The 123,023-nt window shown below is 39.0% G+C and overlaps 2 protein-coding genes and 1 long non-coding RNA gene across 7 annotated transcripts; 2 read left to right on the plus strand and 1 right to left on the minus strand.

The window, feature by feature from the left end:
* Positions 1–5,456: 5,456 nt before the first annotated feature.
* On the minus strand, positions 5,457–24,776 carry LOC114140891 (uncharacterized). Its single transcript, XR_003594718.1, has 3 exons — positions 24,762–24,776; positions 11,699–11,705; positions 5,457–5,577 (listed from the first exon to the last, which is right to left on the minus strand). It is a non-coding gene; the product is annotated as an uncharacterized LOC114140891 (long non-coding RNA).
* Positions 9,416–32,187, plus strand: gtf3c3 (general transcription factor IIIC, polypeptide 3). 2 transcript variants are annotated; one of them, XM_028011184.1, is made up of 19 exons: positions 9,416–9,670; positions 10,123–10,189; positions 11,331–11,632; positions 11,724–11,847; positions 11,923–12,114; positions 13,905–14,070; positions 14,143–14,290; positions 14,367–14,511; positions 17,788–17,888; positions 17,972–18,143; positions 21,278–21,480; positions 23,768–23,869; positions 26,690–26,822; positions 26,941–27,166; positions 27,247–27,301; positions 27,390–27,525; positions 29,736–29,860; positions 29,958–30,110; positions 30,639–32,187. In XM_028011184.1, the coding sequence occupies exons 1-19, from the start codon at positions 9,578–9,580 to the stop codon at positions 30,759–30,761; spliced, it is 2,766 nt and encodes a 921-aa protein (XP_027866985.1). In that variant the 5' UTR covers positions 9,416–9,577; the 3' UTR covers positions 30,762–32,187. The 2 variants fall into 2 exon arrangements, with proteins under 2 accessions (XP_027866985.1, XP_027866986.1); XM_028011185.1 differs by lacking the exons at positions 17,788–17,888; positions 17,972–18,143.
* A 2,245-nt stretch (positions 32,188–34,432) lies between these two features.
* hecw2b (HECT, C2 and WW domain containing E3 ubiquitin protein ligase 2b) lies at positions 34,433–104,725 on the plus strand. Of its 4 annotated transcripts, none has more exons than XM_028010384.1 (30): positions 34,433–35,005; positions 40,836–41,885; positions 51,353–51,460; positions 52,934–53,028; positions 54,118–54,193; positions 56,657–56,826; positions 57,001–57,143; positions 58,671–58,771; positions 58,920–59,752; positions 61,410–61,551; positions 65,173–65,274; positions 66,154–66,304; positions 66,605–66,708; positions 69,042–69,166; positions 70,524–70,709; positions 70,801–70,950; positions 71,735–71,837; positions 73,831–73,927; positions 74,695–74,778; positions 84,803–84,912; positions 84,992–85,112; positions 85,209–85,322; positions 85,401–85,553; positions 88,138–88,236; positions 88,394–88,523; positions 91,836–91,982; positions 92,081–92,195; positions 93,804–93,889; positions 96,419–96,531; positions 102,824–104,725. In XM_028010384.1, the coding sequence occupies exons 2-30, from the start codon at positions 41,480–41,482 to the stop codon at positions 102,933–102,935; spliced, it is 4,476 nt and encodes a 1,491-aa protein (XP_027866185.1). In that variant the 5' UTR covers positions 34,433–35,005; positions 40,836–41,479; the 3' UTR covers positions 102,936–104,725. The 4 variants fall into 4 exon arrangements, with proteins under 4 accessions (XP_027866185.1, XP_027866186.1, XP_027866187.1 ...); XM_028010385.1 differs by having other exon boundaries at positions 96,429–96,531; XM_028010386.1 differs by lacking the exon at positions 65,173–65,274.
* The last annotated feature ends 18,298 nt before the right edge of the window (positions 104,726–123,023 follow it).

The following is a 123,023-nucleotide window of genomic DNA, read 5'->3' on the forward strand; positions in this document are numbered from 1 at the left end:
TTGCTGAAGCAGTGTTGGAGCGTTGTGCCATCTGACTGTGCCTATAAAATGCATTCATTCCTTTGATGCTCTTCATTCCCTTTACAAATCCGTCCTGGTCAACAAAATTCAGCTAATTTGACAATTTTTTTTTTTTTTTTTACTAAGAAATATTTTAATCAATGTCAAAATGACATGTAACATAAAATAAGTGATTGCACAAGTATCCAGCCCTTCAAGTCTGTATTTAGATGCACTTTTAGCTACAATCACAGCATGTAGTTATTCAGAATGAATATGTCTCAGTCACATATGGAGACTGCAATGTAATCCCATTCTGCTGAAGTCCTGCTAAAAGTTTTCTATGGATTGAGGGCTTTGACAAACCCTTACCCTAACCCAGTGCTTCTCAATTCCAGTCCTTAGGCCCCCCTGCTCTGCATGTTTTAGATGTGCCTCTATTCCAGAGCAGCTGATTCAAATGATTGCATGACCATCAAGTGCTGCAGAAACCTGTTGATCACCCATAGATTCAATCCAGGTGTGTAGCAGAAGGGAAACACCTAAAACATGCAGGGCAGGGGGGCCTGAGGACCGGAACTGAGAAACGCTGCCCTAACCCCAGAACATCTTTGTTTCGACAAAACTGTTTCAATTGCTATGTAGTTTCACCTGGGTTATTGTCTTGCTGGAAAATAAGAGCTGTACTTGGCTCTATTTTTTCTCCATGTAAATTTTTTTTTGGTCATTTTGTAGAACTCAGACTATATAGCGGTACTCAGGAAATCTCTACTCTACACGCTGAAGTATGTTTGAAACAGATTGGCTTTAATGTTAGGCTAGTTAGCCCACAGAGGAAAAAAAAGGCGAGTGCATTTACCTTGTGAAGAAACACTCACAAAGTGAACCATAAAACAAGTAAAAAACTTAGCCATCAGGCTAATTGCTGTTAGCAAATCAAGCTTAAATGAATTCACTCAGAACATTTATGTGCTTTTAATGTTTGCGGTGATTGTGACACTAAGCTGCAGATGAACAGTTTGTTTCTCGTCACCGAAGCCATATTGAATTTTTCCGTAAGTAGGAAAGAAATAAAAATACATCGTAATTTGGACTTTTTCAGTTATTATCGCGGGATAATAATTCATCTGACAGTTTTGATTGTGTCTCTGTTGTGTTCGTAGTCTGAATGGTTTAAAGGGCCGTTTTCATGTTCAGTTCCATCTCAACCTTAACAGACAAAAACATGCAGTGAATAAATCGACTTTCAATCAGTTTTTTGCACCAAAGGCTTAATAATAATAATAATAATAATAATAATAATAATAATAAACATGCTTTATTATTATAAAACACGACAAACCAATGGGAATCTCATCTGTCCGTGTATCAATCAACTCCAAACCATTTCTTTGTTGCGTCACAGTTATCGATTTATTTCATTTTGATCATCATACTCCAAACTTTGCAAGGACTGACCACCCTGCTCACCGCTTCCTCATACACACAAAGCCAGCAGGCCAGTGACCTTCCCATTCATACTTGGTGACATCATGCTCACATCGACACGCCCACCACCTAGGTGTCAAAGTCGCTGCTCCTGTCATATCAATAATTACTTATTTCATTCATATGGCTCTTACAGAGCCTCAGTGAAAACGTGTTTATTATTATTAACTCTGCTGCAAAAAACTGATTGAAAGTCGATTTATTTACTGCATGTTTATGTCTGTTAAGGTTGAGATGGAACTGAACATGAAAACGGCCCTTTAAACCATTCAGACTACGTACACAACAGAGATACAATCAAAACTGTCAGATGACTTAATAACTCAGAAATAGTCCAAATTAGGATGTATTTTTATTTCTTTCCTACTTATGGAAAGTTTCTGTTTATATCATAGGTTTGAGGTGCCTTTCTATCTGTCATGAAGTGCGGTGGTGAAAGCGGTGAGGGAAACGCAGCAGACCCAGATGAGATGAATGATGCAAGTTTAATTATAAAAATAGCCTTAAACAAGTCCAAAAGTCCACAAAACCTGGCAGCACAGTTGAGCGGAAGGCTAGGGCTCAGCACTGGTAGCAACAGGCTACACGCATGGACAAGAACGCATTGACAAGGACCCAACAACACACAGAGACATAGGTGAGACTAAATACGCAGGAGGTAATTAGGGAACAAGAAACAACTGGGAGTAATCAAGGGGAAGACAGGACAACACAGAGAAACAGGAAACTCAAAATAAACACACAGAAAAACACGGAACATGACACTATCCTAAAGAAAAAGATATAAAACTTCAGATATTTCACAAAGAGATATTAACATTCATGGAAAAACCTGATGATAACCTCATATTAAAGCAGAAAGTACGGCGGCCACCGTAAGAAAGGCTTACAGTATTCAATTATGCCGCATGAGCTGATCAGTACAGTACTGCGAGGGAACGTAAAAGAACATTTCTTTCCCCATGTACCACAGAGGGCTCCGTAAAAATCGCCTCTGTGGGAGTTAAATCAACACTGGGCTTTTTGCTGTGCACAGTGTTTGGTTGGGCTTCCTGCATTTGGGGACAAATCAGGCCAAGTGGACTTTTGTCAGGGTTTTCTTTTATTTTTTTTATGGACTTTTCAAGTGAGATAGACTCTCATTGTTTAGGGTACTGCTGTGATGTCATGAGCACAAAGATCATGACATCAAACATGACATAGTGATGTCATTGTGAGAGGCTTTGACTCTGTCAAAGTCCCAGTCACAGTTATTGTGTTCCAAGAGGTCCAAGGTAAGGTTACTTTCTGTGAGTAGGAGACGTAAAGCGATTGCTATCCAAAAACAAGAAGAAAATGAAACGTTCATCACAAGATTCGCGGACCATAATTAACTAACAATGATCCCCGGTCCCATAAGAAAGTCCTGAAAAATGATTGTGGAAGAGCTAGAGAGACAACACAGCCATCCATACTGGAAGAGATCAAGCGAACAGAAAGTTCTGTGTCCAGGGAGAGAATTCAAAGTATTGAGAAAGATTTACAGACACAGCTGGAGAATGTATGTAAGCAGAAGAAGGAAATTAAACAGCTAGAGGTTAAACATTTTAAACTTTCTAACAAACATAAAGGGATTTTGACTAAACTTCAGGAAAGTGCAACTAGAATTCAGGAACTCGAAGGTCAGGTAAAATACACGGAACGTTGTCTTGCAGAGAAGACATATTCTCTCATGGCTGAACCCGGACGGAAGCGCGACCTGGCTGACACAGTGGCAACACTGAAGGTGTACAAAGAACGAGCGCTGGACGCAGAAAAACAGGTGAAGGAGCTTACGGATGATAACCAAAGAGTGAAAATACAACTAGACATGACTCACCTGAAAGCAACCACATTTAGAAACGAATCAGAGGCCCTTAAAGTCGAGCTTAAAAAGCAGTTAGATCTTCTGAGAACGAGATTGAACACGATTGGCAATCTTAAGATCGGATTGGATGCAAAGCAAAAGGCAATCGATGCTCTAAAAGAAGAGATTCAGAAACAACGCAAAGTTGCCCAAGAGATAGAACTTGAGGCCAAAAAAAATCGACAGAATGAAGAAACATCACTGAAGCGGGTAAAGCACATGGATGAAGAAAATTTGAGCTTAAGAAAAGAAGTCAGGTCACTACACAAGTCTTTGTATGATTTTGAGATGAAGTTGTCAAAACAAGATTTGCAATACCAAATCCTCCAGGGGAAATTTGAAAATGCACACACAGAAAGAGCAATGCTGCAGAAAAAACCCCAAAAACTGGACATTTCTACAGCAAGTCTTGAGAAAGAGGTTGTTGAAACCCAGACACTCCTGGAAAAGTCCCAGCAAGAGAATCAGTTTCTTAAGACTCAAGTGGAGCAGATGAAGATAAGGATGGCTGAAACGATTCAGATCGCCAAGGAAAGTAAGATAAAATTTGAAAAAGACCTCCAGGGTACACAGGATGATTTTACAAAACTGAAGATGCAGAGAGAAGACACTCTGACAAAAAACAGAAGAGCCACAGAAGCACTTTACTGTAATGAGAGAAAAATTGGAATACAGGCTGATATAATTCGCGAACAGGAATGTAAGATTATAGAACTAACTAAGGACGTTCTGCGACACCATGAGAATGCTCAGAAATTTAAAATGGTTAGAGAAACTTATTCTAAGGTGCAAAGATTAGGGCTAGATGAAGAGAGAGGAGATATTATACTTCTCCCAGACACCGACAGGAAAACGAAAAAACTCAAAATGTATCGCATTGAGAACCGCAGATTGTCCAAAAAAACTGGAAGAGAAAGAGACAGAAATTAAGGATTTCAAGCTTGAGGAGCAGAAGCTGCAGCATATGGTGAAGAATCTCAAGTCTAAGTTAGACTGTCTGCCAGAAGATGCATTGCATGAAGTGCATGTGAGTCAGACCAAATTTAGAGCTCTCAGAAGACAGATAAAAGCCCAAGAATCAGAGATAAGTGCATATGTAGCAAGAATAAAACTCCAAGATGCCACCAATGAAGAGTTGAAAAATAAGCTTAAAGACATCTCATTTTCAAAGAAAAACAGACTTCCACCCATTCAGTCAAAAAATATCAAACTGAAATCTGAGGACTCAGACCCAAAGTCTATGAAGAAACCCCGAAACATTGTTTATCTAGTTCCAAATGAAGTTCCAAATGAACTTCAAATCAGTTCATTTGGAAGGGCAAAAATGTAAAAGGTTGTTTATGCTTGACTGCCTCTGGGCTATCACAATGACGTCATTGCCCACGTCATTGTCTCACGTGGGCAATGACAGCGAGACCTGGAGGGGTGTGGTTGGGAGGAACGGTCCCCCCGATCTGAACTCGAGCGGTGTTCTGTTGCTGGACTTCCGTACTCGTCACGGATTGTCCATAACGAACACCATGTTCAGGCATAAGGGTGTCCATATGTGCACTTGGCACCAGGACACCCTAGGCCGCAGTTCGATGATAGACTTTGTCGTCGTTTCATCGGATCTGCGGCCGCATGTCTTGGACACTCGGGTGAAGAGATGTGCGGAGCTGTCCACTGACCACTACCTGGTGGTGAGTTGGCTCCGGTGGAAGGGGAGGATGCCGGTCAGACCTGGCAGGCCCAAACGTGTGTTGTGAGGGTCTGCTGGGAACGTCTGGGGGAATCCCCTGTGAGGGGGGGATGTGAGCTTTAACTCCCATCTCCGGCAGAACTTCGAACACGTCCCGGGGGAGGTGGGGGACATCGAGTCTGAGTGGACCGTGTTCTGTGCCTCCATTGCCGAGGCGGCCTATCGGAGCTGTGGCCGTAAGGTTGTCGGTGCCTGTAGCGGTGGCAACCCTCCACCAGCGGTGTCCACCAATGGAAACCAATGGGTTTCCATTGGTAGACACCTTTGGTGAGGGATGCTGTCAGGCTGAAGAAGGAGTCCTATTGGGCCTTTTTGGCCTGTGGGACTCCGGAAGCAGCTGAGGCAAAAATTGGGGCGTGGGAGGAGTTTAGAGAGGCCATGGAGAAAGACTTCCGTACGGCTTCGAGGCGATTCTGGTCCACCATCCGGCGTCTCAGAAGGGGGAAGCAGTACAGGACCAACACTGTTGGATGATGTGCTGCTGACCTCGACTCGGGACGTTGTGAGCCGGTGGGCAGAATACTTCGAAGACCTCCTCAATCCCACCAACATGTCTTCCATTAAGGAAGCTGAGCCTGGGGACTCTGGGTTGGGCTCTCCAATCTCTAGGGACGAAGTCGCTGAGGTGGTTAAAAAGCTCCTCAGTGGCATGGCCCTGGGGGTGGATGAGATCCGCCCAGAGTTCCTTAAGGTTCTGGATGTTGTAGGGTTGTGTTGGCTGACGCGACTCTGCAATATCACATGGACATCGGCGGCAATTCCTTTGGATTGGCAGATTGGGGTGGTGGTCCCCCTGTTCAAAAAGGGGGACAAGAGGGTGTGCTCCAATTATGGGGGGGTCATGGTCTTGAGCCGGAAAAATGTAGAGTGCCTTCTCCAGGTCGGGGGGATTGTCCTGCCCCAAGTGGAGGAGTTCACTTGGGGCTGTTAACTCCGGGATCTTGTTCACGAATGAGGGAAGAAGGGAACAGGAGATCGACAGGCGGATCGGTGCGGCATCTGCTGTGAGGTGGGCGCTGTACCGGTCCGTCGTGGTGAAGAGAGAACTGAGCCAAAAAGCAAAGCTCTCAATTTACCCGTCCATCTACGTTCCTACCCTCATCTATGGTCATGAGCGAAAGAACGAGATTGTGGATACAAGTGGCCGAAATGGGTTTTCTCCTTAGGGTGTCTGGGCTCTCCCTTAGAGATAGGGTGAGAAGCTCAGTCATCTGGGAGGGACTCAGAGTAGAGCCGCTGCTCCTTCACGTCGAGAGGAGCCAGTTGAGGTGGCTTGGGCATCTGGTCAGGACGCCTCCCTGGTGAGGTGTTCCGGGCACGTCCCACCGGGAGGAGGGCCCGGGGAAGACCCAGGACATGCTGGAAGGACTATGTTTCTCGGCTGGCCTGGGAACGCCTTGGGATTCCCCCTGAGGAGCTGGAAGAAGTGGCTGGAGAGAGGGAAGTCTGGGATAAGCAGAAGAAAATGGATGGATGGATGCCTCTGATTGGTTGTTTCTAGATAGCACTGGGAGAAGGCAGAGGAAATAAATTTTTCACATATTATCCCTCATGCCATAATTTCACAACATAATGATAGTTTCAACAAATATGTAAACAAAATGCCAAGCTAAAACTGTGTGGACTGGCTGCAGACCAGAAAGGAGGCTGTTTTTTATAATCATTTTATTAAGAATGTTTGAATTTCTGTCAGTAGTAAAAATATTGATAATTGTAAAGAGAGCAAAGACACAGAGAAATCCTAGATCCCATGGAATGATGCTAACTAGCTTGTAAATGAACACAGTGCTGCTCACCTTTTTTTTAACTGGGACAGGGGTCAAAGGTTATGTTGGGATTGGAGCTGCTACTGACTGACTCACCTGTTGTTAATGTGGTAAAAGGTACTGGGACAAGTTAAATATGTGAATATCTTGGAATTTCTTTTCCTTCGTTCATTAAATGCTAGTGAAATGGAGGCAAACAATAGTCTGTAGCTAAGCTAACTATGCTAAATGGTTGATAGTCTCACAGAGTCTACCCACCACTCTTGGAAAAAAACTGTGCTACAAATTGACTCTCATGTCTTTTTCTCTCTCTTTTTGTTGAAAACCTGACTTTATTATTTTTCCAGGCAGCATAGTAACTGCCACAGTCGTTCTGGGGCCTCATGCATGTGCGGTGCCATATTTTACGCACAAGTCGGCATGTATAAAAATGAATTGTTATTCATTCATTGTTATTTAGACCAAGAAGCATCAAACCAAACAACATAACATGCAGACAAAATAAAGAAAATAAAAATAAATGGATGTGAAAACTGAATGTTGGTGGTGCTTTCACACTCGTGGTAGCATGAGACGGACTCCACAACCCACACAAGTGGCTCAGGTAGTGCAGCTCATCCAGGATGGCACATCAATGCGAGCTGTGGCAAGAAGGTTTGCTGTGTCTGTCAGCGTAGTGTCCAGAGGCTGGAGGCGCTACCAGGAGACAGGCCAGTACACCAGGAGACGTGGAGGAGGCCGTAGGAGGGCAACAACCCAGCAGCAGGACCGCTACCTCCGCCTTTGTGCAAGAAGGAACAGGAGGAGCACTGCCAGAGCCCTGCAAAATGACCTCCAGCAGGCCACAAATGTGCATGTGTCTGCACAAACGGTTAGAAACCGACTCCATGAGGATGGTATGAGGGCCCGACGTCCACAGATGGGGGTTGTGCTCACAGCCCAACACCGTGCAGGACGCTTGGCATTTGCCAGAGAACACCAGGATTGGCAAATTCGCCACTGGCGCCTTGTGCTCTTCACAGATGAAAGCAGGTTCACACTGAGCACATGTGACAGACGTGACAGAGTCTGGAGACGCCGTGGAGAGCGGTCTGCTGCCTGCAACATCCTTCAGCATGACCGGTTTGGCAGTGGGTCAGTAATGGTGTGGGGTGGCATTTCTTTGGAGGGCCACACAGCCCTCCATGTGCTCACCAGAGGCCTGACTGCCTGACTGCCATTAGGTACCGAGATGAGATCCTCAGACCCCTTGTGAGACCATATGCTGGTGCGGTTGGCCCTGGGTTCCTCCTAATGCAGGACAATGCTAGACCTCATGTGGCTGGAGTGTGTCAGCAGTTCCTGCAAGATGAAGGCATTGAAGCTATGGACTGGCCAGCCCGTTCCCCAGACCTGAATCCGATTAAGCACATCTGGGACATCATGTCTCGCCCCATCCACCAATCCATGCACCACAGACTGTCCAGGAGTTGGCGGATGCTTTAGTCCAGGTCTGGGAGGAGATCCCTCAGGAGACCATCCGCCACCTCATCAGGAGCATGCCCAGGCGTTGTAGGGAGGTCATACAGGCACGTGGAGGCCACACACAATACGGAGCCTCATTTTGACTTGTTTTAAGGACATTACATTAAAGTTGGATCAGCGTGTAGTGTTATTTCACTTTAATTTTGTGTGTGGCTCCAAATCCAGGCCTCCATTGGTTAATAAATTTGATTTCCATTGATGATTTTTGTGTGATTTTGTTGTCAGCACATTCAACTTTGTACAGAACAAAGTATTCAATGAGAATATTTCTTTCATTCAGATCTAGGATGTGTTATTTGAGTGTTCCCTTTATTTTTTGAGCAGTGTATATTGGATATCAGTTACTCAATATTTAGGATAAAAATTATGGTTCTCATGTTAAACTATTTTGGATCCCTGCCCACATTGGTGTAGTAAGAAATTAGTTGGCTGATAGTTTTGCTAAGAGTGCTGCAAAAAAGAATATTGTTGATTTAAATGTTAAAATAAGTAAAAATGAGGTAAAGAATATTATTAAAATGTATATCAAGAAGAAATGGCAAAACCAGTGGGATAGAGGATTCAATGCTAGGTTTTATTGTAGTATTCAAAAAGAAGTTGGGGAATTAAGGAAATGTAATAGAATTAAAAAGAAGATGTTATATCTAGAATAAGCTTTGGAAATACAGGATTAAATAGTACTCTTAAAATAATTAATAAGCATAGTACAGGTTGTTGTAACTATTGTGGAAAATTAGAAACAGTCCAACATATTTTTTTTTTAGAATGTAATAAATATGTTCAGGAAAGACAGGTGTTACTTAGAGATTTAAGTAGGAATAAAAATAAATTAGATATTAGGGAATTGTTTCAGAGATCATCTGGGGATGTAGTTTTTAGCAGTATTTTTTGTTTTCTAAGAAGAACTGGCATTATGGGGTGATTATAATAGGTAAACGACCCATACTCCAATCTGGAAGGTGGCGGTAATGCACTTATAAGTTGTTTGCCAACCGCCATAAAAATAAAAAGAAGAAGAAGAACTTCCTGGTAAAACATGTCTATAGCCTCTGTGGTCCGCCATAACAGAAAAGAAGAAGAACAATGCCTGTAGCCTCTGTTCTACTCTATAGAGCTTCAGTCCAATACGAATGCAGGTGATCTGATAAAGCTCATCTTAGAGCCCGAGCGGATATGTCAGGGTTCAGCGCAGAACTAATCGACTATCTGGAAGGTAGAATAACCTTCGAAGAGTTTGACAGACGGAGAGACGAACGGAAAGCGGAGGTACACCTCATACAGCGCCAGTTTTAGATGCAAATGAACATCAAAAAGAAAAAGCATTTATTTTGGTCACTTACATTTATCACATAAAATAAATCTATTTCAACCGTTGGTCATTTTAATGCTTACTTTTGATAAAAAGTCAGAAAATTAGAATATTCTAAAGACCAATAAAACACCCGAATAAGGTAGATGGTTGCTGACTTAACAGCTGTCCAACATGGTTCAGTGCTTTGTCCAAGCATATCAATGGAAAGTTAAGTGGAAGAAGGATGTGTGGTCTAATAAAGTGCATTTGCTACCTACACCAGCAGTTTTGAGAGGCTTGTGTCACAAACTCCATTTAAGAGGTTGAACATGTCTTCCATGTCTCTGTTTGACTGCCCCTATCGCTGTGGCTCAGTCATCCCTGTCTTGGATCTCCCTCTAATCATGCTTTTCCCATTTTCCACCAGGACTCAGAGGAATTTACAGAAGATGAAAACAAACCTTCCACCTCGGCACAAACAAAAGCTACTATTGGTAAGATGGCTATCCTGATCACAACCATTACCTAAAACCAAACGTTCCCTCAGCTGCTCCAAATCCTGGTTTATTCCTGTTCAGTTTTTGCATTTTTACACATCAGAGAGAATGTCTTCCTGAACTTTGTTGCTTTGACTACAAATCATAGGGGAAAAGAAAGCACAACCTTGTGGAGTTCTGAAGTTTTATGTAGCTGACTTAATAGGATTATTCAATTATTTGCCTCTAATATTAAGAGAAAAAAGACTATGGCCAGGCTAATTAAACCCCCAAATTTTGTGTCTTAAATTGGAATTTCAAGGAAAATGAATCAAAAAAGGGTTTTGTAGAAATTTGTGGGCATAATTAAAGGTAAAACCATTCCTTCAGTACCTGGTCTGGGCTGCTTTTGCATGAATTACTGCATCAATGCAGGGAGGCATGGAGGCGATCAACTTGTGGTTCAGGAAGCGACCATCTGCATTGTTGGGTCAGGTGTCTCATTTTCATTTTGACAATATTCCATAGATTCTGCTTTGCTTCACTCTGAAGTGTGTAGTTATTCCAGTTGCATGTGAATGTTTTACAACCACTCTTTTTCCTTCCACTCAATTTTCTATGAACATAATTGCATTAGTATACTGCATACATCCAGCTTTTTTAGTGGCTTACCTTCCTTGTGGAGGGTGTGGGTTTCTCTGCTGGACAACTAAAAAGTCAAAAGTCTTTAGATGATGTAGGTCATAACATTTTGGATGCTTTTTCTTTAAAAGACTTTGTAACCCACTCTGTATGTCATAAAGCTATACAGTAAATATTACTTATTGAAATTAATTCCTGGACTAAAGGAATGAAACAAAATCCACAAATGGAGTCATCTTACTTAAAAAGGCTCATGAACGTTGAAGCCGTTAGCAGTTTTTTTTTTTCATTTTAAGTGACAATGAAAAAACAAAAACACATTAGGTTTTTTGTTTTTCACTTATTACATCAAAATGAAAACTTGGATAACAAACCGGTCCATGCGTTCCTTTGGTTTAATAAACAAAAAATAAAGTCTGTTTTTTGTGTTTTCATTTTTTGTTTCAAACCAAAAACAACTGAACTGCCTAAATGTACACCGACCTAAACATCCAGAGATTTTCCTCTTTCCGTTTAGAGGATGGAGTCAGCCCAGGAGTACAGCAAGCCTTTGCTTCCATTCTGGGGGAAACGGCAGCAGTGGCATCTTCAGAAGAGGAGGACAGCTTGAGCTATGTTGATGACAAAGATGATAGGGATTTCAATGTGGAGGAAGAAGAGGAGGCGAAGGGAGTGACCAAAGAGAGGAAGAGGAGGCTGAGGCAAGGAGGCAAAAGAGGCCTGAAGAGCAAGTTAGAGGAGGAGGAGGAGGACATGACGGTGGGAGACGTGTTCAAGCTGGAGATGGAGCTGAACCGAGAAAACAGAAGGTTGATGAAGGTAAGACGGCGAACAAAGATCACCTTGCCTCCTTTTTTACTTACTGAAAGTAAGTAAATGTCTTACTTGTTTACTCACTATGTCTCTACAGGGGCGTCGTCATGGCAGCAAACTGCCTCAGGCTCTCAGGGGGCTGATGGGAGAGGCCAACATCCGTTACGCTCGTGGGGAGAAAGAGGATGCCATCTTGATGTGCATGGAGATCATAAGACAATGTCAGCAGCTGTTCATTTAACTCCCTTCATACAAGTAGATGATCTGACTCCTCACATGTGTCATGTGTCCTTTAGCTCCTCTGGCCTATGAGCCATTCTCCACTCTGGCCATGATATATGAGGACAATGGAGATGTGGACAAAGCGCTGCAGTTTGGGCTCATCGCTGCCCACCTCAACCCTTCAGACTGTGAGGAGTGGATCCGACTGGCCGACATGTCTCTTGAGCAGGACAACGTCCGACAGGCCATCATCTGCTACACCAAAGGTGAGCTATCTCCGTCACTTCCTGTCCCTCACCTTTACCACTGTCTGATTTTCTCTTACATTTGATGTTCCATTTAGTTTTTTTCCACTTTTTTCTAAACGTTCCTCTTTTGTACAAAAAAGAGGAAGATCTGGTGCAGTTTCTGTGATAGTTGTAGTAGTTAGTAGTTTTGAATTGAGATTACACTACATATTTACACCAGCCATTTTTCTTCCTGTCTGACATAAAATCAGTATTAACTTTTCTCGTTTTAGGTTGGTAATTACTTTCATTGGCTAGACTAAAATTCTTAATGTGTGTAATGGATGAGGACTGCCTGACTTGGGTCAAATAGTAAAGTATGTAAGTAAATGTTTATTTATAAATCGCTTTTCACAGACATGAAATCACAAAGCACTGTACTCTAAAAATCAACGTTAAATTACACAAAGAATAAAACAAGCATAAGAAGTACAATAAAACTGACAGAGAAGTCTTTTTCATGTGTAATTGGGTCAGGTTATCTCACAGACATATTTTCAGCTCTGCCCACTTATTTTCAACACAATCTGTTTTATGAAGTGCACCAGTTCCTCCTGCACCACAACACCCCCACAACATGATAATGCCACCTCTGTACTTCACAGTTAGGATGATGTTGTCAGGCTTCCAAGAGTCCCTCTTTTTTCTATAAGTGATCATTATAGTCAAACACATGGATTTTAGTTTCATCAGACCACAGGATGTGCCTGAAGTCTGACAAGGAAGTGGTGTGTTTGGACATATACTTGTGGATGTGTGTAATTACCTCAGATTTCTATGAAACTTGCTGCACGAATAGACAGAAATTGGTGGGAGGTCTTTGTTTTGATGCATTTATAGAACCTCACTGTAAAACAACATTTTACAAGGTAGTTTTGAACTAATTTGTAGTGAAAATATCTTAGTACACTTGACTAAACTAACTTGTACTTCAGCAATAAATCAGAGCTTGCTTTAAGTCAATAATTTCCTCAATGGGCAGTATTATACACTGCTCAAAAAATAAAGGGAACACTCAAATAACACATCCTAGATCTGAATGAAAGAAATATTCTCATTGAATACTTTGTTCTGTACAAAGTTCCATTTGCACAACAGCAGGTGAACTTGATTGTCAATCAGTGTTGCTTCCTAAGTGGACAGTTTGATTTCACAGAAGTTTGATTTACTTGGAGTTATATTGTGTTGTTTAAGTGTTCCCTTTATTTTTTTGAGCAGTATACATTTTCCAGGCACGTAGTACCATTTTCTAGCACAATCAAGTAATTTTGTAACATTCACTTGTTATAAAAATGCTGGTTATATCAAATATGAGCTAAAAGAAAGTTCACATTGTAGTTTAAAACCTTGAAATTACTCTCTGTCTATTTAAAAACTCCTTGTCTTTCTGAAACTCCACCTTCAGGTAGTCATCACAACATTGCGCCTCTATTAACCCTTTAGAAGTCTACCCAAGCACTTAAAACAAGTATGTACTGTATATCTTAACTGAAAAGTTACTTATCAGTTAGTTTTGCCTTATCTCAAGAGTACTAAGATATTTGCATAAAAACTAGACTAAAACTACTTAGTAATATTTTGTGTTTTTGCAGTGCTGCTGATCACTTATCAGAGGTAAGTAGGCCAATTCTAATTGGTGACATAAATAATGTCTAAACATCAGTGAGTCTGTCTGAAGCCTAATCACATTCTGGTCTAAGCCGTGCTACGTAGGAGACAGGCAATGTGTTTAAAGTCATAGTGACGTCCGATTGGCTTCTTTCCTGCAGCGATCAAGTATGATCCCACCAATGTCCGCTACCTGTGGGAACGCTCCAGCCTCCAGATGCGCTTGGGGGAGCACAAGCAGTGCATGGACGGCTACCGCAAGATCCTGTCTCTGCTGCCTCAGGAGGATGGGGAGCACTTCATGCAGTTGTCCAAAGACATGGCTAAGTAATGGAGTTTTTGGACTGAATACACATTCATCCAATCAGATAGGCAGTATTTCATCTGTTTGTGTTGCAGGAATTACTATGAGAGCAATGACCTGCCCTCAGCACTGAGTGTGATAGAGGAAGGTCTGGCCCGACACCCTGGCTTGGTCAGCGATGACTTCCTCAACATGGCAGCTGAGCTCTACATTTGCAACCGCCAGTACAAGAAGACCCTGCAGGTTTAGATATATGTCTATGCAACAGAGTATCAGAGTAAAGTATGTTCTATCTCTAAGGTGTGCGTATCTGCTCTAGGTTCTGGTCAAATTTGCAGACATTGTGTTGATTCGAGCAGAGTCCCTATCAGAAAGCTCAGCTCTGTCTTTGAAGGACATGGGGACAGAGGAGCAGCAGAAGGAAGGGGAAAAGGGCACAAAGTCAAACACTGTAGAGGACAACGGTGAGTTCATTACCCAACCTCTTTGTTTGTGTACAGTCAGTATGCATCTTTGTGGAAACAAAAATCTCATTGGCTCCTGCTTGGAAGTCGTCTTACAGATTTTTGCTGTTAATTAAGGCTTTTTAATTAACAACAAAATGAAGAAACCAAAATTAAGAAACTTTGCTCCCGCAGCTTTATAATTCTGCAATGTCCAAAGACAAAAACTTAGACAATATTTTCATTGGTGTTCTAATAGATTTTGTACATATTAGGGGTGAAACAAGTAATCAGATAAATCATGATGAAATGATTATTGAAATAATCTAATTTACTAATCAACTAATTGTTAACTGGAGTATACAGACTCTAAAAAAGAGTCTGTATTTAGACTCTTTTTTTAGTCTAAAAAAAGAGTCTAAATAGACTTTTCTCGGCAGACTCTTTATATATATATGTATGTATGTATGTACGTACGTATGTGTGTGTGTATAAGTATATATATATACAGTATATATATGTATATATATATATATATACACATACACCAAAGACCTGGATGATGGCCCAAAAAAGGTTGACGAACATTGATCTAAGTAATCAGCACAACCTTCCAGCCCGGCAACCACTTGGTTCATCAACCGCTGAAAAGTGGCAGGTGCATTCCTAAGATCAAAACTCATTACAGTATAAGAGTATAATCAGGATGGTGTGATAAAGGAAGACACCTCTTGGGCTCTAGCAGACAAAGGTACTTGATAGTAACCTTTGAGCAAATTGAATTTACTCGCATACTTAGCCGTTCCAACATGATCAACACAGTCTTCCATCCGAGGAAGTGGATAGGAGTCAGGTTTTGTAATGCTGTTTAGTTTCCTGTAATCAGTACAGAATCTATAAATAACATCAGGTTTTTTAACCAACAAACATGGTGAGACCCAATTGGAACAAGATGGTTCAGCCTGGCTGTTCTCCAGCAAATACTGAACTTTTGACTTTTGAACTTTTTTGGAGTCATGATAGAAATGCTGACAGATGGGCTGTGCAATTTTCACATCAATGTCATGCTCATTTAAGTAAGTACGTTTTGATATCAGTGAACAACGCACGAAATCCAAAATGGACTGCTTCAGCTGCTCACTTCTTTCTGCAGACAAATGGGCTCAATAGTAGTCACAAGTTGGATAACATCTCAGAGTTCTTAAGTCTTGGCTGGAGTCTGCACATGCTCATCTAATCTTGCTGTGCAGCTCAAGTCCACTTTTTCTGAAGAGGCAGCTGCCTTCATGTGTTTTTCTTCCACAGTTCGACTGAAATAGGGCTTCAGTAAGTTACAATGGCAAAGCTGAGTTGGTTGTTTAGGGTCTGGGGAAAAAAATTGTAATCTTGTGCTGACACCTGTTTCAACAGAATATGGACCATAAAACTTTGCCTGAATATACAACCTTGAATAAGAAGTAAGGCAAGCATATTATCTTGAAACACTCCTGAGTGAAACACTCTACTTTCAGACTTCTGGTAAAACCATTGTTTCATTTTTCTTTGAGCCTTTTTAAGATTCTCAGAAGCTAGTTTACCAGCCAGGAAAACTCTGTGATGAAAACCGTTAATATAGTCAAACAAGTTTGATGGGGGATCAGAACTCTCCAAATTAGTTTTTAGAACAGCAAGAGGACCACACACTAGTGTCGCAGTATGCTCACAACAATGCCTTCAGGGTTTGGTGAAAACTCACCAGGGCCCCCTGGGTTTGAGATGACAAGCACTGCTTTGTCGATGGACTACACCAAGTTGTTTCAAAATCTCAGTAAACATGCGTGAAGTGAAATTGATCAAATTGAAGTGCCTATCTGAAGTGACTTTGGAATCCCAAACACTGAAATGAAATTAGACAAAGCTTTGACCACCGACTTTGTTGTAAGTTTTGATTAGGTTTTCCAGTTAAGTGTGACAGGTTTTCACAAAATAAGCAAAACATTTGTTCAGACGCGGCCAATAAAAATGATGTAAAAATCTATTATAAGTTTAATTGCCCGGACAATACTCTATGAGCAGTTTTTAAGTCACGGTTTCTGGACTTAACTGGAACTACAACTTGGTAAACTGGACCAACAACATCCCCATCACTATAAGACAACCTTTTACGTACCAATAGGTTGTCTTGCAGAAAATACCCACATGAGACTTTTGTATCCTGTTCAGCAGTACTTGATCAAACAGAGCAGCTAAGTTTGTGTTTTCCTGCTAGACAGAAATCATCTCACTGAGTGATAAAGGAACAGGAAGAGTTGGCAGACAGGCAGTCTTCTTAAGAATAGTACCAGGTTTACCAGACTCAACCTCCTTATCAACCAAAGAGCGGGTAATGGCATGAGTTACTGCACAAGATGAAAATGCTTTAGTAAAGTCTCGAGCACACACGTCTGAGAAACTGTTGGACACAACAACTCATCGTCCAACTTTGAGGCAGTAGTTAAAGAATCTGAACCAAGGGAAGTTGCATCTGTCCCATCAACATCTGAAAGAGAAACAATAAAGACATCCAATTTTAAAAGTTTGTCCTTAAAGAAGCTCATTAGCTGTGGTAACTTTAGTCCTTTTGCAGCTTCAAAATCAATTTTGAAGTGTTCTGCTACTTGACAAATCAGCTCCTTTTTTAAGCTTTTCCAGCAGTTCTAAAGTTGGGAAAGCCAAAAGAGTCCACAGTATCCATTTTCAAAAACAAACAAACAAAAAAAAAAGAACAAACCAACTTCCAGTACAAACTGGTCAGAAAATACCAATTTTTTTAACCAACAACAATAAGGAAGTACATGACTGGTACAAACAAACGGCAAATCTCCATTTTCCAACAGCGAACTGTCTAAAGAATCCTGCAAGAAGATAGGGCAGAGACCTACTTCAGCCGTAACTAAATATATGTATGTAAATTAGCTATTTTTATCATACTTAATGGAGTAGGTTGATGTAAATCAACATGCTGGTGATACCCCCTATACTACTTAAGGTAACCTTAGCATTTAGACTAATGCATACTGAATGCATTTAGTCCTCGTTAAGCAGCGCAGCAATGATTCGGATCAGATCAGAATGCTGGGTTCCAACCCACGTGCATACTTTGGCATGCCCCTTTTAAATTTTTTCAGAAACTTTCAACTTTTTTCTCCCCTTTCCTATGTTCGCTATCCGCTACTTTAGCTATGAAACGAAATGAAAGAAAAATAAATCTTTCACAGGTAAGAGGATTGGTAACCAGTATAAGTAGTATTTGTAATTATGTGTCTGATGTTCCTGCAGATGAAATTCTGGATGTTCAGGTTCCGGACAGTGTCCCAGTTGATCTCAGGGCCAAGCTCATTGTCTGCCTCATACAGCTAAATGTTTTCACACCGTCTGAGGTAAAGACAAGTCATCACTTTGTACCAGTCCACAGCTTAGAAACCATAAGCCCAACTTTAGTACAGGTTGGTTGTTTCTGCAGGGCTTAGTGTCGACTTTGATGGAGCAGAGTCCGGAGGAGATTGGGGACCTGTACCTGGACGTGGCTGAAGCTTACTTGGAGCAGGGACGCTACACGTCTGCTCTGCCTTTACTATCGGCCCTCGTCATCTCTGAGAAGTACGACCTAGCTGTGGTCTGGCTGCGGCACGCAGGTGGGAGCTGAGTCACTGACAGACATCTCAAAATGTCCTTCTGACATAGACATGGGGTATAGATTTTTTTTATAATCCAGATCAGTATAGGTGAGGGCCAAGGTAATAAGAGTATGGTAAAAAAAATTGTTGTAGATCTCTTTCCTGTTTCGGTGTCTAAATGTTCTGTTTCTCTCTTTTTTTTAATAGGCCAGTCACAATAACAAATTTTGCTGGACGATAAATTGTCCCACAAGTTATTGCAATAAACGATCATATTGTTATTTTAAGACTCTTTTCGAATAATATGAGAGCAATGACAGCAACGCAAGTACAGCCTGTTGAAGACCAATACATTTTCTAACAAGTATTTTCACATCTGAACTGGAAAACATTTTGAATGCCTGAAAAAAATCAACTAAATACCCAAGACAACGAATTAAATGAAAGCTTTTTTCATCCAGCCTTTGGTAGAAAGAGCTATACAAGAAAAACAATCATCCAAATTGTCCATTTCCTCTTAATATTAGTCAATATCAAGTCATTATTAATAACATAATCACTTCCTTCTTATAAATAAATGGAATTAACATAAATATGCATGTACATGATTCACTTAACTGGTTATCTTAACCCAATACAATGACAATAATTCAAATAGAGTACTCCTTATTTTCAGTAATATAGAACTAAATGTTAAATATTTCACCATCGGAGAATGGCGAAATATTCTCCAATGGTGAATATCGGAAATATTATTCCGAGATAATATCGGAAATCATCAAACATTTTTTGATTATTTCATCAAATAATGTTGAACAAATTAACTAAATAGTCATGAACAAAAATATAGCATCAGCCTTAATATACCATGCTAATGTTAGCATTAGCATTCTCCAAACAATGAGACAAACACTGACCAGTTAACTTCTTCCAATTTTTAAGCCTAAGAAAACCCATTCTTTTGAAGATTTGAGGCATCTACGAACTGCAAGGTGCATCATTAGGCACATAATAATCACAAATGGAAAGCAAATGATTTAAAGCTCACCTGCAGCACCCAACCCTAAACTTCCTTGTCCACCATATGTTCTCGGAGAAAAAAAAACAATTGGCCCCACCCTACTTTTAAAAACCCAAATTCCACAAAATCTTGCAGGTTTTCATACTTAGTCCTAGAATAGTGGGCAGGATTAAAAGCTGCAAAGGGAGACTTAACCTCAATTATTAAAAATATCTGGGTTTCCCCCAAACAACCTTACTTTCTTCCTTCCTTCTTTATGTCATTCCTTCTTTTCATTTTTCCTGCTTTTTATTTTTGTCTCCTTTCTTCTGTCCCCACATCCTGCCTCCAAGCTTTCATTGTTATTTTCCTTCTTTCAAGTCCAAAAAAGTCTGAAATTTTTATATAAAATTAGTTGGAAGCCTGTTTTTTATGTACTGTATTTGTTCAGTGTTTTCTTTGCAGGAGGAGGACATTTGCAGCATTTCTACTGACCGTACAATTGTGCAATTTGACATTGCACTAGGGGTTGAACCAATTAGTCGACTAGTCGACTAGTCGACTCTAGGACGTCTCGCGAGTTTTTACATTTCATGTCGACTAGTCGCAGTCATGTGATTGCCGGTGGTGACAGCCTGTGCTGATCTGACAGCACAGTATACGTCACAAGACACAAGAAAAATAAGTTAATACATTAGTTTAAATGATATGTAGATGGATGCATATTTGTGGGTTTACAGTGTTTTTAAAAGGAGATGGAGTTGCAGCTGCAGTCCACTACAAAACACGAGCCGTCTAAAACTCGCCCCCTTCCCGCTAAGGACGTCACTTAGCCGGCTCGCGAGTGTCTTTGTCAGGACGATCTAACTAATACATAATGATGTTATGTTGCTGATTAAATAAAGATCTGTGGTAATGACAGCTGCTGATTAAATAAAAGCCTGTAGTTGGTAATGACAGTGTATACTTGTCTGACATATATATAGCCGTGAGTTTGTGCTAAGAATGACACTTCGTGCTTATTAGTGTCATCAGATCAGCTGTCAGAAGTGTATGACACTCTGACAGCTGATCTGACAGAACACTGGCTACAAAATGGCGTCTTCAAAACAGATCGAGGACAAGCCCGCATCTTGTCAAACAGGTAGAAATTCATCAACAGTGTGGAAATATTTCACTAAAGATGACTCTTCTGGTTTAACTACCGTAACATGCAAAATCTGCAAAGCTGTGCTGAAGTACAACAAAAGTACGACCGCGATGCACAGTCATTTGAAAAGGCATCCGCTAATGCTAGCTCCTGAACAGTCAGCTCGATCCAGTCAGTTGTCAGTAACTTCATTCATGAAACGCCCAGCTGTGACAGGACACCAGCGGCAGCAAATCACAAATTTGCGTCTTGCGTTGCTATGACGTCACAACGACTAGTCAACTCGACATCGACTCGACTTTTATCATGTTGACGTTGACTGGAAAATATCTTAAATCGTTCAATCTGCTGAGTCAGCAGAGCTTCCTGCCGCGCATCGGGCGGAGGAGAAGCAGGTGGTTTCGTTGAATTCAGCTGTAACCAAACGGGATCCGTTCATAACAAGTTTGGCTTGTGATGTTCCAAAAGCACCATGTAGTCAGTGTGATAGTTTGACTCCTATAGTAACTATCCAGAGATCATCAGCATCAGCCGGTGTTTAGAAAAAAAAAGTCAGACCCGACTTTGTGCAACAAACTTTTCCCCGCTGCTCACGAAGAATCTCCATAATAGACTTCGTAAAAGCAGGAGAAGGGGAGTGTGAGTGTGTGTGTGTGTGTGGAGGGGGGGTCAATATTTGCCGTGAAAATAGCTAATAAAGCCTCCAAGTAGTTGTGAAGGGTTTTTGCGCTTACGTCACTATGACGTCACCGCGACTAGTCGACATCGACTCAACTATTATCATGATGTAGTCGACCTTAAAAAATATGTAGTCGTTCAACCCCTACATTGCACTAAAAAAACAAATCACATCTTATTCATGTGTGATTTTATTTGCTTTTCTTACTTACAAAATTGTGTTTTTGTTTTCTGATATTGCCGGAATATTGATCATTTTGAGCTCATTTGTAATGGAAACGCAGCTCGTCTATTTTCAATTGATGTCCCCTGCTTGTGTCACAGAGTGTCTTAAGGCTCTGGGCCACATGAAGGAGGCAGCAGAGAGCTACACCAAGGTGGTGGAGATGGCCCCGCTGCACCTGGAGGCCCGGCTGTCTCTCGCCACGGTGCAGCAGCAGCTGGGGCGGATGGACTGTGCTCTGAAAGCATTGGAGTCCATGTACGATAGTGACACGCTGGCCCAGGATTCGTCCGCTGCACAGAAGGTCAGCCTGTGTTCTTTGGATGTCTTTTTTATGTCTGCTGAATTAGGGATGTTTTTGTTGGGGGACAATCTAAGACAGTCTTTTTCAAACTGTGGTCCCCGGACCACTGGTGCTCCCGGATGCCCCCTAGTGGTCTGCAACATACTGCATGTAAAGATCTGTTTATTTGCCGTGACGTGAACTCAAAGTGCAAAGCATAAAGTTAGCTTACCAAAGGATTTTGATTAAACATAGCAATGACTAATAACTGGCTTAGAACCAGATTACTCAAAAGAAAAACTGAAGATACCTGTGGAAAGAAAACAACACCAGGACTACTTATGTGATCAGAGGAAGCTAAGTCATACATGCTGAGAGGATTGATTCATTCATGTCATTCTTGAGTGATTTGTTTTTTTTGAATGGCTCGATGCTGTGAACGGTAGGACTCCAGAATCAGTTAGTGAGAACTGTTCTTTGTTTTTTATAACTTTGCTTGCTTATAATGTTGTGCTCGCACATCAACAGCTGTTGTTGTTTTTATTTAATTAAAAATGATTAAATTAACTTAATTAAATGCAATGGTGCGGAAGAGGATTTTTGTTTTTGGCAAAGCAACTCAATTCTATATTCCTTTTATTGTGCTTCTAAATTACATATAGCCCTAAAAATGTTAATGCACACAACGTGTGGTAATAAAGAGCAACTTCTTTATTAATTTCTATATATTTGACGTCATTGGGGAGATTAAAATCCACACTTACAGATTCTGTAAATAACTAAAAATGCCCCGAGTAGACTTGTTCATGATTTTGTTGTGGCCTGTTATATTTACCAAAGAAAACAAGTGCGTCAAAAGGTTAATATTTTTCATTTCATGTTTTATACATTAAGATGTTGTTATTGTGGGGCTTTTTCAAGTTAGGGGGTCTGTGAGTGTTTGTTTGTTAAAAGGGTTAATGGTTCTTAGCCTGAAAAAGTTTGAGAAACACTGATCTAAGGCATCCCATTTGCAGCCCTCAAAGTTTTCTTTTCCCAGCTAGGGGTTGAAGGTTGATGCATTAAAAAAATTTTACAGTGAAATTTTCACTTTCAAAAGAGATACAGACAATACAAAGTCTAAAACTGGAAGGTACAACTTAAAGCATTGATTACTTAGTCAACCATGTTTTTCTGCTTTTAATCCAATTCAGAGTGAAGAGGACCACAAATATCTAGTGACTTTTACTCATTGCAGACTTTGGTAGTAATAACCATGACTAAATAAAACAGAAATTGTTATCCTGTCCTCGTTTTTGAAAATTGTTGTGCGGCACCATCTTTCGCTTCAATACAACACCCAAGTTTGTTTACCAGTTGTGGGACCAGACCAAAACACCTCCCAGTCATTACCTTGAGAAATAATTAGATTTGGTTAAGTGTGAAATAGACTTTAATGCCAAAAATTATCAAACGTTACAAATCACACAAATGGAACAGTCCAGGATGGAGGAGCTGTTGACATTCACAGCCAAGCACTGGGATCCACTCACCACACCTTAATAGTGACACCAAGTAAATCAAAGATTGTGGCGCGAGGTCTGCTTTCATCCTCTCCTCATTCCACAGCCTCCCTAAGGGGTTTGACCTGCTTTAATTAGGCATGCAGCAGTGTACATGTGAGCAGATAAGAGAAAGAGGAAGGACACAGAATCATATATCCATAACAAATTGAACAGAAAATTTCCAGATGAAGACAATAGAAACAATTGAGTTTTGAAACGTGGTTTTTAGGGGGCTTTTTTATTTGATTTCCTTTTAAACAAGGAAAACCAACAGATGTTAGGTTTTAGATCTGAAATGATATACAGCTCAATTTTTCTACAGAAATCACTTTATTATAAGTGGGGTTTTTTATTGAGGTAAAATAAATTAAATAAAAAATAATTTTATTTGGTGGCTCTCTATTGCCTTCAACTTAATAGTTTTGGCCCACATTGCAAAATGTTTTGCGATAGGAATGATGACTAAACACAAAATTGAGGCTGCAAACTGTAAGGTAAGGTAGGGCTATTTTATTTTTATAGTACATTATCAGCAACAAGGCAATTCAAAGTGCTTTACATGAATTAAAAGGAAATACAAACAAAATAACAAACCAAAGGAAAGAGCAAAAGAAGAAAAAGAATCTAATAATTTTGATCCAAAGTATATAAACTAGATACTGTAAATCAGCTCAGGTATTTTTATTTTTTTATTTCCTGTAAAGATCTAGAAATGGAAAATATTTAATTGCCATCCAAGCTAATTGTGTGTGTTGTAATTGTAGGAATTGAAGCTGCTGCTGCATCGCTCCACACTGCTAAAGACGCAGGGTAAAATGGAGGACTATCTGGATGCTATGATCACCATGATCTCCATGCTTCTCAAGGTAACTCTTGTCTAAGCCTGTCGCAATAAGTAAATCTATTAATCGCATGATAAATTAGAAGGAGCTTGATAATTTCCATTCTGATCATATTTTTTGAAGGGCACTTTTGTTTACAGAGATATCACCTATTTTATTGATTGTTTCAGTTATGTGTGGTGCAGAGGTTGCGCTAGACTTTTTTGTTCATCAGTTTAACTGATAGGCTGAAACATACAGCGCCTTGCGAAAGTATTCAGCCTCCTTGAACTTTTCAATCTTTTGCTGCTTTTCAGGCTTCAAACATAAAGATCTAAAATGTTATTATTTTGTGAAAAATCAACAACAAGTGGGACACAATTCTGAGGTAGAACAAAATGTATTGGATATTTTTAACTTTTTTAACAATTAAAAAAATGCAAAGTGGGGCGTGCAATATCATTTGGCCCCCTTGCGTTAATATTTTGTAGCCCACCTTTTGCTGCAATTACAGCTACAAGTCGCTTGGTTTTGTCTCTATCAGTTTTGCACATAAAGAGACTGAACCTCTTGCCCATTCTTTCTTGTAAACTAGCTGGAGCTCAGTAAGGTTGGATGGAGAGCTCTTGTGAACAGCAGTTTTCAGCTCTTTCCACAGATTCTCGATTGGATTCAAGTCTGGACTTTGACTTGGCCATTCTAACACCTGGATATGTTTACATTCCATTGTAGGTTTTGCTTTATGTTTGGGATCCTTGTCTTGTTGGAAGATAAATCTCCTTCCCTGTCTCAGGTCTTTTGCAGACTGCAACAGGTTTTCTTCCAGCATGGTTCTGTATTCGGCTCCATTTATCTTTCCATCAATTTTAACCATCTTCCCTGTCCCTGCTGAAAAAAAGCAGGCCCAAACCATGATTCTGCCACCACCATGTTTGACAGTGGGGATGGTGTGTTCAGGGTGATGAGCTGTGTTGCTTTTATGTCAAATGTATCGTTTTGGATTGTGACCAAAAAGTTTGATTTTGGTTTCATCTGACCAGAGCTCCTTCGTCCATGTTTGCTGTGTCTCCCAGGTGGCTTGTGGCAAACTTTAAACAAGACTTTTTATGGTTCTCTTTGAGAAATGGCTTTCTGCTTGCCACTCAGAGATCCTCACTGAACTTCTTTAGTGAGTTTGCTGCACTGAAAGTAAAGGAGCTGAATTGCATGCCCCACTTTGCAGTTTTTTATTTGTTCAAAAAGTTTAAAATATCTAATACATTTCATTCCACCTCACGATTGTGTCCAACTTGTTGATTTTTCACAAAATAATACACATTTTAGATCTTTATGTTTGAAGCCTGAAAAGCGGTAAAGGGTTGAAAAGTTCAAGGGGGCCGAATACTTTCTTGTTCAGTCAAATAAAATTTTTCATCTTTTTTTTTTTTTTTTTACCCCTGCAGGGGGTCTTTTGTGGGCTCTCGTGTCCCTTATATGATAGTGGGCTGACAGGAAACAGGGAAGGAGAGGGGGGAAGACATGCGGCAAATGTCGTCGGGTCCGGGAGTCGAACCCGCGACGGCCGCGTCGAGGACTGAAGGCCTCCAAATACGGGTCACGCTAACCCCTACGCCACCATGGCACGCCCCAAATAAAATTTTTATCTGTCAGGGTTAGGTATATTTTGTCTGTTGCATTTATTTTTTGCAGTTTAATTAATATTCAGCAAGTAGAACAGACAATCCAGAACCCATCTTATATTAATCAAACAGATGGACATATCTAACTTTTTCTCCGCAGTAATTAAAAACCACTGAGCGAGCAATGGAATGAATCAACACCACTTAAGTTATGAGCACTTCACCTGATGGGGTCTGATCGTTCAGCCTTCCAACTTCCTCCTGGCCCGAATCTAGAGGAGAAATCCAGACTAAAGTTTAGATCGGACCTATAAAATCCAACCTGACCAGTCCATAGACATCATGTCTGAACCTCATCCAACCAGACTGATTAATTTTTATTAGAGGCTTGAACCTGAAGTAAACCCGACATGTTATTTTAATTAAGATTTTACTGCTTCGCTTTTAAACCACCATTTGAATAAGCAGTGTAACTTCTCCCAGCTTTTGTTTAACATCTTCCAGCTGCATTTTGTCTTCTGTAACGCAGAATAAGCCAAGTGCAAATTTGATTGATTGAATGGATTTTATTTCTGTAGCTTGAGCAGAGCAAGGTGGAACCGTGTGTGCATTTACTTGTTCAGCACACTGCACTTGTTACAGTCTAATTAACTCATTACATTTCTTTAACAAGGTTAACTGTCTACTCCTCAATTTAAATAATCAACAGATTAACACAACATAGCTGATTTATTTACCTCTGCAATGTGCAAAGAATTGAAAGTGTCCCACATCTCCACCAATAGTCAGGGGTGTGAATTGTAACTTGTTGGACGAGCTTAGGTTTTTTCCGTCTATTTAAGAAAAATACCAATCAAATATGGAAAATATTTACTGTATTTGACCATATTTACCATATACTCTGCGACCTCTCGTGTGGCATTTATTTCCATTTTATTTATTGATTTTGGTTGTCGTTTTATTTTGAATATTAAAAATGACTTCCAGTTCCAGTGCTGTGTGTTCCTTACAAACACTTTATTAGTCTTTGAGAGGGCAAACTTGTATTATTGTGCCATTATTAATATATTACCTAAAAATGGTCTCAAAACATTATAGGTTGCTGTAATAATTACTGGGACAATTTATTGTCCAGTAAAATTCACTGTGGCAGGCCTCTGGTGTTCTAATCACATCTTCAAAGGAGAAATCCTCTCACTCCCTGCATTTGCAGCATGTCAAATAACATGTGATGGTGTGTTTCCAGGTTGCTATGCAACGTGCCAAGGTGTGTGTTCGTTCTGTAACTCTAGCAGGACAGAACCACCTGAAACTTGTGAAGATTGAAGACATGCTGCCAGAAATCGCCGACCATGAAAGTGCCTATCTGGACAACATGTGTATGTAGAGTATCAAACATAGACAGATAAACTGGAATAATTTGAATCTTCCACATTTTTTCCCAGGTCCTTAGGCAGGTTGTCCTAAAACACCATCTAATCTAATCTTTGTGCACAGGTAAAACCAACGTTTTATCCAAAGAGGACTGGTGGCAGCTGTTGCTGAGCTGCCTGCTGGGGTTGTGTGACCTGCAGCGTTACGAGGAGGTGGATCTCCTCGTGGAGTCGGCCATGGAGTTCTACTCCTTCTATGACAACAAGCCCAGGAGGAAGGAGCTGGAGTTCTTTGGCCTCTCTGCCACCGTCCTAAACCAAAACTATTATAAGGCATACAACTACATCAGGTGCGGATGGAGAAATAAAAGCAGCGTATGCTATATGGTTACTGTTTTGTTTTTATTGATTTTAGTTTTTTCTTCATCAGATTAATGCTTATAGAAAATGTAGATCTACCTCAGTTTTGGAACATTTTTCATCAGGTATCTTTCCTTATCTCTGTTTTCACATATTAGATAATATGCCAGGTACATGTTGCAATGTATTACCTGATTGTTTCTTTCTCATTAGCTGACAATATCGTCCCAGCACCAGCGCCACCACCGCTTCTGTCTACGGCTGCTGTTAAAGCATCCTGACAACCATGCACTGTGTGTTCTCTGCGGACACAACGCCATGGTGTCTGGAAGCTTCAAGCATGCTCTGGGTACGTCAGGCTAGGATACATTAGCGTTATCTAGGAGTTGCTTACATGGTAAATTTGCAAATGGTGCTACCTTATTTCATGAATAACTACATCTTGAGGTTGAAATGGGAGCAAATAAGAGGTCCCTGTATTTTATTCCCTCCTAAAAATGTATTTAAGAAAGAATATTAACACAATGTAGCGTAACGTCAGGTCCGCAAGATCCCGCCTCCTGCAATGTCCGTACTGGAAGGCAAAAAAGTGCTCACCGATGATGACTACCATTGGTTTTAGCTGTTGAGTTGTCAACATAACACACTAAATCTTAAATGCATTCCTGATGTATAAAAGAAAATGGGACACAGTTGCCAACTCTGACAACTAGATAACAAGGTAACATGTAGATGTGCTTACAATTTGGTGTGGTTCACTTAAAACAGATCATCAGTAGAGCAGGTGTTTAAATTAATTAACCCTAATCAACCAACACTGTGGTAGCTAAGCCATGGCTGTGGTACTACAGTGGTAGCTAATCTACAGCGATCACTCAATCGCAAAATAAACATCAAGCCTGAAAACATAAAAGTGTTACGGACTGAATGTTCTGTTTGTGTGTCTTTTGGTGTTGAATCCTTATACATTAGTTGCGTTGTCAGTTGCTCTGGTAAGTTTGTGCCTGCATACAGACTCGTTGCAGACACAGAGAGCGAGAAGAAAGGAGTAGTTTTGAGTTATACTTACATGTTTTTTTCTGCATTATTTTTCCTTTGCTGTGACGCACTGCACTAAATTAATAATACATAAATCTTCAGGTTTCATTTTGTTAATGGAATTGTTCTACCACAGTAGAGTTATGGATGGCAAGCAAAAGGCTTTTTCTCCTGCAGCATTGTGCACATGTGCAAAATTTCCAGATGTAAATAACGTGCAACAACATGTCTATAACATGTATTAGCCGTGTTAGTAAGAATGAACTAGTATCTGACACATCAGATTCATTAATCCTGCTAGGATATTGATGCACTTAACAATAAATATGATACTGTAATTATTGCATTTTAAGCTAGATAGCGTGCCTAAGACTGGAACAATGCATAACATCATGTTGAGCATCTACAAGTTCTAGTTGGGCTAAACTTAAATTTTATCCCAACCGATTTCTTGTCTGAGTTCCTGTAAGGACTTGGGGAAAGGTGAATCCATCACTGTGATGGATTCACAGATATTTTCATAACCTGGATATAATTAAAAGTTTTAAACATCAATCAGTTTTGACCGAAAATATTCCTCTACTAGAAAGCTTAAGATAAAGAGTGGCTTTATTTTTCGACACCAAAGTGAGTCCGAGCATCCGTCAAAATGTATCAAAAGAAATTAAATGCTTTCCTACAAGAACGTTCAACTTATGTACTGGCCTAGCCAAGGTTCAGAAGTAAATCTGATGAAAAATATTTGTTGTCACTTGAAAAAGACTGTGGACAACTTCTGTCCACACAGTCAGAGATTTGTAGAACTTTGACATTCTTGTTTACTCTCTACACTGCACCTCACTCATACAATGAGTGAGAAGAAAAGCGGACAAGAAAGTAGACGATATGAACAGAAATTAACTTCCTTAGTACAAATACAAAAAACTCTTTCCTATGTTACAAAATTCAACATTTTACAAGTTTTAATCTTATTTTGTATTATTATTATTATAAAGGCCTATCTATATTTGTAAGAGAGTAGATATATTTGATCAATTTTCACTATAAAATAAAGCAGCTTGTATCATGTTGAATTAAATGTGAAAAAAAGATACACGTTTTTTCTAAAAATTTCAAGATTACAATTTTAAATTAGCTCTTGCAACAAACAGAATTCCTAAACTACAGCAAATGCAGAATACAGACAGATCCAGTGGGAAAATATATAGATTTTGATCAGTGCAGACTTGACTTTGACTTGAACAAAAAGATTTGAGTCTAGACTTGAATTTGGAAAAAAATGTTTTATAGACATCTCTGGCTACTGTTTTTTAAATTTCTCTAATGGACTTGTTATTTAAACATAATACATATCCTGTTGAATTTGGAACATGCTTTTAAATTATTTGTTGTCTCAATCTTTTTACCCAGAAACCTGACATTTTAGCAGGTGCATGAAGACAAGTATGTTTAGGTTAAAATGCAAATGAAGTGACTCCATTGTAATATGCTGAAAGTGTTTCATATGTTTGTGTTTTTCAGGACAGTACATTCAGGCTTTAAAAACCCACCCGGAAAACCCACTGCACAGCCTTTATGTGGGTCTCACTTTTTTCCACATGGCATCCCAGAAGTATGTAGCCAAACGTCATGCTTTAGTACTGCAGGTACATGTCGTTCCATTTCATTTTGCTCTGGTTGTTTCGCTTACATTTCCTGCAGCTGATTGGGTTTGTTAGAATGTGTCGCAATATGTGTTTTTAGGGATTTTCCTTCTTGTGGCGATACGTGGAGCTGCGTGGAGCGTGTCAGGAGAGCATGTACAATCTGGGCCGAGCACTGCACCAGATGGGCCTTACACACTTGGCCATACATTATTACCAAAAGGCGCTGTTGCTACCTGCATGGAAACTGGATGTAGGTGAACTATACAGCTGGTCATTTTGAATGAAGCCGTATTACGAGAATAAAGTCAAACTAATACGAGAAAGTCATAGTATTACGAGAATAGTCAAAAAATTACAACGATATTCTGGTGATATTACAACTTTATTCTTGTGATATTATGACTTTATTCTCGGAATAATAGAGTCATTATCAAACAAAAAAAAGTCATAATATTGCGAGAAAAAAGTAAAAAAAATAGAATAAAGTTGTATTATCAGAATAGAGTCATATTATGACCTTATTCTGGTAATATTAAAACTTTATTCTCAAAATATTCCCTTTATCCTCATAATATTACAACTTTATTCTCATAATACGACTTTATTCTTTCATTATTGCAAGTTTATTCTCTTTAGTTTATTTTTGTAATTTTATGATGATCTTGTAATTACATTTTTTTATTTTATTTTTTTCTTAGTATGGCTACTCTGTCGTATAATTGAAAGTTAAAAATGATGGTCTGATTGTTTCCATCTAAATATCTCTTTCCTCTCTCAGGGAATTTCAGGAGATCAGGTTGATTTGAGGAGAGAGATTGCTTTTAACTTATCACTCATCTATCAGGCCAGTGGGAACACGGAGATGGCGCGGCAGCTCATCAGAACTCATTGCACTATATGATGAGGTGCTTTTTCTATAAAGCACTGTCAAATATGGGGATTTCTGATTTTACCTGCAGTGAAAATGTTGAGACAACTTGTATTAACAACAGTTTTATTTTAATTATAAAACAACAGTACAGAGTTCCAATATTGTAAATAAAATAAATGTAATTTGTACTTTGTCATTCCCATGGCTACTTTAGAATGTTCTCTTGTCATTGATTGGGACCTGTGGAACGATTTTGTGCAGCCCTTGACCATTGTTTCAGAATGGTCAACATTTGGTTTGTCATCTCTCATGTTGATGCAGATAGCATGTAAAAGAAACTTTTACTGTGCAATTTTCACAAATGTAGGGCCATGATGCAACACAGTGTCTGCATTGTGGTACACTAGTCAACACATTGTTTTTAAAGGTTTTATTGGCTTTAGTTACCTTTATTTGATAGTGAATTGACAGGATAATATGGGAATGGGAAGAGGTGGGTCAAAGGTCACCAGGCCAAGAATCGAACGTGCAACAACCGGGTCGAGGACTAAGGCCTCCTTATGTGTGTTGTGTTTAACCCCTGCCACTACAGCACCCCACACAATTTTTTTTAATGAATTTTTCAGACACAAACGGTTTGTCTGCTGTACCACCTCAAAGATGTGTACTGATACTATTTGAAGTCATCAAGAAAATCGTCACAGGTAGACTTTTGCAGTTTTCAAAATATTGATAGAGGGATTAATGCCAGGCTTCTAGATAAAACCAGTTGCTATCAATGCGAATCTTTCAGTGTGCAGTGATTCAGCTATTTAGATTCATGATTCAATTCAGAATATATTTTTGATTCGGTATGTATTTTTAATTCAGAAAACAATGTTTCCATTCAAGCCTTCTAGAGATTCTGTTTAAATTATGTGACTGGTGAGATGAAAAGACTGTAAACATATAGAACATTTATTTTTAAAACAATTCTATTAGGTTTCATACTGCATCAAACTCCAATAAGCTTATAATTACGCAAAATTAGGTTTGAGCAAAATTAATTCTGTAACTAAGGCTGCTTTCACACTGCAGCCTGAAGTGACCTAATTCCAATTTTTTTTCACTTAATGCGACCTGTATCTGATCTTTTCATGACATTATGGCGGTTGGCAAAACATTGAGCGTGGCGTTCAATGTTTTAGCTTCCTGGTTTTTTCTTAAAGGGGAAGTAATATGTGTTTTTCAGGCACATTGTGCCATTTTATAGCTCAGTCAAGTAACTATTACCTTCAGTTATAAAAAATATTATATATTATATACAAATGTGCCTTCAAAAAAATTGTACATTGTAATTTAATGTCTTAAAGGGATCCAAGATTATTTGAACATGTTGGCCTAAATATGTTGTAATTTTTCTACTAACTAAAAGTGTACTGTTTGTGACACGCCAAAACTAAATTATTTCAAAAGATTTGTATCTTTTGTCATATTTTTCACCCATGGAGGTCGCCATTTTTTCATCTGTTGGATTGATTAAGCGTTGTGGTCCATTCTGTTCTGGAATCCACAGAGTAAACACAGGAGGGTCAAGTTTACCTGAGTTGTTTATCATATTGCGTTTGACTGCTGTCATTTTAGATAATGCCACATTGTCACTGTTGGCTATAATTAAATAGATTAACAAACAGTGAGGTGAATCTGAATGGCTTCCCACACAACGCCTAAACCCTGCTACTGCCGGAGCGAAAAACGGTGAGAGAAACATCAGATTGACACCACTGGAAGCTCTTTGAAATGCTGATGGCACTCTGAGGCAGCGCCGGACGAAGACCAGACCAGACACAGAGCTATAGAAATACGAACAGGCCGGATCACACAGTCCGACCAGAGATAAGCGTCATTCATTCTTTCATTTACGAAGCTGAAGGTGGCAGCGGCAGCAAAACATCAGATCCTATAGCCAACTGTCCTCTTCCTCCGTTTGGCCCGCTTCAGCTTCATCACCTCTGGTGATTTCTACATTCCAAATATACATGACAAATAGACGAAACACAAGGGGCTGCTGTACATGATGCTCAGCATGTAGCTTTACAGACTAACAGGAAAATTAGTTTACCACCATTTCGGTCAAAACATACGGAGCCCTTTAAGGGACATGGGGAATTTTTTTTCTTTTGCGTTACCTCGCAAAACTTTTGCGTTCCCTCGCAATACTTTTGCGTTACCTCGCAAAACTTTTGCGTTCCCTCGCAAAACCTTTGCGTTACCTCGCAATACTGTACTGGTCAGTTATGCAGCATAATTGAATACTGCAAGCCTTTCTTACGGTGGGCGCCGTACTTTTTGCTTTAATATAAGGTTATGTGAGGTTTTTCCATGAATGTTAGTATCTTTTTGTGAAATATCTGAAGTTTTATATCTTTCTTTAGGATAGAAAGGCACCACAAACCTACGATATAAACAGAAACCTTCCGTAAGTAGGAAAGAAATAAAAATACATTATAATTTGGACTATTTCTGAGTTATTATCGCGGGTAATAAATCATCTGACAGTTTTGATTGTGTCTCTGTTGTGTTCTAGTCTGAATGGTTTAAAGAGCTGCTTTCAGTGCAGTTCCATCTTAACAGACATAAACATGCAGTAAAAAATAAATCGATTTTCAATCAGTGTTTTGCACCAAACAGTTAATAATAATAAACAAGTTTTCACTGAGGCTCTGTAAGAGCCATATGAATGAAATAAGTAATTATTGATATGACAGGAGCAGCGGCTTTGACACTTAGGTGTGTCGACGTGGGAGTGACGTCACCAGGTATGAATGGGAAGGATACTGGTTTTGTGTGTATTAGGAAGCGGTGAGTGGGGCGGTCAGTCCTTGCAAAGTTTGGAACCTGATCATCAAAATGGAATAAATCGATAATTGTGACAGAATAAAGAAAAGGTTTGGAGTTGATTGATACACAGACAGATGAGATTCCCCAAGTTAACCCAGTGCGGCCCTTTACCATCATTAGTTTGTCGTGTGTTTAATAATAAAAACTTGTTAACAGTAAAAACTGTTTGGTGCAAAACACTGATTGAAAATCGATTTATTTTTTACTGCATGTTTATGTCTGTTAAGGCTAAGATGGAGCGGCACTGAAAGCAGCTCTTTAAACCATTCAGGTTACGAACACAACAGAGACACAATCAAAACTGTCAGATGATTTATTACCCGCGATAATAACTCAGAAATAGTCCAAATTATAATGTATTTTTATTTCTTTCCTACTTACGGAAGGTTTCTGTTTATATCGTAGGTTTGTGGTGCCTTTCTATCCTAAAGAAAGATATAAAACTTCAGATATTTCACAAAAAGATACTAACATTCATGGAAAAACCTCACATAACCTTATATTAAAGCATAAAGTACGGCGCCCACCGTAGGAAAGGCTTGCAGTATTCAATTATGCTGCATAACTGACCAGTACAGTATTGCGAGGTAACGCAAAAGTTTTGCGAGGGAACGCAAAAGTATTGCGAGGTAACGCAAAAGAAAAAAAAAATCCCCATGTCCCCTAGGGGGCTCCGTAAATACCAACCTCCTAAATGCAAAACGGAATTTTTTTTTAAGTAGCTTCTCTTAAATAGAAAATCCCTTTAGACACTATTTTTTTTTCTCTTACACTGTGCAGCATAATTTGTGACCCGTTGAAGTCCGCGCCCCTCAGTTTTAGAACTCCGGGTGGAAGTGGAGGTAGGATGTTTTCGCTCCGTTATTTTGACGCTGAGCCGCTCTGACACTATGAATTTCTACAAAAGACCTGGCTGTTTTCAAGTTCCTAAAACAGATGTTTTAAAGCGAACATGTAGTCGGGAGCAGCTATGTCCCTCCAGCTGTAAGCAGTCCGGGGATGAGTGGGATTGAAGTAGACCGAAACGTGAGGCGGACGTAAAGTGGATCCCGTAAATAAAACATCAAAGCATCTCCTCCCTACATGGAACCTTGTAACGTTACCGTGGAGTAAACGAAAGAGATGGGGAAAGTGATTTAAAACTGGACCTCAAAGAAAATATTTTAAAGACGTGCGCGTTTCTGCTTTAAGCTCCCGTTCGGACTACCGGGATGCTGCGGGGCTGTGCCCCGTTTCAGGAGCCGCGCATCCCGCCTGCAACCATAGGATGGTGCCGATGATGTGCGGGCCTGTGGAGATCCGCCATTTATGACTGGAGACTGATCGACTTATTAGTGGCATCTTTTCGGCGCACCAAGGGTGTTGTAAGCACCTTCTGATTCCTCCTGTAAAAGGTGAGGAAATTCATGCATCCATGACAGCTTGTGGATTATAAAGAGATTCTCGCTTACTGGATGAGCTGCGGGCAAGTATTTAATGGTTTCTGCAAGCTAAAACGAGTTGCATTGGTTTGTTGGTTCTTTGTACCGCGTTGGCGTTGCTTGCAGATGAAGTAATGGAAGAAGCACTGACAAAAACAGCAAAAGTCAGCTTGACAAGTGATGTATGTAGCACATTCATTGGCTGGGTGGAGATCTGCACCTAACATCATAAAATGTGCTTCTTCATTTCTCACCAGTATGGTACTCACTGATTTAAGGCAGCAGAAAAAATATATGTATTATTCAAAACACAATCCAGCTTTCTCTTATCCAAGATTATTGGAGCTTTACAGAAACCTGATCAGGCCTTGCTTTCTCTTTTTATTTTGTCTTGTATATCACTTCCTGTATTCTAAACTGCAACTTTTGAAGTACAGACCAATCACAGAAATCTGCAGAAAAATGAATTATGTCCAATTTAAGCTCATATACTTTCAGTGATCACAATTCATTTCCATTTTAACCTTAAAAGTTTTTAAAAGCTGCAGAGAGCTGTCCCCACTGACTGTATAGATGTATCTCAGTTCATTGGAATGTCATCAAAAAAGGTTTTATTCAGTTCAAATAGTGAACACGGTGTTTTATCTTGTTTGGACTGATAGAGTTGGAAGTGATACAAAGAAAAAACACTTCTGCACTTTCTAAAGAATAGCACAGAAAAGCTATATGACAAGTAAAACGCTCACTAACAAAGACAAGTTAGTGGTGTGTGTAAGATTCAGAGCAGAGGAATGCACTTAATCCCAAGCCTACAAACTGGCACACAGGGATGGAATGGTTGTGTTGGGGACAGGAAACTGTTGTCTCTTACGGGACTGCCTCATTGTTCTTCAATCACGCTACATCTATTTGGAGACTTTGGGTGGGGGTTAACAGTCCAGTCTGTGAGGTGGGGCATTACACAAATCTTACATGACACTGCAACTGCTTAGGAAAATAATGGAGTTATTTTGAAAAACATACTTTTGAAACAAGATTGATACACATAGCTATTATTCCTCCTTGTCTGACATTAAATCAGACTAAAGCATGCAAAGAAATGTTAAGATTTCCAAAATTATTTCTATTTCCTAAATGCAGGATAAGGAAATACATTTTTTAGGTTTTATTGCCTTTGTCATACTGTAAGTTTCCATTCATTTCCTCACTATTTCGTAGCATTACCTTTTAAATTGTATCACTTGAGTCAAATGTTTTTGGGGGTCCTTTCCACAGGTTTTTTACAATAGTTTGCTGGAATTTTGGCCCATGCATTCCTCCTGACAGACATGCTCAGGTTGACACACCTTCCACTTCTAACCCTAAACATTTTCTGTAGTACTGAGATCACGCCAAAACATGGACTTTGTTGTTCTCTAGCTACTTTGCCACTAATTTGGTTCCTTGCTAGAGACATTGTCCATGTGGAAGACTCATTTGTGTCCAAGATTTAATTTCCTGGAGTCTTGAGAATTTGCTTCATGACTTCCTCTTGATTATGCAGCAAAATATTCATAGAACATGATGTTCCCACTACTTCTTTACATAACAATGGTGGTTAAGTTCAAACACTTAAATTATAGTTTCATCAGACCACAATATATGCCACAAAAATACCTTTGTTCTTGATTGCATCATTGCATTTATAAAATACAATCTGGCTTTTTATTCTCTTCTTGGAATAGTGGCTTCTTGCCTTCTGACTGGCCTTTCCACCCATGTCTGTACAGGACTTGTTTCAATGTGGACAATGACAGTGTTTTACGAGCTTCAGCAGCATTTGAATTCACACATTTCACAAAAGACACATCTTTGGGTCACAGAACCTATCTTTCTTCTAAACAGTATGATGGGTGAACATTCCCATGGTGTTTGTAAATGTAGGTAACTGTTTAAACAGACAGTTTGTGGAACTTTAGGCATGTGGAGCTTGAAACCAAGGATGAAGCAAACCTGTGGAGGTCCACAATTCCTTATATTGTATTAATAGTATCACAAGAAAACAGTGTTTTTGTTTGAGGTATTGCTTTAAAAGACATCCACTGGTGTGGCTCCATCCATTGAACTAAGATTTGGGGAATTAAGCTTTCAAAGTCATGACATCATTATCTGGGCTTTCCTAAATCTTTATGGGCATACTCATCTTAGGTCATGCGATCTTTAGAATCGCATGCCCTAGTGAGGGAATAGTGCCCTCACTATTCCGGCAACTAAAATAGGAAAGGTTTAGTCTGATTAAATGTCAGACAGTGAGCTGAAAGTTTGTGTCATTTTATGCAGTATATGAAATTAACGGGTTGTACACCTATTTCATAAGTCCTTTTACAGCTATACTTTCTGTTGCTAGCATTTCTAATTCATTTTAGTCATATGACTGAGCAAATTTCATATTTTTAGTGTCCAGAAAAATATGGCAATTAACCCAAACATTGGGTTTTAAGAGCAAAACCCAATTTTTGTCTCCCATTCTTTAATAAAGCAGATACTTCTGCTCCAGGAGACCCACTCACGATGATTCAATGTGGCATCCAAACCTGCCAGGTCAGAACTGAATTTTTAGAAATTTATGACCTACTGGTGTTATGTGTACATTATGTTCTCATTTTTGTGGAAGTGAGTGACAGTACACATAGGGCTGTAATTATTCCTTGAATGATTCCTCCGGGCAAATTACCTGCCTTGAAGCTTGGTTAAACAATTTTTTACTATTTTATTTATGAATATTTTATTTTATCAATTGTTTTAAATTTAATTACTCGATTAATTGTCAGAATAATCAATAAATTACTCAGATATTAAAATACTAGTTTACAACAACCCCAATTCACATTTTAGTTTTACCTTGTTAGAATTTGGCTATTTAACTTACAGTACTTTGCAAAACTTTTAATAGCCATTGAACTTTTTCACATCATCTCAGGTAACAGTCACAAATTTTACTGTACAAATCAACATAAACGGCATTTAATGAAGTGAAGAAAAAGGAAAGTAATACTTGACACAAAAGTGTTAGTTGTGCACTACACAAATCTGGTGGTTATAAAATAGTGACAATAAGAAAGCTATTTGCTTCATGACTTCATTTGCAGTTTACCGCAAATCATCTGAGGGGGAACTGCTGACGTGGAGGAAAGTGTTCTGGTAAAAAGAAGTTTTAATGAAGAACTTAAAGGTGCCTCATGATCATGTGAATGATCACGGACATAATATTTGTCTTATTACTATTCTTACAGTCAGTGATAATACTTCACATATATTAAGAAATATTAACACCTGTATTTTTATTTTATTTTAATTAAGTAGAAAATGTTATTTGGGTTTTTTTTTTGGTCTTTGGATTTCTGACACATCTTTCACCCGTTGCATAAGATTGAGTATAACTTTTCCATAAATAATTAAACAAATAAATAAAACACTTATTTGCATAGATGTATGAGAAAAGATGGGTATATTTAGCTTTTATTTGGTAGTTCTGTCTCACAACTGAAGAAACTGAATCACACAATAAATGCCACTTGCTGATATTAATCAGACCATTCTCTATTCTTATGCTAAACCCCCTAATTTCTATCTAGTTCCCTAGTAACCTGATTAGTGGAAATGTTTTGGACAGATTGATGTAAACAAAGCCAGGGCTCTATCTGCAGATTGAAACTGTTACAGCTGTGGATTAGGAAACACCATCTGTCAACACTACATTTCCCTTCACCATTCCCTGGATTAACCCTGGTGCAGGATGAAAGACACTTAATCTCCTGGAGAGCTTCAACTTTCCATTTCTAAAGAAAAGGGGTGGTTTAGTTGTTCCTTTGCTATAGTGTTTTGTTATTTTCAGAAGAAGCAGAAACTGTTTAAGCACATTGTGGTGACATCAGAAGGCATCCAGATAGCAGAAATTGAGGAGCTCACTCTTGTGCTATTTAAAACCTTATCTGGCCAGATGTGTTTATATGTGAGGAGGGGTGTTAATAACTGCTGCATTGCTGCGCCAATGGAGTCAAGGCTATTGCTCGGATACAAGCAATGTGCTAGTGTCCCCTAATGACTAGTAACTGCCCCAAGCCTAGTAACTGGATGCCATCAAGAATTTACAAAAAAAAAACCCCAAAAAACTACCAGTGAGTGTTCTCCATCACTAAGGAGGAATTTTAGCTCGCATTGCAGGGTTGTTTTAATTCAGCTACTTTTAATGTTTAATGTTTTCCATGGTCTTTGACTAGGCCACTCCAAAAACTTCATTTTTCTTTATTTGAGCTGTTCATAGATGGACTTTGTGGTGTTGGTTAGATCATTGTCTTGCAAAGCATGCTTGCGGTCACACATCGATGGTCATGCAGGTTCTTGGAACGCGCCTGAAGTGACAGCTGCCTTGCAAGAACGCAAAACATCACACTACCTCCACCATTTAAGTATATAATGTTCTTTTTCTGATATTTGTTAGTTTCATACCAGATGTAATGGGACGTACAGTACAGACCAAAAGTTTGGACACAACTGTGTGTCCAAATAACTGTGTGTCCAAACTTACCCTAACCCTAACCCTAACCCTATCCCTACATTAGATTATTGATTAATGTTTTATGATTAGGTATTAAAAGCAACTCTAACCAGCTGGTTTTTAGTCTAGATTTAAAGGAAGTCAGTGTTTCAGCTGTTTTGCAGTTTTCTGGAAGTTTGTTCCAGATTTGTGGTGCATAGAAGCTGAATGCTGCTTCTCCTTGTGTGGTTCTGGTTCTGGGGATGCAGAGCAGAACCAGAAGACCTGAGGGGTCTGGAAGGTTGATACAACAACAGCAGTTCTTTAATATATTGTGGTGCTGAGCCTTTCAGTGATTTATAAACTAAGAATAGGCCTATTTTAAAGTCTATTCTCTGAGCTATATGTCATACTACACATCAAGTATAAAAGCCCCTCACTTGTACTCAACGCAAACTTTAAATGTTTTTCTGTAGCAGAACCTGATGGCATAAATGACACTCTCACCCTCCTGGCCAGTTCAATGTGTTAACTACAAACCTGGTTTAGCCTGGTGGGAAGGCAAGTCATGCCTGGGAGCCCACCAAGCTTACAATGCACTGGGGGAAACCTTGGATAGTTTTGGTACCTACCTTGGTTGAATTGTCACAATTTGGTAGAAGGTTATAGGGACTAGTTGCCAAAGGTTTATGTTTCTTTGAGAACCCAGCAGAGAAGTATTTGTTAGAGACAGACAGGTTTTTCATACCAGCTCCAAGGTTTTTGAATAAACAAGCTTCCACTTACACCCACTTACACAGACTAGAATTTATTTTATTTGATTGTAGCTTACATATGTATTAATCCCCCCCCCAGAGTTCTGCCTCTCCCTGTACTTTCAACTGGTTAGAACTTTGACAGGGCCATTCTAACATATAAATAAGATTTGATCTAAACTGCTTGTAGTTCAGGCTATGTGGTTTTGCTTCTTGTCCTAATTAGAGAGGAACTGACCTTCCATGGTTCCTGTGTTTAACTTCATTTGTCTTCTCATCAACCTGACCAGAAGAAAGACATACCCTCAACATAATGCACTATCATGTTATGTAATGGAGACGGTATTAACAGGTTGATGCGCAAAACAATCTGATTTAACCTCAGCCAGTTAGGAAAACATGATCCCGTAGCACTGTATGCAGTATTTGTCTTGCTTGATTTGACTTACTGTCTGTTGAAAATATTTGTTAGAATTATTCTGATTATGTCCCTTCTTCTCTTCCTTCATCCTTCAATCCCTCTCTCCTGTAGGTTTTACTTTCCTTTCTGTGTGGATAACCCTGTCTTCAGTCTCCTCTACCTGGACAGAAGAGTTGGATAATTCTGAATTTGTCTGCTTCTCTTTCCTTAATTCCCCATCTCAGCTACCTCCATTCTGATCTCCAGCCATAATGGAGTCATGGAGGAATCACATGCTTGCTGAGGTTAGGCCACAGTTTGGCTCTTCACTGCCAGACATCTGTAACAAATACTGACATGAAACTTGATATAGAAAAGAATCCTATAGTTTTAATTCCATATGACCATCTGAACAAATTGAACGTGAGTACTCTTCCCTTTCCCAAAGGAATACCAGCAGCACCAAAGACTTCCTTGCTTAGGTAATCCTAATCTGTATGGTTATGCAGGATTTTCCCTACTATAAAATTCTCTTCAGTTTCAGTTAAATACGGACAACTCCTAGTGCCTTCTTTTTTTCTGTTGAACCCACTCCATTAACCTCCACCATTCGGCCGTCCCTCACAACCGCGGTCCTCCCCCCTCGCCCCCGTCACCACTCATCCTCTAACTCCTCTTCCCCATCCTCCCTTCTCCACCATCACCACTTCCCTCAGTCCCCCTTCCACGAACAGCTATCTTCGCCTCCTGCTTTCTCTTCTGCCCCAGCCGTGGGCATGGCAGCGGCTGCCACTGCATCCGCCTCTTCTGCATCACCTCCACTACAGACAGCCTCGGCGTCCAACAGCAATGCCCACGAGCACCTGCTGGCAGTGCGCCGCCGTTCTCCGCTCAGTCGACCGTACACAGTGGGACTGGACAACCTCAGCAGTTTGTCGGTACAGGTAACAGCGGGATCTTCAGCTTCGTCGTCCTCTGCTGTGCCATCCGGGACCCAGCTGGAATCAGCCGGCCTGGGACTGCAGAGGGCCAATAGTGACACAGATCTTGTGACCTCTGAAAGCCGCTCATCACTTACGGCGTCCACATACCAACTGACTCTCGGTCAAGGCCACCTGGTGATCTCATGGGACATAAAGGAGGAAGTGGATGCCACTGATTGGATCGGCCTTTATCACATTGGTGAGCTACTGAAACTCTAAATCTAAAGGGTTTGGTGCAACAGATGAATACTGTAAACCAGGGGTGGGTAATCCCAGTTCTTGTGGGCCAGTGACCTGCAAAGTATATATACAGTATATATATATATATATATATATATATATATATATATATATATATATATATATATATATATATATACAGTACAGACCAAAAGTTTGGACACACCTTTTAATTCAATGAGTTTCCTTTATTTTCATGACTATTGACATTGTAGATTCACACTGAAGGCATCAAAACTGTGAATAACACATTTGGAAATATGCACTAAACAAAAAAGTGTAAAACAAATGAAAATACCCCTTATATTCTAGTTTCTTCAAAGTAGCAACCTTTTGCTGTGATTACTGCTTTGCACACACTCTGCATTTTCTTGATGAGCTTCAAGAGGTAGTCACCTGAAATGGTTTTCTCTTCATAGGTGTGCCCTGTCAGGTTAATAAGTGGGATTTCTTGCCTTATGAATAGTCATGAAAATAAAGAAAACCCATTGAATTAGAAAGGTGTGTCCAAACTTTTGGTCTGTCGTGTATATATATATATATATATATATATATATATATATATATATATATATATACATATATTCACACACACACCAGAGGTCGTGCTAGAATTTTTTGTTATCCGTCATTTTGACCGACAACATAAAACAAAATCGGTCATGTACTATTATTACCCGTCAAATCATAATCACATCAACATAGGCTATTTAGCCGCATTTTTTATGTGGTTTAGTTAATATTCTTCTAGTTGAACCGTGAAACCAGATCCCATCACACATAAAGCAGATAAATGCATCTAAGTTTTTCTCCATAGTGACAAAAACCACTGACTTTTTCCCCAATAACTTATAATAAATTAAATTAAACGACTCCACTTAAATTGCTGGTGTTCTGACCATCAGTGCTACCTTGTCAGATTTTCCTACCGTAGCACGGATAGATAGCTAAGTCTATCTGTCAGTGCTACATGTCCAAAACTGCTACTGTCATGTTTACAAATAGAAAACAATAGCGGGTTGTGTTAATGATAATTGAATGACGGGACCGAAGTGGAGTAAAGACGGACATTTCAGAGCTCCTGCAGGCTTATTAATATTTTCGCTTTAAAAACCACAACTGCTCACTAATTGTGACCTAAATCGGATTGATAAAGGTGTTGGACTATAAAGAATTCCGTTCCAGTGTTACTTGTTAAATGGCGGATAAAGCTAACGGCTAACAGCAGAGCCACGAGGCAGCAGAAGACCCACAACCCAAGAGCCCTGGTATGAGTGAGGAGTTGAGAGCCGATATCCTAACCTCTATACGAGGGGAAATCTCCAAAATTATAAGGGAGGAAATGAGGAGTGCGCTGTCTGAAGAGTTCAACGCTCTCAGAGCTGACATCAACGCAGTTAGTATTTAAGCAGTTTCAGTTCCTGTTATTGCAGCGGGTATGGTCTTCCATATGTAGTCCATGGCCTTCACGGGATCCCGAAACTCCTTACTGTCCTCTTTGTATGTGATTTTGAGTCTTGCTGGATAAAGTAATCCGAAGCGCACATCGCTCCGTCCCCGTAAAGCTTTCCGTGCATCGGAGAAGGCGGTGCGCGCCTTGGCGACACTGGTGGTGTAATCCGGGAAGATGGCGATCCTTTTACCCTGGTAGGTCAGCGGGGCTTTGTCCCTGGCTCTTCTCAGGGTGTCAGCGGCGTCTCCATCATAATGCAGCTTGGCGATGATCACACGGGTCTTTCTCCGTCTCTTGGTTTTGTCAGAGCAGCTGTTCGGTGTGAACGATCGACTTTTACATCCCGGTCCATCTGGAGCGCTTCTCTGATCATTTTGGAAACCTCTTTAGGTTCGGCGGAGTTCGGCTGTTCCTCAACGCCAACTATATGGATATCTCCTCGCCTCATCCTCCCCTCCATGTCCTCACACTTGTCCCATATCTTAACCAGCTCACTCTGAAGTTCGGTGACGGTGGTCTGCAGAGTGTTTACTCATCAGACCATGTAGACAGTCCACCTTTCACGTCTTCAATGTCCGTTTTAATTGAGGTGATTTCTGCATGGATGGCGGTGGCGTTGCTGGCTATTTCGGCCCTCACTGCGTTTATGTTCGGCAATGCCACTTATCTAAACTGGTACGTTTGAAAGGTGCGTAACATTGTCACTTCTAACCTTGTTAAATTACTAAGTCATAATTAGTCATAATTAAGTTGTATTAATATTACTAGTAGATTTTACGTTGTTGTTAAAGTACACATACTTATGCTCTCCTGCAGGAGCCTGAACTTCCACACTCTTAATTTTTTTTTGTTTTTGCACACATCCAACCCTTTTTCGGTTGCGTTTGTTGCCGCTTTTTATAGTGGCTAGGGACTTAAACCCACTACCTTGCATTATGTTAGCAATGCACATTTTTAATTGTGTTTTCTGCGTTTTGATCCTTCTGTTCCCCGAGGATCCTTTTGCATCTAAAAAAGCAGAGCATTTGAATCTTAGTTTTGACAATATTGTACAGCAAAGCCTTACTATTTTTAGTTTATTGCATCATCTTGGTGTTCAGCATCCATGTTACTCAAGTTTGGTCCCATCCGTCAAATGGCCGTCTCTGCCTCCAACACAATACTATCACATATACGTATGTTTTTAAATTAACTCAGTTATGAGTACACTAACGGTAACAAGTTATAATGTGAAGGGTTTGCATAGTCCAACCAAAAGAAAAAAAGGATTGCTGCAACTCAGACAATCAAAATGTCAAGTAGCACTGCTACAAGAAACACACATATCAGATGTGGAACATACAAAATTAAATAAGTCTTGGGCTGATAAAGTTTACTATTCGTCACATTGCTCTGGTAGGAAAAGGGGTGTTGCTATATTAATACATAGGCAAATTAACTTTACTGAAACGTTAGTACATAAGGACAAGGAGGGTAGATTTATATTGATAATTGATGGAACATCAGTGTCCTTTGTAAATGTCTATGCCCCTAATGAAGATGTACCAGGGTTTATTAAGTCAGTTTTCAATGTGATTGCAGAATACAGCTCTGGTCTACTGATTATGGGGGGGGGTGGGGGGGGATTTTAACTGTGTAATGTCAAATATAGATAGGCACCCAGCCTCTCGAACCCCCATATCTAAGATGGGTAAAATGCTTAAAAATATGTCTGTGGAAGCTGGATTAGTGGATATATGGCGATCCAAATTCCCAAAGGACAGAAATTTCACATTTTACTCAAACCGGCATGCATCTTACTCACGAATAGATTACTTTTTTGCTGCCAAGGCCGAGCTACACAGACTTGAGGATATCACAATATTGCCCATGACAATCTCCGACCACGCACCTGTTACTCTCAAGTGGAATATAGGATTGACACCATCATTTAAGCAATGGAGACTTAATGCCTCCCTTCTTAATGACAAAGAATTTGTTGAATTTGTTAAATTAGACCTCAAAAATTATTTGGATATAAACAATACCCCTGAAACATCTCCTATTATGTTGTGGGACTGTGCAAAGGCCTATTTAAGAGGTAGCATCATCTCCTACACGACAGCAAAAAAAAAGACAAAAGGCAGCCAAACAGAAATATTTAGAAGATAGAATTCGGGAACTGGATCTCCAACATAAAAAGACTAGAGCATCCAGGATTCTGAATGATTTGAATACATCACGCAGAGAGCTCCAAGATTTACTTTCAGAAAAGATAGAAGGTAACCTTTGTTTTGCCAAGCAACAGTATTATGAAAATGGAAATAGAGTGAGCAGACTTTTGGCCTTCCGACTTAAAAAACAACAGTCCTCAAATGTAGTTCATAAGCTGAAATCGGGCAATAAATCCATCTTAAAACCAAAAGATATTGGTTAAACATTTGCAGAATTTTACAAGGTTTTATACCGAGACACTGACACTTGCGGTGATGAGAGTAAGATAGCAGACTACTTACAAAATATAAATATTTCTGAATTATCCGATATTGTAGCTAAACAATTAGATAAGCCAATTCAAGAAGAAGAAATTAAAAAAGTTATCTCATCCCTTAAAAATAAAAAGAGTCCTGGTCCTGATGGTTTCATAAATGAATTCTATAAATGTTTCATAGACATCGTTACTCCACTTTTATTGGAAGCATACCACTTTTCTTTAGAAACTAAAACAATGGCGCCATCCTGGTCTGATGCCACAATAGTTGTTTTGCATAAAGAAGGTAAGGATCCCACTGACTGTGGGTCATATAGACCATTATCGATGCTTAATGGGGACGTACGCATTCTAACTGGTATTCTGGCGAGACGATTAAATGTCATAATAAATCAAATCATACATCCAGATCAAACCGAATTCATTGTCGGGAGGCACTATGGAAATAATCTGCGTCGTTTATTGAATATTATGTCTCACCAAAAAGAAAAGAAAGCTATGACAGCTGTAATATCTTTAGATGCCCAAAAGGCTTTTGATCGCGTGTCATGGAAATACCATACTCAAACATTAAAGAGATTTAAATTTGGGCCCAAGTTTATAGATTGGATACATACATTATATTCATCCCCACAAGTGGCTGTAAGAGTTAATGGTTTCAGGTCAGCAAGTTTCAAACTGGAGCGCGGATGCAGGCAAGGCTGTCCTTTGTCACCTCTTTTGTTTGCAATTAGTATCGAGCCATTAGCCCAGCTTATTAGGGACAATAATGAAATTAAAGGGATTTTGATTGGCACAGAGGAACATAAAATATCTCTTTACGCAGATGATGTACTTCTGTATCTGTCTGATTCTACATCATCAATACCACGTCTGAGGGAAATGATTTCTGTTTATGGACATTTTTCTGGTTATACAATAAATATTGATAAGACAGAGGCAATGGATGTCAATAGCAATATTCCACTGGGGGTTAAACAACAGAGCGGCTTCAGGTGGCCAAGGGAGGGCATTAAATACCTAGGCATCAATATTCCTCTCTCATTAAATGATTTGTATCATGCCAATTACAGCAAAACACTGGATATAATTAAAAATGACCTAGAGCAATGGTCAGCATTGCCTTTGTCCCTCCTCGGTCGCATTGAAACCATTCGTATGAATCTGTTACCCAGATATTTATTCCAGATGTTACCAGTTATCAAACCAAAGTCCATGTTTGTTGAATTGGATAAAATTATATCAAAATTCATATGGCAAAGCAAGCGCCCTCGCATAAAATATAAAACACTACAAAGAAGTAAGACGGAAGGGGGTCTCAATCTTCCTGTTTTGAAATACTATTTCTGGGCAGCTCAGCTAAAGCCTTTAATTTCATGGATCCAACAGATTCTCAAACAAGATGGCTGAGCATTGAGCAAGCCAAGTCCTCAGTACCATTAAAGGTATTAAAGCCATTTTTAGATATTCCAGTAAAGGAACTGCCATTGTGGACTAAAACCACACTTAACATTTGGAACAAAGTGCGAATTTCTTTCAAGCTACCAAGAGGTTTATCAATATTATCAAGCATTGGGCATATTAAATCTTTCACACCCAATTTCTTAGACAAAAAGTTTTCTAAATGGGCTGAACAGGGGCTTACATTTCTTCATCAGTTGATCGACAGTAACAGCCTTATGTCATTTGAAGAGTTATGTAGGAATTTTCATCTCCAGAAAAATGATTTCTTTAGATATTTACAGTTGCGTTCTTTTTTGTCTGCACACAGGGACTGGGAAAGAGTACTAAATCCCACACCAATAGAAAACCTCCTAATCCATTACCAGAAAAGGGGAGGAGATAAAAAATTGATAACAAAGTTATATAGTGTATTTCTGTCAATGAACCTTAGCGAACCCACTTGGACAAAACAAAGATGGGAGGCAGAGACGGCCAAAAGAATCTCTGACGAAACATGGGAGGAAGTCTGGACTGAGGTACATAGAGTTACAAACTCAAATACGTGGCGGGAATATAAATGGAAAATTATTAGCAGATATTAGATGTAATACCCAGATGTAGTTTCCAAGATGGATCCTAAAGTACCAAGCTTGTGTTGGAGAAACTGTGGCTCAGCGGTCCCTAATCATACACACATTTTTTGGTCATGCCCCAAACTTCAAAACTTTTGGAGTGAGGTGTACAGGGCTATAAACCAAATCTTCCCGGAAGTTATACCAATATTGATATTATACCAGATGGTTTGCAAGGACGGGCCAAAGTATATCTGTTAAATGTCCTTTTTACAGCAGCCCTGAAATGCATTACAATCAGGTGGATGCAGTTGGAGCCACCTTCCTACGACTTATGGATTAAAAAAGTAAGGGAATTGTATAAAATGGAACAGATAACCTACTCATTAAGACTTCAAAAAACCACTTTTAGCCAGCAGGGGGCCAGCAGAAGCTCTGTTGATGTAAATAAGCCTAACAAGTGTGTCTCTTGGCATATGGTGTTTAGCTATCCTGCCCAAAATGTATCCTTATTTTAATGTTGTATGGTGAGGAGTCTACAAAAGTGATGCTGAGGTTGTAGATATCATGCCAAGATGTTTATTTTATGGAAAACTTCATACTGTGAACACTTGTGTTATGTACCATCGATATATGGCTGTATTATTGCTCTGTAAAAATAATAAAAATGTAAGTTCTTAAAAAAAAAAAAAAAAGAAAGACGCTTTTAGTTCAGTGTCCATGAGATAATATTCAGAAAGGATCTTTTTATTGATTGATTTTAGTTTCCTCTGAAATGAACTCTTTGCATAAAGTCTATAATGTCTGCCCATGTGCACCAGTCAAGGGTGTTAATCATTACCTCTCAAAAAGATGGACGGGCTTCACATTTTTCCATCGTTACCCCCCCAAATAATACGGTCAAATATGGAAAATATTCCGTTAACGCAACCTCTGACGTACACATACATATGTTGTTGAGAAAACGAGACATTTTCTGCCTGTTGTTCGTTGTTATCTCGTCTCCCCAGGTCCATTGATGTCGTGTGTAAAAGTGAAACCACAGACAACAGTCACTGTTAAAATTCGCAATCAACCAGAATTTCTTCAAACAATCAAATGCATAAAATCACACCAATAGCTCAACATGGTCATCAGATACCAAAGCCAGAAAGGAAACATTAATTACCTTAGAAAAATGCAAAATGTATGTACGCTACTTCAGAGACCACTGAGTGCAGCAGTTAAAAGACAGTTCCACCCCAGTGATCTGACTTTCTGTTTTAGCTCAATTACTTTTATGTCAAGGCGGGTTCTTTACTGTCTGATGCATTTTGACGCACTGTTCAGAGGTGGTCTCTCCTGCACACAAACAGCACCGCATCATAATGTGCTTTTTGTACACCAGAGACCATGCAGGTGTTACCAAGGCCAGGGATGAATTTATCCGCTGTCTAAGCTATCCTCCCTGCACACTTTCCCAGGGTAGAAACAATAGATATGTTCATTTCATACGGAATGAAAGCAGGACCGAAGTTTATCAGCTATTCATGTTTTTCATCCTTTCAAATTGCCTCAAAGTGTTTCCTGGACTGCACAGAGCTCTCCTGACCTCTCCTCTTACCCAGTGCATCATGTTAGAAAAATAATCTAAGTTCATTTACTTGTGAGTTTATTTGAAAGGTTATGTTTTCATATTATTATTTTGTGTGTTGTTTACTTGACTTCTTTTCTTCCGTGATACACTATTAACAGTTTAAACTGATGTTTGCCTGGAGGCTAGAAACGTTTACAACTTCCTGTGAAACTGATTGGTAACGGTCAGCCTCGTGCCCTTGTAAGGGCATGTCCACAGAAGGTTCCAGAATATCCTGTAGTAAAGGTCGTTGGTCAATTCTTTGTGTGACTGTGTGAAAAAGCCCATCCTCCTTCCTTGTAATCATAATAAAAAGCAGTTGGGGACAAAGAGCCGGCGGAGTTGATCACAGACAGTGTTTGACGGCGGTTCTCCACGTCTGGCTCTGCTCCCCTCTTCTACAGAAATGTAATTTGTGTCTCTGGTTGATTCCTTGCAGGTTAGGAACTAAAATAGACCCAACACATCAAACAGCTGATTTTGATTATCAAAATTAATACATGTTCCATATAATATCTTCAAACTCCTATAAAACAAACATGAGCAGTTTCAATACCAAAACATCTGTTACATTCAATACATTTTTCAGATGAATATATGACTTATACACTCCTAAGAATGTGCTCTAATATAAAAAACTATGATTAGACTAATTTTAATCAAATTGTGATCATTATATCTAAGAAAAAAATTCTACTGATTAAGTTATGTATTGATTAAACCATGAGTCCAAATCTAACCTAAATTGAGGCCTACTCAAAATAATCATGATCAGTATAATATTTCAACATGCGCCAAAGTTAAACAAAATTAAAATTAGCATAATTAAACTATTTCCAACAACATATAGAATAATTGGGTAAAACATTTTTTTATAAGCTTCTCAACAATTTGCCAGAATTTTAACCCATTCCTCTTGACAGAACTGTTAGAAGGTATGTCAGGTTTGTTGTCCTGCTTGCTCATAGACGTCTACAGTTCTTCCCATTGATATTTTCTGGGACTGAAATCGGGACTTTGTCCTGGCCACTCCATTAAGTGTGTGTGTGTCCAATAAGGCTAGCACATCTACACCCTGCAATTTAACTCCATTCTTCCTTGGAAAGCTGTTCAAGCTGGATGGTGTGTTTGTGGTGATGTGTTTTCCTCCAACCATAGCATTTTATCTGAGAGCCAAACGCCTCAATTTTAGTCTCATCAGACCAAAGAGCTTTCTTGGACTTGACCATGAAGGCTCCCACACGTCTTTTGGCAAACTCTATTCTGTTGAATTATGTCAGTCACTTTATAGGGGGTTAATAATTAGCCAGTCACTTATTTTATGTTTCATTTTTTTATTTGTCATTATTTTGTAGAAATCAGTTTTACTGAAAATTGTTTTGTAAACCAAAACTTAAGCTAATTCAGCATTTTTAACAAGCGTTCAAGATTTGTATAGTAAACAAAACCTATATAGTGATACATCCACACAATTTGTCAAAACCTTTATCATTGTGATCTAAAATGTTAATATGTATGGAAGAGGATAAATACGTGAAAGGGAATGGAGGGTCTAGATTTATACGGCAGGGAGAAATGTAATCCCGCTGCTTAGTGCATGACCAGCTAAATGCCAAATATGTATTCCCAAAGTTTTAATATTTAAGTTTTAATGTTTATGGCCCATCTATGAAGGTAAACAGATAGACACCGGAGTTTTATCAGGCTTGATAAAACCAAATATAAATGAATTAACTTTCTTTTTTTTGTTTTTTTAAGTTTAGTAAAAATCAGGAGTCCATTTGACAGTTTGCTTATTGTAATAAATGTTAGAATCCAGGATTTCTGCACTTAAAATACAGCTTTTTAATAAATTACATTGTGTTTTTTACAGATGAGACATGTGTGGCCAACGTCTGGGAGTCCAAGAACCGTGGAGTAAATGGTACTCAAAAAGGACAGGTTTTGTGGAGACTGGAGCCTGAGCCCTATTTCATGGAGGGTAAGTGAGGACATGAGAGACTTGATTAAAATGAGAACTACACCGATTAGAAGGAATACAGTTTAGTTGAATATGATCAGATGAGAAATAATCAAATTTATTTAGTTATTTAAAACCAGTAATATAGAGATTGTCCTTGCATGGCCAGTGCTACAAGAACATCAGCAACATTGTTTTTAATTAATGTGCCATCAGTGCATTTGGGTTGTGTTTCCTGCTCCAGAAAGGTGAAGGTCTCTGGACATCCTGAAGTTGTGAACCCACTGGGAGTCCTTGAAGGCAGAATTAAGAAATGCCCACAGGATGGTCTGCTGTGGCAGTTTACCAACATCTGAAAACATATTCAATAGGAATATTAGGAAAAACAAAAAACATATTTTTCTGCTTTATATATTTATTATTTTAAATTATGTCAGTTTTGGTCCTCCATACATAAAGGCCAGCTTGCATGGTTAACATGAATTATTTGCCAGAGTTTTTTCTGGGGGCGGTACAGCCATCCTCAGCAGGCTAAAAATATGCCAAAGCAGTTACTATCCCAGTAGGTTGAATATGTGAGTGGACAGCTCCTCTTACTTCTAGTCTGTCAGCTGAATCTGTCAGATTATGTTTTGCCACAGAAATGTTTGCCTGTGGAAACAAGATACTATATCTTTTCTTAGCACCATATCCTCTAGTGTTCTTTATCACTTTGTATAGCTTAGCTGTCAGAGTCAATTTTCAGTCAAAGCTTAATAACATTAATCGTGCTTAATTGAGCACAGACATTTGTTTTTATCTCTAAATAAGTTTGCTACCCTTGTTAAATCATGGATTGACTGATTAGTTACATGTTAGTTCAATTTCATGAGCCTGATTACTTGATCTATAGAATTAAAAAATTCCTAAAGTAGAACTTGTTTAAAATTAAGTAAGCTGATCACAATTAGCAATACATGAGAAACAAAGTCATAGATATTTGTTATTCTAGCATTGATGCTCATTCCATATTTCCCTGCCAAGATCTTAATTAGCACGGCTAAGAACATATTGTAAGTATAATACAAAAATATATCCACAAATTCTTTGTGGAAGGTATGCGTCTTTCAATCTGGTGTTAAATTAACATTTAAATGGCTGGGAAATATGGCTTATAAATAGCCTAGAGTCTGAATGTAAATTCATGCAAAATTAAAACAATTGTCCATGAAGGAATGGGCCAGAACTCCTCCACAGATATGTAAAATATTCTCTAGCAGTTGATAAAAATCTAATGGAAGGGTGGCAACAGCAGCTATAAGGTTCAAGGGAAAATCTTATAGCTTGGTTAGTTTGGCTATGAATTTTTCCCTTAACAAATTGTTCAGCCAGTAGATGGTGCTACATTTCTGATTGAAATGTGAGGGGGGAAAAAACATTGCAGACAAGCCCAATTCTTCTGCTCTTTGATTGCTTTTCATGTACAGAAGTTTTTTGGGGGGTTTCTCTTTACAGCTGAGACAAAGATCTGTTTCAAATATTATCATGGAATAAGTGGAGCATTAAGAGCAACAACTCCTTGCATCACTGTGAAGAACCCAGGAGTCCCAGTAAGTGTGTGATTTAATACTTTATCATCCATATTCAAATTGCCTTTGTTTTGTTCTGTTGGTTGTCACTAGTACCACGACCTTACAAAAGGGATCAGGATCAGTTAGGGATGCTGATCCCTAACTGCAAAGAAGGGGGTAAGTTAATTTACAGATTATTTCAGGCAGCTGAAATATGTGGTTTTTCCCCTCATAACTTTGGCAAGAGCAAATGTTTTCAAATTCACAATGATTGTTATGTGTATAATTGAGCCACCAAAAATTAGCAACTAGAAATTTCTTTGATCTAGTAATCGGTCATATTTTACATTAGAATGGAATTAATTCAGAAGACCTACACTCATCTTTTCAGGAAGACTATGTTTTTGTAGCTGCTATCAACCAGCTTCCATCCTCTTATCAGCAATGAAAAATTATAAATACACACAATGTGTTGGAAACCCATGTTTGGTGGGGTGCTTTTATTTGTCAGGCTTAAGTGACAAAAGATAGAAAAAGACTAATTCTTTTTGCGATTTAAAAAAAAAAACTAAGAGCAAGAGCTTTTTTATTTATTTTACAATCTTGTCATTGGTTTTTTAACAACATCTGTTGATTAAACTCAAAGTTACAACCTTGACATGATTATACGAGTTGTTTTACAGAGAAATTTATCAGAATCACCGTGAAAATGGTCAGATCCGCCTCTTTGACTGCAGTGTGAGCTCCGGACACACTGCAGGGAAAACAGATAATTCAGTCCATTGAATATCCAATGTGGGCAAGGCAAGACAGGGAAATCCAAAAGAGAAAACGTGGTTGTGACCGTGGTCAAAAAAAGAAGGAAATGCTGGGTTCACTCATGGGTTTTCAAAAATCTGATACTGTCTGCCTGAGAGCTGAATATAACTGCTGGTGAACAGGCGGAAGACATGAGCATGAGTGCACTGTAGCACAGCAGCATGCAGGTGGATCAGATGAGATTGATTGCAGCTGAGGAGGAAAACAGAGCAGGCAGACGGGCAAGAATCATAGCAGATTTTTTTTTGTTTTTGAAGGTGAAGTGAGATTAAACTAAAATCACTTTTCATTTGTTTGTTTTTGAAATAGGTGAGAGGTGAAGGCCAAGTGGAGGAGCAGTCAGGAAGTGAACATTGTCGAAAACTTGTCAGCTTTACCCTGTCAGGTGAGAGGAGTATGCACACAGTCAAGTAAAGATAATTTGTAAAGCACATTTCAGCAACCATTCAGTTTTAAGTAATTTACATGATAAAAACATAACACAATAAACTATTATGAAACAAGCGACAAATATTCAATTTTGTCAAATGCCATCATCAAAATCAAGAATACTCATTATCAAAGATCTTGATCAACGTTCCAGTTATTATTGGTCAAATACAATTCTAGACAGCTGGGTTCTTAGACTTGATTTTAAAAAACTCAATTTTTTGGCTGTTTTTCTGTTTTCTGGAAGTTTGGTCCAGATTTGTGTTGCATAAAAACTGAATGTTGGTTTGGTGTTTGATTCTGGTTCTGGGGTTGCAAAGCAAACTACAACAAGAAGACCCGAGTGGTCTTGAAGGTTGATACGACAAAAGATCTTTAACGTATTTTGGTTTTAAGCCATAAAGTGATTTATAAACTAACAAAAATATTTTTGTGTTTTCACACCTGATAGTATGGTAGACTCGATTCGATTGGGGACCAAAATTGCAAAATTTGCTACATTTTCAACTTGTGCAGTTCGCATTTACACTTCACTGTCAAACAATCCAAACTAATTGAAAAATTGTTTCTTGTCGGTGGTAGGAAAGGGGAACTCCTCTGGCCCCAAACCGGAGGAGTTTAAGTATCTGAGAATCTTGCTCATGAATGAGGGAAAAATGGAGCAGGAGATTGACAGATGGATTAGCGCCAGCGTCTGCAGTGAAGCTGGTGCTGTACCAGTCTGTTGTGGTGAAGACAAAACTGACTCAAAAAGCAAAGCTCTCAATTTATCAGTCAATCTATGTTCCAACCCTTATCTATGGTCATGAGCTTTGGGTCATGACCGAAAGAACGAGGTCACGGATACAAGCGGACTAAATGGGTTTTCTCCGTAGGGTGTCTGGGCTCTCCCTTAGAGATAGGGTGAGAAGCTCAGTCATCCAGGAGGGACTCAGAGTAGAGCCGCTGCTCCTTCACATCGAGAGGAGCCAGTTGAGGTGGCTCGGGCATCTAGTTAGGATGCCTCCTGGACGCCTCCCTGCTGAGGTGTTCTGGGCACGTCCCACTGGGAGGAGGCCCCGGGGAAGACCCAGGACACGCTGGAGGGACTATGTTCCTCGACTGGCCTGGGAATGCCTTGGGATTCTCCCGGAAGAGCTGGAACAAGTGGCTGGGGAGAGGGAAGTCTGGGCCTCCCTCCTTAGGCAGCTACCCCTGCGATCCGACCCCGGATAAGTGGAAAGATATGGATGGATGGATGGATGGATGGCTGGATGGATGTTCTAGAACAGAAACATAATACAGCATCAGTGATTCAATAACTGCAATATTAATGCTTACAAATATGCTGTTTCTAAATAAATATAACATGCAAAACCCTATGTTGTGTAGCTCTTATTAAATGTGCAAGTGAATAAAGCATGCTATCAATTAAGGGTAAAAACCGCTATATTTGACTAAATTAACAAAATTCCTAACTTCCAACATCACTTACTTGCATTTCCATGCACACAAAACAAAATGAGATGTCAACAAACTGCAAACAACGAGATAAACTATACAAAATCCAAGTGGTACAAACTCTGCAGCTCTTTTTTTTCTTTCCTTTTTCTTGTCTGCATGCTGCTCACTGGTGCTCTAGGCTTTGCCCTAAAATGTTATTTACATAATTTCCTGTGTTAAAATTAGTTTGCTAAAATTGAGCCGACCATAGCTCCTATACTTTATGAAATATTTCATCCTATTGATGATTGTTGCCACGTTCTACAAACAGCGAGGCAATTAGTTCAGTCTTTGTTGTTTATTGAAGGTTTAAAAATTACAGTGACTGCAGTGCCCCACAGCAGAGGGAAAATATGTTGATGAAGAGGCGTAAGGCAACTTTAAGCCACTTATATTCTTCTTTTCCTTTCTCTCTATGTCAGCTTTACTCTACACACAGACCGATTCTCATAGCAACTAACACAATGCCTCACTAACCCACAGAGCAGAGAGTAATATGTAATAATTGAGACTCACTATGTGCTTATTCGATGATATAATGAGTATTGTGGTTCAGGGGTATGAGCGCGAAGTTGGATGATGGACATTGTTCAATAAAGCAACTGTGTGGTTTTTGTAATGATTTAATTCATCACAAATTGCCTAATTCAGTAATAAGGTGGGCATGCAACACTGAGTATAAGGACTTAGGAATGGAGGCGATTTGCTTCTGGATCAACTGCACTTGTTTCATTGACTTTTTAGGCAAACCTGTTGCAGTAATCAATTTGACTAGTGACAAACATATGGACGAGTTTCTTTGAGATCTTTCAAATAGTTTCTAGAATTTATTTAATCCTAGAAATGTTTTTCAGGCGATAGAAAACCAATGTTGTAATGTCTTTGCTAGCACTATGGGTATTGACAAGAAAGATGTCTATAACTGCTACTGTTTCAGATATCCAGGCAGTGGGGTTGAAGAAGGGGATGTTTTTTAACCCTGACCCATACTTGAAAATGTCCATCCTTCCTGGGAAGAGGAGTGGCCTCCCCAAATTCACTCACCATGGCCAGGAGAGGCGCTCCACCATTATAGCCAACACCATCAACCCTGTGTGGCACGGGGAGGTAAGCACACATACGCTTTGACAAACTCATTGGCCCTGATTGTGCATTTAAGACACTGGATATTAGCAGATGTCCAATTTTTATGAAACTTTTTATTGCCTGTTCTGTCCACCAATTTACTACTAAGAATTCTTAAGTATCTAGGTGAAAAATTTGTATATCTGTTTTCTGTAGAAGTACACCTTTGTGGCTCTGATGACTGATGTGTTGGAGATTGAAGTGAAGGATAAGTTTGCCAAGAGCCGACCAATCATCAAGCGCTTTCTGGGTCATCTGATCATCCCCGTACAGAGACTTCTTGAGGGGCCGACAGTTGAGTGAGTTCACACCCAGACACAAAACTGTCCTGAATAACTGAAATGTCTAAAACAGTGGTCTTCAACCTTGATCCTCAAGGCACACACTGAGTGTTTTCCATGTTTCGCTGCTAAGACGACACATCACTTAAAATTTTGTAATCTTTAATTAGATAATAACCTAACTGGGTTTAGATTACTTTAGTTGAGCAAAAGCTTGTTAATCGGCAGTCAGATAAAATCAGGTGAGCTGAAACTAGGAAACATCTAAAACATGCAGGGTGGTGTGCCTTGACGATTATGTTTTAAAAACTAAAGAACTGATGGAACCAAAGAACACTTTCCACAGGGAATGCTTCATGTCGGCCTGTCTATTGCTCTTGTAAAAGTCCACAAATACATGCATCTCAATATTCATCATTAACTGCATTTCTATTACAAATGTGTACAATGTTATGTCGACATTCCACTAATATCGAAAAACATAATTTCGCAATTGTGGTGTTTCCATTAAATAAGAAACACAATTAAATTCACACCTGGATAAGTTTGTTTCAAACAATAAGTTATTAAACAACATACTGTGAAATTATCCTCCTACAACTTACTTTTGTCCTCTTCATTTTTCTGGGTGAAAAATTTCATTCAACATGCGATTGTTAATGACATGACTCGTATGGTGTGTTTTTCCTTTGCAGTTTTGCAAAATACACAAATTTTGATGCAGCTGAAAAACCAACTCATCTTATTGTTAAAACTCATTATTGGAAAAACTTGAGTTTTTTTCTAAATTGAAAAAGTGAAGAAAAAAAAGTAGAAATTTGTGTTTGCATTTTTGACTTCTAATCAAAAATTAGTCTTGGTTTGCACTTCTAAAGGCCTGAAAGGCTCGGAGAAGAATACAAAATAGAATTCAAAAGGAGGATCATTGAGGTCCAGCAGGTTCCGAAAACGGAAAAAGTCACACATTGCTTTTGGCTCGGGTCTTGGTGCATCAGATCCCTGGACCTGCTGTTCAGAATGTCATTCAGCACAGGCCGAATGACGTTCTTGCTGAATGCGATGGGTTCTTGTCTTAACCATAAAGACAAAGCGAAAGATGCTTGCTGAAACGTTAAAATAAAAAAATATATAGTATTTTAAAAAACATAGTAAGAAAAAATTTCTTTATTGTGAATAAAGTGGTTACACAACACACTTCTAATTTCATCAAATGGATTGGCTTGATGAACCCAACTCAGCAGAACTGGCTAGCTTCTCCGTCTAATTTCGAAGAAGTAGCCCAGTGATTCCTCCTCACTCCACCAGGGGAATTCGGGAAAGCTGACCTTATCACATTAATTTATCTACTTTTCAGGAGAAAGTTCAGACAAAATGACTAGAAGTTTTCTAATTGAGGCTTGCAGACATTCATTCCTTCCAGTAGGAACCAGACTGCATTCATTTCAAGCATGAGACATAATTATTGTACTTTAAAGAGCTTTATTTACCATTAACACAGATCCAGATAAACAGCTTGTGTGTGTGTGTGTGTGTGTATGTCTGTAGGGGTCACCAGGTCAGCTATAGCTTGTGTCGCCGCCTCCCGACAGACAATGTGAGCGGCCAGCTTCAGTTCAGAGTGGACATCACTTCCACCGGACAAGAAGGTGTGTGCTGGTTCCAATCAGCAGTTGTGAGGCGGTAGAAAAGCCCATATTTTTTTTCATCCCAATGAAATATTTATTTAATTTAACATGGTTTGTTGTAAACTCTGTAATGAAGTAATGAAACCCACTCCACACTTCTGCTCTACAGAAGCCTCCCCAGACGCTGCTGGAGGAAGCCTCCTGGGCAGCGGAGACCCTGGCAGCCCATCTGATGATGAAGATCTTCCTCAAGCCTCCACATCATCTCGTGTCACAAGTGGACCTTCTCCCATGGGTTCCGACAATAGCCCCTTGTTGGTGAATGGCCTTTGTTGTTATGGAGAGAACATTATGTGGCATGAGCCCGGACACGTGGGAGAGAATGACCTGCCCTCTGCGGCTCTGGGGCATCTCACCCATCGACAGGTGTCCCTCAATGACTACCTTGACGCTCTTGAGGCCCCCACTGGCCACAGGGACCGACTTTTGGTGCCGCCTTTGCCTAAACTGCGCTCCAGCTTTCCAACTGACACACGACTCAACGCCATGCTGCACATTGATTCAGATGAGGATGAGGATACAGCGGGGCAGCATAGAGACCTATCCCAGAGCACAAGGGCAGAACAGAGCACGGACTCTGTAAGCAGATCACCTGCACAGAACGAAGATTTAAAGGAAGATATTGGAGCTGGAGCAGAGGAAGGTTCTTCTTCTGCGGGTCAGCTTCCAACTGAGCCTCCAAATTCTGGAAATGAAGTAGCAGCAGAAAACGGGGAAAACAAAGCTTGTGCTCTAACCAGAGCATCGGTAGATGGGGCTGAAGGGTCTGCTGGAGCAGCACAGGTGACTGAAGAAACAGCTGTCTTCTCATCCCAAAAGCCTGGAGCCGAGGCTGCTGCAGCCAATCCACAGGGAGATTCCGTACCACAATGTTCCTGTCAGGAGCAGAGTAGCAGGATGGGAACCTGTAGCCCTTCCCTGGGTCCTCTTTCACCCATTCAAGTAAGCAAAAGAGACTTTTTTACTCTACACTAAACTGCTGGGATCTGGGGGGGCATATATACAGTTCCTCTAAAGGGCTCTATGTGGTTGAGCCAAACTGCTGAAATTAATTCTCATAGTTGCAGTTGTGTGATTAAAATCACATAATTTTGTTCTCAGCCTCGTGTCACAAGCTCCCTGATGAACCTTTTGCCCCCCTCTCCATGCAAATCTATTGTGTGATTGGTCTGCATTTTGTAGGTGTGTTTCAGGAATGCGTGATATAAACAGTATACAGTTGAAATGATAGAAATTTGGCATATGATAGATATCTGTAGTCTACTGACTAACCGTGGTAATGCTTGTTGATGACATCAAAACAGAGAAAGTGGGAAGTATAGCATAGAGGGCAAAAGAAGAACTTGTTAAAAAAGCAGGTGCAAAAAATGTAAAATATCTGGACCTGGTTCATGTTTAACCTCCCATGATCTTAGCACGATGCTCAAGAGGATGCCGGTAGATGTTGGACAGCGGGGAAGCGCCATGGGATCACAGAATGATGGTCTTTCCGAAGCCACAGAAAGAAAACTTTGTAAAACCAGACAGAGTAAAAAACTCCTGGGGTTTAAATGGCCCTATCTCTTAAGACAGTGGGAGGGTTAAGCAGTAAAACCAGGAGCAAAGAAATGCAATCTGCAAAGTGTGTGGAAGAGAGGAAATACAAGCATTCTGTTTTACCAACTTAAAAAGAAGCATGTGCTTGAATACCAGCAATGCCAAGCAGTTCAGCTAACTAAAAGTTCCAGTCACAACATAGGAAGAATAAGCAGGATTTGACTCAGACATCCATTACATTTATGTTATATATATTTTTATATATTTTTTTTCATTTATTTATTTAGCTTTGATTTAACCAGTTGGCCACCTTTGCCCATCAATGCCAGGTCTCCCTTAAAATAAGACTTATTTTTAAGGGAGACCTGGCAATGATAGGCAGCAACATAAAACAAAACAATTAAACATTACATACAAATAACATCCACAAAAATTAGTGTTTACGCTATACATAATCAATTAGTATATGATTTTTTTTTGTTTCTATTGTAAGATTTATACAAATTATATTGATATATATTGTTACCGCCACCCATGACAACATGCATCCTGATATGAATTTTATGCTTTATCGCACTACCCAAATGGGTTTATTTATGGGGAAAACAGTGTTACTCAACTTCCATGAGCTGCTGTTATCACGGTTTGTCTGGTAACACAGATAGTCAGAACATTGGTTTTGGTCAGATGTAGAAGAGCTGAAATTAAACTCCCCCTGTGCAGTTCTGGTCTAATGCAGAAGAACGGCTCACCGACACCTTCCTTTTTTTTTTGTTATAAAAAAAAAATGATAAATACAATTTTATTTTGCAGTTCAGAGAGGAATTACATCCTCCCCTACTAAACTTGTGAATTCGTAACAGTCGTTCTGTCTGCCATGATTGTTGTATTTACTGTACTGTTGTAAACCACACATGACAAAATACCATGACGTTAAGTAGCTGGAGTGGGAGCTGAAAGGTCTGTGCGAAAACAAACATCCACAAATCACAGACATTGTGTCGACAGTTGACTTTGGGCCAACCTTGCTCTTCCCTTTAATCCTCTCCTTTTCTGCCATCAGGAGGTTGAATCAAGGAAAGAACTTGCTCCAAAAGCAGAAGAGGAAGGGGCAGAGTCTTCAAGCAGTGAGGTGAACGGGCCAGTTGGAGCATCTGCTCCGAACAGCAGCAGAGATGCTAGAGGAGGAGAGAGTTCTGAAGTTGGTATGTGGTTTTATAAGATGTTGGAAGACACATTTAAGCACACACAATTCTTTTTTTCTGTTTCATCAAGACCTTCAGCAGAACCAGGTCTGACATGGCCAGACATCTGCCATGAGAAGGAGTTGAGAGCACAGCACAGGCACACGTATAGTAAAGTACAGAATCACTGGTCCAAGAGTACTTGGAGAAAAGAAAAACTGAGTACACTGAGTTGGTGGTAGCCGAAAACACTTTATGTTAAACATTTTGATAAGAGTTTAAACATAGCTAAGCAGATAAACGGAGCCAGTTGTACTGAATTTCTGTAACTTGTTGACAATAAATTACGTCCTTTATGTGTATGTAAAAATCTGCTTTTTGCTATAAGTAGTACAGAGAATTGTTCCAAGCACTGCATTTTGTGGAACTCCACAGCTGACTCTGGTATATGAGGAAACCTTATTATAACATGAACAACATGGGATTCGTCAGAAAACTGAACGAATCCTGTCTGTTACGCTTCCTTGAAATCTAAAGTGAAGTTTAATTGTGTGTAAAAAAAATATCGTGAGCAACGTGATTTATAAACACTATCATTGAAAATAAAGTATAGAGGGAAATAATCTATTATCAACAAGTAAATAATATTGGTCATCAATGGGAAAAGGAGCTTATCTGAGCAAGTAGAAAGTAACGCAGCAAAATTTAGCTCTGTTACTCATATAGTTGGGTTGCTTCTGTGTTTGAAAGGAATGAGGGCTGAAGGTGGGAACAAAGAAGGGGGGCAGAAAGGCACAGATGTCTGGAGGAGGCAGTCCATGCAGACATCTGCAGGTCAGGCACAGACCCAGGAGAGGTCCGGGGCCAGAGTGACTGACAGGACATTGCTTGAGGATAGAGAGATTGGTGAGATTATAAAGTAGCCATCAGCGTCTCTACACCCTTTTTCTCAACATTGTTTCATTTTATAACCAAGTTAGCTATTGGTTTGAGATTATCTTCCTGTTAGGACATCCGAAAAACCATATAGTTGTTGATTTGATCTGATGTTGAAGAATATAGTTAGTTTTCCTCCTTTTTTCCTTCCATTTATTTTGTAAAATACACCAGCTCCTCAAATTGTCCTTCAGCATGATTCTGTCACCACCAGGATTGACAATTGTTATAGTTACTATGTTCTTAGAGATAGAACCCTCACCATGATTGGCCCAAACAGTCTTCAGAAGACATTTAGCTTTCAAATTTTAGCTGAAGCTTGAAGTTGCTTTTTCAGTCCTCGTCACTGTGGACATTTATTCAGTTTGTGTGCAAGGTTGAGCATTTGTGACTTTTGGATTGTGCTCATGAACATCCTTAACATTTTAATTTCCTCAGTATGGGCCCAGAAATCACTCTTTCAAAGAACTTGCTCGTATTGTTGTTGTCGATGGGGATGAGTACATGTGCCACATCTCAATTGGACTTCAGTCCAGACTTTGAAAAGACCTTTCCAGCTTGAATTGAGGGGTTGGATATTCTCCTTCAGAATTTCTTGTAGAGATCAAAATTCATAGTTCCATCAAGTATGTGAAGTGTACTGATGATTCTGAAACAGCAAAGCACCCCCAGACGATCCCTCTGTCACCACCACGTTTGATTGTAGGTATGATTGTCTTTTTTATGGAATGTTTCATCAGTTCAACTTTGAATACAACATAATGCACATCCTGTATGAATTGTAAGTTGAATTGTTATTGTACCAGTCCACAGAATATTTTCCCAAAGTTACAGGGATCATCAGCATATTTTCAGGGAGCATGATTTTCTTCTTACCACTCTCCCATGGAGGCTATTTCCTCACAGTTTCTTATTGTTGAAACATGACTTCTGCTGTAGAGCTACAGAAGTTGTTCTAGGGTTTTGTTTTTTTGACTTTAGTGGTCTTTATTTGAGAGTGGTCAGACAGGAAAGTGGGTAATGAGACAGGGGAAGACATGCCGCAAAGGTCAGGCCGGGACACGAACATCCGATGGTGGCATTGAGGGCTGAGGCCTCTTTAAGTGGGTTGTGCTCTATTCCCTGTGCCACCACAGCACCCCTGTTCTAGGTTCATCTTGTATGAATTGCTGGTCAGCTCTCTGAATAATTTTGGCAGGCTGGCTAGTCCTGGGAAGATTCTCCTGTATTCCATGTTTTCCCTATTTGTGGATTCTACTTCTCATTATGGTTCTTTGGAGAAAAAAAACTTACAAATTACTTATTAGTTATTCTACACTGGTACATCTAGTGACTTTGTTTTGCCTCTGTTCTTGAGGACAATTATAGTTTTCACAGAGGAAAAATCATAATTTGAAACAGCTTTAGTATTCAGTCAGGTGATCTTTGTCTGATTATACATCAATTTAAAATGATCTGAAACAATTAAGTGGGGGGGAAAAAAGCAAGAACAGAATAAATATGTGGGAAGACAATATCCCAGATAGCAAAATATGGATCATCGTTGAAATCTAGTTAGGCAGAAACATTGAATTCACATTGAAGCTTGACATTGAAATGATATTGAAAGTGGTCGATGACTTGCATGTTGAATCAACATAAAGGGTTTCAACCATAACTGACACATTATCAATGTTGATGATAGTATACGTATTGCAGCTGAATATTGTCTAATCATTTTACACTGAAGGAGCAGTGTTGAGTATATTAACTTCAGACAGCAGATGTGAATTTTCCAGTCTTAATCCAGTTTAGTCACCATTACTTCTGTTGGCTGTAAGTTGCCTTTAGGATGAATGTTCTGAGCAAACTCCTGCATGGCATCTGTCCATGTCAGCGACATTGAAATTATGGTGGAATAGTTAAAGAGCAGAACCTTATTAAAATCAGAGACCGTGATGCTTCTTACTGCAGAGAGAACAACTAAGCTTATTTGAGCTTGTGCACCAGGAGATAATATAAGCCTACAGAGTCATGAAGCTGTTTTATTTTAGCTTTAGACTGTCCAATTCCTCCATTTCCAATAACTGCTTATCCTTGCAAGGTTGCACGGAGGACCTTTTGACTATTCCATGGGTGATCAGGTGAGAGGCGGGATACACCTTAGACAGGTTGCCATTCCATCACAGGGAAACCTGGAGAGCAATTTAGAGAGACCAATTAACCTGTACTGCAAATTTTTGTATTGCAAATTTTTTTTGCCCAGGTCCCTCTTGAAAATGAGATCTAGATCTTAACGGGGTTTACCTGGTTAAATAAAGGAATATACGTATATATAATATATAACCTCAGTCATTTTTTCTAATGTGGGAGGAAGCGTACAAGGAGAGAACTCCATGTAGAAAGAGTAAGATTAGAACCTGTTTTAGGTCAGTTAGTCACCAAATTTATATCTATCTGCTGAAATTGATACAAGTAATGAATTATTAAACATTTTCTCATTATTCTGACATCTAGCAAAAATAAATCATTTATGTAATTCTAACTGACATGAAACAGGAAAAGTCGGGTATGATTTAATGACAGTGTCAATGTCATGACAGTGTGTTTTATGCAATGTATCCAATATATCACTGAACTGTATAGTAGTACCCTTAAAATTTATCAGCAGCTAAAATGATATGTTTTAGGTTAGCAATTGATCCAGATGTTGTATGTTTAATGCAGGTGCCACAGCTCAGGTCAACAGTCATCAGTCTGTTCGGTCCCTTCCCTCTGTCCGCCATGACATCAGCCGCTATCAAAGAGTAGATGAGCCTCTGCCTCCTAGTAGGTGTTTGCATATCCTACATGAAATGTATAGGAATACTCATAACTTGATGTGTTGCTTGTTTTTATTCAAAGTAACTTCAGAGTAACTTCCTGTTATTGTAAAGCTTCATTGCAGGTTGACAGGTTGACTCTATTTCTGACTGGTGCACAGTATGACAAACTGGCCACCTTCTGGCAGACGTTATGAACTACAGCAGAAATATTATTACCACATTGTGGTTATTTGGAGAAAAAAACTTACAAATTGCTTATTAGTTATTCTATGCTGATATATCTAGTAACTTTGTTTTGCCTCTGTTCTTGAGGGCAATTACAGTTTTCACAAAGGAAAAATCATAATTTGAAACAACTTTAGTATTCAGTCAGGTGATCTTTGTCTGATTATACATTAATTTAAAATGATCTGAAACAATTAAGTGGGGAAAAAACCAAGAACAGAATAAATCTATGGGAAGACAATATCCCAGATAGCAAAATATGGATCATCGTTAAAATCTAGTTAGGCAGAAACATTGAATTCAGATTGAAGCTGTATTATCTTAGCTTCACAAAACAAAACAGGTCAACTAAAATCAGTAGATCTCTTTACTACTTTCTGTAATGAGACAGAAATTGTACCTTAATTGCTGTTGATTAGGGTACAATGAACAGAAATAAAACGTAATGTTCCAGCAGAAACAAGGGTATAAAAAGTGTATTTGTTTGCTCTAAGTTACATTTTCTGAAGTATTTCCTAAAGTTTGACTATGACAGATTCAGGGGCAGACATTTCCCTTTACATTCCTTCATTTGTTGCATACATTCTGAGTTTTTGTTGCTCATTGTGTCTGCAATGAGCAACAGTCTGCAAACTTTCCCACTATCTTCCTAATCCAGATTGGGAGGCTCGCATTGACAGTCATGGTCGCATCTTTTATGTGGATCATGTGAACAGAACAACAACATGGCAGCGGCCTACTGCTCCCCCGGCCCCACAGACTCTACAGAGGTCCAGCTCCATACAGCAGATGGAACAGCTCAACCGCAGGTCAGTACCAACAGTTTTCAGTTCCATATGTGGTAGTCATCATGTTCACAGAGTTCCTGTGAAAATAAAGAGCTTAGGAGGTTCTTCTCGTTCTAAGGTTTCTGGTTTGTTCTGATTGGACAATCACTCATTACTGGCACCTAAACTTTTTACTTCATTAGAAGCAAAAATGATGCCAACTGGGTCATGAAAGTCACATGAAACATGAAAGTCAATGCCACAAGGATTTTAAAATCTACTAACCTTTCCACCTTTACATGATGTTTAGCTAGTATTTTGTATTGACTTGCACATCTACAGGTATCAGAGTATCCGAAGGACGATAACAAATGACAGCAGACAGGAGGAGCAGCCAGCCAGTGAGCTGCTTGGGGATGAGGCTGATATGCATCCATCTGTTCCAGGTAGCACCCCAACCGTACTCTGCCGTTAAAATGCACCACTCAACTTACTACCTTTTGTCATGTTATAACCACAATGCATGTGTTTAATCTGCACAAACTAGAACACATTTGGGAATTGTAAGGAAAATTCAAAGTTTCAAATATGAACGATGTCCATACCTTTCAAGTCTCCTGTTTTGGCTGGGAAACTACCCGTTTTACCCTCCTTTCCCGCCGTGGTCCTGTATTATTATTTTCCGCCTCCCATCAAGTTATCAACAGGGTAACTTGCCCCATAGTGTAGTTATCCTATTTGGCCACATGATGGTGTCAATCCCAGTTTATTTATAATTCTTCATTATAATTCCAATGTAATCTGTCATATTATACATTAGAACGGGATTTTCCAGAAAGACACACAGAAGGAGTGTCTTTCTAGACACATGACAAATGTATTCACAACTGTGTCCAGATTTGTCATGACATGACATCTGGTTCACCACCACAAATTCACAATGAGGACTTTTAAAAAAAATGTACATCTTAAAATAATGCAGTCCTGCACCTCCAGGCAACTTGGGGGCAACGCTATGCAGTTTCTCTAGCTGAAATGAGAAAGAAGAAGAAATTCCCAGCTCACAGTTTTTCTTCCTCCACTCTGCCATGCTCAGTTTGACATCTGACAAACAAATAAATGCACATCTTCAATTCTGCAAACTCCATAACATGCTCTTGTCATCTTGTAGCAGCACTGTTTCATATCTAAACTCCATTGGGACTTTGCCATTAATAGCCACAGGGTCGCGCATTGAGGTTAAGTACTCCTCCCTCAATTGAAAAGGTACAAGTATTATTTTTGGATATCTAACCAAAATCGAACTGTGGACCAAGGTCTGATATGTGCACTCAATTTGGTGCTTCGATTAGTCTTTTGTGCATCTTTTGCTACTTTTTGAATTGACTCTAAAACGACTATGAGGAGTGGTACGTTATTACAATCTATTAGACAAAATGTACCTACACTTTTGGTTAAATTTTATATTGCGCAGAATCTTTATACATTTTTCTCTTGTCTTTTTCTCTCCCTCTGCTTGTGTAATTTCAAAGACTTGATAATGAATTATTTTATTTTTCATAATTCATTGACATTTTTGACAGTGCACTTTAAATTGATTAACTTGAGATGATTCTTAATGACATGTTTTTTTGTTTGACTATACTTTAATTAATAATTATAATTTAAATTCATCATTGTGGGGAAAAAATCTTAATATGGAGCATTTTTAAAAAAATGTATATATGTTATAGAGTATATATGTTATTGCCCTGCGACAGACTGGCGACCTGTCCAGGGTGACTGCCTCTCGCCCGAAACGTTCGCTGAAGGTAGGCATCAGCACCCTTCCTGACCCCATTGGGGACAAGGGTGTTAGAAAATGGATGGATCTAGGATTAACTGAACATGTTGGTCTCAATATGTTGTAATTTTCCTATTATCTAAAAAAAAAATGCTGTTTGTGATATACTAAAACTCATAACTACTTCAAAAATGTACATCATTTGTTATATTTTTTGGCCATGGCAGTCGCCATTTTTTCACTCGATGAGTTGATGACGCATAATAATCCATTCTATTCTGGAATTTACAGAGTAAACACAGGAAGGCTAACTTTACCCAAGCAGTTGTTTATCATACTGCGCTTGACTGATGTAATTTTAGAAAATGCCACACTGTGACACTATTGGCTGTAATTTAAAAAGAAAGAAAAGAAAGAAAAATTAGGCGAATGTGGATAATTTCCCACATGAAAGAGCGCAGTGCCAGAGCTGGTGTGAAAAACATCTTCCCAAGAACTTAATCTCTGTCCTAAACATTTCTCTTCAGAGAAATGTTTAGTCTTTTTGAGTCTTTTTTACCAGGAAAACTAAGGAAGGCTCTAACAGCTGATCCTTGCCTAATCATTGGCTGGCCCATCTGCCAATCGTAATCAACAGTTGCTTAATAATCTGGGACTGTTCAGAGTAGCGTGATAGGACAGAAATCGAGTGCAGGCAGACTGTGAGGAAGTAAAAATAAAATGCATCCAAAAACACTTGCAAGAGGTGGTTCTTCAAGCTTCTGACTCAGGGAAGGTGAATTGATTACTTTTCACCACCCATTTTCTTAGGGTTTTGTTTGTTTTAAATTTTAAAAAAAGATTAAAACCACAGATCTTTTTTCCACTTACCTGCCTGTATCTTACTGTATTTTATGTGGATTCAGTTTGTGGTTGTAAGATGACAAAATGAGGAAAAGAGGCTTTTTTCCTCCTTGTCTGATTCTTTTTTTTTGACATTGCTCATTTGCCTTTCAGAGCTCCGGAGGGACAACGGTGTGGCTCAGGCCAGTTCCAGGTCTCGCATCTCCTTGCTGCTGCAGTCCCCCACCGCCAAGTTCCTCACCAGTCCTGACTTCTTCACTGTGTTGCATTCCAACCCTGTATGTACACCGCTCAAAAGTACTTTGCAATATAAACTGGTCTAATCAGTCCAGGTATATAACCTGGAACAGTCAGTAGATCATAAAATGCCTGTAAGTAAAAGATTGCCTATCTAAGAGAAGGCAGCTGATCACCTACAAAAAATAGATGATGTGGAAAGAATGTGTTGTGGAAATATTGAAGCAACACCACGAGACATCAGCACAAAGTTAGTTTGGTAACAGTTGTCTTTTCCAAATAGACAATGTTCCTCAGCATATCACCAAATTAGTTACAAATTAGCTGAAGGACAACAAGCTTAATGTTTTGGAGAGGCCATCACAAAGTCCTCATCCCAGTCCCAGAGAAGCAGTGAAGTTCACTGCTGCAAGGTGGCTAGGTGGCCACCAGTTCTATCAGGATGAATGAGTCAAAATTTCAGTAAACTTATGTGAGAAGCTTTTAGAAGGAAATCCAAAACACATGACCAAAGTCAGAAAGTTTTAAAGGAGAAATATTATGTAAAATCTACATTTTGAGCTGTACATCATGCTATAATGTTACTCCCTCATCAAAAACATACCTGGATTGGTGCTTTGATTCTTCCATTCATGTTTGAGAAATCCTTTAATTTAGTGTGGCAACTGTGCAAATGCCTGGATGGAACTACGGCTGCCTTCGAGACACAGCTCCTCCTCTGAGCTGCAGTGTCCAAGATTTTGCATCATAGAGCAGCACTTCTCCGAGACTCCACCACTCAGCTCCTTAAGACTACCCAGCAGCAATTAGCGAACACCTGGTGGAACTGCTCATCTGCTGAGCTCATTATACTAACTGCTTCTCAGGGCAATTTAAAAACGTTATTTAAGTGTCAATAGAAACAACAATGTTGTGATGACTTCCTGAAGACAGAGTTTTATAAAGGGCAAGAGTTTTTAAAGAGACAGAGGCCCAATTTCAACAGGTTAAATTACGATGTCATATTTATTTTAAGTTATATTTGATATAAATATAGCATTTTTATAACTGAAGTTAACATATTTAGTTGACTATCCTATAACATGGCACTCTCTGCATGGGAAAAACATAATGCTGCCCTTTTGAAGAAAGTAAATAAAATGTTCATTTTGCATTTTCCAAGTAAACAATAATTTTCTTAATTGACCTATAGCAGAAAATGTTTAGTCAGATTTAATATCAAATATACAACCTTTTTATAAAGTAAACTGTATATAAATGTATAGGGTTGACTGTAAATCCCATGCACTGCCACAGTAACACAGTGTTTTATACTTTACCAAACATTAATTTTACTGATGATTGTACACTGATCGCTAATTTCTCTGATTGTTCCTCTTCTTCTAACTGTGAACTCAGAGTGCCTATCGCATGTTTACCACCAACACATGTCTGAAGCATATGATCAGTAAGGTTCGTAGAGATGCACACCACTTTGAGCGCTACCAGCACAACCGTGACCTGGTGGCTTTTCTCAACATGTTTGCGAATAAACAGCTCGAGCTGCCCAGAGGCTGGGAGATGAAGCATGACCACAGCGGCAAGGTCTGGCTGAGAAATAATTAGTCACTTTGTCTTAACAGTTACAGATTGCAATCTCAACAACTTCAATTTCTGACATTTTGTTCACATGTAGCCTTTCTTTGTGGATCATAACTGCCGTGCTACCACATTCATTGACCCTCGGCTGCCTGTTCAGAGCTCTCGTCCAAGCCTTCTATCTCACCGCCAACATCTGACCCGACAACGTAGTCACAGTGCTGGGGAGGTCAGTCCAAGGCAACTGGTAAGACTGAAGAACTTCAAATTTTCACTGTTCTTTGACATCGGATAACAAGAGCTTATGGGGTTTTAGAGCTGATTATGCAACTGACACATACTAGCAAAGCAACTGAAGACAATTGACCAGAAGTTCATCATATCTGTACCAATCAAACTAGCCAAATATCGTTTCACACAATTCACAGCCAGGATATGTTTGCAGAAATTCGTTCATAAGAAATGGATATCCTCTAACGACTAATAAAGTGTAAAACCAAGCTTCCCACCTATGTTTACTCTCTAGGTTTAAAACTACAGTTAGCTACATGGGCCTTTTAAAGGCTTACCATTTTGCCAAGCTACAGACAGGTTGCTTAAAGGGTTGCAGAATTATGTGAGAAATTCAAACAAAATTGAAACAGGAAAAGTTAGTTATTTTTTTCTTTCTTTACAGTAGAGTAACAAATTGTACAAAGTGATGCAGAAATATAGTCACTAACTGCATTTTCATTGACCATATAGTTGTGCAATTTGGTATTTTGAAAATCAATGTAAAAATTGACAAAGTTTTATGCACATTTATAATGGAAGCGCAGTTTAATACTTCCCTTGTTAAGGAGTGAAGAACAGTGTTTAAGATCAGCAATCTTTTTCTAAAACAGTACGGAAAATAAACGGACACCCTAGTGTTAACAGATGTAGTTGATGGGCAAAATTGCCTGAATATTTACTTGTTATATCATGTTGTGGAGTCAGATTATTATTTTGTCTACATCTCATTGTTTTTTGTATGTCCTCCTGTCTTTCAGGTGGGTGAAGAAACGCATCACCCTGGTCCTCCAGTCTTGCCACGACCTTCAAGTACCTTCACCTCAGCTAGCAGGGGGCAGTGCCAAGAGGTTATCCCTGTGGGTCAGTATAATACAGACAGACAAGCACACATTCACTCAGACAGTTGAAATCCAGGCATTGTGAACAATTCTTACCAAAAATCTTTCATATGCTTGTTCTTTTTGAAGTAGGTTATCTTTTCTGTCAGTCTTTCCGGCTTAACTTAGGCTCACTAAAATTCCTCCTTACTACCCCTAATGTTTTTTTGAATTAGAAACTCTCTAAAAGCCTAACATGTTTATGAATAACTATAATCTTACAGAGTTTAAATTCTAAGAAAAATCTTGAAATTCCAGAAATTCAAAAAATTACGTCACTACTCTGTCATTTTACAAAAAACAAAAAAGTTTCGTTCCAATGAGTTCTGGATAAAATATTGGGCTGCGTTTACACTGCAGCCTTAAGTAACCAAATTCCGATTTCTTTTGATGTAATGCGATCTGTATCTAATCTTTTCATGACAGTCTGAACACCACAGGTCAGATTCTTTTTTAATGCGACCCAGGCCTCTTGGATAGCCGATACGTATCCGATTCAAATGTGACCTAACGTCCAGGTCGCATTCATCCCACCTGAATGTCACTGATACTCAACAAATGTCCCTATTCTGCGTCCTGATAGAGGTGAGAAGAAAAACAACCATAACGGACTATAATGAGGATTAAGTTGTTAATATGCTGGCTCCGGTTGGACAACAACTTCAAATATGTAAGCAATGCTCCACCGTTATCATCCAGGTTTACTTCCACAAACACTGAGCATTTCTTCTTTTTATGGCAGTTGGCAAAAAACTGAGAACGCTGATGTTATTGCGCCATCTACTGCGCATGCGGGATACTTTAGGTCGTTGCCCGTTCACACTGGAGAACACATACAGGTCGCATATATTTGGAAGTGTGAACCGCCATGAAAAAAAATCAGATTTGACAGAAAGAAAAAAAAATCAGAATTGAGTCACTTCAGGCTGCAGTGTGAACGCAGCCTTAATCTGACTCAACAACATGAATTAACAACTAAATATTCAGTCCATTTTACCCATCAGCTACTTCAGAATTAGGATTCTTTGAGAATATGGGCCCAGCTTTCAATTATATTTAGTGATCATGTAAGGGACCAGACTTAAACAAGGACATAAGGTGTTCAAAATGTCAAAAAATTTCAATTTAATAATTCCAAAAATGGTTAACAAAACATCAGGTTTCATCGAAAAATAAGTCAAATGAGAAATAACAGATTTGGCCCCAACTAAACTAACTGAACAAACAAAACTGGCCTGCAAACAAAGAACTAAAGACTTATAAATAAGGGGTGGAGTAACTTAAATCCACCACATGAGGGAGACACAACATAGCAAAGGAACAAACAAATACAAAATTACCTAAAGCATTCTATGAAATAAATAAAGCAAAACTAACTTTAACTTAGCACAAACAATAATAAGTGAATATTTAAGTGACAAAATTAAATAATTAAAATCAACTTTAAACAACAAAGTCCCCCCACCCATAGTGTTAGAAAAAAAACGGTATGTTCCAGGCTTCCTCCTGCAGCTGGTCTGTGTTGGCAGCACCTCAAACAAAAGAACAAGTGTGAGTAAAACCATTCAGACAAATATTAACTAAAGTGTGCACCCATTAGAAAATATATGTCTAAATAAAATTACTAACTTAAGCATAATGTAAGCTGTAACTAATAATGTAAATTAAGAAAAATAAATACTAACTCTATCTGTTGGTGGTAGGAGCATCCACCACAGATCAACATCCACTTAAAACATCAAAATAATTTCTGTCAGCTTTAAGATGGAACATTTAACCCAAAAAGGTAATTTCATCCATCCACAGAAATCAATACCTACGTTAATATTAAGTAAAACATAGCATTATTTTCAGAAGCAGTTAATCTATAATTCAGGATGTGACATGTCAGGTACCACATTTTTAACTTTTTAATCTTTGTAGCTTTCTTTAATGAAACAAATAAATCTGAGCCACTTGTTTCTTGTCTCATTTAGCTTACAATGACAAGATTGTGGCTTTTCTTCGACAACCAAACATCTTTGAGATTTTGCAGGAGAGACAGCCGGACTTCAGCCGAAAGCATGTACTCAGGTATACCAACATGTCTTCTTTCATGGTTACAATGTTTTATATTATGTATTTCTCAATTTGTGTGCTTTTTAAATTCAATGTAATATGTCAGAATGTGAGAGCATGGCGGGCTGTCTTCTGAGCCGTGGCGACAATGTAGCTTGCCACCATTGGGGTATGTTTGAATGTAGCGCTAAAGTCCTCTGGAGTTCTCTGGACTAGAGAAAGCCATTGAGGCCAATTTTGCAGTACCTTTCTACAAGTTTATCATAATAGTTTGCTGGAATTCTGGCCCATTCCCTCTGACAGAACTTTTATTGCTTACACACACCTTTTCAGCTCTGACCACTAGTGTTCTCTGGAACTGAGACCAAGACTTTGTGACTCCAAAACATTAAATTTGTTGTCCTTAAGCCACTATGTTGTTAATTTGTATGCTGAGTGACATTGTCCATTTGGAAGACCTATTTCTATCCTGGCTGATGACTTGAGGTGCTGATTCAATATTTCCATGTTCTTCTAAATGTTTGAGATGTTATCTCAGGTTGGCAAGCTTCTTCCATTTTCTTCCAAATTTTTTAGTTGAAATGTACAAACTAGTTGACGTTTCACAGTTTGTGCTCTAACTGTATTAGTAAAATACCAAGACATTCTATAGATAACTCAAAATAAACTAAAGTACTTTTGATTTACAAATTCATATAATTCTATAAATAAATAAAAAATGTATGTAAAAAATGAGAAAATGCAAATAAAAAAGGAGACATCCCTGTTTGATGTGATATCAGGGAGAAGGTCCAGCTGATCCGCACAGATGGTGTGTCAGGACTGACCCGACTGTCAGGAGATGCGGACCTTGTCATGCTGCTGAGGTGAGACATCCCTGCTGTTTTACCCCCATTGTCTGTCTCTGTGTTTCCATCCCAGCCTAATTGTTATTGTTCCCCAAATGGCCCACAGTGATCCAGATCTGGTCACTAAATATGATCCAACCCACCACATATTGCTTATCAACTTTGCTTCATCATTTTTTCAGCCCTTCTGGGCAAACATAATCCAGTAATGGCTTGAATTGATAGCGGGAGTCTATGGGCCGACAAGTTGCCTCAACACAGGCATAATGAGGAGCCAGACTAATATAAAAATCTAAGAATTGTATACATCAACTACAGTGTAATAATGCATTGGCTTTAAATGTGGTGAAATTATTTACATGTGAAAAAGGGGAAATATCTTGATGTACCCTGCCGTGGAAAAAAACCTATTTCCAAGCACTGTTCAGGTGAAACCACTCAATCAGGTTTATTCATATATTGTGCACAATACAGAGAGCTTGTAGGACAATCAGTAACGAAGCAGGTCTGCATGAAAAACTCTGCCAGGCAGAGCCAACACATGAGTTTTGTACAAAGGGATAAGGGATCCAAAGCATGGGAAACAGACTGGTTCCCATGCAGCTGGGAAAAAACAACGTCCAACCTTGTGCATGTAACCCAACATGTAACCCAAACAGCTTTAACTTGGTGGGAATATACAGAACTTAGAATAAACATATAGCAATACAACTAGCAGGTGTGACCTAATTGTAATTTTTCCACATCAACCCCAAGGATTTTTCAGGTCCGCCAGCATATTAGGGATGCACCGATTATACTCATTACTGGTCTTTAAAAAGCCTGGCATGCCGATCCCAATCGGCATGCCAGGCAAGAGCTAATGAAGATTTAGCTTTATTTATATTATACCCTGAAATATGACCATATTCCTCTATTAAATTAAGCAAACTTGGAATAGATTCTTTTAAGTTTGAAATGAACAGGATTATGTCATCTGCATATAATGAAAGTTTGTGTTCTACTTGTCTAATTGTAATGCCTGCTATAGATTTATGGGACCTTACAGCTATAGCAAGAGGCTCCAATGCTAAAATAAATAACAAAGGGGACAAAGGACATCCTTGACGGCATCCTCGTTTGATAACAATTGGTTTGGACATATTTTTATTTGTTAATATTTCTGCAGTAGGATTTAAATATAATAAGTGTATCCATTTTTAAAAATTGTTTCCATAACCAAAACGATTTAAAATGTTGAAAAGATAGGCCCATTCGACTCGGTCGAACGCCTTCTCTGCATCTAGAGAAAGAAGTGCAGTTCCTGATTTAACACCCAAGCCATGAATAATGTTTAGAAGCCTCCTCACATTGTGTAGACCTTGCCGACCCAAAACAAAGCCATTTTGATCCCTGTGTATCACTGAAGGAAGTGAATCTTGTAAGCGTATTGCTAATAATTTACAGAGTATTTTTAGGTCAGCATTAAGCAAACTTACTGGCCTCATGTTTTCACATTTATTGCTGGGTTTCCCTGGTTTGGGTAGCACAAAGATTAAAGCACTTGTCATAGATTTTGGTAGGCCACCATTACAATATGTCTCCTGAAACATCTCTAAGATAGGACTTAGTAATTGTTTTTAAAATTTTTTATAAAAGTCTATAGGGAACCCATTGTCAAGAAAATCCGAGCTCATCCCACTTCCCCATGCTGGAGATTTTAGTTTAACAGTAATAATAAATAAAGTTATCTTTAAAATGAATCACTCAAGTGATATCAAGGCCCAACAGTAGACTTAAGTGTCAATAAAATAAATCTAGTTGTGTGTGTTGTTTTTGTCTCATGCAAACTTTGCTTTAATTCTACTGTTTTCTATCTAATCATAAGAAATCATAGTCAGTCAGAAAGAGTCATTAAACAGGAAAAGCAGGTTTCCTGGAAAAAGAGGAAGTAAGTTTCCAGCCTGCAGATTTATAAAAATAGCTGAGACTACTCCTTATTTTAAAGCATGAAAGTTTGAATGAAATCTAAACATTTTGAGTAATTTGATAAGATTCAAAGTAAAATACTTATATTAATATTGGTTTACTTGTAATAATACTTACATGTACATTTGTGAGAACACTTACAAGAAAAACAAGTAACTGTAACTTTGGTATAAAATAATTAGAATCATGGATTATTCTTGGTTTCTTTTCAGAAAACATCTGTAATAACTCATATTAAGATTATAATAAGAATAATTAATAAGTTATGGTTATAAAATTATAAATGAATGCTAAATCAGAGAAGCTAAAGAAAATAAATGTGATATAAATGTGATTTTGACATTAAACTTGAAATGGTGTAAAAAGGTGTAACTGCAATTAAACATCACTGATATGTTGGAGGTAGAGAGTAGGTGAAAGGTTGTGCAGGCAAGGGACACAGGAGGTTGAGCAACCCTGAGACATTGGCACAGACATCATGACATGATGTCTCTTAAGACAGTGACGGATATGAGATCATCTGTCTAAGCAGACAGATAAACCCTATATAAGGTGGGTGCAAAAGTGGAACCTTTCGTTGGATCCTCCGGGCAGCTTCGAGCCAAGATCGAGATGGACAAAGAACTCTGCAGCTGAAGAAGAGCCGGGGCCACGGAGCCGAAGACTGTCCTGCTCATGGAGACCAACCCGTCTGGCCCACAATCTGTGGCTTCGAATCGCACTTCTCTCATCGGCTGGGTTCAGACCCCAAAGACAAAGATGAAGACAAAGGCAAAGACAAAGAAGAAGAACTGGTGCCTTTCTTCCTGCCAGCACCAAGTCCTGTGTGACCTCACCATCCATGCGGAGAAGAAGCTCATCAGACCTACAGAGATCCCTGCCTTCGCTGATCAACTTCCTCCTCCTGCTGCAGCACCTTCTTCATCATCGGGCCAGGTCTGGGGTTCGAAACGCCAAACTCCGTCCGTCTCTCTCAAAGGTTCCCTTTTTTAGTTCTCAGTGTCAGCAGTAGGGAAAGATAGACTAGATGATTGATTTTACTTATTTGATTATTTCTGCTACTGAATTAAGCTGTACTGACCCTTGCAAAACTGCCTTACTAATAAAATATTTAGCATAAAGAAAATCTAAAAGATGTTGTGGACATTCAGTTAATGAGTCACCTTAAAGTTCTTTGATGGTTGTAAAATAGCTGTGATGTTTGATTCTGGAGAGGAAGAAGTGGAAAATGTTTTTAGGTTGGTGGTAGCCCAAATGTAGAACATCATCCTTGGGACTCGCCCGAGTTACTAAAACCTACCTGGTTCAATAACAAATGCAAGTTGTAAAATAGAGAACGAGCGACCGTTAAGAGGTGTGCTCTGTGAAACTAGTTGGCTGTAGGCTGCTCAGTTTGGCTAATTCACAGGGGGAAGAAGGGTGGGACACCTGGATGTAGGCCGTCAGATAACCAGGCGAATCGTTTCTCGAAACCAGCTTAAACAGAGTTTACTTCAGTTCTGGACAGGGTAAATCCCAGCAGATTTAGGAAACTCAATTAACCCGTTAGAAGGAGAGCTGGTAGCACATCTCCCCTCTCAGAAGAGGAAGTACGAGAGTGAGAGAGTAGAGACAGAAAGGAGGGGGGGGTGTTGCGCAACAACACCATCAGGCCCAGCTTTCTTCCCTGCCTTTATGCAGTCAATAGCCTTACCCAGCTCTTCGTCTGTCATTTCAGCTTCCGATTGTTCTCTATAACCTTCATCTATTGAGGGAATAATTAACTTATTTAGAAATGAGTCGTGTTCCTGTAAATCAGAGGTGTCTTGAGAATCATACAGCCTTTCATAGTATTTTCTAAATTCTTCATTTATCTTGAATGGGTCTTGTCAAGAAAACTGGCATGGGGTTGTGAGATCTTTCCAGGTACACGCAGAAAAAGGTGCATGAGGGCCTAAAAATACAGCAATCTTGTGCTTTGATTATAATAATGATTGATTGTATATGTATGATATGGGTATAAGTACTCATTGGATAACATTCTGAAATGTATTTCTGAATGATGATCTGAAACAGTAACAACAATGAAATGATTATGTTTGATGATTTATAATAAGTGAAAGAGGTGATTAATTCTTAATGAATATCAAAGTTGTGATGATTTGAAAATTGATGCAAATGGTTTTTAATATAAGTTATGGGTTGACTGTGTTTAATGATTAATAACAGAGAAAATAGTGAGTGGAAAGAGAAGGGGAACTTGTGAGTTCCTGCTGTCGCAAGCAGTTCTGAACAGATGGCCAGGACACACAGGATGGGTGGTGCGGTGTGGTTAGCTAAGATCAACACGCTGGGGGAAGGACGGGACTTTCCACACTAGTCAGCAGACAGGAGGGGCCAACGGGGTTTTCCGTGAAAATCAGCAGATGTTCAGGAAACCACGTAAACTAAAACTCCCCATACATATACATGGCGGAGAAACGTATAAAAGCAGACGAAAAAGGAGAAGTAGGGGTTCTTTGTCCACGGCGCTGAAGGAGTCGAAACGGGGAAGCAGAGGAAACAGCAACGGACCGCACCCTGGAACCACGGGAGACTTGAGACTCAGCGCCGCCAAGAAGGGACAAGTACCGGACGCCCAAGCCCAGGTTCCTGATTCGGCCGTCGGTCTTACCTCAACCCAAATACATTGCAACAGACTTGGAGAAAAGACAAAGTTCCCGGAGGGATAAAGAGCTGGGTTTTTAAAGGATTTAACCCGTTCTACTTTGCTACTATTCTAAGGAAGATTTTTCCACATAAGGACAAAGATTCCGACCAAGGTCTCTGGATGTTCCTGTTGCTAAAGATCCATCAGCAACTGGGTGTGAGTTGAACTTCCCCCTAAAAAATCCATCTTAGAACATGCGACATAAGTTAGGGAAAGGAGACAGCATGGTATGGTTATACATGTGGATCTTATTATACTGCTCTCATATTATATACAATTGATTATTGATTTGTATGTCACATATCCCTGCTTAAGCTTGCTTAATAAATTCATACTCTAAAATTCTAATGAGGTTGGTGGACATTGGAATTAATTGAGTCGTTTAATCATTTTTCAGTTCTTTTAATAAATGTAAAACTAATGTACATGGTTCCAGTAAAGAGGTGGCTTCATAATTTCCTTTGGTGAGTGTAAATAATGACCCTGAGATTTACATCTGAGTCACTAAACGTAATCTAGCCGGTTCCAAGAGCGAGTTATAATTTAGAAAGTGAGCTACCGTTAACAGAAGTGGTTATTGGAATTAAGCAGCTGCGAGGGCTACTCAGCTGATTGTTTCTTAACTGTAAAGGGTCATAACTTCTGGATTGGAGGTAGTTAGAGCTAGACGAATCGCTTTCGCCACCAGTTTAAATAGATTATCTCTCATAGAGCACTTTTAGGGTAATACCCAAGTCTCAGAGATTTTCCGGACCTGTTAGACGGAGAACTGGTCAGTAGTCAGCCCAAAGGAGTTGTAATGAAGAGGTCGGGGCTGGCTATTGTGTGATAACAGACAGTCTACTAAAGTTTCCCCTTTACTATTAATAAGAGAGGTTATGTTTTTTTGCACTTCCAGTTTTATTTGCCATGCCAAGAGTTTCCCCTGTTTTTCTCCTTGTTCATAGAATGATTGATTTAATCTTAATAATCTGGAGGCCGCTCTGTCTGCAGATTCTTTTTCATATTGCGCCTTTAATAACAGCAATTCCTTCTCTGTTTCTGTGTTGCCATTTCTAAAAGCTTGCAGTTCTAATAATTTAATCTTAGATTCTAATTGTTGTCTGCTCTTGCGTTCTTTAGATTTTAATGGGGTGTAACTGATTATATAACCCCTCAAACATGCCTTAAAAGCGTCCCATTTTATACAAGCTGAAGTTTGTGTGGTATTGATACTGAAATATTCGTCTATCTTTATATTTATATAAATATTCGTCTCCAACATAATTAAGAAATTTCTCATCTTTCAGCCATTTCTGGTGTAAGCACCATCAAGGAGGGTCTCTCAACATGTTGTTATTAGAATGTAATAAATTACAGGGCGCGTGATCTGATATTAGTATGCTATCATAGCAACAATCAGTTATATTTGAGAGTAACAGTTCCAGTCGCCCCCTATAATGTATTTTCCTGTCAGCGATGAAAGGGCAAGAAAGGAGTTGGTATAGAAAACATCATCATCAGAGTTGGGACCATACACATTTACTAAGTTCAGAGTTTCTTGTAAAATGGACCCCTGAATAATCAGATATCTCCCCAATTTATCTTTAATAATATTGGTCACCTGAAAAGGAACAGATTATGAATTAGGATCATTACTCCCCTGGCTCTTGATGTAAATGGAGCTACATATACATCCCCCTGCCACCTCCTACGTAATTTTATATTTTCTTTCTCCAAGAGATGGGTCTCTTGTAAAAATACTATTTTAGAGTTTAAATCTTTCAGTTTGTTCATGACTTGTTTGATTTTTTTTGTTTTATGTAAGCCTCTACAGTTCCAGGATGTGCATTTAATTTCCATCCTCTGCGTCATGTCAACGTAAAAGACATTGATGCAATAACTCCACAAATATGTCCAAGAGGGGCAACAAAAACAACTGAACAGTTAACATACACCCACAATCCCTGAACTACCTGAACAAATAAAACCCCATTCCCAACCAAATAGTCAGGCCCTCCCAGTATATTGCTTCCAACCACTGACATGTATAGATCCTTATGATCTATTCTCTCAATTCTTAATCTCTACCAACAAAAAAAAAACTAAATATATGTACTGTACTCGACCTTCTCCTGCGTTTCCAACAGTCTAATTATCCCTATGCATTTGAGGTGATCTCTAGTGTGTATTATAGAGGTAGAACATCACAACAGAACAATGAATGTAGAAGTATAAGGTATATATAAAAAAATATATAATGCAGCTTCACGTTATACCATGTTAACATAATGATGATCTAACAAAACGGTATATTTATTAGAGACGCACCAACGCTACACTCCATCAGTACTGCATCTATTCAGTCACTCCGTTGCACTTATCTGTCCCTTCTGAATCCGATTGATGAACGTTTGGACCTCTGCTGGTGTGTTGAACTTGAAAGTTTCCCCTTGGTACGTTAGCACCAGTTTAGCCGGAGGGATGATGCCATGTCTCAGCCCGAGCTCGCGGAGGCGCTTGTGGACTCCATCGTACCGCTTGCGCTGCTTGTGTATCTAGCGACGTCGTTGTAGAATCTCACCCGCTGGTTCTTGTGGAGGATATCCGTTTTTGCTTTACTTGCTTTGAATATCAGATCCTTTTGTTTACAGTTAAGGAATCTCATAATTACGGTTCTTGGGGGTGCTTCTGCATTTCTTTTCGGGCCAACGCGGTGATCTCTTTCGAGAATCAGCGGATTTCTCAGGGCAGGCAACTCCAACACTTCTGGTAACCAGCTTTCCAAAAATCCACAGGCATCGGAGCCCTCTGCGCCTTCGGGGAGATTCACCAATCTAAGGTTGTTGAGGCGGGACCTCATTTCCATGTCAACTATTTTTTCCTCCATTAGCTTCTTCGTTTCCTCCAAGCTTTTAACTTTGTTAATTAGCGACATTTGCTCGTCTTCCATCGTGGACAAACGTTCCTCTGCATGCGTCAAATGCTTCGCACACTCACCCACTTCTTTGCTCACTGCTTCTATTGCTGTCATAACATCGTCAAATTTAGATCTGTGGTAGGAATCAATTCCTCCTTAGAAGGAGCAGCTGCTGCTGCTGCAGCTGCAGCCGTTGTTGTTGATATAGGCTGTGTTAAAACTGGAGAGACACCATCAGTTGGTGCAGGTACCGCTTGTTGTGGTCGTGGAATCGGGTAGGCGTCGAGATCTGGATCCAACACAGAGAGAGAACTCAAGTCCAGGTACAGACGTGTGGGAAGAGAAGAAGAATTGTAAGGTGGGGGTTTAACTCCCTTAGTTTTAGAAGCAGAAACATTTTCAGATTTAATCATAGAAATAGAAGCATTGTCATGTCGCCCCGCTATTTTCCCAGAATCATCCTTACATCCAGCCATTTGTTTAGCATTTTTCCATCTTTCCCTACAGTCTTGTTCTTTCATCCAGCATTCTAAACTCTCTTTATGTTTTTCAAGATCAACAAGACTCCTAGTCTCTATCTGTTTTTGTCTCTTAAAGCACGTTCTCTATTTTCTATTTCTCTTTGTACTTTTTTCAAAACAGAGAGTTTCAATGAACCACCCGTGGGGAAAATACCACATTTTATCCATTGATCCACTAAATTACACACTTTTTCCTCCATATTTTGTTATCATATAGTCAAACAATTCACCCTGAGGAGGAGATTGCATTCTGGAACCACGTAGACCCATTCTTCTTGAATTGGGTGGGATTTCCTCATTAGACTGCAAACGTCTTGCAGAATCCAACAAATCAGCTTTGTGGTAGCTCTGCCTCTTACTCCTTTAAGAGGGGCCTTTATTTCCAATAAAGGTCTTTAGGATTCTCTAAAGGTTTAGTTCCCCCAATTTAGAAAACCAAAACGTTAAGGACTTTCACTAGGACCCTCAGCCTAGAAACCCATGATTCCTTTTATTCTCTTCCGTTTGAGACTGTAATCCAAACAATGTCCAGAGGGACTCTTTCCCAACCGTTGTTTTCTTTTTTTAATTAATTATTATTTTATTTTATATAATTTTTATTCATTTATTTATTTATCTTATTAATTTCCCCCCGTGGGATTTTAACCCAACGTTTCCTCTTAACACCATCAATCTCTATTCCCCAGGGTGAAAGGCTTATCGGATCCTTTAGTATTTTAGATTTAAGAATTTGGAATTTGCAAAATGAATTTGTTAGCCTGAGTGAGTATCCCACCTAATAACAGTGGTTTTGAGTTTGTTGATCCCAGCACTGGAGCCGTGGAGCCGACCAACAGCCCTCATCACTCTTAATCGAGGTTTGAGGCTAGAGTTGAGTCCAGGTCGGCGCCTTAACGCTGTTCGTCGATGTCCTCGGATGTTCAGTCGAGGGATCCGGGTCACGGCACCAAACTGTCGTGGAAAAAACCTATTTCCAAGCACTGTTCAGGTGAAATCACTCAATCAGGTTTATTCATATATTGTGCACAATACAGAGAGCTTGTAGGACAATCAGTAACGAAGCAGGTCTGCACGAAAATCTCTGCCAGGCAGAGCCAACACATGAGTTTTGTACAAAGGGATAAGGGATCCAAAGCATGGGAAACAGACTGGTTCCCATGCAGCTGGGAAAAAACAACGTCCAACCTTGTTCATGTAACCCAAACAGCTTTAACTTGGTGGGAATATACAGAACTTAGAATAAACATATAGCAATACAACTAGCAGGTGTGACCTAATTGTATTTTTTCCACATCAACCCCAATGATTTTTCAGGTCCACCAGCATATTAGGGATGCACCGATTGTTCTCATTACTGGTCTTTAAAAAGCCTGGCATGCCGATCCCAATTTTGGCCGATTAACTGCAAACATGCAGACATGACCTGGTGAGCCTCAAGCCTTTCTTTTTGGAGAGCAGAAGAGTACAATGTTTGATATTTGGATCCCTGCTTGGGTAAATAACATCAGGAGGTAAGATTGGCTTCACATGCAAGTATTGACTAATCACCGATCTCCCAAATTTAAGGAAATCTGCTATGATAAATCTGGCTAGTAAATTGGTGCACCCCTACTGAATGTACAGTACCTCTAGTGAGTTCTGGTTCTGGAAGGACTCCTCCTTGTTGAAAGGGTCCCAAAAACCTCATAAGGGAGCAGAAAATGTATCCAGAATTTATTCCTAGATTCCTGTGTCATGTCAATTGTGCTGAGTTCATATGCAAGGCCAGCCCACTGTGGACATATCTAACATGAATTCACAACAGGATTATAATTGTTTTGGGTTTTTCATTAGTCTGAATGCTGTAGTCATTCAGGCACCACTTTTGGTTGTTTTACCTCCTTTCTGCCACCCGTGGTTTACATCTGGGCTACTCTGTTGTATTGCCTCAGTGTTTTAAGTCTTTCTCTCTGTCTCCCCTTGCAGTCTGTTTGAAGATGAAGTGATGTCCTATGTCCCTCCTCATGCCTTACTTCTCCCCAGCTACTGCCAGTCACCTCGGGGATCCCCTGTTTCCTCCCCGCAGAACTCACCAGGTATCTTATTGAAATATTAGCGAATACAAAAATATGTTCCTGAAACTACCGGTCAGTCCTTCTTTCTGTCTCACTGTAGGAACTCAGCGAGCCAATGCCAGAGCCCCAGCTCCTTACAAGAGAGACTTTGAGGCAAAACTCCGCAACTTCTACAGAAAACTGGAAACTAAAGGCTATGGTCAAGGCCCTGGAAAGCTAAAGTGAGCTGAATTTATATCTGTGTGTATCTTGTTACACATCCTCTCTTCGTTTTCGCTTATAGTTTGTGTTTCATGTTCATTTTTGTGCATATAAAGAGTGACTATCCGTCGGGACCATCTCTTGGAAGATGCTTTCAACCAGATCATGTGCTACTCCCGGAAGGACCTGCAGCGCAGCAAGTTCTACGTCAGTTTTGTTGGGGAGGAGGGGTGAGTGAGGTGGAAACCAATCTCGAAAAGAAAGTACAAGACAAGAGGTTTAAGCATTAATCTGTGTGTGTGTTACAGCTTGGACTACAGTGGGCCTTCTAGGGAGTTTTTCTTCCTGGTTTCCAGGGAATTGTTCAACCCATATTATGGTCTGTTTGAATATTCAGCCAATGACACCTACACCGTTCAGATCAGCCCCATGTCGGCCTTTGTAGACAATCACCATGAATGGTAATAATTTACACAAAAACACAAATTGTATTGAAATGAATGTACCACAATATAACTGATACATGTCTGAGAGTTATCAGAAGTTATTGGAATTTCAGCAGCCTGGAGGAATAGTTTCATGGTCCAAATGCTAGTTCTGATGCCCCATTTCAATCTTAGATAGAAGATTGGAAAAGTCTGAGGTCTACAGAGTGAAAAGAAATGGTTAGAGTATAGACCCTTGTGGCGCTCCTGTGCCTCTCGCCGCCTGGACAGAAACACGACCCTTCAGTCATAACGTGTTCTGTTTGTCAGGTAGACATTAATCCAGGTGACTGTTGAAGTCTCCACCTGTGTTTTGTGGAGTTTCTGACAGAGCCAATCAGACTGAATTGTGTTAAATGCACTGGAAAAATTAAAGAACATAATCCTCACAGTTCTGCCTGCTTACATGAGCACACTGCAGGGCAAGCATGTTTCCTTTCACAAGCTGATCTGCAGCCTTGTTCTGGTTCATTCTCTCCAGCTACTTCTTCACCTGACGTCTAGACTGCTCAAGGTGGCGGTGCCATTCTAGAATTTGATTGGCCCAGTCTAGTCAAAGAACCTTTTCTTCCAACAGACTGGGCCAACTTGTAATAAAACCACCCAATTTATCACTTCTACCATAATTATTTATGTCTGATGTTTATCTTTCAAAAGCAACTCTAAACAGGTGGGTGTTTAGTCTAGATTTAAGGGCACTCAAAATTTTGGCTGTTTTTCAGTTTTTTAGAAATTTGTTCCAGATTTACAGTGCATAGAAGCTGAATGCTGCTTCTCCATGTTTGCTTCTGGTTCTAGTCTGCTCTGCATCCCCAGACCTGAGCTGTCTGGAAGGTTGATACAACAACAGCAGATCTTTACTGTATTTTGGTGCTAAGCTGTTCAGTGATTTCTAAACTAACAATAGACTTATAGTCTGAGCTATAGGGAGCCAGTGTAGGGACTTTAAAACTGGGGAGTTATGCTCTATCTTCCTGGTTTTAGTGAGGATGGGAGCAGCAGCGTTCTGTATCAGCTGCAGCTGTAGGATTTTTTTAGGCAGACCTGAGAAGACACTGTTGTAGTAATTGATGCAACTAAATATAAACACATGAATGAGTTTCTCTAGATGCTGCTTAGACATTAGTTCTCTAATCCTGGAAATGTGACTTCTGTCCGCTTCGGTGAGAAGTTTCCAATTGAAACAAAGAAATCCCTGTTCTTTATGTAAGATTCAAACCAGTTGAATACTAGTTAGGTTGGAGAATCCAGTCGTTCCAGTAATATGTCATGGTCGACAGTGTCAAAAGCTGCAGAGGTCTAACAGAACCAGCACTGTGGTTCTCCCATAGTCCGTATTTATATGGATATCATTGAACGCGTTTACAAGGGCAGTCTCAGTAGTGTGGTGAGCCCGGAAACCAGACTGAAAGACATCAAAGCGGTTGGTTATCGTTAGGAAGCTATTTAACTGTTTAAACACAGCTTTTTCAATAGTTTTGCTGATGAATGTTAGGTTGGAGATCAGCCTGTAATTCTGCAGTAGTGATTTGTCCAAATTGTTCATTTTTATCAGTGGTTTGACACCTGCTGTTTTCAAAGCCTGGGGGAAACACCTGATGAAAGCGATGAGATTACTATTAGGATCAGATCATTTCTAATGACAGGCAGAACTTTTTCAAAGAAAGGTGTAGGTAGGATATCCATATAGCCGGAACTTGAACTTAATTGATTCATAATTTCTTCTAGGCTTTTATAGTTAAATTGTTGAAATTTAGCCATTTTTTTCTGTATTTGTTTTGTTTGGGCACAGCATTGGTACTGGATTTAGTGTGGATGTGCAGATTAAACCTTTGATTTTTTAAATTTTCTCTTCAAAGTTGGCAAATTTGTTACATGCTGCATTGATTGCAGTTCAGATGTTGCAGTCATTCTGTCAACTGTTGCAAGTAAAACTCAAGTATTGTTAATGTTTTTGTTTATGAATTCTGCAAAGAACGTTTCACTTGCGTGTTTTAGTGTTGAGTGATAGCTACACAGTATTTCTTTGTAGATTTCATAATAAACGGGAAGTTCAGTTTTACACCATTTGCATTCGGCACCAAGACATAGTTGTCTTGCAGATCTAACTGTGCATTTCTCCACTGAGACTTGTTCCTACCCGACATAATCTTCACTTTAATGGAGGCAATAAAATCAATGATACCTGAAATTTTAGAAAGGAAATTATCTATCAACTCATCTACGTCACTGCAGCTTACGGGTGAGGACAAAGAGTAGATTTGATTAAATGTTTCTGCTGTGTTGTCTGTGAAATAACTTTTTGTGATAGTAGCTGTTTTGGCTAAATGAGCCAATGTTGATTGTGCTTTCAAAGATAACAGCAAAATGATCAGACAGTGCAACATCAGTTACAGAGACATTGGAAATATTCACAGCAGATAATTAGATCCAGTGTGTGACCTCTATTGTGTGTTGCTTAGTTAATATGTTGAATTACACCAAGATTATCAAGAATATCCCACAGGTTTGTGTTCACTACAGTCATAAGGCTGAATATCCATTTGTTTGTGTGCCTCAGGTTCCGTTTCAGTGGCCGCATTCTGGGTCTGGCTCTGATCCATCAGTATCTGCTGGATGCCTTCTTCACCAGACCCTTCTATAAAGGCCTTCTCCGCATGTATGTTTACCCAGAATTAACCATGAACATAAACAAAGCATTTACCAATATTCATTTTAATTGTTTACAATTTTTTTATTGTAAGGCTACGCTCACTGGAAGCCCCAAAAACTCACACAAGTGCAGTCATTTATTGTTTGTCTTTTCCATTCTCCAGTCCCTGCGATCTGAGTGACCTGGAATATCTGGATGAGGAGTTCCACCAGTCTCTCCAGTGGATGAAGGACAATGATATAGAAGACATGCTTGACCTCACCTTTACTGTCAATGAGGAAGTGTTTGGACAGGTCAGACTCTGATATTACCTACATATTTAAATGCTTACTGCTATCTTGTTAACATGTGATCAATTAGAAAATATTGAAATAAAGTTTTTGGTCACAAATATACCTTTTTTTAATTTTTTTGGTTCAGATAGCCTTTATTTGCGAGCAGTTAGACAGAAAAGTAGGTACTAAGACAGTGGTTCTTAACCGGGGTTCGATCGAACCCTAGGGGTTCGGTGAGTCGGTCTCTGGGGTTCGGCGGAGCCTCCGCCACAAATATTTTTGTAACATCAATTTGATCAATTATGTAAATTCGTCATGACACACCCCGCTTGGCCATCACTTGCTGCAGGTGATCACGTTACATTAATTGACCAATCAGTGCTGCGGGGAATTTAGCGTGCTCAGTAGTCACCGTGTGGTTTCTTTCTTAATGTTTTAATCCATACTATGTCAAGCAAAAAAAGAAAGTGGTCGGACGAATATGTACAACATGGATTCACATGTATCACAGAACGTGATGGGAGTCAGCGTCCTATCTGCATGATTTGCAATGTCAAGTTGAGCAACTCTAGTCTCACACCGGCAAAACTGAAGGAACACTTCTTGAAGCTGCATGGAGATGGGGAATACAAGAACACAACGCTCGCTGAATTCAAGGTGAAAAGAGCCAGATTCGATGAAAGGGCCACTCTGCCTGCTCTTGGATTTGTATCCATGAACAAAACGATCCTCACCGCATCGTACGAAGTTGCTTACCTGATCGCAAAGCAGGGCAAGCCGCACACCATCGGTGAAACACTCATAAAACCAGCGGCGTTAAAGATGGCGAATCTGATACTCGGAACAGCGGCCGAAGGTAAATTATCCCAAATTCCTCTTTCAAATGACACCATCAGTGACAGAATAGAGTGCATGAGTAAAGACATCTTGGCTCAAGTAGTCGCAGATCTAATTTCAAGTCCGGCAAAATTCAGCCTTCAACTCGACGAGACCACAGACGTTTCTAATCTAAGCCAGCTTGCTGTTTTCGTGCGCTATGTGAAAGACAACATCATAAAAGAAGAGTTTTTATTTTGTAAGCCTCTTACAACAACAACTAAGGCAGCCGATGTGAAGAAGTTTGTGGATGACTTCCTCAGAGACAACAATCTTTCATGGGATATGGTTTCTGCAGTTTGTACGGATGGAGCTCCAGTCATGCTGGGAAGAAAGTCTGGTTTTGTTGGGCTAGTAAAAGCCGATGCACCACACATCATTGTTACGCATTGTATTCTGCACAGACATGCGTTGGCAACAAAAACCTTGCCTCCAAAAATGGCAGAAGTATTAAAAACTGTAGTGGAATGTGTGAACTATGTGCGAAATAGTGCTCTGAGGCACTGCATCTTCAGTGAGTTGTGTAAAGAAATGGGCTCTGAATTCGAGGTACTCCTGTACCATTCTAATGTTCGGTGGTTATCCCGGGGACAGGTGCTGAATCGTGTTTTTGCCATGTGTGTGGAATTAGCCCTGTTTTTGCAAGAGCACCAACATTGTCATGCAGATTGCTTCAAAAATCCTGAGTTCATTCTCATTTTAGCGTACATGGCTGATATATTCGCAGCTCTAAATCATCTCAATCAGCAGATGCAGGGTGGTGGAGTCAACATCATGGAAGCAGAAGAAAACCTGAAAGCTTTTAAAAAAAAACTACCGTTATGGAAACGACGAACAGAGAACAATAACTTCGCAAACTTTCCCCTTCTGGACGACTGTGCAATTAAGATCGAAGATGTGTCTGGAATCGGAGACATTTCTGTATCCATGGAACTGAAGCAAACAATTGCCACGCACTTAGATGAGCTTGCAAAGTCTCTCGACGGATATTTCCCTACAAGAGAGTCATATCCAGCATGGGTGAGACAGCCGTTCACGTTTGCTGTTGAGACAGCAGATGTCAATTATGAATACCTTGACAAAATCACTGAAATTCAGCAGAGCCAGGTTCAACAGCAACTCTTCAGAACAACAACACTCTCAACGTTTTGGTGTCGACAGTTGGAAAAGTACCCAATTATTGCTAAGAAAGCCCTGGAATTTTTTATACCATTTGTTACAACATACTGTATCTCTGCGAACAATCCTTTTCGAGGATGCTGGACATAAAAACAAAGAAAAGGAACAGACTTTGCTGTGAAAATGACATGAGAGTAGCACTTGCCAAGGTGAAGCCACGCATATCTGAACTGGTCTCTCAAAAACAACAGCAGAAGTCACACTGATTTACAGGTATGTAATTTGTTGTGAGTTGTGTTGGTTTTGTTCTTTGATCAAGGTGATGTTCATGCACAGTTCATTTTGTGTACCAGTAAAAAAAATATATATATATCTACGTCTTGAATTTGGAAAAAAATCATATTTGATTTATCACTAAAGAAGGGTTCGGTGAATGTGCATTGAAACTGGTGGGTTCGGTACCTCAAACAAGGTTAAGAAACACTGTACTAAGAGAAGGGGAAGACATACAGCAAAGGTCATCAGGTCTCGAAACTGTGACGTCCATGTAAGGATTGTGCATTGCCCCTGCGCTACCACAGCAATCCATCATAAGTATTTTCTTCTGTGTAATGTGACTCCATAACGTTTGCAGACTACAAATTACCTGTTTTTAGATTATTTACTACATGTTCAAAAGAAAATGCAGCTTGGCAAGCCTAAGTACCTAGGCGCAATGCTACTTGTCAAACTACTGGATGGTGTTTGCAAAGCTGCCAATCCAAGACTGCCATTCATTTTCCTTGGCGATGATTGACAAGAGATAAAACTGTAGCTTCTGCAGTCTTGCTAAGACTGTTTCCGCTGTGTGCATTAATGCATATTAAGATATATTAGTGTTGATCTAATAAAAAAATATATTGTTCCATAGTATAAGTCGCATTAGTCAAAAAAACGGAAAAAACAACAACATATCAGACATACTGGAAGGTAAGTCACATTTAACCTTTCAGAGTGAAAGTTCAATGAGAAAATTCAGTGAATACTCTTGTCTTCTCCCATCTTAACTTTAATGCTGATGTTTCCAATTGGGGTGCAGTTTTCTGGCTGAATTTTTATCTTTTATCTTTAAAAAGCCGGACCTGCCAATTCCGGTTGAAAGCAACAGTCAATTGCTGATCTCCCAAAATTAAGAAAATGAGGGCCGATTTATCAGTGTACCCTTTGTTCCCAAACCCAGCTCCACTGAGGTCGTGGATTCTGCTTTTGAAAGTGGCTAAAGCATTATTACATCAGTCTCTCTGACTTTCAGACTCAAACACTGATTTAGCTTTGAGCTAAACATGCTTTTTGTAGATCACAGAACGGGAGCTGAAACCTGGTGGAGGGAACATCCCTGTCTCAGAGAAGAACAAGAAAGAGTACATCGAGCGAATGGTGAAATGGAGGATAGAGCGAGGAGTCGTCCAGCAGACTGAAAGCCTGGTCAGAGGTTTTTATGAGGTGGGGTTGTGTCAGCTCTGTAAAAGCAAAACAGTTTGTAAGGCATATTTCAATCTTACAGAACATTTATTACCTTTACAATAAATGTCCTTCTTCAGGTGGTGGATGCGAGGTTGGTGTCTGTGTTTGATGCCAGGGAGCTGGAGCTGGTCATTGCTGGCACTGCTGAGATTGACTTATCAGACTGGAGGAGCAATACTGAATACAGAGGAGGTACACAGGGATCAATAAAGTAATCTCTGAAAAAATGTTAAATGTTTTCTTAGAAATAATAGTGGTTGACCCTCCTTCTAGTTGAAACACAGTCTGGAAGATTATGGATTTAGATTTAAGTTTTTTCCAGTTCTGGATCAAATAATGAGAAATTACAGTATGGAAATTTACAGACTTTATTTCCTATTCTTCCTTCTCTCCTTTATTCCTTGTGTCCTTCCTTTCTTGTATATTTTCTTATTTACCTGTCATCACTTTTACTTCCTCTGTCGTGTACTTCTTCAGTTCTCCCTTAATTTTTTTCTGTGACTCCCTCATAAATAAAACTATTTTCTTTTTTCCTGTTTTGATTCCTTAATTGTGTCAATGACACATTTATTTGTATAGCACTTTAAAAACGGGTTTAAAACTGCACCAAATGCTGTACAAAATTTATAATAAAATAAGTTGATGAAAAGAAACAGAAAATACAAGAAAAAAATGTATAATGTTAAATAATAAGAGTAATAATAAGTAAACAAAATAAAAACACCACAACAGAAGAGCTACAGTATCAGGTCTCAATTAAAGGACATAGAATAAAAATGAGTTTTAAAAAACTATTTAAAATGATCCAGGTTGTGGGCAGATCTAATCTGGAAAGGTAGATTATTCCATAGAATAGGAGCAGCAACGGAGAAGGCCCGATTTCCTTTTCTCTCAAAGCCAGTCCGAGGGACTTTCATTTGCAGCTGATTGTTTGATCTTAAAGTTCTGGACACAGAATGAAGTTTCAAAAGATCCTGAAAATAAGGAATGGCTAACCTGTTTAAAACTTTATAAGTTGCTAAAAGAATCTTAAAATCTATTCGATATGAAACAGGAAGCCAGTGTAAGGAGGCCAATATTGAACTTAGATGGTCATGCTTCCGGGTGCCTGTAAGAAGCCGAGTTGCTACATTCTGGATCACTTGAACAGGCTGTATCAGTGATTCATTCATGCCTTTACAAAAAAATTACAATAATCCAATCTACATGTAATGAAGGCATGGATAATTCCTTCAAAATCCTTTTAAAAAAAAATCTGATTTCACCTATGTTAAAATCCGCAAGTGATAGAAACTTGATTTAGCAACAGAACTAACTTGTTTGTCGAATTTTAAACAGCTATCAAAGATAAAACCAAGATTTCTGGCTGAAATCCGACAAAACGGAGCTAAAGAACCAAGTATCGAGTCTGGATTTTTAGTGTGAAGGTTTTGACCAAATAATATGACTTGAGTTTTGCTATGATTGAGTTGAAGAAAATTTAGTTCCATCCATGATCCAACTTCAGCTGTTCTGTCTTTTTTCACTCCTTCCTTGTGTGTTTCCTCTTTATCTCGTCTCCTTCCTTTTTTTCAGCTCCATCTGTCAGTTTCTGCTTTTTTCTGGTTGCATATGTAATGCCATACATATGGAACCATATGTTCCACTGTGCCTGCGTACACTGAACCATATTTGTAGTTTTGCATTTTAACTTAGTGAGAACAACTGGGAAGTCTTGGGTACTGAATGGCATGGAACTCTGATATGATATATGTATGCGGACCCAGTTCATAATGATACAACAGGATGTGTCGTTTTCAGGTTACCATGACAACCATATTGTGATCCGGTGGTTCTGGGCTGCAGTGGAAAGATTCAACAATGAGCAGAGATTACGACTCTTGCAGGTAGGCTAGTTTGTACATGGGAATGTAGCAGATGTCAAGCTAAATATTAGCATAGTAGAATATTTTTATAGATGTAACCACTGTTCTAGTTTTCCCCTATGAACAGCGCCCAGATTCTCTGACCTACTATCAACTACCTCACAATGAGAAAATAATGTATTAATTGGCAACAATATATGTAGTGAATAGAGTGCGTAACTGAGCACAAGAGCAAGACATAGCTATAAGTAAGATCTAAATGCAGTGCGACTGTGACCTTATACTAAAATAAGGAAGGAAAATGGTAAAGTTGAATATGTACCAGTTTAATAAACCGTACTGGTCACTAATAAACCAAGGGCAATGCACATTAACAGAGCACAGATAACTTTCAGCACCATGGAACAATAGCACAGAAGGTATCCCACCCATTAATTAGATATTAATCGCAGGAAGTGCTACACTCAATATTACAACCCCAATAGATTAGTAATAAGATTTTAAGCACACTTAGTGCAACTGTGCTGTCTCAGAACCAGAACTGTTCAAAACAACCCCTTTAAACAAGTGGTATTCAATAAACAAAAACAATAAAGCTGAATGTATGAAATACAAATACTGTTGGCACCAACCACACTATTCAGTTTCTTGAGTTATTAAAGCAGTCCGTTGGCTTTTCAAACGTTGCAGGCCTGAGGAGACTCTGTTAGCATTCGTCCTCGGAATAGCAGTTCCAATGATGGCGGCTCCCAGAACAACCACGAGGAATGGGTTACTCACCCCACCATGGATTACCAGTTTTAACCGAACGGCAATAAAACCGCTCCAACTTCGGTCCCACCGTCCGTTCCGGCTCACGAGCGAGGTTCGGATCTGCAGCTCCAAAATCCAAGCAAAACGTTGAGCGTGGTCCGGATCCGTGGCTCGAAAAACCAAGCAAAACGTTCAGGAAAAGTTGGTAGCTCCAACAGGTTAGCAATAAAAAAAATATATAATAGTCCACAGCGGCACAGGTCCAACCTCGTCCATGAACGGCCGCCGGCCGACTGACTGTGCTTAGCAGCGGCACTTACACCTCCAGTATCGTTCTCACCCCAGTCCATCACAACCAATCAAATTGCTTAAACTTGATTTTGCCCTTGACTGACCAGTAAGGTAGAGCCAAGTAAAACTGATGCATTTACTGGCGGTAGTAAATAACAATATGTGAGTGTAAAACATTTACCAAGTTAAGAAAACGTGATTACTACTGTTTAAGGTGAAAAGAGCTACAATGCATTGTATTTAAGAAAATGTTTAAGGAGTGTGGGAGAAAAGAGTGATATATATATATATATATATAACCTGAGGGGTTACATACAGTGACGTGCGGTGAGGTTCATAGCTGGTGAGGCACTGACGTCATCAGAATCAGATTTGCAAATAGATGCATAGATTGACAGCAGTTTACAAGTTATGTTTCACTTCTGCATCCTTACACATACAAACTGTAGCTCACAAAACACACATTTCCTTAAAAAACAAAACAAAATAAATGTTATTACTGTCTTACCTGCTTCGATTGAAAGTCCACTTGAGAAAACTTTTTAGTGTTGTAATGTAGTCATCCATGTCGAAAGTCGGGATAAGCGAGAGGAAAAAAATCACTATCTCTATTATAATCTATCGCTGCACTTGACTTGCTTCCCGAATCGTTTAGCCTAGCTCGCTGTCACTTACTCGGCAGTTGAGAAGTGAACAAGACGAACGTCTGGGATCTTGAGCGCCCCCTGCCATGAGGCAAGAGAACTGCCTGCCTCACCTCGAACCTGTTCTCTGCCGTTTATAATCGCTCATTACACGAAACACGTTACACAAACACAGTTGGTGACAAAAAGCACTGTACATTATATACATAAGCTAAATTAATGGAAATAAGTTCACATATTAAATTTGTTTAAACCATTTTATTGACGCCGTACAGCAACATGCTCTCTCCGCTTAGCAGCCAGCGCAGAGCCAGGGGTTGCGCAATCCAAGGTGAGGCAGAGCTCGCTGCTGCCTCACCGGCATCGCTTCCAAGCATTTGAATGGGAAAATAAGAAAATTCAGCGATTTTGAACAAATAAAAATCGAAATTGGTGAAGCTACATGAAAAATAAATATTTTTTAGTACAAACCACCGGATGAATATAACAATTTAAATTACTTTATGATTATATATTTTCTTTCTTTCCATGATGGCTGGTGAGGCACTGCCTCACCTGCCTCCCCTGACTGCACGTCACTGATAGATAATTTCATTCAAAAAGTAAAGAACGTGTATTTTTAATGTCCATGGAGTGATGTATTTTGGACATATAAGTAATATGCACCAACAGATCTTTCTATTTTAAGATTCAGATTTTCTGAAAATCTGAAGTTTGACTGTAATCCAAAATCATTGAGTAATGTGTAATGAATTTATAATGAGATTCACTCTTCAGACAAAATAATAAATAAAGAGACTTTAACTGAAATATATTTGTTTTCCACACTAATTCTGCTCCCTCTTTGTCTCCATCTATTGAGTTTGTGACAGGAACATCAAGCATTCCATATGAGGGCTTCGCTTCACTGCGTGGCAGCAATGGACCTCGCAGGTTCTGTGTGGAGAAGTGGGGAAAGATCACCTCACTGCCCAGGTGCCTGATCTTGATGACACTTTAATCCAGTTTAATTAGGGCTGAGAAAATTTTGTCCTCAGATCTAAGACACCTGATTCAGATAATCGAATCATCTCTTTAACCCGTCCATCAATTTTAGCAGGTGTTTAGAACACAAAAGACACCTTAAGAATTAGAGTTGCAATTCTTAACAACGTACTATGGTTCTTTAAGAATAATTAAAAAACTAAAACCCAACCGTTTTTAATATTGCTCTGTTTGGTCTTATAGGGACATCTACAAGGTTCACAGTAGGGCTGAACAATACGGCTTAAAAATGTATCAAAATATCAGCACTATGTATTGGTTGATATTGATAATTATTAATTAGTTTTAAGTTTTACATATCTGGAAATACTGCTAAATTTTTTGGTGTGACATTTCCTGTTTTATTCACAGCTTTCACTTTTATTTTTAAGTAGTTTTGAAGAACGGCAATGAAACCTTAAACTGCTGCTGTGCAAGTTGTTCAACAGGGTTGTTGCTTGTTAATCAAAGATTGAGTGAGTTACAGATGCCACTCACCTAATTTAGCTGCCTGTGATACGTTAAGTGGCTAAAGTCTTTCCTCTGCCTATATCCCCCAGAATGAGGTGCAATACTAGATTGGAGTTCAGTGAAATTACTGACAATTTTATCAGATGTACAGTATGTATAACTGACATCTGTATAACTGTCTGTCACAACATATATTGTTACTGGTTTATTGTCCAAACCCATTTTACAGAAACTAAATGACACTAAATTAAAAATGAATGACTTGGTTGATAAATAATAAAAATCGAAAGAACAGGTTGAATACATTTATGGTAATCAGTTTGAGTATCTAAAAAAGCTTGGCTCTATGTATGGACCGTTGCAGCTTGACGTCACCTGCTCAAGATCCCACCCCCATCTCCCTGCTGGGGGTCAAAAAGCTGCTGACTGACGATGACTATCTTTGGTTTTAGTTGTTATCAATATAATGCACTAAATCTTAAATGTATAGAATAGAATAGAATTCAACTTTATTGTCATTGCACTGTCACAAGTACAAGCAACGAGATGTAGTTTGCATCCATCCAGAAGTGCTCTACGAGATATAAATATTTATTTACAGATGTACAAGACTATGTATGTATGGACTGTAAGGGGTTATACCAAAGAGATATACTGTAGATATTATACAGATTATACAGAATATACAAGAATGTTAGGGAATGGATTATATATGTATATAATATAAAGATAAATAATGGCAGATAAAATTTACAGGTTGTATGTGTGTGTGAAGAAAACAGTCCGTGATGTGTGTGTGTGTGAGGATAGTCCATGTGTTATTGTTGTATGAGAGGATAGGGGAGTACAGTCCTTATAGTTTATGTTTTATGTCAGGAGGCGTTCAAAAGCGTGACAGCTGTGGGAAAGAAGCTGTTCCGGTGCCTGGTGGTTCTGGTCCGTAGGCTTCTGTAATGCCTCCCAGAGGGCAGGAGGGAAAAGAGTGTGTGTGCTGGGTGAGTGGAGTCCTTTGTGATTTTCCCGGCCCTTTTCAAACACCGCTTCCTGTAGATGTCCTTGATGGCAGGGAGCGGTGCCCCGGCGATATACTGGGCAGTTTTCACCACCCTCTGCAGCGCCTGCTGGTCAGAGACAGAGCAGTTCCCTTACCAAGCTGAGGATGCTCTCAATGGTGCAGCGGTAGAAGTTCGTGAGGATCTCTGAGGACAGGTGGTTCTTCCTCAGGGTCCTCATGAAGAAGAGGGGCTGATGCGCCTTCTTAATGAGTTTGGAGCAGCTGGTCGTCCAAGTCAGGTCCTCGGAGATGTGGACTCCCAGGAACTTAAAGGTGTCCACACGCTCCACCACTGTCCCCTTAATGTGGATGGGTGGATGTAGGTCAGCATTCCTCTTGAAGTCTACGATAAGCTCCTTGGTCTTCTCGGTGTTCAGCTGCAGGTTGTTTTTGTCGCACCACTCAGCCAGACGGTCTACCTCCTCCCTGTAAGCGGCCTCGTCATTATCTCTGATGAGGCCGATCACCGTGGTGTCGTCTGCGAACTTGATGATGGCGTTAGAGCCATGGACAGGTCTGCAGTCGTAGGTGAAGAGGGAGTAAAGGAAGGGACTCATCACACAGCCTTGTGGCACTCCGGTGTTTATGATGATGGTGGATGAGAAGTGGTTGTCCAGCCGGACATGTTGAGGTCAACTGGTCAGGAAGTCGAGTAACTAGTTACACATGAGTGAACTGATGCCGAGGTCTGTGAGTTTGGTAATGAGTTGTGATGGGATGACAGTGTTGAATGCTGAACTAAAATCTAAGAACAGCAGTCTGGCGTAAGTGTTCTTACTGTCCAGGTGAGAAAGGACAGAGTGCAGCGCTATAGAGACTGCATCCTCTGTGCTCCTGTTCTGCCTGTATGCAAATTGGTGGGGGTCTAGTGTGGGGGAGAGACAGGATCTGAGGTGTGCTAGGACCAGCCGCTCCAAGCACTTGGTAATGATGGGGGTAAGGGCTACCGGGCGGTAGTCATTGAGTCTGGTTGGGTTGGGATTCTTGGGAATTGGGACGATGGAGGTAGACTTGAAGCAGGTCGGTACCACAGCGCGGGCCAGGGACAGGTTGAAGATGTCCGTCAGCACTCCTGCCAGCTCCCCAGAGCACGTTCTGAGGACACGTCCAGGTATGCCATCAGGACCCGCAGCCTTGTGGGATTTAATCCTGCTCAGAGCCGCTCCTACGTCAGTGGGGAGGAAAGTCAGTGGCTGTTGGCCTGGGGTGGTAGCTGCTTTGGTTGCAGTTATGGTATTCCCTCTCTCAAAACAAGCATAGAAGTTGTTAAGTTCGTTGAGGAAGGAGACGTTAGTAGAAGCGGGGGTGGTATTGGGGTTCTTGTAGTCTGTGAGAATCTGAAGGCCTTGCCACATACGTCGGGGGTTGGAGTTAGAAAAATGATCCTCCACCTTCCTTTTGTAGTGGTGTTTGGCCTTCTTGATTCCCTTCTTCAGCTCAGCCCTGGCTTCACTGTAAGTCTGTGCATCCCCTGACCTGAAGGCGATGTTGCGGGCCTTCAGCAGGAGACGAACGTCTCGGTTCATCCAGGGTTTCTGGTTGGGGTACATGGTAATGCGTTTGCAGGTGGTGACACGTTCTGTGGTGGTGGAAATATGGTTCAGTACAGATGAGGCGTACTGATCCAAGTCTGTATGGTGGTAAATAGTCCAATCTGTATTCCTGAACTGGTCCTGGAGCACAGCGTCTGAGCCCTCTGGCCACACCTTTACTGTCCTCACGGTAGGTTTCACACATTGGATGAGTGGTAAGTACCGAGGTGTGAGGAACAGGGAGAGATGGTCTGATTGTCCGATGTTGGGGAGGGGTGTCACATTGTAGGCTCCAGCCAGATTGGAGTAGGGTCTTGTCTCCTCTGGTGTGGCAGGAGACATGTTGGTGTAATCTGGGAAGAACTGTCTTCAAGTTGGAGTGATTGAAATCACTCGCAAAAATAAAAGCAGTCTCGGAGTATTTGGTTTGGTGTTTGCCAATAGCCGCATAGAGTTCTTTCATGGCTAGCTTGGCGTTAGCATCGGGGGGGTGGGGAATCGAGGTGAATTCCCTTGGGAGGTAATAAGGTCTGCATTTGACAATTAAAAACTCCACATTCTGTGAGCAGTGACTCTCGGTAGTAGCAGAGTCTGTGCACCAAGCTTTGGTAATATAAATGCACAAACCTCCGCCTCTGGTCTTGCCGGATAGTGATGGAATTTTCGGCTCCTTTTCGAGATGCGGCTCTAATGGCTCTTCTTACTGTGGAGAGCCGACTCTTTCGGCTCCCCATATATATTTTTGACATTATTAATTAATTAATAGCTTAAACCTAATTTTATAATATTTTGTTTCATTATTGACATTGTTAAGCACTTATGATGAGTAAAAATGCTGCATAACAATGCTTTATAAATAAACCTTTTATTATAACCAATTAAATTATCACAAAATAGCACCACTTCCACAAAAATAACTTAAAATAAATTAAACAGTTAAATATAAATACAAACACCCACCACAATACGAAAAAGTATCAAAGCAGCTTCATAACAGAAAAGGTGCCACAATACAAATATCAAATAATATTCAGTGTTATGTGTGATTGGTCAGATGTGTGGAGCACACGCTTGACATGAGGGCAGTGGACCGACCGAGGGAAAAAACTCTCCGCTGTAGCGCTGGCAGAAGAGCAAAACGCGCAAGGAGAAGGAGAAGGGGGGGAGAGACAGCGAGGCACCGCAGGACAAAATAAAACGATGTGGGGAAAAACTATCGGCTCTGGCACTTGCAGAGCACAAGCACAACGACAGGGAGGCGGAGAGACAGCGATATACTGTAGAAAAAAACCCGGCTCCCAAATAGGATCCTAAAACGGCTCCCATTGTGGAGCCGGTTCCAATCGTTCACGTCAAAGAGCCGGCTCTTAGAGCCGGATCGTTCGCGACCGACACATCACTATTGCCGGAAGCATCTGCTGTCCTCTCGGCTCGGTGTGTGTGGCGTCCACTTAGCTGGATAGCATTGTCCGGGCAGCTGTTGTTTAGCCATGTTTCAGTGAAAAACATGACATTTGAGTCCATAATCCGTCTGTCACTCGTAATGGTTAGTCGTAACTCATCCATTTTATTAGCCAGAGAATGGACATTGGCGAGGAAAATGCTGGGTAAAGGGAGCCGCTGTTGTGTTAGCTTTAGCCTAGCTCGCACCCCTCCACGCTTACCCCGCCTTTGTTTACGTTCTCGTCGCGGCCTGCGTACACTTCCACCCAGCCGGGAGAAGTGAGCAGCCTCCGGTGTTCTGGAGATCTCTGGGATGAGTCGGAGATCGGCGATCATAGAGTCAAATTTGTAGCTCCAAAGGTCCAGAAGTTCATGTCTGCTGTAGCGCAGCAACGCTGTGCAATTCTTTAAAAAATGTCCAGTCATGAATAGATAAAAAACCACTAAAGAGCAGATTCTGGAGAGACGCTGAGCCTCGCGTTGTTCACGCGCCGCCATATACAAAAAATACAATGCTTTAAATCAAGATAAAAAAAATAGCAGAGGAAGGAAGTAGTTCAGTTATTATTGCTTGAGTTGGACAACCATAATATGTAGATGTCATGTGGAATTCTGTCTTGATTCAGTTACAAAAAAAAGACCTGAACACAAACTCTGTCAGATCAAATTCAAATTCAAAAATGCTTTATTGATTCCAAAGGGAAATTAAATGTTGTAACTTGTAATTTCAAGTCTTCAAAGAGTTATTTTAAGACTTGGATCTTGAGGACTCTATCTATCCACCGTCTACCCCCTGCAATTTGCTGCACCCTAACGACTGATTAAGACTTTATTTATTTATCTATTTATCACTGATGTACCACTCCTATTTTGTTATGTTCTAGAAACATAATGACAAACAAAAGTTCTTATGTCTTAACACACAACATTAATGGTTAAGACTATAAGGTTAAGACTACATAGCATAATTAAGACTACACACCTTTACTTGAAGTGAAGATGATCCCAGTAGTGTTGAATAAACTCTGAATTCCTTCTAGAAAACGTGAGAACCTATTGATCAAAATTGTTTGTAAAACCAGTTAATGAAAATTAAGTTCTAAATATTGTTAATGCTGAAAAAATAAAACATCCTCTGACTATAATGACATTGATATGCTATTGGTAAAAAAGTACTTCAGGGGATTTTTAACAAATCTACAGGAGAGAGAATCTACAACTTTTGAATACTATTACCTCAGAATTCATTACAATTAAAAGCTGGTTGGATATGAATATGTATTGCCCCAAGGACACAACAGAGGCAGACATAGTGAGAATTGAATCGGCGAGCCACCGATTGCAGGACTAAATCCTACCACCATCACCACTGTCATTCCGAAATTATGTGCATTTTCCAGACACAGTGTCATTTTATAGTACAATCAAGTGACTATTACCTTCAGTTGTTATGAAAATGGTTTATGTCTCAAAAACAGCTTAAAAATGTTAAGTAAAAAAAATTTGACTTCACAACATCTGATGCCTAGAAATTAGCTTCTGTCTAAGAATTTCCCTCCCTTTCCCACAGTCTTCCTTCAGCACATCATCACACAAAGTTTCTCCAACTATGCCGTTTTTACATCTGTCCTTAGGAGTGTTGCAGTTTGTATAAAAAGCTCAGCAGACTGCTGTTCCACTAGGTGTTTGCTTATTGCTGCTGCTGCCCTAACCCTAACCCTTATTGCTGTGGTTTCTTCCTCAGAGCTCACACATGTTTCAATCGATTGGACCTGCCACCATACCAGTCCTTCTCCATGTTGTATGAGAAGCTGCTGACTGCTGTGGAAGAGACCAGCACCTTTGGGCTAGAATGAGATGCTGTCCTTGTCCACTGGCCCAGTTTTCTACAGCACTTTTGAACCTGCTGTTGGTAAAGAGAGGAGGCCATATTAGAAGAAAAGACATTGCCCTTTCATCAGCCTTCAGTGTACCCAAAACTGTTTTTTACTCAAAGGATGACTTAAAAGCCTTGATTGGCAAAAACCTAATGACCCGGTTTTAAAGCATTTTAAAAAGCACCATCTGGTAATGTTCAGCGATTGGTTGGTAGGTAACATCAAGTCCAAGACCTCAGTCAAAAAAGAGAAAGACCAATTAGTATAGACTGTGTCTCTACTCAGCCTGAAAATCACTTTGCCTCAGATATTTTAAATCAAGACTGACCTTTTGAAATGACTCCACTGAAAAGGTAAATGCTTTATGTTGCACTCCTATTTTGCACGCTTTCACTTGTAACACTAGACGAATGAAGCCCTACACTGCCTTCAGGACTGACATCAGTGCTGCCTAGCCCTGACCATTCAGACACCTGTTTTTACACATTACAGAAGGGAAGTAAGTTTTTTTGTTTCAAAAGCTAAGCTAATGGAGTTTGTTTTTTTAGTTTGAATGAATTATCGAAATACAAGAATGCCCAGCAAAATCAGATCCAAGTACAGCAATTATTTGGAACTTCCCAATTTAGAAACGGCTTGTGTCAATTTTGAAAGCATTGTGGGAATTTCTAATTGAACCTTAAAGCTAACAGTTGATTTTGGATTGTACGTAGTTAGGAGATTTTGTATTAAATTTCAGTATTTTCCATGACAATAAGGGATTTTCTTTTTCGGAGGGATCTGAATGTAACCAGACTTAGCCTTCACAATAATTCATCACTATATAATTGTGTTAATTGGTTGAAGTGAACATTAGATGGAATTTGAATTTTTGTCATGTCATGATGTAAAACCTCCTTTCCATTAGATTTAAAACTGTCTTCATACATCCTTCAGTGTGTAATACACACTATATTTAACTGTAAATAATTGGATCTTCATCAATGTCAATGCTGGGATTGCCTTTGGAAGAAATGAGTGCATTGTGAATTCTTTAACAGGAAAGCAAGCTGCAGTTAGAGACAGACATCAAAAGCATTGATTAACTGATACATTGATGTATCAGTTAATCACTGTCTGGTACACAGTTGTCTATACTTTCAACCATGTAATTCGCTCAGAGCTACAGACAATAGCTGCTGTCTATAAATCTCAGGATTATAAGATATTTTCCAAATTACATTGTTATTCATGAATGTGGAATAATTTTATTTTCGAAAAGTTTGATTTTCACTGTGACCAAAAGTAGTATTTTATTTTATTGTTTTAGAAAATATTATTGTTATATTTCATCCTGTCAGCCATGTTGTGAGAAGAAGCAAAACATATTTAATTCCTTTATGAGCAAAAGTGCATTTGAAGTTCATCATTCAATTTGTGGAGAAAATCATCCACAAATGGAAACCTTTAAAGTGGATATATCATTTTAAACCCTTCCTTTTCACATCTAAATCATTCTCTTCTAAAGTAGAATTGCAATGCTTTGGTCTGAATTCTTCATTATTGTAGCTCCACAGACCCTGTTTTGAAGCACATTTTAGAGGAACTTGTTTTGCTGGGTTTTTAAAATGTGAATGAGATTTGTCATGCCCTTCCCCTTCCAGGGCTCTGTGTTATGTGTTCCACTCCACCCCATTCTGCCCTTTTTGTAGTTTGATACCAGCAATACAGTTATCTACCAACAGAGAAACGTTTTATTCCCAAGTTTATTAAAGGTGTCAACATCAGAAGATTTGTCCATCTAGTCTTGCATACTGGAACCAGAGTCTGGCCCGGAGCAGGATAATGGAAAGACAAACCACCAGAGCGTTTCCTATAGACGAATACATTGTAATGGTTGTATTCTCTATTTACACTCTCTCCATCCATACTCACTACCTACAATATGGAGCGTAGTTTAACCATAGTGTCCATGCATGTCATATATACCTATTAAAATTTTAATGCTACCACAATTTGGATGAAGTAAACAAATGTTTGTGTCATGTAATGGTGGTGTTGAGGCGGTGAGGCAGACGCAGATGGAACCAGGTTAGATGAATAATGAAGATTTAATGAACAAAATCCAGAAACAGTCCAAAAACACAGGCAGCATGACTGAGCGGAAGCCACGGCTCAACGTCAGTAGCAACTGGTACGACAGGACAACACGAAGGACTGAGCACATTAGACACCAAATGAGACGAGGACCCGAGAAAGACACAGACACACAGGTGACACTAAATACACAGGAGGTAATCAGGGAATGAGAAACACCTGGGAGTAATCGAGGGGAGAACAGGACAACACGGAGGCACAGAGACACAGAAAACTCTAAATAAATACACAGAAAAACACAGAACATGACAGTTTGACATAATAGATGAGTTAGCTATCAGGATCATGTGTTCCCCAAGACAAAAACGGCCAAAACAAAGCCAATTTCTAAACATGCAGTACAGTTACAGTACAGACCAAAAGTTTGGACACACCTTTTAATTCAATGAGTTTTCTTTATTTTCATGACTATTGACATTGTAGATTCACACTGAAGGCATCAAAACTATGAATAACACATGTGGAAATATGCACTAAACAAAAAAGTGTAAAACAACTGAAAATACCCCTTATATTCTAGTTTCTTCAAAGTAGCAACCTTTTGCTGTGATTACTGCTTTGCACACACACTGCATTTTCTTGATGAGCTTCAAGAGGTAGTCACCTGAAATGGTTTTCACTTCATAGGTGTGTCCTGTCAGGTTAATAAGTTGGATTTCTTGCCTTATAAATAGTCATGAAAATAAAGAAAACCCATTGAATTAGAAGGTGTGTCCAAACTTTTGGTCTGTACTGTATATCCTGAAGAAGACAGCTAGATGCTAGCACACAGTGCTAACAGAAGCAGAAGGCACAATGACTAATCAAACAAATGACCAAGACATCCTTATCAACACACAAAATTCATGTCTAAAATAAGCGTTGTTGTCATTTTAGCATTATTTGGAGCTTACCGCTTTGCTGTGTCCCTCTTTTCCATAGAGAGAAGGAACTGACCCTCAATCAGACTCAGTCTTTCAGAAAATCCCTCTTCATATTGGTGGTGGTTGCTGAAGCACTCGTCCCTCAGTTTTCTGTGCAAACGAACTTTCCTCACTAATAAGCCTTACCATTTCCTTTTTTGAGAAAAATTTAATTTAATTAGACACATTGAAGAGGCTCGGATGCTGGAGAGCAATCATGTTTATGAATACACGCTAGAACTGAACATTTTCACTTGTCTACTTGCAACTTCAGCAAACTGATTAGACAGAAGTCATGACTTTGTCACCACATTTGCAGTTCCACAGCAAATGCAGTGACATCATAGACAAGAAAATGTCATAGGCAGTAAAGAAAAATATAAAGACCTATTTTTGGGGAATATAAAGATATCTATGCAGCACTGGGAGAGAATAAATTGAAATTTTTTTGCACCCAAAGTATGCAAAAAATTTATTTAGGGGCTAAAAAAGTGGATTTTGCACCATATGTCCCCTTTAAGATACCTTTCCAGGACTTTAGTAAAAATATTAATAAAAATGTATTAATTTTACAGATAACATGGGCATGTTAATTGCTAAAGGAGAAGAAATAGGGCATGGTCTTCTCTCTTAAGGGAAAGCTCATCATCACTCAGGTTTGCAGTTCTTCAACTGAATGAAGTGATGGAAATAAAGTAAACATCCCATAGCACTTCACCGTGGAGTTCTATGGGACAGAGCCTGAGGATCCAACAGTCATTGAATTCACCGTGGTCTCATCAAAAGTTTATGGTTGGTCCACTGTAATGGGCAGAAGTAATTCTGTAAAACAGAATCTCTCCAGATTGATGAGGGTCAGTTAAACTGAAATAGCTTCTATTGCAGCTAAAAATGGTTCTTCAACATTTTAGCTTTGTTTTTCTTTCTCCTAAAGTTTCTGTATTTTCCCTTTGTTGTTGAAAATGTATAAAATAAGTACTTTGTGACATTTTGTTCATGTGAACATGTATTTATGCATTTTTCTGACATCCAAAGCCATTAAAACTCAATTACTTTTATTGTTTGTCCAACAGTGACAAACCTAAAAGCAGGGTTTGGTGCGGCACCAAGAGGTTGTGATTAAACAGAATGGTGTTTGGGGATCCCCAGGTGAAATCCATGTTGTTTACATGCAAGTAAAGTGGAATATATTTTTCCAATTTTTTCCTCCAGCTATTAACCCTCTCCTTCTGCAGATGGATCTAGTTATTGTGCCAGTCCAGCAAGTTTAATTAGCACTTATTTATTTATTCAATATACTTTCTGTGAAATGTCTCAAAGTAACTAAATCAACTGTGGGTCAATGTGAATACCACACATTGACCCTGCCCATTGTGAATACATTGACCCACAATGTAACTGATTTGTACCATGTTAAATGTAGAATGTGTTGCTTGGTTCCAAGTGGCCTAATGTTACTGTCACAAACTGGAGATGGGGGAGTTGAAGCTTGGTGTGCAAAAGTGTTGCTTTCTTTAGCAGGTTCAATGTTGCTGGAGTAGAGTTGATGAGATGATGAATGAAGCTAAACCTATTTGAGGTTACAGAAGACTTGAACCTGAGTCGGAGGACAGTAGTTCGAGACTCCTGGTTAGAATCGCTTTGTCAAAGTGCAGCCAAATATCAAATGGGGAAAAACTTCATGAGCAAAGCTGCATGGGGCACATTATGAAAGACGTTCAGCTATAGTTGCTACAAAAGGTTATTCTACAAAACACTGACACGGGAGCTGGAAGGAAAAGTTTAAGGGGTATGATAGGTTCTAATAGGGTTTGAGTAAAAAGAGCATTCAAACACTTTTCTACTTGTTCTTTACCATTTTTGCACTCTCATTTCACTTTTATTTGTGGTTCTATTGGAGAATGTATTTAGACCTTGTGTTTGTAAGCATCAATTACTCAGTTCCGTTGTTTCTCAGACTGGTGTTCTAGTCAGATTATCTTTATACATTCAAGAACAGTTTATGTAAACCTTGCTAATCCACCAAGATTGGTTTACATGATGTTTTCTTCATTACATTTTGCACTAAAAAAAGAATGCATGTACACTGCTGCAGAATTCACTAGTACCACACAAGTCTGAAATGCACAGCACAGTACTTCCTGGACCTTGAAGTATCTACTGCATTGCTGATGTTATTTAGTAAGAGACAAATTAGCTAAATATTTCCAAAATTACCTTTATATTTTCTGTTTTAAAACTAACTTGGGGCCTGAATTTTTAATAGATCCAAACTTGTTAGCACACATACCTGATTTACAGGTACAACTAAGATTGTGTCAGCAAAATTACTATTTAGCATGCATGCCTTCATGAGTGTGCAGAACATATTCAGAGCATCATAATGTGCAAAAGATTGGGCAGAGGTTTTGAAAATCTATTGAGTTACCTCCCACAAAGTGATTTATTGAAACAAAAGCAGATTGGGGATTTGTTCTAGTGTCTATATTTAGCATGTTTGAAAGGGAGGTGCAACTGACATGTCTGTGGTCAGTGTTGCAAGAGACAGACTTGGGGAAATGATATTTCTTGAAGACTGTGCTCCCACATTGAGCACTGACATTGAGTCTTTGACTAAGCCACCACGCTGATATTGTTGTGAAAACTGGCATAAATTGATGAGATCTTTCCAGGTTAACGCAGAAAACCCTGGGGGACATAATAATTTTGTATTTGAATTTATTGATGATTATAAAATAAGTAATCTTGGATTTTGATTTATCTTCATAGATGACTTGTCCTATCCATTTAACACCTCCTTTATATAAAAATACTTAAATTTATATATTTAGTGTGAAATATAGATAAATGTCATCCAGAAATGCTAAATTTGAGCTGCAGGATTACCTCATTCTGCATCAATTCCACTATGTGCAAACTGTTGAATAGAATTGATTGAGTTGACTTAGGTAAATAAATACAGATGTCTACAGCTTTAATTATGATTGATTTTTAAACGTTTTCACTGTTGTGTTGTTACTTATTTCAATGAAGTGCATTATTATTATTATTATTATTATTATTAATAGGCCTGTGTTGTTGTTATTCTTATAACTCCATGGTTTTTAACTTCATATTACTTTTATGGCCACTCCGTTCTCCTACACTGTCCATAATGCCACTCTCCATTAACATATGCAGAATCTTCATTTAAATAGGATGGTCTACACCACTTTTGCACCTATAATCAATTGTGCACACAATCTTTGTAGATCACCTGCAACATATGCATATGCAATTTCCTTTGCAAAAGCAAGTTAATGCTCTTTATTTGGGATCTTTTATGTTCAGGCCCTAAGTGTATTGTTTTTATCCTTCTTGATGCAGATGGACCTCCATGCAACTACAGATAGTAGGTGCTGCCTCTGTTCTAATTGGTTGAGAAGCAAGATTTCTGCCAAGCAGATAATAGATATTAACATTTTTAAATCAGTCATTCTTCTATTGTTGTCTTTGTCAGTGAAAACCAGTGGGGGCATTTATTTAACTATAAATGCCAGTTTTCATCAATTATTACATTAAGATAAATGTCCTTTACTGAATATACAATCTGATTAACCAGAATGTACCAAAGTTTGTAACTTATGCTGGCTCTTTCCACTTTCTGTATAGTGCATCATACTTTATATAAAAATGTTGGTTAATGTCTCAGTCTTAAATAAAATCATCTCTGTATGCACATGTCTTTATCCTTCAATGTATTTTGTTGGGATATAAAACTTTGCATATTTATTTTAATTAATGAAAATGCTCATCAGCTGGATTCCTCATTTTTTTGAATGAGTCAGGGCAGGTCATACATGCTCAAACAAGGGCACAGACCCCAGAAGGGACAGTTGATGATATAAAAGTCAGAATCAATTTTATGCAAAAATACACTGGTGTGTTGGCAAGATCTCAAGAATAGGGTTTAGTGGATGATAGCTGTTTTTCTGTTCTGTATTGTGACTCCATGGACACACTTTAACTATCAGACTGACCAGGCACTGTACTGAAAAATGCAGTAACTATGCTCTGTCTCCAAGTGTGTGTGCTCCAGCTGCATACGAGTGTCTTTGCTGCTAGCTCCCAATGCAGAGAGTGATACCACAGCATCAGAGGTTGACCCAGTCATTTTTTCCTGAACCATAGAGTGTTCCACTCATACAGCATGTAATGGAAAATGGTATAATGTGCTCCTCACCCCTCCTCTTCTTTAGATTTATCTGTATAGTTTTATGAGATTGATCAAGCTGCTCTCACAGCTTGATCTCACAGGAGACTGTTATGACATTGTAGTGTTACTTCCCAAACCAGAACTTGTCTGCCCTCTTTAGCATTAAGGAACAACTCCCTTTCCTTAACAATGGACAAATGGCAAGATCATCTATGTTTGGCTCCACAGAATCCTTGGTACATAACAAAATATTCGCACATATAGTCCAATCAAGTCTCTCTTCTCTGAACAGAACCTATAAAGGAAAGTCACTTCCATTGTTATTCAGAGCAGACTTGACAGACTCCTCCTTTGACTCTGTATTTTTGTAAGGTTTTAATACATTTCTTATTTCTTCTCATCCAGACTCTTATTAAAGTAATTTTTCCATGACAACCACTACAGGCATCCCTTTAAACAGTTTTGTTTGTCATAGTAGAACAGGTATACTGTACATGAAGTTCAGAAACACTGGATTCCTGGAAAACTGGATTTCTTCTAACCTAATTTATTCTTTACAAAGAGATTTATGTTGTGATCCGTATCTGTGATCCTGAAATATGAATCATGCCTAAATAATGAAATCCTACATGTGTGTGTATATATACACTGCTCAAAAAATAAAGGGAACACTCAAATAACACATCCTAGATCTGAATGAAAGAAATATTCTCATTGAATACTTTGTTCTGTACAAAGTTGAATGTGCTGACAACAAAATCACACAAAAATCATCAATGGAAATCAAATTTATTAACCAATGGAGGCCTGGATTTGGAGCCACATACAAAATTAAAGTGAAATAACACTACACGCTGATCCAACTTTAATGTAATGTCCTTAAAACAAGTCAAGATGAGGCTCAGTATTGTGTGTGGCCTCCACGTGCCTGTATGACCTCCCTACAACGCCTGGGCATGCTCCTGATGAGGTGGCGGATGGTCTCCTGAGGGATCTCCTCCCAGACCTGGACTAAAGCATCCGCCAACTCCTGGACAGTCTGTGGTGCAACGTGACGTTGGTGGATGGAGCGAGACATGATGTCCCAGATGTGCTCAATCGGATTCAGGTCTGGGGAACGGGCTGGCCAGTCCATAGCTTCAATGCCTTCATCTTGCAGGAACTGCTGACACACTCCAGCCACATGAGGTCTAGCATTGTCCTGCATTAGGAGGAACCCAGGGCCAACCGCACCAGCATATGGTCTCACAAGGGGTCTGAGGATCTCATCTCGGTACCTAATGGCAGTCAGGCAGTCAGGCCTCTGGTGAGCACATGGAGGGCTGTGTGGCCCTCCAAAGAAATGCCACCCCACACCATTACTGACCCACTGCCAAACCGGTCATGCTGAAGGATGTTGCAGGCAGCAGACCACTCTCCACGGCGTCTCCAGACTCTGTCACGTCTGTCACATGTGCTCAGTGTGAACCTGCTTTCATCTGTGAAGAGCACAAGGCGCCAGTGGCGAATTTGCCAATCCTGGTGTTCTCTGGCAAATGCCAAGCGTCCTGCACGGTGTTGGGCTGTGAGCACAACCCCCATCTGTGGACGTCGGGCCCTCATACCATCCTCATGGAGTCGGTTTCTAACCGTTTGTGCAGACACATGCACATTTGTGGCCTGCTGGAGGTCATTTTGCAGGGCTCTGGCAGTGCTCCTCCTGTTCCTTCTTGCACAAAGGCGGAGGTAGCGGTCCTGCTGCTGGGTTGTTGCCCTCCTATGGCCTCCTCCACGTCTCCTGGTGTACTGGCCTGTCTCCTGGTAGCGCCTCCAGCCTCTGGACACTACACTGACAGACACAGCAAACCTTCTTGCCACAGCTCGCATTGATGTGCCATCCTGGATGAGCTGCACTACCTGAGCCACTTGTGTGGGTTGTGGAGTCCGTCTCATGCTACCACGAGTGTGAAAGCACCACCAACATTCAAAACTGACAAAAACATCAGCCAGACAGCATAGGTACTGAGAAGTGGTCTGTGGTCCCAACTGCAGAACCACTCCTTTATTGAGTGCGTCTTGCTAATTGCCAATAATTTCCACCTGTTGTCTATTCCATTTGCACAACAGCAGGTGAAATTGATTGTCAATCAGTGTTGCTTCCTAAGTGGACAGTTTGATTTCACAGAAGTTTGATTTACTTGGAGTTATATTGTGTTGTTTAAGTGTTCCCTTTATTTTTTTGAGCAGTGTAATATCTTGTCTTGATTCTGAATTTATCTCTAGAATACTTATTAATGCACTACTTGAATCTGAACAAATTAAAACCTCCCTCTCCCGTTTCCTCAATCCACTCTAAAGCCATTAAAATTGCCATTAATTCACCTGTGTACACTGTCAATTTATCAGTTATTCTTATATTTCTCATAATATTTAAATCTGGAATTACAAATGATACACCTACTCTATCATTTAACATTTTAGAAGCATCTGTATATATTTGTATATACTCTGAATATTCTCTTTTTATATAACTTTCCACCTCCTTTTTTTCTGTCTCCCTTTTCTCAGTAAGTTTAAATCAACTTCAGCCTGTCCAAAGATCCATGATGGAATAACAGGAATAACAACCACAGGACTAATTAAAAAGTTATCTATTCCTACATCTTTTACTTTATTATTATCCATCCAAAACTAATAATTTGTTTCTTTTCTTTTTCTTGACAAGGTTGCAGAGTTACATATGGAGGATGATCTTCATTATGTCCTTTAATATTTGTCCAATAAATTATGGCTAGTTGTTCTCTCCTGAGCTCCAGTGGCATCTCGCCCATCTCAACTTGTAGAGCTGAAACTGGAGTTGTTTTCATGGCTCCACAACAAAGTCTTATTGACTGATATTGTGTTCTATCTATTGTTTTAATGAACTACTTGAAGCTGAATTATATAAAATACAACCATAATCAAAAATTGATCTAATTAGTCCAATATAAATTGTCTTTGATGCTTTCCTATCTGCTCCCCATTCTTTGCTTCTCAAACATCTCATTATATTTAAACTTTTACTTTTTTCAACTATTTTATCTATATGTATCTTCCATGTAAGTTTATTTTATCAAACCAAATACCCAAATATTTAATTTGATCTTTTTTCTATAACATCCCCATATAATTTGAGATTTACATTAATATTTAATTTCCTATTTGTATAAACAACAAATTTAGACTTGGATGTTGAGAATCTAAAACTCCATATAAAGCCCAAGCTTCTACACTATTTAATGCCTGATTAACACTACAATTCTTTCATAATTTGTTTTTGGATCATTATCATTATTCTTCACTTCTCTCACTGCTTCAGCATAAGTAATTCTCTTATCAGTTTCAGCTGCCTCTTTTCTTACCATGCACCCTGCATATGCTGCAGTTTGACTTCCTCCACTGTTAAAACATTTAACAGGACTATTTCCACACCCACCATAAGGATGTTCACTTCCACACTTACCATATCTCTGTTTCCCTTTACAAACGTTTGCAGTATGTTCATACCGTTGACACTTATAATATCTGAGAGGTGGTGGAATATAAGCTCTTATACACTGCTCAAAAAAATAAAGGGAACACTTAAACAGGTGTTTAACACTTAAAGTGTTCCCTTTATTTTTTTGAGCAGTATATTAAAGCTCATGTAACCAATCATCACCTTATCAGGCAGAACTCTATCTTTGAAATCCAGTAGTAGATGTACTGTCCATTTTCTCCCCACTCCTAAAAGCCTGTAATCGCTTGATGCCTGTAATCTCTCCTCCTTTTATTATTTTCTTTAGCTCCTCCAAGTTTCTCCTACAGGAATCCCTCATATTACCCCTTTTACTCCTCTTTCTTCCCCAACTACCTTTCTTTCCAGCATTTCTTTTTTACACACCATTTGTAATTTTAGGGCCTTATTCTTTTGCTCAGCATTTTTACAAATGATAAATAGGCTTCCATCCCTTAAGACTTTAGCTAGTTCTACATCTCCAATAACTTTCTTTAATCCATTTGACAAACTGATAGGACTTACTCCAATCATATCCTGTCCAGCCTTAAATTTTAATGACTTTAAAATCTTCCTTCATTATTTTCTTTATTATTTCAACTCTTTCTTCCTCATCCTCAAGAGATCTTTTACCAGCATTTAGTCCCTTTTTAACTTTATCTTTTCCCCAACACCTGTTATAGATTAACTGGTGGCTAAATTAACTGGCGGCATCTGGGAGAGACAGATGTCTTCTTCTTCTTTAGATTTTAACGGCAGCTTGCATCCATTTACGTTGCACTACTGCCCTCTATTGTCTCCTCCCACCTACACCTCAAATTCTCTTAAAAATCCCAGTGTTTTTTAAAAAACGAAAAATCTTCTTTTTCCCCTCAATACTATTCAGCTGACCGATCACCTTCTCAAATTTCAATTCCCTCCTAACACCTAGTTCTGTTTTTAATAATCTTCTTTGACTTGCGTATTTCCTACATTTAATCAAAACATGTTCCACTGTTTCTACTTCATCACACCATCTACATAAACCAGTAAGGTGTTTCCCCATCTTAAAAAGAGTTCCGTTTAGGAAACTATGCCCAGTTCTTATTCTATTTATAATTATCTCTTCCCTCCTGTTTAATCCTCTGATCCTTTCTACATCGACTGTATTTTGTATTCTAAATAAATGTCTTCCATTTATTTCATTTACCCACCTAGCTTCCCATATCTTCTTGCTTTCTTTCCAAATTATACTTTTAGATAACTTTATTTGCATATCAATATCATCTTTTTTAATTGTCTCCTTAGCCAGCCTGTCCGCTCTTTCATTCCCCATAATACCTACATGAGCAGGAGTCCAGAATAATACAACATTTTTATTTTGTTCACATATCCTATGATGAACCGCCATAATCTCGTATAAAATATTTTGATGATTTTTTGTACGTCCCTTTCCGATACTCGTCAACGCAGATAGAGAGTCACTACAAACTATTATTTTATTCCTATTAGTTTCCTCCACCCCTTCTAAAGCTACTAAAATAGCACCTAGTTCTACCGCAAATACACTCAAATAATCAGATGTTCTTTTTGAAATACTAATCTTTAATTCAGGAATCACTACGGCTATACTGGTTGCTTCACTTTTAGGGTCTTTCGACCCATCCGTATAAATTTGCAAATATTTATTATATTTATTCTGCATTTGATTATAAAATTCTTTGCAAGTATCTAATGTGTTCCTTTTCCTTTTCGGTCTCAAAGGCCACAATACAGTTGGACTAAATTCCTTATAATATACATTAAAATTTTTCGCTCTATCATCCCCAACCCACCCAAAACTATCCATTTGTTTCTTTCCTCTTTCCCAACACTCTCCTAATAATTTCTTAACCGGGTGATCTGCATTATGTCCTTTTAAACTTATCCAATAATTGACCATTAGCTGCTGTCTTCTAATGCATAATGGCATTTCTCCTGACTCTACTTGTAATGCACATATTGGTGTTGATTTAACTGCCCCTAAACATATTCTCATTGCTCTGGCTTGAATAACATCTAACTTTTTTAACCTAGTTTTAGCTGCTGATCCATACACCACACTCCCATAATCTATTCTTGATCTAATTAGAGACACATATATATTTCTAAGGGAATCGAAATTTGCACCCCATGTCAACCCAGCTAAACACCTCATAATGTTTAGAACCTTTTTATTCTTCTCCATAATATGTTCTATGTGATTTCCCCAAGTTAGTTTCTTATCAAAAACTACTCCCAAAAAACTCTTTCCCATATAAACACAACTTTTTATCAACCCCTATTTTTTTATTTGTGAAAAACATTACTTTTGTCTTTTCAATTGAAAATTTAAAGCCCCACTTTACTCCCCACTTACTCACTTTATCTATACCTTCCTGTATTTTAACAATAAGATGGTCCACATTTCTTCCCTTTTTCCATAATGCTCCATCATCAGCAAAAAGTGACTTACCAAAACCGATGGATATTTCTTTAAAAATATCGTTGATCATAACTGAAAATAATGTTGGACTTACCACACTTCCTTGAGGGGTTCCATTTTCTATTTTACATATTTCCGAAAACTGACATCCTATTTTAACTTGAATATTTCTATCCCTTAAAAAATCCCATAACCAATTAAACATATTACCTCCTATACCTATCTGATGTAATTTAATCATTAACCCTTCCCTCCATAACATATCATATGCTTTCTCCACATCAAAAAACACAGCAACAACAGTTTCCTTATTAATCTGAGCTTTTCTAATATCATCCTCTAAACATAAAATAGGATCCATTGTTCCTCTCCCTCTACGAAAACCACTCTGATAAGGAGCAATTAAATGTTTTGACTCCAAATATTGTGTCAATCTCTCATTCACCATCCTTTCCATCAGTTTACACAGATTAGATGTTAAAGCTATTGGTCTGTAATTTACAGGGTTACTCTGATCTTTCCCAGGTTTCTTCAACGGAATAATAATAGCTTCTTTCCACTTACAAGGCAGTCTCCCCTCCTTCCAAATCTTATTGAATAAAATTAATAATTTATTTAAAACTTCCTCACTTACATGTTTTAAAACAATATAACACACCTCATCCTTACCTGGAGCACTATTCCTAGTTCTATCCAAAGCTCTTTTTAGCTCTCCAATAGAGAAAGGATAATTCATCAGATCATTATTATTCTCCTTTCTTTTTAAGATTCCATCGTATTCCTTTTTAGTTCTCTCCCTTCCCCCCATTTCATTACCTAATAAATTTTTACCACTATGTATCTCCACAAATGTTCTCACTAACATATCAGCCTTTTCCTTGTCAGTTACAGCTACTATATCATTTTTATTTAGTATAGGATAACTCCATTCCCTTCTATCTCCTCCCATTTTTTTGATCATCCCCCAAACATCCCCTAGTTTTGTACTACTGCCAATTGTGTCACAGAAACCTCTCCAGTATTCTCTTTTTGTGCTCCTTATTGTTCTCCTGACTTTGGCTTGTGACTTTTTATATTCAATTAAATGTTGAAAATTATGAGACCTTTTAACCAATTTAAATGCTTTATTTCTTTCTCTAACTGCTTTCCTACACTCTTCATTCCACCATGGAACTAACTTTCTCCTATTTTTCCCTGATGTTTTTGGAATAGCCTCCTCTGCAGCAACTAAAATACCCTGACTAATCACTCGGTTCATACTTTCAATACTCTGATCATTTTGAACATTTAAAATTTTCCTATCACATAGGTTATAAAATTCCTCCCAATTTGCTTTCTCAAATATCCACTTCCCTCCTATCATTTCAGGCCTATGCACCTGGCCCATCCTTATTTTGCTGATTATAATGTAGTGATCACTACCAAATGACTTATTTTTAACTTGCCAATCACATAGTGGAGCTAAACAGCTAGAAACAAATGTCAGATCTAGTACAGATTCCTTACCTGAATTTATATCAATTCTTGTCTTCTTTCCATTATTCAAGCAAACCAAATTATTACTATCTAGAAATTCTTCTAAAATGTTCCCATTATAATCTATTTTTTCACTACCCCATAATGAATGATGTGCATTAAAATCTCCACACCAAATAACATTTCCTTTCATATCCATCTCTTCAAGTTTACTTACCTCAAGCTTTTTACAAGGATTGTAAAAATTTAAAACCAACAGTACCTTCTCTTCCACCCATATTTCAGTTGCAACATACTCCAAATCTCCTTTTCTTCCAATAACTTTATACGGAATACCTTCTTTAATCAGAGAAAGACACCCTCCCCCATTTCCTTCTTCTCTATCATATCTAACTGCAATATATCCATCCAATTTGAAATCCAAAAAAGGCCTCAGCCAAGTTTCCTGTATACAAATTACATCAGGTTTTTCTTTTAATTCGTAAATAAACTGTTTAAAATCTTGCCCATTTGACAGAAGACTCCTCGCATTCCATTGTAATATTGAGACTATCCTTCTTGACTTGCCTGACTACACAGTTCTCCCCTTATGTCCTCCCACCGAATATTCTTTAAGTCTAAACTATGGCATGCTGCCTTTACAATAATCTGAATCCTTCCCGTTTTTGATTTCACATCCGATGTTGCATTTATAACTCCTGCAATAAAAGTCACCATTTTCTTTTTTTCCTCTTCAATTTTCTTTTCAACCATTTCCATAATTTTTGAAATTACTTGCTTTTCTCCTGTTAGAGATTTCCCAGTTTGTTTCTCTTTCTCAACTACTTTACACGCCTCTGCATACGTTACTTTCTGCGTAACTTTTGTTTTCTGTATCATTGATTGTCGTTTCATTACCTCGCATCCCCAAAAAGCGACACTGTGCTCTCCTCCACAACTACAGCACTTTGGTTTAACTCCAACTCCACATTTACCATATTCATGGTCTCCAGAACAACGGGCACATCTCCTTTTTCCTTTACACATTTTTGCAATATGGCCAAATTCCTGACAGTTGAAGCACCTCACTGGTTTGGGCACATATTCCCTGACACTAAATCTTATCAAGCCAAAGAAAACCTCCCTTGGCATTTCTTTTGTTTCAAACTCCAGCAACACAGTTTCTGTTTCAATCTTCTCTGTACCCCTTGTCATTCTTCCTGCTCCTTTTACTTCCTTGTTTCTTTCTTTCAGATTTACAACTAATTCCTTCATATCAACACTCAACGGCACTCCTGTTATGATTCCTTTGCTTTCATTATTTCTTTTTTCACCCACTTTAACAACTGCTCTAATTTTGACTTTACACACCCATCCAAGCTTTTTTGCCTTTTCAACCTGACCTTCAGAATTACAGCCAATCAAAAGATTTCCGTCTCTCAGTACTTTAGCATGTTTAATTTCCCCAACATGTGTCTTAAGTGCTTTTGTTAGTTTAAGTGGATCAATCTTCTTGACTCCTTCTCCTTCATCAAATCTTATTATAATGTTCAGATTTTGTCTTTTTGGTGCTTCTTGTCCTTCCTCAATTCCTTCATTATCAGTGTCTTCAGTGCTTTCCTCATTTCCTTTTTTTCTCTTTCTTTCAGCAGCGCTGCTTCTTTCCACCCTTTCCCACCAATTCCCACTCTTTATCTTCATTCCGACCACTCCTTCCTTCCTCTTCACTACACTCCATACTATTACAGTCACTTCTTTCCAAATCCAACGTCGTCATGTTCCGAATTAAGTCGCATTTAACACCGAAGTTCAGCGAGTCAGTCCTCCTCCTCCCTTGCTCGTCTGATCAGCTTCCCTCCGCCCCAGAGACAGATGTTTTTTTGGGCGTGGCTTTTTAGGACCCCTTTACCGAACCAGGAAATAAACAACGCGACAAGCTTAAAAAAACTACAAATTTTGCAACAATACTATGAGATTCCGTAAGACATCCATTAAGATCTCGGGAATAACTAATTAAAAACACTTTTATTGATCTAACATGGTATGTTGCTCCCCCCCCCCTTTTTTTACATTAATCTGCAAAATCACCAAAACAGGTAAATTACGCGGAATTTGTCCTGATTTATCTATTGCTTCAGAGGTTGAAACTCGTCAAAGGAAGATCGAAAGATGCCATAAATAGAACTCAAAGCAAAGATTATTCCCTGAAAGCCGACATATATGTTGAAGAGCCATGGGATTAAAAATAAAATGTTTAAAAAGATCGACTGACTATGTTGTTTTTCACATCTCTCTCATATTGTATGATATTTCAATTAGATATCCACAAAAACAATAGCGAAACCTTTTTAAACACTGTTTTTATAACATGCTATAGTTTATTTCCTAGTTCACTTACAAAAGACATGGCTACCGCAGATCTATGTGGCAGTGTCATTTCTTTTTTATTGTTGATATTTTTTTCTCGTATTTTAACTAAACATCTTTATTCTTTTCATCAAGTGACCCTAATACTCAACCATAAGAGACAACTAGTGATGTTACGTGATGTGCCGAGGCTTCTTCTTCTTCTTCTTCTTGTTTTATGGCGGTTGGCAAACAACTTACAGGTGCATTACCGCCACCTTCCAGGTTGGAGTATGGATCACACGCTTATAACCTCCCCATAATACCCGTCCTTCTTAGAAATCTAAAAACACTCTCAAATATTATATCTCCTGACGATTTCTGAAATATTTCTTCTAAATCTAATTTACAATTATTCATCTCATTAACCAACATCTCTCTCTCCCTTACATACTTATTGCATTCTAAAAATACATGCTGTATTGTTTCCATCTCTCCACAATACTCACAACAACCTGTACTGTGTTTATTAATTAACTTAAGAGTACTATTTAACCTTGTGTGCCCAAATCTGATTCTAGAAATAATATCTTCATCCCTTCTATTCCTATTACCTTTTCTATACCCCCCAACTCTTTTTTGAAGTTTATAATAAAATCTCCCTTTTTCTCCTCTATCCCACTGTTCTTGCCATTTTCCCATCATATACTCCTTTACAACACTCTTTATCTCATTTCTACTCATTTTAATATTTAATTCAACAATGTCTTTATTAGAAGCTCTCTTAGCAAAATTATCTGCCAATTCATTTCCTACAATACCAATATGAGCAGGAATCCAAATTAATTTAATCTGAGATCCTTTCTTCTTAATCCTGAAAATTACCTGAAGTATATCCTCTATAATATCTTGTCTAACTTCCGATTTCATTCCTTCTATACTAATTAATGCACTACTAGAATCTGAACAAATTACAAACTTTCCTTTTCCTATTCCCTCTATCCATTCTAAGGCTATTAAAATTGCCATTAATTCACCTGTATACACTGTTAGTTTATCACTAATTCTTTTATTTTCCATAACATTTAAATCTGGAGCAATAAATGCTATCCCTACTTGATTATTTGACTCTTTTGAAGCGTCTGTATAAACTTGGATATACTTTGAATATTCTTTATTTATATAATTTTCCACTTCATTCTTTTCCATCTCTCTTCCCTTTTCCAATAATTTTAAGTCAACTTCAGCCTGTTCTAAAACCCACGGTGGGATGTCAGGAGAGACAACTACTGAACTAACTTGAACTTTATCAATCCCAATTTCTTCTATTTTACTTAAAATTACCCATCCAAAACTATTTGTATTCTTCTTTTCTTTTTCCTGACATGGTTTTAGTGTTAAATATGGAGGATAATTTTTGCTATGACCTTTAATATTCGCCCAATATGTTACTGCTATTTGTTCTCTTCTAATCTTCATTGGCATCTCACCCATCTCAACCTGTAGAGCCGAGACTGGAGTTGTTTTCATCGCTCCGCAGCATAACCTTAACGCTTGATATTGTATTTTGTCTATCTTTTCCAATAACTTATTGGAAGCTGAATTATATAAAATACATCCATAATCAAAAATAGATCGAATTAGACCAATATAAAACGTTCTTAATGCTTTCCTATCAGCTCCCCATTCTCTGCCTACTAGACATCTTAAAATATTTAAAATTCTTTTACTCTTTACCACTATCTTATCTATGTGTGTTTTCCATGTGAGTTTTTTATCAAACCATATCCCTAAATATTTAAATTCATCTCTCCTTTCTATTATACTCCCATAAAATTTAAGTTCCACATCACTCTCTTATTTGAAAAAACAACAAATTTAGATTTAGATGTTGAGAACCTAAATCCCCATTCTAACGCCCATGCTTCTACATTATTTAATGCTTCCTGCACTTTCTGTGTTATATATTCAATGTTCCTTCCCCTTTTCCAAATGACACCATCATCTGCAAATAGTGAAACACCTAAGGATAAAATATCATTAATCATTATATTAAATAACATAGGACTTATAATACTCCCTTGGGGAGTTCCATTTTCCACTTGATACTCTGAACTAATTTCCCCTTCTATTTTCACTCTTAACTTTCTGTCAGTTAAGAAATTTCTAATCCATCTATACATTTTACCCTTTATACCTGTTAGCTTTAATTTAATCAGCAACCCTTCTTTCCACAACATATCATAAGCCTTTTCCACATCCAAGAACACTGCTATCACACTCTCTTTATTAACTTGAGCTCGTCTAACGTCATATTCCAAACATATTGCTGGATCAATCGTACTTCTTCCTTTTCTAAATCCAAACTGGTATTCCTTTAACTTCCCCTTGGATTCTAAGAAATATACTAACCTATTATTTACCATTTTCTCCATAATTTTACATAAACACGACGTTAGGGCTATTGGTCTATAACTTTCAGTTAAACATGGATCTTTCCCAGGTTTGCATATAGGAATAATAATAGCTTCCTTCCAGTTATCAGGCAAAACTCCTTCCTCCCAACTTTTATTAAACAGTTTTAAAATTTTTTCTTTACTCACAGCACTAAGATTACTCATCATATTATACGTGATTTGATCATTACCAGGTGTCGATTTTCTAGAATTCCTCAACACTTTATCTAATTCAGCTAAGGAAAATTCCTTGTTACTATAATTATCATAATTCTCATCATTTTGAATTAATTCTATATTCCGCTGTTTGGTAGTTTCACGTCCTAATTTTTCCCTATTATTTAGATTCTCTGTACTATGTATCTTAGCAAACATCTTTCCTAATACCTCAGCCTTACTTTTATTATCTATAATATTATTTCCATTCTCTTTAATTATTGGGAAAAAAAATTATTTTGAATTCCCTGACATTTTTTTAATAGTATTCCAGACTTTATCTAATGCTGAATTCTTCCCCAAAGATTCACAATACTTTCTCCAATAATTTCTTTTAGCACTTTTAATAACTCTTCTAACTTCTGCCTGTTTTCTTTTACAATTTATCAAATTCTGAAAGCTTA

Source organism: Xiphophorus couchianus, chromosome 24 (genome assembly GCF_001444195.1).
Source record: "Xiphophorus couchianus chromosome 24, X_couchianus-1.0, whole genome shotgun sequence".
NCBI lineage: Eukaryota > Metazoa > Chordata > Actinopteri > Cyprinodontiformes > Poeciliidae > Xiphophorus > Xiphophorus couchianus.

Excerpts from the sequence above, each read along its gene's own strand:
- gtf3c3 (XM_028011184.1), top strand. The coding sequence starts at position 9,578 with ATGTCAGGGTTCAGCGCAGAACTAATCGACTATCTGGAAGGTAGAATA. Across the intron at positions 14,071-14,142 it reads TTGTCCAAAGACATGGCTAA|GAATTACTATGAGAGCAATG; the intron begins GTAATGGAGTTT and ends TTTGTGTTGCAG. Across the intron at positions 21,481-23,767 it reads ATTCGTCCGCTGCACAGAAG|GAATTGAAGCTGCTGCTGCA; the intron begins GTCAGCCTGTGT and ends TTGTAATTGTAG.
- hecw2b (XM_028010384.1), top strand. The coding sequence starts at position 41,480 with ATGGCAGCGGCTGCCACTGCATCCGCCTCTTCTGCATCACCTCCACTA. Across the intron at positions 53,029-54,117 it reads TGAAGAACCCAGGAGTCCCA|GTGAGAGGTGAAGGCCAAGT; the intron begins GTAAGTGTGTGA and ends TTTTTGAAATAG. Across the intron at positions 85,323-85,400 it reads AGTTTTGTTGGGGAGGAGGG|CTTGGACTACAGTGGGCCTT; the intron begins GTGAGTGAGGTG and ends TGTGTGTTACAG.